General features: G+C 38.6%; 2 protein-coding genes across 4 annotated transcripts in view; one reads left to right on the forward strand and one right to left on the reverse strand.

The window, feature by feature from the left end:
• Positions 1-7,761: 7,761 nt before the first annotated feature.
• LOC145994849 (endoplasmic reticulum metallopeptidase 1-like) lies at positions 7,762-84,520 on the reverse strand. 3 transcript variants are annotated; one of them, XM_083131232.1, is made up of 15 exons: positions 84,384-84,519; positions 75,006-75,038; positions 62,738-63,284; positions 60,415-60,542; positions 59,056-59,187; positions 53,712-53,832; positions 49,362-49,667; positions 35,745-35,974; positions 33,331-33,511; positions 31,719-31,903; positions 25,818-25,973; positions 19,321-19,526; positions 17,435-17,550; positions 14,768-14,943; positions 7,762-9,616 (listed from the first exon to the last, which is right to left on the reverse strand). In XM_083131232.1, the coding sequence occupies exons 1-15, from the start codon at positions 84,393-84,395 to the stop codon at positions 9,446-9,448; spliced, it is 2,700 nt and encodes an 899-aa protein (XP_082987358.1). In that variant the 5' UTR covers positions 84,396-84,519; the 3' UTR covers positions 7,762-9,445. The 3 variants fall into 3 exon arrangements, with proteins under 3 accessions (XP_082987358.1, XP_082987368.1, XP_082987377.1); XM_083131242.1 differs by lacking the exon at positions 75,006-75,038 and having other exon boundaries at positions 84,384-84,520; XM_083131251.1 differs by lacking the exon at positions 7,762-9,616 and having other exon boundaries at positions 14,795-14,943; positions 17,463-17,550.
• A 35,415-nt stretch (positions 84,521-119,935) lies between these two features.
• Positions 119,936-144,179, forward strand: part of BicD (Microtubule-associated protein Bicaudal D) — a 91,858-nt gene continuing 67,614 nt past the window's right edge. Inside the window, exons 1-3 of the mRNA XM_083131272.1 lie at positions 119,936-120,324; positions 134,689-134,829; positions 139,163-139,387. Coding sequence (XP_082987398.1) covers positions 120,106-120,324; positions 134,689-134,829; positions 139,163-139,387 — 585 coding nt within the window. The 5' untranslated portion in view covers positions 119,936-120,105. The remainder of the gene's footprint in view (positions 120,325-134,688; positions 134,830-139,162; positions 139,388-144,179) is intronic.

A 144,179-nucleotide genomic window follows, 5' to 3' on the forward strand; every position in this document is an offset into this window, starting at 1 on the left:
TCCCACTTTACTGAAGTTGTCAATGCAGCAAGACTGGGTGCACAAAAAAGAATGCCTTTAGTTTCACACTCTCTCCTGTTTGTTCACACAAAATGCTCATTGAACATTCATGTTCTATCCAATACAGATATGAGGGGCATACCGAAAGTAATGATTAACAATATTTAAAAAATCAGAATCCATCAATACAAGCAAACACAGTAAATCATCGCAAAATACATTAGCTTTAATCGCGTGAGTGCAGGCAGTTGTTTCAAAATGGCTGACAGTGTGTTTCGACAACATGCTGTGATTGAATTCCTTGTTAAAGAGGAAATTCCTGCTGCTGAAATTCGGAATAGACTTCAGCGTGAATATGGAGATGTATGCAAGGGTGCTAGTAGTGTTAGAAGATGGGTAAAACATTTCAAAGAGGGAAACATGAGCTTCAAGGATCAGCCTCGAAGTGGTCTCCCATGAACTGCCTCCACGGAACACAACGTGGGAAGAGTTGAAGACAGACAGGTCACCGTGGATAAAATTGCAACAATACTCGAGATAGGACACAGTGCAGTGCAGGAAATGATTACAAGGTTAGACTATCGAAAAATTTGTTGATGCTGGGTCCCACGTTTAAAAAAAGTAAAAGGTAAAGTGCTCCCCTGTGCTTAGCACCACGTCATGAAGGCGTATAGGGGGTGTGGGGGTAACACCCCACACTTTCTTGATCTGGTCGTGAGTGGGGATGATGTGATCAGCGTCACGCCCCTGACTGCCTGTACCCCACAGGGTTTTCACCAGGAACCCATGTTATTCGATGCTGGGTGGGTGCCAGGGCTGCTTCCAACGTTAGAAAAGTTCCCAGATTTGAACCGGCCAGGGATCGAACCCGGGACCTTTAGCATGGTAGTCAGATGCGTTACCGACTGAGCCACCGCGATCCCACGTTTACTGATGATAATGCACGCCCACACTCTGCTCAGTTCACCAGGGAGCAAACGGGGGAAAATGGGGTGGGAACTTCTCCCTAACCTCCTGACATTGCACCCTCCGAATATCATCTGTTAGATTTTGTGAAGGAACAATTACAAGGCCAATGCTACCAGATGATGGAGGACATACAGAAAGCAGTGCATCAGTATATGTGAGCAGTTGGAACAGAGTTCTACCATAAGGGTATTTTCAAGCTTCCAGAAAGGTGTGAAAAATGCATGCACAGAAATGAATACTTTGTTCAAAAGAAAAGTCTGTAGATTGTGATGTAGTATGGTTTCCTTTAATAAAACCAAAACTCAGTTCATGAAAAATTGTTTTTCATTACTTTCAGTATGCTCCTCGTATAGGCAAGTACAAATTTAAACCTTCATACCATGAAACATTCTTGGGAAGGTGGAGTGCTTTATTTATACACAACAGTTGATATTTAGGCACTTGCGGTAACAATAAAAACAGGTGACAATATTAGAGAGATATACCTTTTACAAGAAAAATTGTCACGTGGGTTTCTCAATTCATGAAACACAAATCACAGTAACGCAACAGGCTTTAGAAAGTGAAAGGTCAAGTACATCTGTAATACGTTAACAGCATGAAAGACATCAAATGTTACACATACACAAAAGCTGCAACAAAAAATTAGGTAGCACATGCAGTGAGCTTCGTAATTTCACAAAGTGCAAACAGGTGAGAATCACAAGTATTCCTTTGGATTTTACTTTACCTAACTAATGCCTGAATCACACGAGGCTAGATCTCCTGCTGGATTTTCCAGCTGGACTTGGGACTAGTTGTGTGGTACTGGCTCAGCTGCTAGCTTTTGCCTCGCACAATACTTGTTACCGTACTTGTCGGTATACTTTTGTTCCTACAAGACATTGTGCACAGCAGACAAACTAAAAAGATGGAGGAGCGATTTGAAGAACATTGTAGGAGAATAGGTACTTATTAAAGGAAAGAATGAACTAGAAATTGGCTCGAAAGAAAATATGGTAATCAATGCTTGCTGAACAAGCTTTTCAATATTCATTCATACGTGAGATTCGCAGGATTCATTCATAAAAAAAATATATTTTGTTCAACTAAATATGTCAAACTTTTAATACACTTGTAATAATAAGGATTATCGGCTAATCATATTTGTCACACAAATCTCATTGCTTTGCATAAATACCTAAATATTAATGAACATGAACGCACATCTCTATTACTTTTTCTTTTCTCGAAAAGTGGACAAAAACAACAAACACTCAGAAACTACAGACAAAAAACTTTCCTTTGCCAAACTCGCAGATTAACTTCAAATGGGCAAACTGATTAACAGCCAATGCAGCAGGAGAAAGCCAGTTGCAATTAGAACATAGCTTAGTTGTCAAAACCAGTCAAGCAGCCAGCCCGGCGGCCATGATTTCCACCCAGGTAGTCAGTCCAGCACCAATTAGGGCATTCCTACTGGAAATCCAGTTCTGTGTGATTCGGCCTTAATATTATCATACTTTACCAGCTAAGAGAGTTAAAATTAGTGCTGGACCTACAGCAAGTGAACCTAGAATTCATTTTGCCAGCATATAGCACGAAGAAACTATTTTGGAATGATCTACCCAATATATCCTCACTACTTATGTTACATCAAGGTTATCAGTGTGCCCGACCCTGTGGCCAAGTGGTTAGCACATCGCACTGCGACGCCAAGGGTCCCGGGTTCGAATCCTGGTCGGGCTTGGTTGTTTGTGAATGTCCATTCATCAATTTCATCATTTCATCACTCATCCCCATCTTCGCAAATTAGCCAAGAGGCACAAAATGCGAAGTAAAATAAACTAAATCAAATCAAATCAAATCAAATCAAAGGTTATCAGTGAACTAGCATGTCATGGCTGCAACCACCTACTATCGTCTTATGTAACACAGAATTAAGAAATAAATATTTACACCAACAATGACAGCAGCACACCACTGTGGTATGGTCTTGTAGTGTGTTCTGTGTGCCAAGTATTAATATTGTAACCTTATCACCATAAGAACCTTATCAGACATGCTCCTTCACTAAACAGATTTAGAAGCATACTACAGGGTGAGTCTAAAGTCAGGTTACATAGGAAGTTTCCTTTTCCCCTTAATTGTCCTTGAATGGTTGAATGTCCAGTTTCCTGGTGCATGGATCGGTCACTGTGGTCCCGTTCAGTGGCCACCGTGGTCTTCAGACCAATGGATTTTCTCCTTTGGAGTTATTTAAAGGTGCTGTCTACTCAGTTGAGATTCAGAACATCTAGCATCTAAAGAAATGCATTGTACAATGTGCAGATATGATTATGCCGGACGTTCTGCAAATGGTCCTGGAGAACTGGAAACGTCACGTGCACAAATGAAGATATACTATTAATCCCTATGTAACCTGACCTTTGACTCACCCTGTAGTTTCATTAAACACTATTTCACGTTCACAGAACATGAGACCAACTGAAGTTCATCAATAACTTTAATTGAAATCTAAGCCTAATTTCCTTCGCATGACATCAAAAGCACAAATTTCTCACAAGTGCACTTTACCTCACATAATGGGAAAGGCATTATCTAAAGCACTTAATTTTAGAAAAAAAATCCAAATAACAAATTCCTCTTATCTTCCATAAATTTTCTTTAATATATCTATTAGCTCTTTATTGTTCCTTTAAAAGTCTTCTTTAAATCCCTGTTTTTGGTGTTCACTTGTATGGTTCTACTACAAATACGACACAACAACAAGATAAAATTAGCAACAGTAATAACCAACTTAATCTAGCCCCTTTGCAAAGGTGTTTCTTCCATATGTACGCTTTTCTTCTTCCATTCACATACACATAAAAACAGACTAGCAGTGTTTTCCTACATTTAAAATATACCTTGACTAAATATAAGATGATACTCAAAATGTTGAGAGAATATTTCAACTTATAAATTTTGAATGCAAGTGAAATTCTTTAACATAACAAAAAGATGGGGGGGGGGCAACAGAAAACTTCATGTCAAGTGAAGATTGTTTATATAAACAACAGCTTGTTTATAGAAAATTCATATTGAAATTTCCTCACTACGATAAATAATTTTCCACAGAAAGTCATACAGTGATAAATATATTTGCAGGTCCTTACTTACAGTAGTAATTACTGCAGTACAATAGTTAGTAGTATCGTAGTATGGTACTTTTCATGTTAGCAAATATAATCACTATTTTCAACAAATAAAAAGAACATGCTTGTAAATGACCACAAATAGAAACTATGGTTTTAACACAACACAATTTACTAATACTCTCAGCATACTGAGCAATAGTCTTTGTTCATCTTACACTATAGTGTTCACTGTAGTATTTGACAATGCAGAAGTTTAAACAAGAAAATTGTTGTTTGTAAATAAGAATTGCATTAATTAGTAACAGCTACTTTTCTTCATACATCTTACACAAGCACAGTATTATTTACAAATGGTAATAAATCTGTGCAAATAATATTTCCAAAGGCAACATTTCTTTCTTTCCTGGATTACCATAAAAGAAGTAAAAAAGAAAAAATTGCAGTAACAAGAACCGCAGTCACATTTCATCCCTGTCTGTATACTCAACTATTACCACTCAGAAGCATTAAATTATTGTGAACCAACTGTAATTACAATATTTTAGGCCTGCCAAGACCAGAACTTTGCCTAAATAAGAGTGTTCCACGATAAAAACAGAAAATACAACAGAAAATTTAATAAAAATATACAAAAAATGGCAATGGTTGTGCGGATATCCTCTAGTTAATTCCCTTTTTTGCTTTCCGTAAATTTTATTCAACGGAGAAGACACAAGAGACTTAAAACATAAAGTACAGAGTGTCCGAAAAGTCACGCAACCCGGTGTTTACGACCGTATAACGGAATAGCGAAACGGAATGAGAAGAAATGCTTTCTGCCAAGAGAATGCCCTGTATATTGGGAAAATTTAGAGAGACAAACATATGTAAGAACATGTATGTTTTAATAGCAAATAAGCAAAGTGTTGCCAAAGGCGGAAAAAAAATATTTGCAAATCGTGTATATTGATGCACAGAACTCACTGAGGTAAATTATTGCAACATTTCACAATACCAACGAACAGTTTGGATGGCCATCTATTGAATTTGACAGAAAAATAACTTTGACGAAGTTTCAAAAACATTGCAGAAGGGAATAAATGGTCTGTTCCAAAAATCGATGTTTTCACAATATTACGAGGGACACTGGCAACACTGTTGGTGTCACGTGTCACTAACAGACGTGTTTCACCTCAGGCTATCACACTAAGGCACTTTTAACGACAAAGGAGAAAGTTGGTTATTCTCGAACATATGCAATGAATTACATACACCTTGCAACCCTGAAATGTGGTTTCAATTGGATAGGTATGTCAACAGCCAAAATTCCAGGCATTGGTCGACAGAAAACCCACATCAGTTGCATGAACTACCCTTGCACTCTCCGAAAATCAGTGTATGGTGTAGAATATCACGACGTCGTATTGTGGGACCGTTATTCTTTGAGACAACAGTGGATACTGATGTATGGGGATCTCATAATGCAATTCGTTGCTCTCCTGGAAGAAGACGAACGTGATGTTTGGCTACAACAAGATGGAGCAACTTGCCATACATATAATGAATCTCTTCGTATGCTGAGAAAATGTTTTGGTGATCGTCTAATATCCAAGGATTTATGGCCCAGTCACTCGCCCGATTTAACATCTGGAGATTTTATTCTGTGGGGTTACTTAAAGGGGAAAGTATACCAAACGGGACCCAGAACATTGGAGGAGCTGAAACGAAACATTACACAGGAAATTAATAATATCGGTGCTGCAACCCTCAAGAAGGTATCTGAGAACATGATCAAGCGAACCAACTTATGTATCCAAGAAAATGGTGGACACTTCAAACATTTGCTTTAATTTGTAGTGATACCCACATTTCAGAGTTGCAAGGTGTATGTAATTTATTGCATATGTTCGAGAATAACCAACTTTCTCCTTTGTCGTTAAAAGTGCCTTAGTGTGATAGCCTGAGGTGAAACACGTCTGTTAGTGACACGTGACACCAACAGTGTTGCCAGTGTCCCTCGTAATATTGTGAAAACATCGATTTTTGGAACAGACCATTTATTCCCTTCTGCAATGTTTTTGAAACTTCGTCAAAGTTATTTTTCTGTCAAATTCAATAGATGGCCATCCAAACTGTTCGTTGGTATTGTGAAATGTTGCAATAATTTACCTCAGTGAGTTCTGTGCATCAATATACACGATTTGCAAATATTTTTTTTCCGCCTTTGGCAACACTTTGCTTATTTGCTATTAAAACATACATGTTCTTACATATGTTTGTCTCTCTAAATTTTCCCAATATACAGGGCATTCTCTTGGCAGAAAGCGTTTCTTCTCATTCCGTTTCGCTATTCCGTTATACGGTCGTAAACACCGGGTTGCGTGACTTTTCGGACACTCTGTATTACATGCTTTTAATTTGATATATATTAAATGCCACTGGCATGTTTCCAGTGGTTCGAAAATAAAGCTTATATTTTGAATGTGCTCTGCCCCTTAGAAACCCCACAAACCGCCACTGATCAACACACCATTAACAGCTAAGGATGCGAAACTTCTATTGATGTGCTTACTTTACCTGGAAGTCGAAACACTTTACTAAGCACATTAAATTTTGTTCCGTTATTAAAGATGGGCATCTACAAAACACTGAGTAACGCATCTGTGAAACACAAGGGGCAAAATTACTGATTTTATTTGTAATTTTTTTTACAGTGCATTACATGTGTGTACAGAATATTTCGGTGACAATCACACAAACTGTGATTATGAATGGGTGTGCATGGTTTATATTTTTATTTTAACTTATACAAGCTACTTGCTCAATTTTCCAAGTGATTTCATTCTGACACCAATATGATCTTTGCAAAATACTGAAGGACACTCTTCAACTTTGGTGTGCAAAGGTAAGGTGTCCTATTCAGTGAAATGGTAAAAAGTAATAAATGTCTCAACAGTTCCTTTTTGCTTCCAAATGCTGCCATATGTGTAGAGATTGATTTTAGTGTAACCGAACAAATGATGTTTGATTCATTAATGGCTATGAATATTATACTGTGTGAATCTTCGAATTACTCCGTATGTTATCAGAGCCATCTTACATCATCATTGCAGTACCCGATGATATGGATGGTTTGCGAAAAATGCCAGACAATGTGCTGGGATATACGAGCTCTGGCTACCAAAAAAAAAAAAAATAAAATAAAAAAAAAATAGAAGTGTACGTGCAGCAGTGGGGAGTGTATGCATGGGAAGCAATCTTGAAGCTTCAAAAAGCTGATGACAGAACCCCAGTTCACTGTCACTCGTAGTTAGTATGTGAGCAGTGCTTGAAGGTGGAGGTCCACAATCGTGTTGCGTAAAATGGAAAATATGAAACTAGAGCAGCGCATTAACTTCAAATTCCTGGTGAAATTGAAGAAATCACCAAGTGAGTGTCCACAGACTCTTTATCGATGTCTCTATGTCTCATATCATTCGAATGCTGACCCCGCAATCATTCCGAACGTCATTAATTTTTCCCACATTTTCATTTGTTGTTGCTGTGACAGGGTCTTCAATGTTCTCGCATTCCGTGGTGAAGCATTTGTGCAATTCAAACACATGCACATGTGCCATCGCATTATCGTCATATGCCCACCTCGAGTTTCATATTTTATGGTAACATGATTGTGGACCTCCACTTTGATTGATTTGTTGTATTTTACTTCGCGGTTTGTGCCTCTTGGCTAATTTGCGAAGATGGGGATAAATGATGAAATTGATGAATGGACATTTTACAAACAACCATGCCCGAGCGGGATTTGAACCCAGGACCCCTGGCGTCGCAGCGTGATGTGCTAACCACTCAGCCACGGGAACCTCCACTTTGAAGCACTGCTCACAGACTAACTTACGAGTGACAGTGACACAGGATTCTGTTGTCAGATTCTTGAAGGTTCAAGGTTTATTTCCCGCACCTGCTGCATGTATACTCCCGACAAGGTCACCCGTCTATTTTTTTTATCCAGGCCTCGTATTCTTGGCATAGCATTGAAATGTCCAGAAGAAAGAAGACATCACAACATATACAGATAAGAGTAGCAAACAATCTGCTAAGACAAAGTTGAAGGAACAAATAGTTTTAATAATTTTTAAAATAGCTTTTTCCTTCAACTCCGTATGTTTATCACCGAATTTCTAAGTACAGAATACATGAATCACTGCCTGTGTGGAACCAATACCGTTTGTAGACAATACAGAGTGCAATAATGGATGAAAAACACATCAAAAATAATATTCACATTCCAATTTTACTATATTTCAATAAGCCATGGCAGAAAGAGAAAATGTCTTGGAAAATAAGGAAATATAGTGGAAATTTGATTTTACATTTTTTTCAGGGGACCAAGCTGAAAAAACTTAAGTGAAGAAAAATGTAAAATCTAGGAAAATTTTATAACATTTTGCTATGTTGAGACCCTAACAAACAACATCACAATGATAAAAAATTGTGGGGAAAAATCTCATTTCTTTCTATGAAAATAAAATAACATAAACATTTATCAATAGTGTATAAAGACTACTTCAAAACTATTTAGTTGCGAACGTTATCATCAACTTATAAAAATAAAAAGGTACAATATTATGGTATGGTGTGCAAAAATCCATATGAAAACTAAACCTCGCACATCATCATGAGCAAATGCCATAATAAAGAACACAAACTCTTGCATTATCAATATCGCAAATTGTATATGTGTGCTAATGTATCAAATATTTACACCTATTTTCAAGTAAATGAAAAAAAAATTAACTTGTAAAAAAAATATCACCACCATATTTTAACAATACATGCATTTCTCTTTTTAAAAAATTACAAAATTGACTGTATGAACAACTTGCACAGTGCTTAAAAATGTGCATATAAATTCACTTAGCATTAATTATAATTTTCTGCATAATACTACATAAAATCACTACAATGAAGCTCATTGCATTTCACATTGTATTACATTTTATGCTTGGCAAGAATAACATAAAAGGCAGCACTAAATATCACTTGAAATTGCTGGAAGGGAACTATTTTTACAACATTTGTAACAACATATTTAAATATAAACATAAAATATCAACAAAACTGACAATAAGAAAGAAAGGTGGGCAGTTTAGCACCTGAGTCTGTATCAGACAACAATTAATGATTTATGTCAGGCAATAAATTATATTATGCAATAATTCTTCTTAGCAAAACCTAAATATATACTTGTCTTCTTTTTATGTATATAAATATGTGTGTGAATACGCACACAGCTTGCAAAAGATCACTCCAACACTCACTCAGATGCATATGGAAAAAATTCTAACAATTAATACTACAATATATGTAAGAACTCTGCGTCAAAAGATCCACGACTTGTAGGTTGCTGTCCAACCTGTGGTTACAGTCCAAGGTGGGTATTTTTTCAGAAACTCAACAAATTTTTCAGACTTCTGTTGTTTTCCATGCAAAAAATGACTTGTAACTGCTATATGTAACTTCCTCTTTAACTGCATCAGATCACTAGGAATCTGAAAACAAGACACTTCATTACTAATGAACAAAGAGACAAAAGTATGACATATATACACAGTCGAGTCACATTATTATAACCAGCTCTTACATTTGACGTTGGCAGCGAGTAGGCTATAGCTGGTGTGGTGGGTATATAAGGTGTGAAAAAGGCCATCTGCACACATATCACTTGTTGCTATCATGGGTAAAAGGGATGATTTATCAGAGTTGCAAAAAGGGATGAATATCGGCTTTTGAGCCAAGGGTGGTAGTATTTCTGAAACAGCGCAGTTTGTGAACAGTTTGTGTGTTGCTGTTATGAAAGCGTATCGTGAACGGACAAATGGCACCATTGCGAATAACTGACGTGGAAACTGCTGAGCACCACGTGACATTGATGTGAGAGATGAAGGTCTGCTACGAAGGTGCACGAGGTCAAACCAATAGGCTGCAGTGGAGCAGCTCACAGTCAAAATGAACCAGGGGGCTGTCTCTAAAACGACAGTTTAGCATGGGTCTCTAAAGAAAATGGATGGTTACTGCACCTATATAGAACTTGCTAAGAGGTGTCGTCAGTGGAATTTAGAACTAACCCTAAGAAATGCTCTTTCCTTACTTATTCCCTAAAAAAGAACAAAGTGGTGTCTACTTATAATATTGAAAACAATCCAATCCAAAAGGTTTCCACCCAAAAGGACCTAGGTATTATCATGGATGAAAAACTCACTTTTAATTATAATATTATAGCTACCACTAAAAAAGCCATGCGCCTTCTCGGTCTTCTATACAGATTTAGCAAAATTCAAAACCCATCATCTCTTGCTTCATTCTTTAAATCTTTCATCTCGCCCATCCTTGAATACTGTTCCCCAATTTGGGCAATGGCCTAAAAAAACCAATCTCACCAGAATAGATTCTGTTCTCAGTTTCTTTCTTGCAATTGTTCGCCATAGAATACCTTCCTTTCGACATGTATCCAAATCAGACACCATGGCTGCTCTGAATATTCACACTCCATCCTTTCGTCGTGATCTAGCTGACATGAAATTTTTATACAAGATAATAAATGGCAAAATCAGAACAGATCTCCTAAGCAGTGAATTCACACTTAGGGTACCCCAAAAGCAAACGCGCAACCTGCAACTCTTCTTCAACCCAACCACTAGGCTATCCCTTCTACAACGCTCCTTGTTTTACAGGCTCCTAGAAATCTACAACAAACTTCCCCTGAATGTAGATATTTTCCTTCCAGAACGTAATTTTTGTATATTACTGACCAAGAATATGTAAATCTATCCCATCTTGTTATTGTTTTTATCTTTTGTTATTTTTTTGTTTCTACTTTATGTTGTTTCAGTGTAAAATGGCCAAATAAGACTGTATCTGAAACTCTGAGTAAATAAATAAATCTTCATAATGTGAAGAAAAAATAATTTCATTTCATATGAAGTTGCAAAACCTATATGAAATAAATAATTATGATTATTCATAATTTTAACAATTCTCTGTATCATTGTAGCAAACTAATCATGTAAAACATTAAATTCACTACTCGCCTGAAAAACTGACCAAATTCAATTATTTATACTACAGGGTGTCCCACGAACGGCGCAACTGGGAATTAAGAGTGGCTTTACTTTGTAACCGAAACCTGTACATACATAAGTCATACACCAAATGTTAGCCCTGTCCAAGTAGATATTTTTAAACATAGGAACAACAAACGGGGTGCAGTGTTGTTCATGCAGTGTTGCCAAATGTAAGTGAAAGTGTAAATTTATTTTTCCACAAAGCATGGAAAATTGCATGTCAAACATTTGTACGGAAATTTGGACGTCAATTTCCACCTTGGGTAGGTGGACTATTTCGCCATCTATAGTTCAGAGAAGAAAACCGATCGTTTTTACGCGTATAGCCAATCCTGAAATGCCTCGTAAAGGCGTACCGGTCCAAATGGGTGTTTTAAAAAAATTATGAGGTACAGTGGCAACACTGTTGATGTTTGAAGGCAACAAAAGGTGTGTTTAGTGATGGTCTATGACATGGAAATACTGGAAACAGGAAAAAAAGAAAATGAAAATTATGGTGAAAAAAGTGTTACTTACCTACTCCTGGCAACCATGCAATGCGATAAGAGCGCCCACCGAACGAGAACAAAAGAATCAGTTAGTTGTGTACTCAGAACTGTTTCAGCCGTGCATTTCGCATTGTTCGTAGGGGAAGATTAGAATTGTTCTGTGAAATGAAGTACTCTTTGGAAGAGAGGGTGTTCATTGTGGAACATTTTTTTTTGTTCAAAATCGTATGCTAGTGTAAAAACTGTGTTTCGCGAGAAATATCCGAATAACAGTGTTCCAGAAAATTCGACGATATATCGACTTGTTTCCAGATTTCATGAAACAGGATCAGTTAATGACAAACCCTACCACAGACAACCACCAGTTTTGACACAAGGTGTGCTGCAGGATGTGGAGCAGAGAATATCACAATCTCCCAGGAAATCTGTTCGTAAAGTTGCTGCACAGTCAGGTGTATCAAAAACAACAACTCACCGAGCGTTAAAACAATTGCACCTACGTGCATATAAGGTACAGGCTGTGCAAGAACTGAAGGAAGCAGACAAAGGTGCACGTGTAAGATACTGCCAGTGGTTTAGAAATTTTATTAGAGACAATGGTGTGAATATTTTGGATAAGGTTTTTTTCACGGATGAAGCATGGTTCCACTTAAATGGATATGTCAACAGTCAAAATTCTCGACACTGGTCAAGTAACAATCCCCATTTGTTACATGAACAATCACTTCATCCACAAAAGATCGGTGTGTGGTGCATGATTTCGCGGAGAAAAATAATCGGTCCATTCTTTTTCAACACAACAGTTGACAGAATAGTTTATCGTGACCTTATCACACAGTTTATTTCTCTGTTGGAACGTGATGAACGTGATTGTTGGTTTCAACAAGACTCCGCAACATTTCACACGTCTAATGAAACTTTAGACATGTTGGCAGAGTTTTTTGGCGATCACATTATAAGCAAAAACTTATGGCCCAGTCGCTCCCCGGATCTGACATCTCCAGATTTTTTTCTGTGGGGTTATTTGAAACAAACAGTTTACATTAATAACCCAAGAACACTTGATGATCTAAAAATAAACATTTGCACAGCTATTAACAATATAAACCAATCAACCTTGCATAAAGTTGCTTCCAACATGATAAAACGTGTTGATGAATGCCTCAGGGAAAATGGTTGTCATTTTCAACATCTTTTGTAAAGCTACACTGCCTGTTACGCGCATTGCATGGTTGCCAGGAGTAGGTAAGTAACACTTTTTTCACCATAATTTTCATTTTCTTTTTTTCCTGTTTCCAGTATTTCCATGTCATAGACCATCACTAAACACACCTTTTGTTGCCTTCAAACATCAACAATGTTGCTACTGTACCTCATAATTTTTTTAAAACACCCATTTGGACCAGTACGCCTTTACAAGGCATTTCAGGATTGGCTATAAGCGAAAACGATCGGTTTTCTTCTCTGAACTATAGATGGCGAAATAGTCCACCTACCCAAGGTGGAAATTGACGTCCAAATTTCCGTACAAATGTTTGACATGCAATTTTCCATGCTTTGTGGAAAAATAAATTTACACTTTCACTTACATTTGGCAACACTGCATGAACAACACTGCACCCCGTTTGTTGTTCCTATGTTTAAAAATATCTACATGGACAGGGATAACATTTGGTGTATGACTTATGTATGTACAGGTTTCGGTTACAAAGTAACGCCGCTCGTAATTCTCAGTTGCGCCGTTCGTGGGACACCCTGTATTTAATTTAAGCCCTCACTTCTAACTTTGGGCATTTTCAAACTGTATATCAAATTGATTTTAAAATATGTGTTGAAATATAATGAAGTAATAATTATGTAAAATCACTTAAATCAAATTTTGTTACTTTTGAACTGTACACAATACACGGACTGTAAACAGGCATGAGGTGGGTATCAAACAGGGTGGCACAACCAGGTTGGAGGCTACCAGGTTAACAGCCATAGTGTCAAATCATCTTATAAAATATGATAAAAATTACGATGACAAAAGTCATTAGTAATACGAGGGTAAGTCAAAAAGTAAATGCACTTTTTATCTTTTCGTCTCTATGTTGGCTGTCCAGCTTTCTGCGCTCGCAAGCCGATAGATTGCAGCATTGTCTTCACTTGTGGCAGGTTACAGTGTCATCACCTCAGTTCGCTCTGCACTGTTGCGAAGTAAACATGGCTGCACCACTGTCCGTGTGCACCACAGATGAACAGCGTTCTGTAATCCATTTTTTGTGGTCTGAAGGTGTACCAGGAGCTGAAATCCATAGAAGACTTTCAGCACAATACAGTGACAATGTCTTACCGCAGCGAAGTGTTTACCAGTGGATTGTAAAGTTCAAAAGCGATCGAACAAGCGTGAAGGACGAGGAAAGAGCAGGACGTCCAGCCACATCCAGTACTGATGACAACATTGAGCAAGTTCGTGTACTGATTCTGAATAACCGACGAGTGACTATTGATGAAGTGGCAAACCATATGTACATTAGTCATGGTTCTGCATATGAAATTATCCATAACGACAAGGTCAATTGTCGGAAGCCCTTCTTTTGTTGCATGACAACGTGCGTCCCCATACTGTCGTCCACACTGCTCAAACTCTTCAGAATCTGGGCTTCGAGGTGTTGGAGCATCCTGCATACAGTCCTGATCTTGCCCCGTTGGATTACCATCTATTTGGTCCACTTAAAGATGCTTTAAGAGGCAGTCGATTCGACACAGATCAACAGGTGAAGGAAGTGGTGCATACGTGGCTTGCTGCTCAACCAAAAACCTTTCTTTCTCAGGGTATCGGAAAGCTTGTGGAACGTTGGACCAAGTGTATTGAAGTGCAGGGTGACTATGTTAAAAATTATGTCATTGTAAGTTTTCTATTGTTGCTGTGAAAAATAATTTTAAAAAAATGAGTGCATTCACTTTTTGACTTACCCTCGTACTTTAAATACAATATTTATTTGCTTAAAAATGAACATTCACGTAAGAATTTAACTTCTTTGTATAACTTTTACATTTATAATTTATATACTTAATATACGTAACTATTCACTTTTCCCCTCCTTACCTTTAGATCAACCCAGAATGACCAAGAGCCTCCCCCTTGTGCATCTGAGTAGTAAATGAAATATGTTTCCTGGCCATTCCACTTTGGACCAGGCAGAAGATTCTCTCTGCCTAAGCTCCAACCCAATAACTGTGCCTCTTTTGCAGGTGAAAGTATCACTCCCATGTGGTCAGGTCCTGTGCAAAAAGATAATTATTTTTAAAAAATTCTACTGTTAGTGATTTCACCATAGGATATTAATCTTTAATATGAACATCACATTACTAGTACACGGTGTTTCACTGATTTTCGAAAAATCAAACTATTGGCCATAATGTAATGAAATTTGCTACGGACATACCTTGGTGTATGAGAAGCATGATGACATCATTGGAGATGGCCCCAAAGTCTCTCCAGTTCTTGCGTGGGCATGCGCATGCTTCTGGGCGATTCTGTCATTAAATGCCAATCGTACGGATGTGTGCTTTCAGTCTGAGTTCTTGGCCCTGCTGTTGTGATGCACCTGATAGTGGTTAGTCTTTGTTCGGGTTCGGTTGAAAGTTCCTCCTAGCAATCAGTGGTTCATGATGACAGTACAGTAACAAAGTCACTACGAGTCAGTACTAAGTGGAACAGCGTGTGCTTATCATTCGCATGTACTGGAAAACAGTCCATAAAGACATGCCAGCAGCAATTTACTGTACAGTCTGGGGTCCGGAAACTGGCTGTAAAGTCTTCCATTCAATGTTAGCGAAGAAACTGGAAGCAACGGGAACACTGTTGGACCACCGGGGCTCCATTTATCTGATTTAATGTGATAGTGCAAGCTACAGATTTTCTCAGGGCATTCTTTGTACATATGACGTTACTTTATTATGTTGCACTGTCATCATGTGAATAACAAAATGATTGAAATTCTGTAATGTTTTTTTATGTATTATATTCTCTTATTAGAAATACTTACAGCATACAGTATCTCTATTCACCAAGTCAGATTTTTGTCCCCATTTTCAGAATTCTGTCGCACTGTGCAATGGCATAAAAAATTGAATTTGTATGGAAAAATACAAGAATTCATGGAAAATTCATGAATGTGTGAAAATTGCAGGTATAAAAAAATCCCCCCAAAAATTCTGTCAAAGCTTCCTTTTTTCCTCTTTTCTAACTGTCCTTGTCGAACTGGAGGGAGGGTATTTCAATATCTTATGGAACACTGAACCACTCTTACGAGAGTTGAAAGCATAAAAGGTTCTACGTAAAGATTTTCAGGAAAATTAGGACTCGAACCTGGGTCTCTACACTGGGAGGAACCAGGCAACATCGGTCTACTTTGTTTCAAAGGCAACAGATCCCATTGTGGTAGCACTGGCAGAGACGATTCCATGCAGGTAAAATAGCGATAGCGAAAAATCAGGCGAGGGCAGGCCGGCTTGCTAACTCATTGGTTAGAGCAATGGCATGGTATGCCAGAGACCCGGGTTCGAGTCCTGGTCGAGCCTGTATTTTTTGCTGAAAATTTCTACGTAGTACATCTGTGTGTGCCTAATCTACCATAAAAGGTTCTGTTTGTAGGTACTGTGAGGGGGTATCTCCTATTTTTAGACAAGTGCTTGTGTTTGTGCAGAGGTTTGATGAGGGAGAATGGTGCCCATCTGAGTAACATTATTCATGAAATGCTTTTGTATGTACTTTCCAGTCATGTAAGTGTTTTCATTGTTATTCTAAAGTTGAATATAGATTTGGCATATCTAAATGGTCTCAATATTTCTGCCGTACCCTGTATGAATCAACTTGCTTTAAAATATTCAAGAATTACATAAGAATATTAAAATAGCTGGTATGTATACACAAAATCAATCTCTCCCTCAATGATGGTGAAAAATGAATGAAAACTTTAAAGTTTGCATACCTTCCAGGATAATTAGACTCCACGAAAGTGTCGTGTGGAATTTTTTGGACTTTGCAAAAGACAAATATGATGAAAAAGTATCGACAAGTATCAGTAAATAAATTCTAACAGATACTTTCCAATACTGATACCATTATTGATAAAACATTAAAATACTGACCAAGACAAAATTTATAGTATAAAAAATATAAACAATTAAAACTTAACGTTTTCACCCTCTAACAGGGTCTTCATTTGAGGTCTTCAAGTTTCGTCTGAAGAAGACCCTGTTAGAGGGTGGAAACGTTACATTTTTAGTGTTTATATTTTTTATACTATAAATTTTGCCTTGGGCAGTATTTTAATGTTTTATTAACATGAAGACAAGGCTTAACTGTGTCACTATTATTGGCTGACACTGATACATTAATATCGGTATTGGTTCAGTCTTAATAAATATCTTACAACTTAGTGCCAGTTTTTCATAATCTTTAGGGATATAAACATATAATCTCCATTTGGAACTTCTTAAAACAATACCGGTAAATGCCTTCATATGCAGCTTCTTTTGCATTGCCAAAGCTTGGTTCATCTGTAACATGCATTCATTAAGAAGGTGAATGAATCAATTGGAATTTTATATAGGATTGGATGAATTTTTCAGTACTTTATAGGTATTGGTCAACATTTCTTATCGACCCATCCCAATTTAAATATATATATGATTTTACGAAATGTAAATATTAGGCATTTCTAATATGCACGCACATTACAGATGAATAGATTAAATTATAATATACCTGATATTGTGAACATCATTCTAATTACATTGTTTGAAACTGGATTCAGTGAGACTAATTTTAAGTTAGAAGACTCCTTTATTTCTATAGGTGGTCCTGGTATCCAATGAGTTTTCCTGAAATATAAATACATACATTTACTAAAAAATACTTAATTTCAAGGTTGTGAATATATTGAACTTCTGGATTAAATTATTTACAGTGTATATTTGCAGAGGCTGAAATACCACAATAGTACACATTTACAGAATAATTTATTTATGCTTAGGGGCATGCATATTTCGTTTTTGACAAAAAAAAAAAAAACGAAATGTCAAAAAACACACTGTAGTGTTAATTTTTCATGTTTTTGAAAGGTGTGTGATGCATTTTGCTACCATGTTTTGTCACGAAATAATGAGAAATGAACTGCAAAATGCGAAATAAACTCTTGAACACGAAATTTAGGGTTTATTTACCAATGACACACCTTCTGAGGTCTGAATTATCCTGCGAGTTATGCAATTCACAGAAAAATATATTAAATCTGCTGTTAATATTGGGGAAGCAAAAATGGACTCCTTTACACAGAAATAAACTTAATACTCTGATAACTACATAAATGTGCTATTAGAAGTGAAATGTTAATTTTGTGTAATAAGTGTGGTTTTTAAATCAAATGTAGGATTATATTCACAATTTTAAAACCAAAATGTCTTTTCATATATCACTTTTCGTTCAATTTTTCACAGCTATAACACCGAAATTTTATTTTATTTACCGCTTTTGAACCAGAAATTGATTCCATTTTTGTACAGAAATTTTGCTTTCTTATTTACCAAAATTATGTGCCTCTATTCTCCTTCTTTTTGAATGTTCTATTGGTATAATATTTATTATTTGCCTTGTTTTCCATTCATTTTTTTTCTTATGTATGTTCAATATTTACCTGGACAATAGCAATCTTTTGGCTGGTGCTTCCCTAATCCATTTTCTCCTGAATTTGTTAAAGTGTTAGACAAACTTTCTTCCAGCCATGGACACAGGCTGGTTTAAGGGTCACTTGATACATTAATCCCTTGAGAAAATTTGCTATTCTTTGCAGCGGTGGCACCAGACTTTCTGGTGTGGGTCACACCTGCTACAAGATCATCAAGATACAACACTTGAAAGTAACTGGTCATGTGAGCAATAAAAATCCATAAAGTAAGAAACTTACAATGCCACTATCACATGGCAACATTTGTTTCTAAAGTCTATTTAATGTAAAGAAAGAAATCACTTGGGATACAGACAGTCTTTCCTTAAACAGTAAGAGCAAGCAAAAATACACTTCAAAAAGCATGGAGTTCATTGGTTTAGTTTCAAGATTTATCACACAGAAGGTGCGATATTGCTAACCTGGAGCAATTTCAATCAAACTTGGTACACGTATCACTTACAATCTGGAAAGACATACTGTAGGGGTAAGACACCCCTGGCACCCCTATGGGTGGGGGTGGGAAGGGGTGACATGTAAAAATAATCAAAAACTACCAATATTAATGTGGAATACATAGTTTTTGGGGTTGCTAAGATGAATAGTGACACTCCCAATGCCGTTCAACTCCAAGACACCTCTGGTACCCCTAGGGGTTGGAGGTTGGGGGGGAAGGGGGTGACATGTAAAACGACCGATATTAGTGTGGAATCCATAGTTTACGGAGTTGCTAAGATGAATAGTGACACTCCCAATGCCGTTCAACTCCAAGTTCATTTTGCACTATAGTTAGAATTCATTATTTTCCTATCTAATAGAAGATTGGGATAAATGAATACCCGGGCAATGCAAGGTAATCAGCAAGTGAGTAATAAAAGTGAAAATCATAAATACAAATTACAACAAACAAAAATTATTGCTTACTTACCATATCAGCGATGTAACAGGCATTAAATATGGCATGCCGCAATAAAGTTCGTTCGCACAATCCTGACTGACATCCTTTGCTCGAGCAATTTCAGGTACATGTTGAGATGCTGCATGTGGGCTGTTATAGTCCATATCCACCAGCCAGTAACCAGTTTCATGGCGACGGACTCCACCTGATTCATTATAGAATGCCCTGTCCGCATGCTGCAAATCAAAATTTAAACCATACACATCAAAATTGCAGTTTAATGAACAAACTTATGAAAGAAAATGTAAAAATCTCCAGTGAGCAAACTCATTACTCTACTATCTTGCCTTCATTTGTGGCCATTACAAAATCTTATACTGTATTTCTTCAAATCTTAGGAACAGCATTTTTTCAGGTTGGATTCAATGGCATCTTGGATTCGAGTACATATGTACAAATATACCATGGGAGCATTCCATTGTCACGCATGGGACACCCAGACTACGTTTTTAACATTACAGTAATTATTTTACTGATAGTTGAGCAACATTTTATCTTACAGTTTTTGTGCAACTAAACTCTGTTCATGAAACATAACTACTCTTAAAATACTATAAAATATATAAAATAATGCCTACATTCTAACTTAATTATGCATAATACTTTTTTATCCAAAAGACAAGTCTAGATTGTTGACTCACAAGTTAGAATAAAATTTCAGCATTTCATTTCATTTCAAAAATTGAGATTCAGAGGCACTTGTCATGGAATGTCCACATGGTATTAGTGTAATATAGTGCAATGTGCTGTTTATTATTCTAATGGTAAATGTAAATTCTAATGGCAATGGTAGTATTGTGAACGGTAATTATAACAATAATGTAAATTTAATTCTACAGTATTATGTATTATCTGTGAGCCTTAAACTGGAAGCAATTTTTTCCCTCAAAACGCGAAGCAATAATTAAGGTGAATCTTAGATTCAAAGAAATACAGTATTTTACATCAAGGTATTATTGTGCCTCCTGCCTCTCTGTGTCTCAATTCCGTATTCTTACCAATGTAAGTATTACAATTAATAATGTAATAATGCCAGAAATGAACCAACAATAAAGATGTATTATTACATTATTAATTGTAATACTTACAACTGGTAAGAGTATGGAATTGAGACACAGAATAAGGAATGAGGAGATCCGACAGACAGTGGGGGTGGTGAAGCTCCAGGAGAGAATAGATCGGGCATAGATGAGATGGTTTAGACACATGAAGAGGATGGATGCACAAAGACTATTAGTGCGAGCTTACAATGAACAAGGAGTGGGAATAAGGCCAAGGGGGAGACCAAGATGTTGGTGGAAAGAGCAGATACTGGAGAGTGTTGTGAGAACAAAAGATTGAAACACCGTGGAAACAGAGGGATGGTGGAAGACCAGAAGAAAATGGAGGCTTGACTTCTATGCCTACCCAGCCAGAGGCAGGAAACGGCGAAGGATGATGATGACTTTCCAAAAATACCTAGAAAACACAATGCACAACACATAAGGAACATTAACAGGGCATCTACAAGTCAAGGAAGTCAAGAAAAAGCCAAGAAATCAACAGGCAGGTCAAGAAATTAAGCTTGTGGTCAAGAATTTTTGCAATCTTTTGTAGTGAATTTCCATTGTTATATACCTCATTGATAAAATTGAATATTTAGAAATCTAAAATTGCATTCAGTTCTGGTTTAGATTTCTTCACCTTCTTTCGTGAGAATTACATTTTCCTATGCGTGAAGTTCCGTAAAAATATGAAATATAGACCATTCCTCATCCAGGATGAAGTCTGAAGCATTAATTTTTACATGAATTAATAATTAAAGCAAGTCTAAATCTCTTGTGAAAGTACAGCTTCAGTTTTTATCTTGACCAGCCTTATCGTAGGGATTTTTCAATGAATAAAAATATGCTTTCTTAATTTCCAACTATACCTAAGTATAACTAAATGTTAAGAAAAAGAAAGAAAAGAAAGTAAAAAAGTCAAGAATTTTGGATTTGTTATTTGGGTAAAGTGTACATCAGAGTCCACAAAATGACTGTTGTTGTAACATGGGTTAGCTGAAAAGAATTTCAAGTAATGGAATCAGTTTAAGCAGCACTCAATCAGCTCTAGTAAGTACCATCACAAAGCTATGCATATTATCACATCAACTATTTGAGGGATGATCGGAAAAAAAGTTACAAAACATATAACTATTGTTTTATTCACAGTAACGTAACAAAAAATTATGTGTAGATTAACCTTTTGCTGCCCAAGCATCTCGAACGAGATACCCAAATGTAACCCTCACTGTCCCAAGCATCTCGATCGAGATGCTGTGTCAAGGTCGTAGTTTTTATGTTATAACTTTTCTATTTTTGGCTAGAATTTCGATTTTATTTTTTTATATTGTTCCTAACACATGTATTTAACAGAAATGTTTTTTTTGCATTTTTTTTGTCTTCATGAAAATGGAGGGGAAAAGGCGGGAAATGGTACTTCTCTTTTGCGGCTCTTTTCAACGTCAAATTTTTGATGACAAAGGAAGACGGGCTTTGTTGTTCTAAAGCAATGCTTTTCGCTCCCGTCTGTTAACTGCATTTGAAGGAAACTTGTTTATCAGTATCCGATGTCAAAATGAAAGTTTTCCGTGAGGGTGCATGCAGGGGGTGTGGGGTCGGGGAGGGGGAAGACTGGTTGTTGAATCTGCGTTGTGAAAATGGAATTTCGAAGCACGCTGAAGGAAACCTTTTTTTTTGTTAGCACAAGTGTCCACAAGTTGCGACAGGGGTTACCCTGCATTGTCTAAAAATAGAATTTCAAGCAGCTGCAAGAATCGCCACTCATTTTTCACTGCATTCTAGCTTTTCGTCCGTGAATGTTGTGCATAGGTGTAGTTTTGTGCCCAAGTGTGAGGACATTTTTTGGGTGAAGTGACAATTTTTTAAAATAATTTTTGGGGGTTTTCTCCCTTCCCCCTCCATATATATGCCAAATTTGCATAAATTTTGCATTTTGACCTTTTTTCGGGGGGGGGCGGGGGGGAAACACCCTTTTTTTAAGAAAAGTATTTTTGAGGGGATTTCCCCCTTTCCTCCTCCATATGTACGCCGAATGTGCATAAATTATATATCATCTGAATCTGTGATTCATTCTGCATACAACGGTATATCTTTCATATCTCTAGGGCATTTAGTTTCTGAGCTATAGTCATTTCAAAGTACCGCTGCATTTTGAAGCTTGAATCAGTGGCGTGCCCACCATTCCTTTTGGGGGTATAACTCAAGTTACATTGGTCATATGATAATAATGCAAATACTTTTGTGTTCCTTACATGTTAGCGATCATTTCCATGTGCATGTCGACACTGTCATGTACTTTTTGCTTGAGGGGAGGGTGGGGGAACATTTTTTTTTCCCCGAAATTTTGGAATTTTGAGAGTTAGCCCCCTCCCCTCTGCCACATATACGCCGAATTTGCAAAAATTTCATATAGTCTGAATCTCTGGTTCATTCCACGTACAACGGTATATCACTCATCTCTCCAGGGCAATTAGCCTCCGATCTACACTCATTTAATTGAAACTCTGCATTTTGCTCAAAATCGGCTCGGGACAGAGAGGCCTTGGGCGGCAAAAAGTTAATAACATGTTTGTCTTGTTCCAGGTTTGAGGACTTCGGATTCTGACCATGTATACCTGTGAAGCGGACATTTAAAATGGTGACTCGTCTGGAAAATTGGTCAAGAGTAGAAGTGAGGGCAATGTGCGGTTCCTGTGGGCCAAAAACACTACACCTGCTGACATTCATAGGCAGAATGTGGAGGTGTATGGGGAGGGGCAATTTTTAAGCAACATGTAGTGAAGTGGTGTCGTGTCTTCAAAGAAGGACGGACCAGTATTGTTAATGACAACCCTGGACAGAGTGGTAGACCCAGTACCTCAACAACTGACGTGAACTGTGCTCGTGTGCATGAGTGTATTCGTGAGGACAGAAGAACATTACGCTCAATATCAGCTGAGCTGGGACTACCATATGGTGTTGTGCAGAACATTGGGTTAATGTCCTTAAGTATAGGAAAGTGTGCCCGAAATGGGTGCCACGGTCACTATCCGAGAACCATAAGACCAACAGAATGGTGATGTCGCTGAATATCCTGCAGCGTTACGGAGCAGAGGGGAACAATTTTCCTCACCGGGTAGTGACTGGTGATGAAACAATATTGCATCTGTTCACTCAATCAAGGAAACAGGCATCCATGGAATGGAAGCATGTATCTTCTTCACGCAGGAAAAAATTCAAAGTGGTTGCTTCGTCCAGGAAAGTTTTGTGCACTGTATTCTGAGACGTATCAGGTGTGCTACTGATCGAGTATTTGGAACAGGGAGAGACCGTGAATGCTGAAAGGTATTGCAGGACACTTCTAAAGTTGCGGGATGCCATCAGAAGAAAATGTCCTGGTCTCCTCCGCCGTGGTGTGATTCTTCTGGATGATAATGCGAGAACCCATCCAGCACAAAAAAACTGTTTAGTGTATTCAGCGCTTACGCTGGGAACGACTAGAGCAACCTGCCTTCCTACAGCCCTGACCTAGCCCCCAGTGAGTTTCACCTTTTCCTTGCTCTAAAGCAGACATGGCTGGCCACCATTATTTGACATGTGATGATGTCAAAACCGCTGCCTCACGGTGGCTACAAGATTGATTTGATTTGAATTTAAAATTTTTGGATGCGTCAGCACTAAGGCTATTTTGCACCCATCACATTATACGGCGTCCACATAACGACTCTAACGTTGCATAACTAAAATCATAAAATATTAAAATCTTCTGACTTCCGTTAAAAGCTGAGGCTGTAAAGGAGCACTCAGCACAAATAAGGACACCACAAACAAAATTATACTGGCCATGGGGCCAGTCGCCAGAGTCTCGTTAGTCTGCAGTCCAGGGTGTACTACGGGGAAATTGACTATTGGGTGCACTACGTGGAACGATCACCCCTTACACCCCGGTGGCTACAAGAACTTGACGCGGATTTCTGTGCAACTGGTATGGAAAACCTCATCTACCGTTGTGACAAGTGCTTGAACAAAAAAGGTGATTACATCGAGGACTAGTGTTGAGTGCCCTCTATCATCAGGTGTGTTCATCTTCCAGCTATGTCTAACACATATGCCATAATAGGCTTTGTACCTTTTTTCTTTCGATCATCCCTTGTAAATTAACTGATAGAATTCACAGAAGTGGCCATTAGTAAATAATGCATTACTATTACAGTATTGTTATTTCTACACATTCATTACTAAAACTCTAAGTGATATTTTGAACACTATACAAGGTATGTCCGGAAAGTAAAGATGCTGAAAAAAAAATTATACATATGTGGCTACACTGGCTTTGACTTAGATCCTTGTATTTGCTTCGTAGTGCTACAGTAACACATGTTTGAAATGGCAGAACTTATTCAGAATTGGACAAAATACAAGGTGCGTTCTGTCACATAGTTTCTCAAGCCATAAGGTGTGATATCACAGATAAATTGCTGCTATTTATATATTCATGATCTCGGCCCCAGTTGAGATGATGTGATCAGCATGATGCCTGACTGCCTTTACCCCCCAGGGTTGCCCCAGGTACCCATTTATACAAGACTGGGTGGACCTCAGAGCCACACAGAAATAGGTAAATGACTGGAAACATTTCTGGTCCAGATCACCTGCCCTGGGATTCAAACTTGGGTCTTCCGCATGGTAGTCAGATGCTCTACAACAGCTGGTATTGGCTGATATTGACACATTGTCATCAGTATTGGATCAGCGCTAGCAAAATACAATATCCAGACAAATTTTCTGTTTTGAATTTGTACTTTGTTTGAACTATTGAAGTTAATATGACAAATATAGGTGAAACATCATGTGGAAATATTTCTTCTGTGTATTTTCTAGGGTTGAGCCAATACCACTTTGAATCGGAAACCCTTAATGATTCCCACCAATACTGATACTTGAAAATTGCAATAATTAAAATTTGTTCAAAATATTGATCAATATTGGCATGTAGCTCAATATTCTTCTCCAATTATATGCATCAATTTACCAAGAAATTTGCTTTCAATTATACAAGAATTGCATCAGGATAATAAAATAAATATCACGTAATTGCAAATATAGCTTTTCGTGCAAAATAAAAAGAAAGTTTAATCTTTGCATAATTTCCAGAATAATTAAACTCTGCGAAAGTGTCGCACGACATTTTTGTGGACCGTGATAGACCAATATGGCGGGAAAAATTATCGGCCTGTATCGGTAGATAAACTACAATCATAACTTTCCGATACTGATACCATTGGTATCGGCTCAGCCCTAGTATTTTCCAAAATTTTGTTCCAGTACTTTAAATATTTATAGTGGAAGTTTTGTAAAATAAAAATTATGTTGGCATATTGGCTTCTGTATCTTTACTTTCCAGACATGTCTCGTAGAATAAGAACAAGTGTTAATAAAGCATACCAAGACCATGATTCTCTGGGGTGACGGTGCAAACTGATCTCCATCATAAGGAAATCCCAAAGGAGTGACGATTACCAATGACAATCCAGTTAGAATCAATCCACCAAGAACGCCAAGCACTTGCTCTGGTTTTTTAACTAACACAACCAATGGTGTCTGCAATGTTCATATTTACTTCATATTAGTGCAAGTAGAGACAGAGAACAGATTTAATAACTTGTTACAACATGTTAACACACACAATGCCACGAAGTATTAGCTCAATATGATTAATCTGGCATAAGAGGGCGTTTTGGAAAGTTTTGCCTAGTACGAATATAACGTCAATAATATGCAAGATACTTACATGAACTATATGTCTTCTTAAAGCTTGTATTGTCCTCTACCAGGGTGTCACTACTTTTCCACATAGTCACCATCATTGTTTACACACCAATGCCAACGTCGGACAAGTTGTTGCATCCCGTCAGCGAAGAAACCAGGCATCTTCTCCCGGCACGAGCGACGCACATCTGCTTACACCTCCACATCATTGGTGTAACGGTGTCCCTTCAGGTGCTCTTTCAGCCTCGGTAAAAGGACAAATTCACAAGGTGCGAGATCTGGGCTGTATCGCAGGTGGGGTAAAATCTCGTGGAATTTCAGATGCTGCAATGCATCCTGTGTTTAGCGACTCATGTTGGGCGAGCATTGTCATGTTGAAGAATTGCATCCTTGCCAGGCATAAATCGCAGTAATCATGCATGGAGTTTCTCCAAAGTCTTCATGTGCCGATCGAGTTTACAGTGGTTCTGTGCTCCAAAAATTCTGTGTGGACTATGCAGTCGCAGTCCCAACCCTCTGCTGTGAGGAATTCAATAACAGCACATTGCTTCAACCACACGTCCATGTATGTCGCCATTTTACTCACTATTGTGTGCATGGGTGATGTTGCAGGCAAACGCCACTAGATGTCACAACAGTCAGTTAATCAGCGATTACTCTCACACCAATTGCACGTGTCTCTGAGCAGTGTTGCCAGTTATTGCATAGGAGGCATATCTTTTCAAAACACCCACGTAATTACCTGTATTTACGCATGTATAATGTGCACCTCTTTTTTTTTTTTAAAATGGGGAAAACAAGCAACAAACAATTATATCGTGTATATAATGTGCAGTACAATTCAGGTTCAAGATATAGCTTTCTTAGTTGTTAGTTGTAATTGTAAAACTGTTGCTATGGCAATCAAGAGTCCATGACATCATACCTATTCAATGAGTCACCAATCCACACCACCTCCCCTTCCCTGCGTTTAGCATCACAAAGTTTTCACCTTGTTTATTCTGCAGTAGAAGAAAGCAAGATCAGAATTACGTTATGGATTTGCAGCATTGCAGGAAGTTATTTTCTATTTCTCGTCCAACAAATACCGCTGATACACATCCCGTGTCATGGGAGGTGCATGCTCGAATTCTGCCAGAACGACACAGCACCATTTTTCTCGGTGTTGCAAAACATTCTGTTACAAAGTGAAAAATCACGGGAAATGGAAATTTCACCTTCATAGTAGTTTCTTTTTAATTATTATTACTAAAGATATCCAACCTGGTAATTTGTATTTGTGCCTGTTGATATATGCATGTTATATGCAGTGACAGTGAAAACATACATGGTTTGTATGTTGGCTGTCCGAATTATTCCATGCATAACACACAACACTGTTTTTGGGACCAAAAATTTTGGAAATAAGTGTGCATTATCCATGAGTAAATACGGTATTTAAATAATACAACTATTAATTGGAATAAGTTTATGAACCACACTCCATCATTATTGCAAAATCACTTATTACACACTTTAATGAGACATATCTTCACTTGTCTTCTTGCCACCTTGGTGGCCATGCAAGTAAGAGTTGAACTTTCAGACTCGCCACCGAAGTTCCTGTGTTTGATTTCCAACCTGGCTATGCTTGTTATTTTTTAGTTCACTTTCAGTAATCCTTATCGTATGCTAATTAACAAAAATACAAATTCATTAAAATGTATATAAAAAACATCAGAGCAAAGGTTAAGGTAAAAAGAAGGATAAATGTTGACGACATTCAATTATACAGGGTTTTCCAAAAATCCTTCCCACATTTAAATCCACTATAACTTTACAATGAACAGAGATATTTCAGTGAAACAAAGTTTGTACTGCACAGCAGTTTTACTTCGCAGCCCTGCATGTTTAGAGGATCACGTGACTGCGAATGATCAGGTGATTCTAAGATGGTGTCAATTCAGTAGAAAGCAGTGCATTCTGTGGTATGCAGAGCTGAAATCGAGACGGATAGCCCAAAAGTGAATTTGTGGTGTTCTGTGTCGATGGATCACCTAATCGGGCTTTTCTTCTTTGAGTTAATTTACATTGCATTGAGCTACCACGTGGTAGATCTAGCAGGCCACCGACATTTATTTTTATAGTACTAGTAGTTTCCGAGATACTGATAGTTGACACGGGAGTATTATTATTCCAGATTTTTAAATTAGAGCCCTAAAAATTAATAGAAATTAAAGAAAATTTACACCTTTAGCATTACAAGTAGTCAGGAAACCTCTGCTGGTAGACTTCTAGAAGGTCAGATAAAAGTCTGGCACCACCCTTTTATTTTGAAAACAACTTGACGGAGGGCCATCAAATTTCAGATATAGGTAATTTGGGTGGGGGCACACCAGATGGGGCTAGTGTGTATTATGGTGGTCATCTTGAAAGCCGCCATCTTGGAATTACATCCAGATTTTCAAATGGGAAGGGGGTCATGTAGCATATCATTTTCCATGTGCGTTTTCTCAGAAATGAGAATATGCAGTTATTTTTCCCCTAACTTTATTTGGTGAGGATATTTTCAGGGTAGAAGTTCACATTTGGCGTAACGTAATGGGTACAGTTGAGCAAAGCCCCAACCGTAACAGTCACTCCTGAGTGCTCCAATAACATGTAAAACACTTATTTCGTTCTCTAAATGGGCTGGGTATTATGAAATATGGATTAAACAAGTTGGTGCCACTCATCATACAGGATTAGTGCCAATAAGAACCATTTGACACCATTTCCCTGGTAGCCTTATTTCCAGATTCGGTGGTATGAATTGGCCACCCACCCAGGTCACTGGATCTAGCTCTACAGGACTACTTCTTGAATGGTTACCTAAAGAAAAGGGTGTACACCATGAGACCCCAAACAATTGCTGAACTCAAAGGAAATATCCGGAAGGAAATAGAGGGTATTATGGCTAATACGCCTTCATGATGTTGTGCTAAGCACAGGGGAGCACTTTACCTTTTACCTTTATGGCTAATTTGCTATGCCACAGTATGACTTCGAGAGCTCAAGAATGTTCTTTTCAAGGTAGTGCCCATCTACGGAATGCTATGTACAAATGATGAACAGCATTGTAAACTCCCATATCTTGGTTATGCATTACACATAGTGCTTAATAAATGTGCTTTTTCCATTCCTAGAAATCTGCATTTAAAATGTGTCCCATCAATATGGACCAACCTGTACATGCAGCAATATGAAAAAAAAATGGCTGTCATCGTATTGGAGTTTTCTGGAAATGTCTTGTAGTAAAAATATTGTAAAAAAAACCATGGAGAAAAAGAATAGAAAATCTGATTACAATTTTTTATTTTTGTTATTTTGCATCACCTTTCTGTCACTTTTGGCTAATTGCAGCAAGGAGGATAAATGGTGATATGATGAAATTGAAGGGACACTCACAAAGAACACCAATGTCCATGCCAGGATTTGAACTCAGGAACTTCATTGGCGAGATCAAGGGTGAACACCAGGGAACAGACTTACATGGAAATACATATTTATGTATGAAGATGAAATTAGTTATATTTTTATTATACGTGGGTGACACTAAAAGTTTTTAGATGCTGCAACACATTGTCCCTAGGATATGTTGGAGTTAGTAGTCTGTAAAGTGTGATAATGCTGCAGAATTTATAGTTGTTAATTGTTGTGTGCCAGAAATTAGTCAATTATTGTTGTGTGTGTACAGTAAAATGGATTTAACACGGGAGCACTTCAGAGCAATGATTTTTTACGATTTTCGAGCAGATTTAACGCAGCAGCAATGTTATGAAAGGCTCCGAAATGCATTTCAGGAGGAAGCCCCATGCCGTGCGACTGTGTTTAATTGGTTTTTAGAATTTCGAAGTGGACGTCAGAAACTCAGTGATGAATTACGTGATGGTCGTCCTGTGACAGCAACTTCTCAAGAAAACGTCGATAGAGTGCATCGCATGATAGAGGAGGATAACCGGGTGACATATGCAGTTATTAGTGCAACACTGGGTATTGGTATGAGTCAGGTTCAAACGATCCTGCATGAGCGCCTTGGTGTCAGGAAGCTCTGTGCCAGATGGATCCCACACCATCTTACTCAGGAGCAAAAGCAGGCACAGGTCACATGGTGCATGAAAAATGCTGGAAAAATTTAACCAAGGACAATCAAATGCAGTGTATGACATCGTAACAGGTGACGAAACTTGGGTGTACTGTTATGAACCCGAGAGCAAACGACAATCGACGCAGTGGATCTTCCCGGATGAAGACCCACCAACAAAAGTCAGGAAGGGACAAAGTGTTGGCAAACAAATGGTTGCCACTTTCTTCAGTCGGACGGGCCATATTGCAACAGTGCCGCTACAGGGACGTCGGACCGTTAATGCTGAATGGTACACTACGGTTTGTTTACCGGAGATCGTACGGAAAGTTCGTGAAAAATGCCCACGAAGTCGCATTATTGTGCATCAAGACAATGCGCGCAGCCATACAGCAGTACGAACAATTGAATTCTTCAAAGCCTCCAACATCGAAGAAATGACTCATCCTCCTTACAGTCCCGACCTCGCCCCTTGTGATTTCTTCCTGTTCCCTAAAATCAAGGATACATTACGAGGTTCTTCATTTCCTACTCCCGAGGAGGCAGTCACCGCCTTCGTTCAGTGCATTCAAGAGGTGCCTGCAGATGTGTGGTCCCAGTGCTTTCACACTTGGTTTGAGCGGATGAACAAGTGTATCAACTGTCATGGAGAATACTTTGAAAAATTATAGCATTCATACTTTTGGTCTCCAGTGTTTTACTTGCGCGTGTCTAAAAACTTTTGGTGTGACCTATCGTATTTGCATATCATGGTGTGTAGGCTCAAAAAATTCAGTTTTTATTTTCCATATTTATACAAATTATTGCAGAACATTTCTCAACATATACTCCATATTCACGCGATAACTACATATCCTCATGTGACTAACAGAGTTGGGTGCATTTCTTGTGAACAATTGACAAATTTGAAATACACTCCCATTACTTCTTGCGATATTGAACACAGTTTTAGTCAATATAAATCCATCCTAAGAGACAACAAAAGGAAATTCACGTTCAAACACTTACAACAAAATTTTCTTATTGTTTTTGAAAGAGAAAATGAAAAAAAAAAAACCTTTTGTGTTGTTTTACAATTTATGTCAATGTAAGCATACTGTATTTTATGTAGCTCATGTAGTGTCATATTATTAAAAAGGTAATTTTGTGCAATTTTAAGTCCATATTTAAATACATTTTTGGTGAAAATAACTAAATATGTATTTACATATTCAGCACATTTTAACTACATATAAATCCATTCCCTGGTGATCACTTTATCATGCTCAGCCACCAAGACAATTATATTACAGTAGCACCAACTTATTTTAGAACGTCACACATTCATTATCACAATTTCTAAATTACCCTACTATACAAACCTTTCTTTGGTTTTTTGAATTTTGCTAATAAACATGATGCAAAAAAAACTCATTTTTTTACAAAAATAATGTAATACAAAAGATGTAAAATTTCTGTTGTCATAAAATACTTACTATGTAACTACTTATTGCAGAGAACATCACAGATGCCATGGTTGCAACAATTATCTCTGGACTTTTTCCAGCGCCGATGCGGCCCATGATTGGAATGAACAAAGCGAGAGCTGCCATCATCAGATATAATGTCAACAACAAGGGAATCAACAAAGTGAATATGTAGAAAAACAGCCACTTCCAATCTGCAAAATTAAAAACTCATTTACTGGAAACTGTTTTCTATACGTATAAACATTCCAAAGCAAAGTTTACATTAAAAAGTTACAAGTGGAGATATTATTGAGCCAGATCAAATTATAACATATGGGGAATTTCATGTCAAAATTCACAATTCTTTAAATTAAATAAAATCCTGTAACTTTATTCTATCTTGTGAGTCAACAATCTAGACTTGTCATTTGGATAAAAAATTAAGTACTATACATATTGTTAGTTTATTATTACTTTTTGATTTACATTTTCCTATTGTGTTCCACCCGTGACACCAAAAAACAATTAATTTCTCCTTTAACTGTTAAATTTTCCCTTCAACTCCACTAAAATATTCAAAGGTCAATTACCTTCTCTCTTTGTCTTAAATAAGTTTTCATCATTTGACAATTCACAAAAATTAACATCAATTTAAGAAAACAGGCAGTCTGTCCCACCCGTGACAAAATTGTTCACTTACAGCTAGAAATCTGGGAAGTATTTTAAGGATAGTTATGATTAATCAACAGTGTTAATAATTGGGAAAAGAGAGACGCGGTAGTATATAAATACGGATAAACTAGTACTCACTTATCCGCGAAACTGTTTTTTCTTTGTTCTATCAATTTCAGTGGCCACTGCCACCATCCAAGCAAGAGTACAGCAAGTTCGAAACGAGGATGGTGGCAGTGGTCACTGAAATTGATAGAACAAAGAAAAAACAGTCTTGCGGATAAGTGAGAACTAGTTTCTCTGTATTTAATAGTATTAAGTTTCATGTTTAATTGTGCAGGAACAGTAACGAAAATGTTGCTTAACTATCAGTAGAATAGTTACTTTGATATCAAAAATGAATTTTGCATGTCACATCCATGAGAATGGAATGCCCTATAGGTTAATCAGGCCTTGCCCTGCACCTGAAAGTGTGATCACTGTGCAGTCTCTTCGCCAGGGATTGAACCACCTGACCCCTTGGTTACAAGGCGACAGCATTACCACTATGCCATTGGCAGTGTTTGAAGTAAGTAGTTAATCGGCAAGCCATAAGATGCACTGACATTTTCCTGCATCAATGCCATCTTGGAATCACATGATCGCCTGCACACACATCATTCAGAAGTGTGAGCAGAACACAATTTTGAATTTTCCTTTGCGTAAAAAACAATATTTCGTTGTAATAAACCTATTATTTTAAAGTTATAGCTTTTTAGAACTATGCATGACTTTTAAAACACATTGTAATTCCTCCTTGCAGAGGTGTGTGGTATACACATATACAAGTAGTCCATTGATAAGAATGAGGGGAAAACTAAACTAACTTACATAACCAGTAGGTTTGCCTTTGTTTAGAGAACAATTGCAATTTTGTTAAACAGAACTATGGTAATTTTAACTCTTTCCCACACAATTGAGTACGTACCTTTGCAATGCCTGTACACAGCATCTTGGATTGCACTAGTAACACATGGCAAAAGAACCCATAACATAACAATAAAACCTGACCTGATGTAGAATACTGTGCAGACCATCAAAATGAGAGACCAGACTAACTGGGTAGCATCATGATAGATTTGGAACAGCATCCACGGGGAGCTCACTACCTGGGAAGAAGGGAAAAGCTGTTATTCATACATCTACGATATTGCAAAGAATTTACATGTAACTTCCCAACACATGAAGTTTTTGTATACAAGTATATTAGTTTATTATAAGGGTCAGTCAGTGGAAAAATTTCGACATGTAGATGTCGTTGTTCCACGAAGCTTCTGCCGCTGGAAGGGGGTTCCGTTGTCACCCAGTAGATGGCAGTTGCATTGCAGGCTTGTGTGAAGTAGTGTGAGTGTGAGCTTGTGAAGTGCAGACGTGCAGGGAAGCCAGTAAAGAAGAGCAGCATGCAGTCGTGCGTTTCCTGGTGGTGGTAGTATGTTGAGACATTTACCATCGAATGATGGCAGTGTATGGGGAACATCTCTGTCGCAGGTGAAGGAATGGAGTTGGAGGTTTCGTGAAGCAAGAATGTCACTCCAGGACAATACATGACCTGGACCATCTGTCACTGTTCCAAATGATGACCTCATCCAAAGTGAGTATGACATCATTTAGCAGGATCAACGGTGTACAGTGGAGCATGTTGCAGACCAAAGGGGCCTCAACAATGTGCTGGATGGCAAGTCCCTGCATGTCTGCACGTAACACGGCTCACACTCGCACTGCTTCACAAAGCATGCGACATGACTGCCATCTAACGAGCAACAACAGGAGTTTCGTGAAGTCACGGCATCGACACGTCGAGATATCCCAGGTTGCCTGTTTTCCACTGACTGGCTCTTATATAATAATAAAACACTCACATCAGAAAATTTACACTCACTTTCGATCTTTTGGAATAACTTGGTTTAAAATGGTAACTCAATTTTTTTAGTTGGTCCATCAAATACTTTACTGTTTAGAAAATCGTATGATAAAAAAATCATTTTCAAATTCCAAATCAACTCCAAACTTTTTTAATTTTTTTTTTTTGCTCTAGTTTGATGTGTATTCAAAGCATTTATTAATTTGCTTTATTTTACTTCACTTCTTGTGCCACTTTTGGCTAATTTGTGAAGATGGGGTGAGTGATGATATGATGAATAAGCACTCGTACACATCCATGACCAGGCTGGGATTCAAACCCGGCACCCCTGACATCGTAGTACAATGTGCTAACCACTCTGCCACTGGGGCCAGCATGTGAACATAATTATCTATCAGTTTCAAATCAATGAATCAGTTTAATTGGTTAAAAATAATATTTCCAAAGAGATTTTACATGTCATAGTCTTTCTATGGCTGTGAGTGTTTCATAATTTTGTGATACTATCGATTTATTCCATCTTTTAACTTTCACCCTTTCAGAAAAAGGTACTTTGAGGACTAATCATCATTCCCATGATTTCTCAAATGGAAATAATTTCCAAAAAACAGTGATGATTCCGCTCGCACGTAACAGGTGCGCACTCGATCAATGCCAGAATGGTGCCGTTTTGCTCAATGATGCAAAATGTTCTGATGGAAGGCGAAAAATCACAAGAAATAGCCATTTCACACTGATACTTCTCTTTAAATTATTAATGTTAAAGAAATCCAAAGTTGCTGCCTAACATAAAATACATGCAGAAGTCTATAAGAAAGAACGTGGAAACACCTGATAGTAAATGTTTTACACTGCGGAAACAATTTGTAACAAAAGTTTTTACAATGTTTTCCTGTGCACATTGAAAAACTTGTGGGCATAATTTGTATTTACGCCTGTTGATAAACACAAGATATGCAAAGTAATATTGTGTATGGTATCATATTAGCTGCCAGAATTAGTCTGTGCATAGCACACACCTAAGTTTCTTTCAGGTAAAAAATTTAGGAAAAAAGTGCATGTTAGTTTATCCAACTAACTCTCTAGCCTTCTTAAACCCGAATGTTTATGGCAGCAGCAACACAAGCCTTCAATCTGTCAATATCCTGAGCAAGACCAATTCAATCTTTTTCCAAATATTTTCCTAAGAATTATATTTTCAAATACTCTTAATTTATGTTCCTCTCTTAATGTAAGGGACCAAGTTTCACATCCATATAATACTACAGGCAAAATTATTGTTTTGTATATTTTAGCTTTTAGTTTCTTAGATATTATACGAGAAGATAAAGGTTTATGAAGAGAAAAATAAGTCTGAATTAAGTCTGCTTTTTATTTCCTCTTTAATATCATTTTCATTTGTTAGTATTACTCCTAAGTACTTGAATTTGGAAACTGATAAAAGTGCATGTTTTACATGCGTAAATATGAATTTCCCATACCTTTCTTTGCTTTTTTGCAGCCTGAAGAAAGAGTACCATGTGGGTGAAGACAGATGGACATCCATACAAAAAGAAAATCAGATATGGTCTCGAGAACCAACTCATGGTACTCCCAATTAAAGTGAGGAACCCTGATATCACAAGTGCAACTATGGTCGTCACAACCCACGTTAGTAACACCAAACCACATGTGGTCAGCAGTTGTTGGACATATGTCCTTTTTCCTACACCTGCAAATGAGAAAAATTGAATAAATTGATATACAAAACAGAAGTAAAATTGAAATCTTCACTTGCACATTTACAATATACGGGGTGTCCAGAAAATAAGTAACTATTTTTGTGTTTCAGCCAACTTAGGACTTTCATTCTTTTTTTTCTTTTTGCAGGGTGATTACCAGGTACAATGTTGATTATCTTAACATGTTGCCATTGTAACATGGCATCTACAGGGTGTTCCACACGATAAGCTGCGACGACAGTTTCAGCAGAAATTTCGGAAGACCGGACCTATAAATAAATCCAGATGGAACCTGTTGAATAAGTTCCATGTCCATTTACGTGGAATGTCGCTTCATCGCTAAACAGCACTTTGCTTATTAAATCATAAGTCTCCACAATTCAACAAATTGATGCACATTGTCATACAGTTAGCAAAGTCCTCTGCATGCAATTGGTGTAACACCTGCAAATAATGTGCACGCTTCTTCAAGGTGAATTTCAGCATGTTAACACTGTTGATTTCGGAATGTTCAATTGACGTGCAAGTGAACGTACATATTTGACTCCATTCAATTGGCTCGTGTATAGCTTCAACGTCAGCCTCGCTTGTGGATGGCCGATCTGGTCGAGACTCATCTTCAACTGTGCCTGTTTCTTTGAACTTATTTAATAGTCTCCATATGGATTTACTTGTAGATCCAGTCTTCCATAACTTCCGCTGAAACCGTCATCGCAGCCCATCATATGTAGATGCTATGTTACAATGGCAACACATTCAGCAATGGTCAACATTGGGCATAGTAATCACCCTGCAAAAAAAAAAAAGTTCTAAGTTGGCTGAAACACAAAAATAGTTACTTATTTTCTGGAGACCCTGTATAAGAGCAATGCCAAGTACTGTATTTTAATAGCATACTTTGTTAAAACCAATTTTAAAGGAAACACACCTTAATACACTACTTAATAGTCTAGGTTTTCCAAAGGAACAAGGGTTGAGTCCTAGGTCACCACCGTGGTCTCATAAAAATAACTTCTCACTAAACAAGCTCAATTATAGAATACCGGATGGAATAATGGAAGGTGACCTATGCTAATGAAAATAAAAACAAGAAAGATACAATCACATATTCATTCCATGCCAAATCAACGAGGGTTTTTACCTTGTCATCTCAAATATTAATTATTTTTGGTTTATAAAATGTACCCATAGAAACTATGAAAACTGCAATTTTTCAGAATTTCTGGACATGTAATTTTCTTGGAATTTGGTTTCAAAAATTTTTAAAAACTGAAATCTTTCCGCCACCCTGGTTCACATTCATGCAAATATCTCGGTACCCGTTTCAGCTAGTAGGTTCATCTTGGGCTCATTTTGAAGCTCTTTTAAAGGGCTTCCCTATGCTATGCAACATGGCCATATTCAGAGGAAAACAAAATTTTAGCTTTCCTCCAAAAATAAAATATTTTAAATTTGAAAAACCGAAGCATTTTATTCAGTAAATAGAAATTTAACTACTTCTGTTTGAAGAAATCTAATGTCTCAGATAAACTAAAAGGTTACTAAATTTGACCTTACGAAATATTAGAGTAAAAATAAGTAATGATCTGAGCGAGAAACTAAAGTAAGAAGCATTGAAATATGAATTAACAGTAAGTGAAAATAAGACAAAATAAACAAAGTGCACAGGAAGAAAAATTCAAGAAAGAAAGCAGATATAGACACAACGCAAATAGGACAAGTTCTCTCATTTAAATATTTGGAATCATTAGTAACAATTGATTCAAGAAAAGATTAAAAAAAAGAATTGCAGCCAAAAATAGAGAATACTATGTAAAACAAATTATATTCCATTCTAAATTATTTTCCAGGAAAACAAAATTAAAACTGTATCAATCCATAATAAGACCTGCTGTTACATATAGTCGAGAATCCTGGGTTCTCAAAGATATAATTCGGAAACATGATACTTGAAAGAAAGACACTAAGAAATAAATATGGTGCAACAAAACAGTCTAATGGTATATGGTGAATAAAAACAAATGAGAAGCTGGATACATATATTACTAAAATATAGTAATATAAGAAGATATGTCAAAACTCACAGATTGAACTGGCTGGGCCATATTGAAAGAATGCTTGAAGAAAGAATAGTGAAGCAAATGTACAACTGTAAACCTACTGCTACAAGATCACAAGAAAGACCAACACCAGATGATGTAATATCTTAGAAGTGATGTACAATGCATGAAGATTGAAAACTGGAGGAAAAGTGAATGAAAGAGAAAGACATAGGAGAATGTAATTGAGAGGCCAATGTCCATAAAGAACAACAGCACCTCATAAAAAGAAGGAGAACTAATTGTCATAGAGAGCTGAAGTTGGTTTTGCTTTGTGTTGAATGACAGTCCTATTAATGGAAGTGTATTTTATCCACATTGCTTCCTAATCATGAAAGTTACAAAAGAAGGAAGTGAAGGGATTTGAAATTCTACCAAAAAAGAAAACTTATTCAGCAGGTCACTATGACCCCCACATATAACTGAAGAGGATGAAAAATGTAGTATACAGTACTGTAATGTTCCCACAATCATGCAAAATCACATTAAAAATTGTTAAATACTTCTTGGTAAAAAAAATAAAAATGCATATGCTCCTAAAAAAAGAAGCCGTTTCAATCTCAATACAGAAATTTGTTTGTACCATTTGCCCTATAAATGCCAATCACTCCAAATTTGCAGGCTATAACCATGGAAAAATCCACAAAATATATATATGTATTTTTTTTAAATTGAGAAATTTATTCTAATTGTCATGCTTTTCTTTTGTAACTACTGAGAACTTATTCTTCAATTGGGGGTGAAACCTCAGTAAATTGAAGTTACATGTTCGTACCACACGATATACCTTATATTCCAGTCACACCAATAAAATTTAACCTTATTGGTCTATATTTGAGCAATGTAGTTATTATAGTGTAAAACTTAGTACTAGTATTGTCGGTCTTTCCCACAACGTGGTCATGCAGTCTAAGGTGCAAGATTTGGGCTCCAGCTACGGAACTTACCCAGGTTCAAGTCTCCTAGGGGAAGCGTAACAACATTTCCTGAGATATTGGCCTGTGTATGGGACCAGTGGTCACACACCATTGCAGAAATTGGAGAGCGTAACCCAGTCATGGAAGCCTACAACAACTTGGGGTTCGTCATGCTGACCACAGGTCACCCTGTAACCGGTTGAATTGGATGATACTTATCTCTGATGGAAGTGAAGTGGCAGTCGGTAAGTAGGCTCTGGCCCTCACAGGCTGTTACATCATGGGTTATTTTTTTTTCAGTGTCGGTTCAAGCAATTCTCATTAAATCTATGCATCATGAAATTCTTTACAGCATTCTTTTTACTACCAATAACTTCTTATCGAGTGGCAGTGGCTAGACGTCTTTTCGCGAAGCTCCCGTATTCAGTGAAGCGTGAAGAGGGGGCGCAATCGGGGCATGGAAGGCGGTCATCTGGAAGTCGATAATGACAAAAATGGCAGTCAAAGGCAGTCTAAATATTAGTAGCCTGTTTTTCCTAGGACTTGTGACCACCATCGTACTGATTATCTCGGGAATAGAACAAAATCCGGGACCATTTTAACAGAGGATGTTATTCAGAAGTTAATCTCCATGGTCGAAAAACTGGATAGCATGTCTCAAACGACTGTAAGTGTACAGGGCAATATACGGTCGTTATCTGCAGAATAACGAGAACTGAAGGCTGAAAACTCTTTCTTGAATGAAAAATTCCTGTTTTGTGAATCGAAGCTGGGCGATCTTGAAAACTGCTCCAGAAGAAACAAATTGATATTTCACAGCTTCAGGGAAGTGCAAGGGAAAACGTGGGCGATGTCGGAGGAGCTGGTGAGGGATGCTCTATGGGATGTTCTCGAAATAAATACGAGCGACTTCAATGTAGAGAGAGCGAACTGGTTCGGATCAGGATCCACGAGACCCATTCAGCGAAATTTTCGAACTTCAAGGTAAAGGAAATAATCCTTGTGCGAGCTTGCTTCTTCAAGGGAAGAGGCATCAGTGTACAGGAAGATTTCTCAAAAAGTGTGCAGGATACCCAATGAGAGCTGGGAAAATACATGCAACAGCCACAAGAGCAAAACCTATTTGCAAACCTTAAGTATGATAAGCTGGTGATAGAAGGTACAGTCTACACATTAAGTGATTTAATCACAAATGGACTGCCATGTGTAAAGGACGTGTTGCAAGAAAATGTGTCCATTTCTGATACAGCATTTTTTCTGACGTCAGGCGTGACATTCCCCTCGGTGCTATGCAAGAAACGGTGAATTCTAGTCCCCCAACTGGAAGTGCTGAAGGAATCCACTAGCACAGACACACAGTATTCACAAGTCATCACCCACTCCCCCTTCCTACGAGAATCCACAAGGTAATAGAAAGTCTGACAGTGAAGTGATAAGGAAACAGGACCAACGTTCAACGATGCAGAACAGAGACCAGGTATCTCATGCAGGAGTCTGGGACAGAGCAACGTGAAATCCTCCCCCTTCCTCCTTGAGAAGCAATCAACTACCCCGTAGGGCTAATACACGGAGACCCTCATCTTAACAACTCAGGGGTCAGCAACCCCACTGACAAAGGACTGAGGGATTCACCAAGCAAAACATCAGTAAAATAAGTACACACAGTTCCAAATGCACTGCAACAGGTTATGATTTCTCGATATTTCAAATTTGCTACGAGAACGTTCGTGGACTTAGAACTACAAGAAATGAATTTTACAAGAGCTTGTTTTCGAACAATTATAGTGCAATATTGATAACAGAAAACTGGTTAACCGAATTGCATATGGACAATGAACTTTTTGATGATCGTTATGTGGTTTATAGGTCTGATCGAAACGCAATAATAACAGGAAAAGAAAAGGGGGAGGGGTAGCTTTAGCGATTAAATGTAAATTCAAGAGTGTGTTAGTCGAATCTCCACGTCTAGATCCGAACATAAGACTGCATCCTTGTTAAAGTGTTAATTCAAGGCATCGGGATGTTGTATATTTGTGTAGTGTACATAGCATCCGGTAGCAACTGTAATACTTCTCGGAAATCTTTAGGTTCATAGAAATGCACTGTCAACCTGGTAAAGTTAAACTCCTCTTGGCCAGCGACTTTAATTTCCCTGACTACCTAACTGACTCCAATTATAACTTAACTACTACAACTGGACCTTATTTAGAATTGCACAATTTCATAAACTTCTCTGACTTAATAAGCTTAAATGACGTAACAGGGAATTTCAGTAACGAGGAACACAATACCTCTTTATTTCTATTTATCGCAACCTTCAGGAATCCAACTGGGATGTACTAAAAACACATAAAAATGTAAACGAGGCTGTAGATGCGTTTTATGAAAATATTTACATTTTCGATGAATATGTCCCTCTAAAGCAAAATAGCAATAGGAAATACCTGTGCTGCTTTAATTGAAGTATTATCAAAATGATAAATATCAAACATTACCACCATAAGAAATGGAAACAACAGGTAGGAAATAGGGAATAATAAATTTAATGAATTACGTGCACAAATTGGGAAAGAAATAGATGTCACTTATAAGCAATACGTTGTGAACTCCGAGCTAAGTATTAAAAAAGATAGCTCCCTGTTTTGGTCTTATATTAAGTTCATATCTAAGTTCCAGCATGGTTTCGTTCCATGTAGGTCAGTTCAGACAAATCTTTCCGACATAACAGATTTTCTTAGCACAATGTTAGATAAGCGTGGGCAAGTAGATGTGTTTTACACAGATTTTTGCAAAACATTTGATATGGCTAATCTCGAGGTACTAATAAACAAACTAGCATGTTTCAACCTGTCAGAACAATTACGACAACTGCTTGCTTCCTACTTACAAAACCGAAAACAGTATTTATTTATTTATTTATTTTTTTAATAGAAGATTCCAAATAAAGCGTTAGCCATTTTACATTGGAACGATTGTATAGAAAATAAGGACAAAAATAGTAACATAATACAACAAAAATAATAACATAGAAAAATTACATGTGGTTAAGAGACTTACATACTTTTAGTTAACTTTCTTCTAAAACTGTCCAGATCTTCAAAAATGTCTATTTGGCTTCCTAGATTATTATATTCACTGAGCAGTCTATGCAACAGAGAGTGCTGGATCAGGCACAATCTCGGCTTCTGAGAAGCAAACAGTTGAGTGCTTCTTGTTGAGCGGGCAGGCACACGAAAGTGAATTTCCTGAAGAAGGTGGTCACTTCTGATGTTGCCATTCACTATTTTATGTAGAAATATATGGTCAGCCAGTCTATGTCTCTCTTGAGGAGTTTGGATATTTAACATTTGCAGGATGGACTTTTGCAAGTGTTTTGTCGACGGAATTCGGTGTCGAACAATGGCCAGGAAGAAATTTAGAACGGAATTTCAGATCGGAGAACAGTATTCAATTTTAGTTGACACAAAAGATTTGTAAAAGGTGCTGAGGGCAGTCAAGTTGTTTATTTCCGTGAAACGATAGAGAAGACACCATACGCATTGAACCCCTTGTGACTATAGAGATGTGCTCAGAAAAGGAAATTTTCTCGTCAAATATGACGCCCAGGTCCTTTTGTGCCGCAACTCTTTGAACACAATTATTTTTTATGAAATATATAGTATTAAATGTGTTTTTCTTTAAGGAGAAGGTCATCATGGTAAATTTTTGAGGGTTGAGTTTTAAGTTCTATAATTCACACCACTTTATTAGAGAATCTAAATTCTTTTGCAGAAGTGTCATGTCACAAATTGGAGATTTTAATATATATTTTGCAATCGTCAGCGAACAAGAGAAGGTTCTTGCATGAATCGGAAAGATATTCTGGAAGATCACCAAGGTACAGGATGAAGAGAAGAGGTCCAAGAACACTGCCTTGAGGTACACCAGAAGATACAGCTTGATAAGAAGAAGACATTCCGGAAAGAACATCTTTTTGTTGTCTATTTTGGAGGTAGTGCTTGAGCAGAGAGAGAAAGTTTCCATGAATATTGAAACGGTGGGATAATTTATGAAGCAGGAAATTGTGGTTTATAGTGTCAAAAGCTTTCGAAAAATCCAGATATATTACATCCAGTTGAGAGTTTTCAGATATAGAGTTGATAGCGTCAGATAATAAAATGCTTAAGTTGGTTAAGCAGGAGCTGCCTGGTTAAGAAGCCGTGCTGTGCTGTATTTATATATGGAGAGGTAAATTTGTAGAGTCGGTCCTTTATTATCTTTTCACAGGCGATAGAAAGTGGTGAAAGAAGGGAAATAGGCCTATAAGAAGAAACAGCACACTTGTATCCAGATTTATATAATGGCACCACGTTAGCATTTTTCCATGAATCTGGAAATGTACCTTCATTGAAGCATCTGTTTAATAAAATAGAGAAGGGAATAGCACGAGAAGAAGCAGCATTTTTTAGGAAAATAGAAGGGATTTCATCAGGACCATTGGCGCGATTTTGAGGCATTGAAGATAGGATGTATTGCATTTCTTCTGGAGACGTGGAGAGAGACGTTAGAGAGTGACAGCAAACTGGATGGAAGTTGGGAAGAGATGAAGCTGGTGTATTCGAGGTTGTATTTATGGAGAAAAAAAGAGTTAAAAAGATTAGCTTTGTCAGGTCCCTCTGCGCATACTGAGTCATGTTTTACTTTCAAAGGTATTCGGGAATTTTGCCTCCTTGAGTTGATTAGTGACCAAAAAGATTGGGATTTGATTTGATATTGTTTGTGATAGCCCCGATGTATTCCCTGTATTTGGTCTTCTGCAGTTGTTTAGAGTGACATCGTAAGTCGGTGAACGTTTTCCATATGTATTCATTAGGAAAATGTTTCCAGAGATCCCAGGCCTCTTTTCAGTTTCCAAGGGCAAGTCAGAGCTCAGAGTCGAAACCAGGAAGAGTATTTGCTTGATTTCGTTTTTTTGAGTGGCACGTAATCCTTCATCACTGCATGAATCACATCAGTCAGCATGTCACATGCTTCGTCGACACTTCCACTCTCCAGGATTGTCCATGGAACAGTGCCGAACGGATGTCACCCCAGGGTGCTTTGTACCAAACAAGGTATTAGCATCGAGGGGTGGGAGGTCGTTGACTCTTCAGGTGGTCTGGGGGCCAGAATACAGCGTCCAGCGATTCGTGGTCCGAAGGGATGAGATTTCTCGAAGGGGTGATGTGCGCTGAAGGGAGTGATGAGAGAATGTAGTCCAGGTTATTGTCTTTTCGTGTATTGAACATATTGTGCTGTTGAAGTCTGAGGCCATGTATGAAGTGATCCATGAAGTACATGTCGTTCTTGTCTTTTGTAAAGCCATGCGTGGAGTCTGTCCATGTAATTGAGAGATTGAAGTCTCCGAAAAGAATTACGTTGCCCATAGAGGATGCCGACAGCACAGAATTGTAGCAAGCCTCCAGAACTGCTACGGGGCAAGTTTTGGGTGGTCTGTAAAAACAACCAATGAAAAGTTGGTTTTTCATGCCGAGAAGCACCTCAAATCACAGCATTTCACAGTCGCGATCCAGGTCACTGCGCACCACACTTTTCCATTAGTTATTCATGCAAAGCATCACTCCCCCGTCCCTTGAGCCTCGGTCTTTCCTATAGATAGTGAAATGTTGTGAAAAAGGCAGTTCGGAATCCAGTACATGTCATTGAGCCACGTTTCGGTTATTGCAATATAGTCCTGCTCCATAAATTCTCCCAGTTCCGAAGTGAAGTCAGAAAGTTTATTTTTTATGCTCTGGGCATTATGATAGTATGCACATATAAAGGTCAAACATCGTCGGAGATAAGTGTCATGTCAGGAGTACCTCAGGGATCCAACCTAGAGCCACTACTTTTTCCGTTACTTATAAATGACTTACCAGACTGCCTAGAAAACAGTAACAAATTACTCTTTGTCGGCAACCTCAAATTTTACAAGACAATAATTACAACAGACGACACCATCCAACAACAGAATGACATTAAAAAATTAGAAAAGTGGACAAACGACAATGACATAGCACTAAATAGAAATAAATGCCATAACATACAAATGAAAGAAGCACCCTGAAGAATGTATGTGCAAAATACATGACCATGCTCTTACTAGACATGATGCAGTAAAGGATCTGGAGGTAATTTTTTAATCTAATCTTACTTTCAATAAGCACATAAATCATGTAATTAGCAAACGTGCTGAGGAACCTGGGGTTTATTCTTAGACACGGAAGGAAATTTCGAGGCACCGAAGCACTCGAGGCACTGTATTTTTCATATGTAAGACCAACACTCAAGTATGCATCTGTGATATGGAATACAGAAGCAATAAAGCATGTAAAGGGAATTGAAGTTCAGAAGATATTTCTTCAGTACATAAAATTCAAAATAGAGAAAGTATATCCTACATTTGAGCAATATGACAATCTTGTCTCAGAGTTTCACTTCACACAGCTACAAGAACAAAGAAGAACACTTCATGAATATATACTCCTGTGGAAATTAATAAATAACGACACCGACGCAACAAATCTGTTATCAAAAGTCAGACTTCGGGTTCCCTCACCGAGAATGAGACACAAAAATGATATATTTTTAATAAAGCGGGTTAGAACTTACATCCTAAAAAAATCACCAATATATAGAATGTGCAAAAGTTATAACAGTTTAGTAGCTAGGAACAAAAAAATCAATATTTTCTATGAACCTAAAGGAATTCCGATTAAACCTACTCAATACATTTCATGTATTATAATATATATATATATATATATATATATATATATATATATATATATATATATATATATATATATATAACACAGGAATATGGTTAGAAATGGTGCCAGAAGGGCGGATAAATACAAATAATGAAGGAGACAGTAAACACTTACCACACGAATAGAAATAATTCAATATTTCGCGATCTGAGTCGCATTTTCAAGAAGGTAGATAAAAGATCGACGACACTTTGAGTAGAGGCACAGAATACTGACCGTAGCGTCTCTACGGTCAGTGTTGCCAGAAACAGTTGAAAGGAAACACGAAATACTTTAGCCAGTGTTTACTGTAAGGTGGGTGGGTAGTTTCGGGGAGGAGAGGAAAGAGTTACTGGTTGGCTAGGTTGAGTCCGGGGGGTATAGTGGCGTGCATGCCTGCTATATAGGCCCTTTCCCATCGCCTGCGGAAAGATGTGTCAGAGCGGGGGGGTAAAAGGTGGATGATGGCAACACGGAAGCAGTTATTGAAGGTGGTGTTATGGCTGTTGGTGTGGATGGCAACTGTGAAATCGGAGTTTTGGGTGGAGGAACGGTGATTATTTATCCTTAGATTCAAGGGGGTGGATGTTTCGCCTAGGTAGAAATTGCCGCAGATTTGACAGATGAGGGTGTAAATTAGGTTGGATGAGTGGCAGGTGCCCTTAGGGTGAAGGGTGAACTCACCTGCCGCTGTAGGGATCAGGAGGGTGGGGGAGGTGATGAGTATGGGGCAGGTCTTGCATCTGGGTTTGTTGCATCTGTGGGCTGGGGGAAGGGGTGCGGAAGGGGTGGGGGTGTTTCGGACCAAGATGTTTTGGAGGTTGGGGGGGCGACGGAAGACGACCCTAGGTTTTTCCCGAAAGATGTCTCTGGTCTCGGGATCACTGTGCAGGATGGGGAGGAGGGAGTGGAGGGTATGTCTGATTTTCGTAATGTGAGGGTGGTATTGGGTGATCAGAGTTGGAGGGTTGGTTTTGGGTTGTTTGGTGCGGTTGTGGGAGTTAGCTCTAGTGATTTGTTTGTTGATGAGGGTGGAGGGGTAGCCACGGTTGGTTAGGGCTTGGTGCAGGCGTAGGTTGTAGTTTTGGCGGGATGAGGGGGATGAGTTGAGGCGCTGGCCTCTGAGGGCAAGGGAAAATGGGATGGCTTTTTTGGTGTGGTAGGGGTGTGAGCTGGAGTAGTGGAGATACTGGAGGTGGTTGGTTGGTTTGATACGTATGGATGTTTCCAAGTGGTCTCCCGCAATGTGGATGTCCACATCGAGGAAGGTCACTTGGTCTTTGGAGTGGAACCAGGTGAATTTGAGGGTGGTGAACTCATTTAGTCGGTTTAGGAATGTTGTGAGGGAGGGTTCGCCATGTGTCCAGAGGAGAAAAATGTCATCAATGAATCTTAGCCAGAGGAGTGGTTTCAGTTGCTGGGAGTCAAGGAATTCCTGTTCCAGCCTGCCCATGAACAGGTTGGCATAAGAGGGGGGCATGCGGGTACCCATAACTGTGCCACGTATCTGCAGGTAATGTTGGTCACCGAAGCAGAAGTTGTTGCAGGTAAGTACAAGGTTGGCTAGTTGTATCAGGAAGTGAGTGCTGGGATTGTGGGCTTTGGGTCGGCTGTTAAGGAATGATTCCGTGGCACGGAGGCCATGGGCATGGGGAATATTTGTGTAAAGGGATGTGACATCAACTGTTGTGAGGATGGTGTTGGGTGGTAGGGATGGTAAGTTTTGGATGATGTTGAGGAAGTGGTTGGTGTCACGGAGGTAGGAGGGCAGGGCTTGGACGAAGGGTTGGAGGTGAGAGTCTAGAAAGGCTGAAATGCGTTCAGTGGGTGAATTGTAGCTGGACACAATGGGTCTCCCGGGGTTGTTAGGTTTGTGAATTTTCGGGAGGAGGTAGAAAGTGGGGGTGCGGGGGTTGTCAGGTATGAGTGAGGAGATGGTGGAATTGGATAGGCCCTCAGGGGGTCCTCGGGAGAGGACAAAATCCCGAATTTTGTCTAGGTGTGTGGTAGATGAATCAACCGTGGTGGGCTTGTAGGTCGATGAATCAGAGAGTTGACGGGAGGCTTCCGCCACGTAGTCAGAGGAGTTCATGACTACTGTGGTGGACCCTTTATCAGCGGGGAGGATTTTGATGTCTGGGTTGTTGCGGAGGGAACGGAGGGCTTGGTGCTGGGCTGGGGTTAGATTGTGGTGGGAAGAGGGGTTTTGGAGGTATGTACTGTCGGAAACATTGTTGACAACAGAGGTGATGTATCTTTCGAGGGTGTGGTTGTTGGGAAGGGGGGCAGAATTGGAGGAGACTGGGATGTATGTCAGAAGGATTAGCTTTGGAGGGGGGATTCTTGGCCCAAAAGTATGTCCACCTAAGTCTGCGGGCGAAAGTTTGTATGTCAAATAATAGCTGGAAATTGTTAGGGGTGGAGGCTGGGGAGAAGGTAAGACCTTTGGAAAGTACGTCAATTTCGGTGGTTGTGAGGTTGTGGTTGGAAAGGTTCAAGATGGAGGTGCAGTCAGTGTGTGGTTGGGGGTGAGGAATGTCAGTATGCTGGGGGGATCTTTTGTCCGAGGACTGGTGCTCTTCTGTGGTGTGGTGGGAGGGAGGGGCAGGGTTAGAGATGGTAGGTTGGGGTGGAGTGGGTAGCGGCAAGGGTGGGTCTGGAAGTAAGGGACATGTGGTTTTGTGTTGGTGTTCTGGTGGGAGGGGGAGGGGAGGGGGAGGGTGCATCCTGCATTCAGGGCTTGTCTGCAGAGAATGGAAAGTTTTTGCAGGTATTTTTTGTTCAGGTTGTGGGCAATGGACTGGGAAAGGTTCCAGAGTGTGTTTATTTGGTTGTTGTTGTTGCCTGGGGTCAGTAGGAGGATTTTGGTGAGGGACTGGATGGAAATCGAGAGTTCTCGAGTCCGGTGGAGCTGTGATTTGTACATGGTTAGGGTTAGTTCGGCAGCAAAATTTCTCGCTAGGGGGCGAATATTGGGTTGAATATCGGGGGGCATAGCTGAGAAAGGGAGTTTGGGTGTCAGGCTTTTGGGAGTAAGGCCTAATAAGAGGCATGAATGTAAGAAACGTGTGTGACAAACAGATTTGGTGAAGGAAATGATGAGTGACCGGAGTCGGGAGAGTTGGCGTGAGTTGTACACAAAAGGGTTCATATCCAAATAGGGAAAAAAACACAGGAATAGGGTTAGAAATGGTGCCAGAAGGGCGAAATATTGAATTATTTCTATTCGTGTGGTAAGTGTTTACTGTCTCCTTCATTATTTGTATGTATGTATGTATATATATATATATATATATATATATATATATATATATATATATATATATATATATATATTAATCAATTTATATCCATGTACTTGTTTCATTTTTATATTGTCATTATTTTATATTATATTGTGTTGTGTATCTTTATTGAATGTATTGAAATGTATAATTGGATGTTAAGTTTATTATAATTATTATTATGAATGAGTACAATAACAGATTTATAGAACGCTGCAATTGGGCATCTGTCTGTTGTGTTTTCAATAAATAAATAAAACATCATTTTTGAAATATATAATGAAAGTAAAATAGAAAACAGCATTACCCTTTTTGTGTGAGGCATTCATATTTCTGAATACTGAAAGAACTGATAAAACCAACACACATCCATTTAGTATCCATCCAAACAGCTCAGGCAAGGTAAGCATGAAGAGTCCAAGAAAATCAAAGAACACGAGATTCCCATGCTTGTGATTCTCAACATTAGTTAACTGATGGGCTGATGACATCCTCTGAACAAGTGCGAGGATGTTATCCCCTGTGCGCTGCAACGAGGCCACTGGTATCTGATCAATATTGTCATACTTTGTATGATAAACATATCCATTTGTTGCCCACGCAAAGTCTAGCCCTGCAAATATAACAGAGAAAGTTAATACATTGCACAAAACAAACTTTTTAATATTCAATACCTTCTCCTTCTGGTGTAGGGATGTATTACATTGATGTCTGGAGAGATACATGTGTACATCTTGAAAAAGCAAGTTGTTGTTGAAATATCGAGTAAATAAATTTCTAGGAAGAAGAATTACAAGATTTTTGCATTTAAAATATACAGGGTGGCACACATTGTATCTACCAATATCAGTTGGCAACCCTGTTCAAATGCAGGTGGGCAGGTGCAGACGTCTCCATGCTTAGGCAGCTGCAAGTCTCGAAATCAGTCTGCCATGGAATGTTCACCTGTTCAGACACGAATCTTGGCAGTGGAGGGGTTCATCCGAAAGGGTTCTACTCAGGAGATGCAACGGGCCTTGTACTGAGAAGCATCAAGATGCCAGAGAATATGCCTCCTCCGACCTTGGAGACTTCCGTTTCTGCATGCTGCCATTGGCTTTCTATTGTCTGACCTATCATATCATATTGTGATGCTCTGGCACAGGCTGATGGCGACCCTCACTGGGCAGTCGTCACAGTGTCTGCTGTGCCTCCTGAATGGAACCTTTTTGAACGAACGGCCATGTTTCATGTCTGATCCCGTGAACATTCCATGGCAGAGTGATTGCCAGACTTGCAAATGCCTAAGCATGGGAGACTTCTGCACATGCGCAACTGTGTTTCAACAGGGTTGCCAACTGATATTGATATATATAATATGTGCCACCCTGTAAATAAATAAAATAACTAAAATTTCACACTGTTTATTCTCAATATGGCCAACAAAAAATAAACTAGGGATGAACGAATATGAAATTTTGGTCAATATCGATAGCCAATATTCTACTGCTCAGATATGAAATTCCGAATGATTCATTGACCTCCTTAATAATTGTACATTATCAGATGAACCAAGCTTTTGCAATGCAGAAGAAGCTGCATACTTAGACATTTACTTTTTTTAAAAGTACACTATTGGTAATTTTACCAATAAACTGATATACCAATCTGCCTATATCGGCCGATACCAATCGAGTACCATTTGATCTGTCTCATCCCTAAAATAAAACACTTCCAAATCCCATAAATACTTTAGGAAAATGAAATGTGTTCCTTGCTGATTTTTGTATAATTATTTTTATTACGGAATGAGACAGATTAATCGGTACTCTACTGGTATTGGCCGATATACACATATCGGTGTATCAGTTTATCGGCAAAATTACCCATTATTTTAGCAATCCGATATATCAATAAATATCTTATAATTTAGGGCAAAATTCTGTAATTTTGTTATATATATCCATGCCCTACTTTTTAAAAAAGTATATTGACTGACTGATTGATTTAGTTTATTTTACTTTGTGTGTTTTTGCCTCTTGGCTAATTTGTGAAGATGGGGATGAGTGATGCAATGATGAAATTGATGAATGGACATTCACAAACAACCAAGCCCGAGCAGGATTCCAACTCAGGACCCTTGGTGTTGCAGTGCTTTAAAAAGTATATGTCTAAATATGCAACTTCTTTTGTTGAAATTTCATATCTGATATTAGAATATCGGGTACCGGTATTTTTTATATCAGAACTTTATTGGTATTAATCCCATCCCTAAATTTTATTGTTAATTAAACTTTACACAACATTCAAAGTATCATTATTTGTATTCTGCAGGTAGGAAAATCTATGCAAAACATCGCCTTCTCCACTACAGACAAACACAAGAAGGAAGTAGTTGTTAATGGGGATAAGAGATGGTGCTAAGCAGAGAAAGTGGAAAGACACTAAGATTACAGATTTTCAAAATTAGAAACACTGTATCAATGTTCAAATGACTTAAAATGTAAACATTTATGGAAAATTTGAGACTTAGAACAATTAAAAAATAAAGTAGAAGAGAGGAGAGGATATACAGACACATGGTACGAGAAGTTCATAGAATTATTACGAATCCTGAAAAAATAGTTTCAACTTGCAGTTCTAGTCTGACTTTGCTTTTATCATGCCTCATTTTGGTGCTTCCACCACACATATTAAAATCACATAGTTACATATTACATTACGGAGGTGAAAGGTGCATTTACAATTTTACTAGGGATGATAAAAAAAAAAAAAAAAGCCTACAAATTCCAGTAGGTATTAATTAGATGAATACAAACAGACTCACATGAAAGGACAATTCATACACTACTTCTCAACATAGTCTCCTCCCCGGTTCAGGAAATTATCCCAGGGCTACATGAGATTCATGTTGCCTGTGTCATAGAACTCGAGGACCCATTGTTGGAGCCAAACCTTACATCTTGGCCTGGTGGGTTTTGGGTGACATGTGCTACATCATCCAGCATACTTCCCGGAACTTGCTCTGAGCGATTACCATCTCTTTGCTCCATTGAAGAAGCATTTCCGAGCACTCCAGTTTCACTCGGATGATGATGATGTCAAGCACTAGGTAAAGGTTTGGGTCCGACAACAAGACCATGTTCTGAGACAGGCATCTTGAATCTCATGTAGCACTGGAATAAATACCTGAACTGGGGAGGGACTATGTTGAGAAGTAGTGTATGAAGTGTACTTTCATATAAGTCAGTTTAAATCCATCTAAGAAATACCTACTGGAATTTGTAAGGTTTGTATTTTTTTTTCTCCACCATCCCTCGTATGTTGGACTGGTAGAACAGTTAACAGTGCCAGTAAATTTTACACTGTTAGTTTATTGGTATTGGCAGGAATTTCACATCAGTCAATCCATAATGTCTTTAATATTTATTAGAATCACTTGAAATGTCAAGTAATGTGCTAAACGTTAACGAAGTTTAGAGATTTAGCGTGGATACATGAAGAAATGCAAGTGACATCACCATAATATTAGGAGATTTCAATGCTAAGGTACAGATTGAGAAAAAAAAGCACGTTTAACAAAAAAAGCTTCATTTTTTGAAAAAAGGAACTGCAGAAATTTATTGCCCCCACAAAATTGATAATGAAGCATGGATAAGAAAAAAAATATGAGGAGATTGAGTAGTTAATTAAACCCAAATCCGGTTCCGTCTCTTTCGTCTCACACAGATGATGCTACTAAGTTAGCAAAAATTTTGAATTTTTCCACTGTCCGGTGAATATATATATTATATATTTATTTGCTTTATTTTACTTTGCTTTGGTGTCACCTTTCTCTAATTGCGAAGATGGGGATGAGTGATGATATGATGAAATTGATGAATGGACACACACAAACATCCATGCCCAGGCCAGGATTCGACCCCTGGCATTGTAGCGCGATGTGCTAACCACTCTGCAATTGGATGTATTGGGCGGATAGAAAGAATGAAGCAAAACAGAATAAGAAAGAAAATTATCTCATGGACCTGACTATGACACAGTTCATCTCTAGTCTACTACAATATGATTTTCTTCACTCTCTTGCATTTGATTCTGTCTTAAAATTACATAACTTTCACACATCTGCATCATGAAGGTGGAAAGATTAATCTGGTCCAAAATTTGCAAAAATTATTTTTTTAATATTTTTTTCTTTTTGTTTTATTTTAATTTTTGTTTAAGGATAAAGCAAAACTCCCCGTTAGGTGTCAATGGTCCCACATGAAGTTTGGGGCAACATTTTCTGGCTGTGTTTAAACTTGAGCTCAAAGTTACGAGGAAGTTCATGAAAGCCACAGAATACACATTTATTTCTGAAACAGATTTCAAAACAGTGGGGTAAGTCATAGAAGACGTTCGGCAGGGATGCCTACATGCTAGTGTCCATCCTTATTGGAAAAATAAAAATGTGTGGGACACAGCAAGAAAATGTCGCTCACTTCCCAAAATTTGTGTGTGGTGTTTCTAGGTCCATTGGCAGGCACCCAACTGCGGAGGACAGGTAGGTGACTTGCTAAATTCTCACTTTTTGAGAATTTTGGTCCATGCTATGTAAAGGTGAACTTCATACAGTATCAAAGACGTTGCCTACATAATTAGCCGAGATATGCAGGCTATATATAACTTATGTGCATACCTGAAATATTTCCAAAATCTCTGAAAATTCTAAAGTCCGTATCACCAGGAATGATTCCACTTTGAAAGATCTCTTGAGCCAAGGATGAAGCGTATGGATGAGGCACTGATTCAGCATACAACTGCAAAATTATCACGACGTTAAAATAAAAAAGTAAACCTTTGCAAAGCTGAACTCTACATCATTCTAGCACTTAACTCTGAATATGAGCAGAATAACAAAATGTTAATCACTTCCACAATGAAGTGACATACATGAAATAGAACATATCATATTTATTGCATCATGACATCAGTGTATCTTATGATTACTTGACATGAACTATATTTCTGAACCTCAGTATTTCAGGATGAAGAGAAACAACTATGAAATTTGCTCACATTAAAAATGCTTAAAAAATAACCTAAAAATGGTAAACAATGATCTAAAAATAATTTTCACTCTTAAAATCAAATCGTGAATTTTCATAAATTACAAGTGAGTAGTTGAAAAGCAATTAAGTGCTACTGTACTTTTGTTTTATTATTTTTACCTCAATGTTCCTAAAATAAACTGCAAGACTTTTCTATTTAAGTCATACAACTCCTTTCAGAGTGGGCATTCAACGATACAGTACTCACACTTTTTTTATGTTGTGAATAATTTTACTTCAAAACCACAGATTAAGGGGGAGAGGGACAATTTCCCCTAGGTCCTTCTCTATTCAGCAGCTGCCGTTCACTGTTCCCAGCTTCGCTCTTTTGGAGCCGATCTGGCTCTTTCGTGCACTCGTTTGGCTGTGAACTGGGGTGCCCGCCTCCCTTGCCCACTATGGTGCCATCACTGGATCCGGCCCACATAGACTAAGTTTTGGCATAAATATACATTTTGCACGTGATATTGTTATATTGACTGTGTCGCCCCACCCCCTTACTTCTCTGGCTACTTTTTTTTTATATAGTGCCATGGCTGACGTATTATTGTTATCCGGGAATACTTTATTTTCGATGTCATACGACCATCGGTGGATTATTGAGATGGGTGATGCCGCCGGATCTAGACGATGAAAACTAAGAATAAATTGCCATCACTTTATACCTAACAGTAATAACAGCACCCCCTCACCCACACTCATTTGACACCTAAAATTACCCTAGGGGGCACTTTATCCAGTTTCGTAAATCTAGCTCCTTAAAGTTTTTACTCAGTTTACGGGGCTTCCCCAGTGGAAGCGCCGTAGCCTTGTAATCAAGGGGTCCTGGGTTCGATACCCGGTGGAGGCACAAGTGGTTCGGATCCCACTTTAAACTGTAGGTCCAGTCCCGATTAGCCTTACTGTGCATAAAGTGGACTTATGGACTTAAAACAACAAATCAATCAATTAGTCAGTTTACAGTGAAATCCATGTTGAATCATTTGGTTCAAAACATTTAGCAGACGAAGCCTCGTTCTAGTGGACCTTTGAGGAAGGGACCTTTTCAAGCATGTGCTTTTAAACTTGCTGTGGAAAAAAAAATGCAGCTTGCGAACTAATTTTCGTAGAAAGATTAAATCGGTTTGTTTTCTTTCTTAAAGACAGGGATTTTAGCGGAGGTAAAATTTATACATTGTGCCATTGGTGTACACAAAATACATTGGTGTACGTATATACAATAAACCAAGCACAGTAGTTAAAAGTCGAATGGACACTCACAAACATCCATGTCCAGGTTGGGATTCAAAACAGGGACCCCTAGTGTCATAGCATGGTGTGCTAACCACTCTGCCACAGGGGCCAAATTTCAAGTGATAACTTTTCAAATGTGTACTGTTGATAAAAAAGTAGAAATAAAACTATTTACCACAGACAGTTACAGTTGTTCATTTTGGGGGGGGGGGTTAATTTTTAATTGGAGTTCAAACTCGAGTATCTATAAATGTTAATCTAACAAAGGTTAAGCGAGAAATGCAGGCTTGACCAGGACCATATACATAAACATACAATGTCATTGCTCTATCAATAGAGCTACTGAGGAATCCTTGGCTACAGCTGATAGTTTGCTCCCACTGTTTTATCTGTGTGGTAACTCTGTCAACCAATAGGCACCTCCAGGATCACTCAGCAACCCAACATTGTTGAGTAGCAAGAATCCTGGAGGAGCTTCCTACCTGGTTGTTGAGAAGGAGCGAACGCAGCTTCACTCAACATAAAATTCCATCGCTACCTGCGGTCAACATAGTCATCTCCCAGTCTGTGGTCGCCTGCTAGTTGCAACATGGCGGAACTAAGATGCGTGGAGTAAAACTAAAAAGTATATGCTTGTAACTTTTATTACTGTATGTAGCCCAAGCTCACCTTTAGGTCGTGCATAGGATAGACTTAAATAGTAATAACTTTTTCGCCACTATATTCTCGGAGAATGAGTTATCCATAAACGGATAATTACACACTGGCTTCAACTGAGGTATATTTAAAATTACGAACCAAATACCGCAGTTAAAAAAAGTAATGAACACAGGTACTGTTCACAACATTATGTTTCTTGGCAAAACGGGTGAACATGCTCATGCAAACACATCTCTAGCTTCAGGCTGAAGCACTTTTCATCTTGCTACCTAAGTTCCGGGTCTGAGTCCCAGTATGGATGTTATTTGATTGATTTAATTTGTTTTACTTTGCATTTTTGCTACTTTTGGCTAATCGCGAAGATGAGAATGAGTGATGATATGATGAAGGAACACTCACAAGGAACAGCATGCCCAGGCCGGGATTTGAACACGGGACCCCTGGCATCATAACGCACTGTGCTAACCACTCCAGGATGTTATTTGTGAATGTCCCTTCTTCAAGTACGTGTCCAGCTTCTTTTTGCAACAAAAATTGGCATCAAGTATCGAGGCTATTCCTGTGTGAACTACATAGTTTTCAAGGTAGCGTGATATCAAGAAATGCACTGTTTAAGAAGTGTGATATTTGAAAATTCATTGGAAGAGGGTGGTATTACAATAACTTAAATGATGATCATGCAAAGTTCATCATAAAATATTGTGACATATTCCTGTATAAACGCCAGTTCAAACATATTTATTTATATTGGTTTTATTTACAATTTTTGCTAACCACACCACCACAGGGGCCAACCTATTAACAATGGCATGACACTATTGAAGAATAATGATCCCATTCCAAAGCATTTTCTTGAAATTAATCTTCCTTTCACTTCTAGTGTAGCGTATGTTATAAGTGTTTTAATAAGAAAGGTTTACAACCAATAAGGTCACACACACAAAAAAAAACAGTGTTGTGTCGAACTTGCACTCCTATACGAAAACAATTTTTAATTTAAAATTACGAGGTGTGGCTAGAAAAAAACCGGACTGTTGCTACAAAATCTTATATTGGTTATTTTGTACAATACGAACATTATCCCCTTCAAAGTACTCCCCTGAACTATCGATACACCGCTCCATAAGAATCTTCCATTTCTGGAAGCAGTGCTGGAAATTATTTTCTGAAACCATGTTCATGTCTTCCGTCGCTTTTGTTTTTACAGGTTCTACGGTCGTAAATCTGTTGTTTTTTTTTCAGTGCTGATATGACCTTTGGAAATAAAAAACAGTTGTATGGAGTGATACCTGGCGAATAGGGTGGATGTTCTAACACTGGGATCCCATGCTTGGCCAAAAAAAAGCCTTGACTGACAATGCCGTATGGACAGGAGCATTGACCTGATGAAGAATCCACAAATCAGGTCCACGTCTTCTAACTCGCTCACGAAGGGTCGTCAGCACTGTAATAATGTTGGTTGTTTTGCAATAGCTCAAATACTCAAGCGACGATCCTCTCGAATCAATTCACCGACATTTGCAATGTTTGATTCCGTTTTCGACGTGCAAGACTGTCCAGGATGCAAGTCGTCCGCAATCACTTCTTGTCCCTCTTTAAACCTTTCAAACTAGTCAAACACCTGCATGCGTGATAAACACTCATCTCCGTATACTTCCTTCAACAAACCATAAGTTTCTGTGGCGGATTTTCAGTTTCATAAGAAACTTCACATTGATACGCTGTTCCACTTTCACACTTAACACTTTCCCGACGGAGCATAGATGTACCGTTCACTTCGTCGACAAGCTACAGCGGAACTGAGCGCCGCGCACCCTGGGAAATCACACAGTCGATAGGCAGGATATCACGTTATACACTCATGCACTGCTTGACCTTGACGCGCTTGCCGTTTGTCAACAGCAACATCAATCAGGTTTTTCTAACCACAGCTCGTATATATTCTTAAATAAAACTGGCCACAACATTTCTACACTTAATGTCACTCCTCCATGGTTATTACGTATTATTTTGGAGAGAGAAAATTGTAGCCACAGATAATTTGTTGTAACCAAAGCTCTCAAATTAGGAAAATAACATTTCCCCCAATTGCATCTCTACGCATGTTTTACTTCGAGATTTAAAACACACTTATATTTGGAAAATAACATCCATATCTATGTCATCATTGGTTCATAATCCATGAAAAGTGGCATCATATTCAACAGCCCAACACGCTGTCATTTTCGCTGCAGACGCCACAAGGCAAACACTATGGGATTTTCAATTGTTATCAGCTGGAACGTCACTACTGTCGCTACTTCTCAACCCTGCATCCAGGAAAGGCCATAAAACTGTGACGTAGCAGGTCAACATTTGCTACTAAGTTGAGGGATCCTGGAGGCACCTAATGATACCACAATATAATCTGTTGCCTCTGAATTACTGGTGACATTTGTGTTGCCAAGTATCCACCAGAATGGAGCTGAATACTGCCTCACATTCTGGCACACACAGGATATGTGCCTTCATGGGAATAGCTATACTTTTTCTTTTTTAATTTAATTTTATCTCAGTCGGTAACGCGTCTGACTACCATGCTAAAGGTCCCGGGTTCGATCCCCGGCCGGTTCAAATCCGGGAACTTTTCTAACGATGGAAGCGGCCCCGGCGCCCACCCAGCATCGAATAACATGGGTACCTGGGGGAAACCCTGGGGGGTAAAGGCGGTCAGGGGCGTGATGCTGATCACATCACCCCCACTCACGACCGGATCAAGAAAGTGTGGGGCGTTACCCCCACACCCCCTATACGCCTTCATGGCGTGGTGCTAAGCACAGGGGAGCACTTTACCTTTTTACCATTTTACAGGATTTTATTACATTTTCACTACTTGCTACTCTTTCCACTTAACTCCTACATAGTACATGTCTTGTATGTGCATATGAACAGATATCATTAAGTATAAACTAATCTTTGTAATTTGTTGACAAACATTAGACAAAGTTGTGTTTCTCACACAATTTGAAGCAAATTGCAAACACATTAGAAAACTCTTACCTCAACAATCCACGGATGATTTGGGCCAGCTTGGAACAATATTTCTCGACCTCCTGCACCACAGGCTTCTAAATTAATGAAGGTCCTCACTTCTGATGCCCACGGATGTTGTGTTATGAAACCATGCGAAGCCTACAATAAATAATGTACAGAGCCCCTGCTAAGCCAACAAGAAAACTGTAGGAATAAAACTAACATATTTAACAGTGGAATTTTAAATAACAATATACATTACATAAGTACTGCCAATTGTAGGTATAAATTTTGTGGCATGTGAAAAAAAATGCTAATGCTAAATTTCAATCTCTCTCTCATGCACTCACACTCTCACTCAATTACTGAAAAATATGCATGTTTGAAACATCAAAACATTGAGAATATATTAAAGTAAACAACACAGAAGGACCTTTGTGTTTATACAGTGTGTTTTAAAAATCCAGCAGGATTCTAAAAACCTATAACTTTTAAAGTAATAGCCTTATTTCAACAAAATATTGTTCTTTACACAGAGGAAACTTTAATGTTTGATGTGGTTTTGTTCATCACTAGATATCCAGCTGCGTGCCCGAACAGTGTAAGTTCCAACTTCCCTTGTGTGTCTGCCATTCTCAATCACGACATATATGGTTTCATAAACATATTTCATTTCGTTTATTTAATCTGGTGAAGTGTGTACCTCCACGCAGTCCTTTTTGGGGGACATGTGCTAAGTGAGTGGTGTACCTGAGGGGTACGTTACGATAGGAAGTTTCTGACTGTGAGTGAAAGAAGATGCTGACAAAAGACGAAAGGGTGGAGGTGATTTTTCTGAGTGGCCATCGTGGTCTACAGAACTAACACCAATGGATTTTTCCTTTGGGGTCATGGGGACATGTAAAAATAATCGAAAACGGCCAATATTAGTGTGGAATCCATAGTTGTTGGGGTCGCTAAGATGAATAGTGATACTCCCAATGCCATTCAACTCCAAGACACCCCTGGCACCCCTAGGGGTGGGGGTGGGTGACAAATAAAACGATCGATATTAGTGTGGAATCCACAGTTTTCGGGGTGGCTGAGATGAATAGTGACACTCTCAATGCCGTTCAACTCCAAGTTCATTTTACACTATAGTTAGAATTCATTATATTCCTGTCTAATAGAAGATTGGGATAAATAAATACCCAGGCAATGTGAGGCAATCAGCTAGTATACTATAAATCCCTACGCAACCTGACTTTTGACTCACCCTGCATTATATAAAGTACATGCTTCCTCCTATATTTTTGTCTTCATTTATTTGTACAAGAAAACTCAAGCGTTAGTGTCATAATGTACAGGATCTGTGGTCTTGTAAGAAATGTTAAAATAATGACTTACCTGCAATAAATTTTCCTCTGCTCCATTAAAGAGAAAAATTATGTTATGGACTAGAGGTTTATTGGACTGTGTGATCACCCTCAACATTTCCAACATCACAGCACAACTGGCACCATCGTCACTAGCACCTGGAGGAAGGATTTAAAACCGACATTATTGTGTTGATTAACAATCAGTCTGAGTTGAGTTTACCTTTACATTTACACCCACTTCAATTGTCAACAAAGACCAACAAATTTTTACAGCCTATAGAGTATTTTCATAATTTTTCTTGTTAATAAACATATATTCCCATCGAATCCTTTCATCATTGCAGAGAGGGAAATTGGCACTTGTTCAAATAAGGTGGCCCTTATCAAAAAATGTTTCCAATAAAAAAAATCTTGAAAATAAGATAGCTATCAAACAAGATGTCACTGAACCCCTTCTTCATTTAAACTTTTCAAGTTTACCTACACACCATGAACTCCAAAACTATCCAAAGCAAAAGTGTTTCCTACAAAAGTGCTTTGGCCTACCAATCAAGGTGCCAATCCCTTTCAAGTAGGGCCCTTACTTTCCAAGGCAAACTAAAAGACACTGATTTGCTATGTAGCAATCTGCAAAACCAGTTAATAGGTCTATTCAAATATCTCAATAGAAGTGTAAAAATGAAACACCATGATCAAGAAAACTACAGTGTGTTCCAAAAGTGACACAACCAAATTTGAAAATTTATATCATGAAAACCGTAAGATATATTTACACAAGGTTACTTGCTTTATAAAACAGATATTTTTCAATGGTTAACATTACGTTTACTCCACACAGAAAATTAGATATATTAATACCTGGTGGAAGACAGCATTAAAGTTTTTCTAGAAAGACACTTTTTGATGAGAAAAATACATAAGAAATTATCAAAGAGTCATAATTGACGTGTGGACGTGCACTGTCATCCATGAACACAAAGTCAGGGCCCACTGCACCAGGAAAAGATGAACGTATCCTGTCAGGATCTCGTTACAATACTGTTCTCCAGGTGATCGATCCGGCTGCAAAGATGTGCAGTGGTGTTCGTCCATTTTTCATGATGCCTGCCCATACCGTAACACCAGAACCACCATACCTGTCACATTCACGAATGTTCGGTGCATGGTAACGTGTTCCTCGTTCTCGCCACACCAATTGATGTCCAGAATCACTGGATACATAGAACCGTGACTCATCTGAGAACATGACATCGGGCCAGTTCCCTTCGTCCCAGTCATGATGTGTCATACACCACCGTATTCTTACACGTCGGTGGATGGGGGATAAGGGAACACACTTAACGGGCTTCCAAGCATACAACCCGACACTATTGAGTTGTCGTGAAATTGTTCGGGAGGACACACTGAGATGAACCATTTGCGCTATTTTCCAACTGACTAATCAGTTTGCACTACAGTATTGCACTCACAGCATCGGCTATCGTGCTTGACCGTGTCTCTTGGGCATTGACCGTTGACAGTGTCTCTAACTCAGTCTGGCATTTGTCCTCGATCAGCAACCTCGCATAGCCTGGTTGCCTCTCCTCTCGGATGCAATTCTTAACTACTGCCCTCTACTGATATATTTATGCCGCTACACAGCCATGTAGCTGCTTTCTGAAAAATTATTGCTGAAAATGTGTTTGTTCCCTAGCAATTGTCAACCAGTGTATTATTATTTCAGAAATAACTGGTCTGTTGCTGGAAGTGAGATTTTGACATTGCCTTGCACAGAAATATAAAGGAACAATAGAAGAGAATTCACACAAAACTTTATTTCAGCAAGTTACTTTTGATCCCCAATTATCCAAAGTGAATACCAATATACTAAGAAGCATATATCATGTGCCTGCAATCTTGCAAAAACATGTTTGAAATAATTTGGTTGTTCACCATAAATAATAATAACAACAAAAACAAAACAACAACAACAATAATAATAATAATAATAATAATAATAATAAAAGTTCACTTGAATATTTCATTGGGAAGTCATAATGGAGTAACAAAATTAAAAAATCCAAACTGTAGTCACAACCAAAAATACTGGCTTCTTACTGGCAGATTAAAAAAAAATGGCAAATACCAGACTAAGATGAAAAAATTGAGTTTTACTGATTTTACTGACCACTTTCCACCCCTGTGTAATGTAACTGTAGCACAAATATTTCACTCTCATCATTTCAGTGTCCACTGTTTGCGATATTGAGTCTTGTCTCTAAAATCTCAGCAACTTTCCAACTTAACACTTTGGAACAAAGTTTTGACAAACAAATATGAAAATGAAAAGGCTACAAAACAAGAAGACTTACCTGGACTATCAGGAACAGTGTCAAAATGGCAATTCACAAGCACACTATGAGCTGATCCCTGATGAGAACCTACTTTAACAACAATATTTTGAACATTCCTGTAGTGACTTGTCATACCATCAAGGAAACTCAGTGGGAAGGTCCCCGTTGGTTTCTGTATGTCCACTTGTATGTTATGAACACTCTTGGCTTTCTTCTTAATAAAATCAATTTCAATTGTGAAAAACTTCACAGCCAGTACTTCATTTTCGTAACTACCTACAGTTCTAGGACCTAAACTTGTTAGATTTAGAAGATAATTTCTTGCCCGTTCAGCTACAAATCGTCCGGGATTGGTCAACTCATCATCTAATGTCAACGGAACTGGCAACCGATTCACTATTAGCACAATTCCTACAGCCAGTAATGAGAGTGCAAAAAACAGAGCAATAAAATGGGATGGTGGCAGTGGTAATAAATACTTGGGTTCATTTGGATAAGATTCATAATGCTCTGGCAAAAATGAAGCAGCAGCTCTCTGAGATCTGAACCTCACTCCATCAATTTCCTGAAAGAAAAGAAAAACATGCAATCAATATCATGTTTACTTTAGTTCCTTGTACATTTATGTTTATTTTCCTAAGATTACACTTCCTGCAGATTAGCTATTTTTATTAACCATATTAAAATCAGTTCCAACTGTGATTTCAAAATAAAGACTTATGGTGGAAAATGTAACGTTCTCCTTATTTTTCTATTTTGCTTTTTACATCATGAAATAAAATTAATTTCAAATACAAGCGCTGTTCAAAAAGAAACCAAACTTTTACAAAATTGAGAAAATGGTAATATTCACCAGCTATTTGGACCTGTCTTCAACTTTGACACTTTGTCAAACAATAATTACATCTTCCACCTATACCTTAACCCACTTTTCCATACCTATCTGACACATTCCAGGACCTACCCTTCCTGGAGCTTCCAGAATAGCTCCTTCTTATTGAAGTCATTCTAATATACCTCTTCCTCTCAACTATAACCACCCACTATCAATATAATGAAATGTTATCTTATTTTCTACCTAACTTTGATTTAGTCTAAATTCTCTCTATATGCATTTTTACACTATACTTATATCATGCCAGAAAAAAGGTAAAGGTAAAGTGCTCCCCTGTGCATAGCACCATGCCATGAAGGCGTATAGGATGCTTATACATTTTTATGCTTATTGTAATATATATCTGTAAACCGGTGCTGTTCAGGACTGCCGAATAGCGCCGGTACTTGGTACTTGATCCTGCAGAATGTCTGTACACAAGACACCTGTAGAATCAAGATAACTTGTAAAATTTTAACAATAAGGAAAAGAGAAAAGAAAAATGCGAGAACCGGCATTCATGTAAATGACATCCTGTTGTCCTGGTGCCTCGAATGTATGTGGGTGGAGGCTGGGAATTCTTCGGGGGTTCCCTCCCCACCCTCCAATGTGTACACACCGCTCCCAGCATTTTTTCCAGTCCTGGAATGCCTGCTGGAACTCCAGTTTTGGAATGGCCTGAAGATCCTGTACCAAATTCTATTTGATCTCTTATTGTCTGGAATCTGTGACCTTTGAAGGTTAATTTCAACTTGGGGAATCGGAAGAAGTCTCCTGGTGCCAAATCAGGGTAGTAGCTAGTTGCAGGACAACAGGTGTTTGGCACTTTGCCAAAAACTCCCGGAAACGAGTGAGGAATGAGCATGTGCATTATCGTGATGAACTATCCAGGACTTGTTCTGCCACATCTGTGCCCTATTGGGCCGCACCTTTTCTTGAAATCGTTACATGATGTTAAAGTAGAATACTGCATTCACTGTGGAACCATGCAGCACAAACTCAAAGTGGATGATCCCCTGCCAGCTGAAGAACACAATCAACATCACTTTAACATGGGATCTACTCATTTGCATTTCTTGGTTGAAACTAACTAACTCTCTAGCCTTCTTAAACCCGAAGGTTCATGGCTGCAGCAACACAGGCCTTCCATGTTTCCCTATCTTGAGCAAGATCTATATACTCTTTTCCATCCCTACCGATTTCCCTTAGGTCCATCTCAACGTTGTCCCTCCATCTTCGTCTTGGCCTTCCTACAGGTCTCTTACCATCAGGTTTCCCAACAAGAATCCTGTAAACTCCTCTTTCCTCTCCCATTCGTGCCACATGGCCTGCCCACCTAAGTCTTCTTGATTTAATTATTCTAATAATATCTGGACATGAATACAAATTATGTAGTTCTAAATTATGTAACCTTCTCCACTCACCTGTCTCCTCATCCCTTTTAGGTCCAAATATTTTCCTAAGGATCTTATTTTCAAATACTCTCAATTTATGTTCCTCTTTCAATGTAAGGGACCAAGTTTCACATCCATATAATACTACAGGCAAAATTACTGTTTTGTATATTTTAACTTTTAGTTTCTTAGATATTAAACGAGAAGACAAAATTTTATGAAGAGAGAAGTAACATGCATTTCCTGAATTAAGCCTACTTTTTATTTCCTCTTTAATATAATTTTCATTTGTTAATATTACTCCTAAGTATTTGAATTTGGAAACTGGTTCAAACGAGTTGTTATCAATAATTAGATTTTGATTATTACCTAACACTTGCTTTCGGCCTGTAAGCATATATTTAGTTTTCTCTTTGTTAACTTCCAAACCTATCTCTTTAGCAGTTTTGAAAAATATTTTAGCATTATTCTTAATTGTATTCACATCATCCCCCAGTAAGTCTACATCATCTGCATATGCTAACAACTGAGTCACACCATTTAATTTTAGTCCTTCTTTAGTTTCTTTTACCTTCCTAACAGCATATTCTAAGGCAAAATTAAAGAGCAATGGAGATAATGCATCTCCTTGTTTTAACCCATCATGAATTGTAAATTTGTCAGACATATTAATACCCACACGAATTTTACTTTCTGTTTCACTGGTGCATACTTTTATCATACTAACAAGCTTCTTAGGTATTCCAAACTCTACTAATATATTATATAATTTATCTCTTTTGACTGAATCATATGCTTTTTTAAAATCAATGAATAGCTGATGGACATTTTGATTATATTCCCACTTTTTTTCAAGTGTCTGTCTGATGTGAAAAATTTGATCAGTAGTTGATCTGTTACGTTTAAATCCACATTGATAATCACCTATAATTTCATTAGCATATGGGGTTAGTCTTGTTAAAAGAATGTTAGATAATATTTTATATGTTGTTGAGAGTAGAGAAATTCCACGGTAATTATTGCAGTTCATTTTATCACCTTTCTTAAACACAGGAACAATTATGGATTCTTTCCACTGTTGAGGGATTTCTTCTTTATTCCATATTAAACAAATTAATTTATGAATTTGACATATTAATGAATTTCCACCATATTTAATTAACTCAGCTGGTATTAAATCAATGCCAGGTGCTTTGTTATTCTTTAGCCTTTTAATAGCATCTTTAACTTCAGTCAAGTTAGGTTCTGGGACTAAAGGTTCTGCTGTGTGTACTTCATTCACTTCTGATTTATCTCCTACATGGACATTTAAAAGGTCATTAAAGTAGTTCTTCCATCTATTTAGAATATCACTTGGGTCAGCTAGAAAATCACCGTCTTTATCTTTTATCAAGTTTACTTTAGGTTGCCACCCCTTTCTAAACTCATTTACACCTTTATATAAATCTCTGATATTTTTATTTTTGCTGTTTGTTTCAATTTCGTTAATTTTGCTTTTCAAGTAATCTCTTTTTTTACTTCTAAACGTGCGGTTAACTTCTCGCTTTATTCTATTATAATTGTTTAGATTTGTATCATCAGAGTTATTTAACCACCTAAGTCTAGCCTGATTTCTTATTTCTATTAGATTATGACATTCATTATCAAACCATGGCTTACTTTTTCTCGGTTTATGGTATCCTATACTTTCTTTAGCTGCTGATTCTATTGCATTACGTATGTGCTCCCAATTCTTATTTACGTCTGTTTCATTTATATTTTCATCATCATTTAAATCCTGCAAAACATCAAATCTATTTGACAGTTTAATTTGGTAATCTTTCTTAATTCTTTCATCAGTAAACTTTCCTGTATCAAATTTTAGAACTTTTAGATTTTGTTGCTTATGATTTATCACTGAGAGTCTTTCTCTTAATTTAGCAATTACTAAATAATGGTCACTGGCACAGTCAGCACCTCTATGTGTACGAACGTCAATTATACTAGTATGCCTTCTCTTATCAATGAGAATATGATCTATCTGATTATGAGTTTTACCATCTGGAGAAGACCAGGTATATTTATGGATATCTTTATGTTTAAAAGTGGTACTTTTCACAATTAAATTCTTTGAGGTTGCAAAAGTAATCAATCTTATACCATTATCATTACTTAATTCATGAAGACTTTCTTTACCAATTGTGGGTTTAAATGTCTCTTCTTTGCCAATTTGTGCATTACAGTCACCTAACAGAATTTTCATATCATACTGAGAAAATTTATCAAAGACCTGTTCTAACTCTGTATAAAAATCATCTTTAGTATTATCATCTTTATCTTCCGTTGGTGCATGTATGTTTATTAAAATCATTTTACACCACCTACCCTGTAAAACTGCATATGATATCCTATCATTAATAAATTCTACTGTTTTAAGAGCCGAGATAATTCTATTATTTATAAAAAAGCCTGTTCCAAAATTATGATTTTCAGTACCACCATAGAAAAAAGTATAATTTTTAGTTTTACAATTCCCTTCTCCTGGCCACCTAACTTCCTGGACAGCTACTACATCTAATTTATACTTAACTATCTCATTAACTGTACACTGAAATGCCCCAGGCCGGTAAAGGCTGAGAACATTCCAAGTGCCTAATTTAATATATTTATTCCTAATGTAGATCTTATCCTTAGTCCAGAGACCTCCCAAAGTAGTCCCCACCCGGAGATCCGAACGGGGGACTATTTTACCTCCGGAATATTTTACCTTGGGAACATCCATGGCCTTATATTGTTGTTTCTTGACATGTGTTTTTACAGTGCAGAGTTGTCAGCTCTACGCCTAACCCCCAATATGAATGGAGGAACTACTACACAAGACAAACACAAACACATTAGACAGCACCATTACTACACAAGACGAACACAAACACATTAGACAGCACAACTACTACACAAGACACACACAAACACATCACAACTATAACAAAATATAAACACAAACACACCACAACTACTACACAAGACAAACACAAACAAATTAGACAGCACAACTATTACGCAAGACAAAACCAACATACTAGACAGCACAACTACTACACAAACATACTAGACAGCACAACTACAACACAAGACACATACATACACACCACCGATACTACTCAAGACAAACAGAAACACATTAGACTACTAGGCACCACAACTACTACACAAGACAAACCCAAACACACTACACAGCACAACTACTGCACAAGACACACAAACACATACAAATTAGAAAGAAGAAATAAATTTATGAAGCATACAAATGTATGCTTGTCATGTAGCTCCAAATGTAAAAGTCGCAAGGCTTGAAATCGGGGGATCGAGCCGGCCAGGGAATCGGGCCGCCTCGGCCAATCCATTTCTTTGGATAATTTTCATCCAGCCACTGTCGCATGCCCAGGCAGAAGTATGAATGGACGTCATCAACAATCATTTCATCGAGTCATTTTTCCTGCCCCAAATCTTAAAAGGCATCACTTATGAACATTTTTTGAGGAACGGGATGGCAATGTTGTTGGAGGATGTGCCTCTAGCTGCAAGACGTGACATGATTTATCAGCATGATGACTGCCCAGCTCGATCCCCCGATCGATTTGACGAACCACTTTTTGTAAATGCAAATGTGCATTCGCATTTCGTGCATCGGTCACACATTTATATAAAAAAATAGATGATTTAACGCCAAATTCAATAAGCAATGCGAGAAAACACTTCCCCGAACTTTCACAACTATAAAGAAACCACATTCGGTAAGTAATCTCTCCTGTAAATTTGAAGAAATAAGAAATTTACCACCAAACCTAACATTATCGGGAATTGTTTGTAGGACTATCCGTCAGCTACCCATGCATATTGTACAATTTGCACAAGTGACTAACACGATAGTAGGTATTCTTCGGTGAAGGATGTTGGAAACACTGCATGCCCACTATGGCAATCAAGATTTGCCTGCCATATTCTATGTTATGAAAGCGAAAAAAGGAGTCAAAAGAAATTACTTTCTATGTGAAAAATTGGGTTTCTCTTTTTTCGTGAAAAAAGGGTAACATTATAGTATAGGGGTGACGGATTTCTTCAAATTTACAGGAGAAAGTACCTATGGAAATAGTTTTCTGTAGCATTGTGCAAGTTCGTGAATGTAGTTTTGATCCATTTTAATGCAAATACATGTTGTTTTCTGCGAAAATGTCTGTCCGACATGCTATTTCTGCTGCCGCCAATTGCTTTCCGCACGAGAGCACAATGTTCCGTGTGTTAGATGATGTAATCTCGTAGTCAGTGTTTCAAACTCGCATGTTTTCACTAGAACATGACGTGTCGAGATTTTTTTTTTTTTTTTTGGTACTACTTTACTATACCTGAGACACCCGTCAATGATCCATCTCACACTTTTTCACATTGCTAACATACTATTCTGCATTCGGGAACATTTATTTAGGTGAAATAATGAACCTCTAACGAAAATCATGCATACCTCTTACATTTACGAGTACTTACTGTTCTTCCTTATTTCCACACAATATTGCAATAGCTTACCTGAACATCGCACGTTGTGCCAGTGTTTTGTCGATTTTGTGTCGTATCCTTGTTCACCGAAAAATACCTAAATTTAAAAAAAAAAAATACTTCGATATTTTTTCACGAAAAAAGTTCAATTTTTGAAAAGAGTAATTATTAAACCATTGACAAGTAACAGAAGCACTCGTAAATGTAAGAAATAGACATTCTCTTAGTTAGAAATGCATTATTTCACCTTAGGAAAAGTTCCGCATTCCAAAATAGTACGTTAGCAATGCAAAAAAAGTGTGAAATATAGGATTTACAGGTGTCGCCCCATACTATAATAGTTTTTTTTTTCTTGGTTGTGGTGAGGATTTTCTGACCCACTGTGCCAATTTTAACACTGTGTTCGAGTGAAACATTTCTCACCATAAGCTTCATGTAACATGTCTCTTTGAAAGTTTTCTGGAATTTTACACAGAAATCTTCATGGTACGGTAACTGAAAATCGCCGCAGGCACTCCACACACCTACACTCAATGTGATCTACTGCGTTACTGTGGTTAGCAACAGCTTTGAAACAGGGCCAAGTTAATAACTAAGGACACCTCTAGGCACCACCACTGTCATTTCTGTTCAACGAATTTACATACAAACTTTACAAAAAGAGTTTGATTTTTTTTTTAAAAGGGCTTGTAAATAAGCAAATTTTAGACATAAAAAGAGAACTTTCTACAAAGCACACATACATTTAACAAAAAAAACATGAAAAGTGCATTTTTGTTGTAATTACGCATACATTTAAAAAATTACATAACTCTCAGAAGACCTAACTTGGGAATCCAACATTAATACTTCTGGGGCATTCCAGCATTACATGTGTGACATTCACACATAAAATATAAAGTTCTAGACATGCGATTGGATTAAAATATTTATAATGAACTGATTTCATAGAATTACAAAGTGCTTTGTGGTGTCTGCTTACAAATGGAAAAAATGGAGTATAATGACATAGCTGAATGCACGAAAAGCATTATCAAAAATGTGTTACGTGTGTGATGCTTTAAAAATGTAGCAAAATTTGACTTCATTTTTCTGTGAAGCATATACGCTAAAGATATTAATACTTTTTGTTGGTGAAATATGCAAATTATATGCATTCACAAGCATTTAAAATCTTAATGCAATTGAAAACAGTAATAATTTCCAGATTGATTCATTTCGTTATTTGCATGAAGTATGACCATTTTCCGTGGATGTCCCTTCTAATATAAAAATCTAAAGATCTTGGTACATTATCATATTAAAAGTAATGTGAAATTTCTAATGGAGGTGCAATGGGAATACACCATTTACACTGCCTGTGCATAAAACTTGCTCCACTAATCACAGCATGCAAAAAGCAAACTTCTTTTCACTCAAAGCATTCATTGGTGTTGAGATATAACCGCTGAAAAAGTATTAGAATGGTTTAAATGGCTCAAATTCAACATACATGTTGACCTCAAGTTAGGACAAATGTTGATAAAATGGGGTGCTTGCTCTTTCCCCTCCCTATAAAGCTACCATTTGTGACCACTGGATACAATTGGAGGAGTTTCACACTGTAAATGTACTGAAGCATATGACAGGAAAATAAAATTAGCATATTTACCTGTATATAATGCACGTGCATGTATAATGCGTACCTTGGTTTTTGATGGCGAAAAGTGAATATATATCGCACTTTACAATTCAGGTTCAAGAAATGACTTATTTAGTTGTAGGCTGTAAAGCTGTCGATATGCTGATGAAAAGCAATTACATCTTACCTATTCAATGAGTCACCAAGCTATCTACCCCTCTCCTTCCACTGTGTTAAGCATCTCAAAGCTTTCGTTCTGTAACCACCTTCATTATTTGGTAGAAGAAGAAATCGAGATCAAAATTACGTTATGCATTTTAAGGGGCCACAAAGTTATTTTCTATTATTTCTCACCCGACAAATACCGCTGATACATATCCTGTGTGACTGGAGGTGCATACTGGAATTCTGTCCTGTGTTCGATACATGGTGGAGGAACAAGTTGTTCGGATCCCACTTTAAACTATAGGTCCAGTCCCGATCAGCCTTTCCGTGCATAAAGTGGACTTAAAAACAACAAAACAATCAATCAATCTAATTCCGCCAAAATGGCACCGCTTTTCTCGGTGTTGCAGAAAGTTCCGCTACAAAGTGATAATCATGGGGAAACGGCCCAGAAAACTTTTATAAGTGTTTTTAAAAATTATAATTAATTAATTAATTACTGAAGAAACCCAATCTGGTAATTTGTATTTTCACCTGTTGATATATACCTGTCATATACAGGGTGACTGGTAATTAGATGTATTCCCTGAAAGGGGTTAAAGTAGAGACAATTTGCAATAAATTTGACTATATGATACCCCGTCCGAAAATTAGTAGTTTTCGAGATAATCGAATTTCTTTTGTTTTTTTAAAAAATGACAATTTTCCACATAAAAACATGAATTGAGAAAAAACTGCTTATTGTATGGAACATATTTCAGCATTTTCTGATAGCTAACAAATAAGTGGTTCGTTGAAAAAAAGTTTTTCCCAAATAACAATCACATGTAAGTAACAGGTGGGTCTAAACTTACAAGTGATGATAAAAATATGTACTCTTAGTTTTACTTGGCAACGTATTAATAACAAAAATAGTATGACACGAAGCGTACAAATTACTTAAATTACTTCCTTGTGTCATATGCTATTCAACAAGGCACAAATGTTGCTAACATTCACATTTGTGTACAAGAAATAATACTTCATTCATCTTCATGTGAATGGAATCAATGAACAATACAATTAAAGAACATTACACGTCTTGCTCAAAGTGGGCACCTCCGTTACGAATGCAGGCACGCAGGTTTTTACGGACATTTGGTCTCTTAACTCGCGATGTGATGGTGTCCTTGATGTGTTGACCAGCTGTTAAGATCCTCTCCCTGAGCTCTTCTTGCGAGTTTACCGGTGTCTTGTCATGTGGATCCAAATGTAGAAGTCGCAAAGCGTCAAATTGGGGGATCGAGCCGGCCAGGGAAACGGGCCGCATCGGCGAATCCATTTCTTTGGGTAATTTTCATCCTGCCACTGTCGCACGCCCAGGCAGAGGTATCAACAATCATTTGATCGAGCCATTTTTCCTGCCCCAAATCTTAAATGGCATCACTTATGAACATTTTTTGAGGAATGGGATGGCAATGTTGTTGGAGGATGTACCTCTAGCTACAAGACGTTACATGATTTATGAGCATGATGACTGCAAAGCTCGATCCCCCGATCGATTTAACGCCTTGCGACTTTTACATTTGGAGCCACATGACAAGACACCGGTAAACTCGCAAGAAGAGCTCAGGGAGAGGATCTTAACAGCTGGTCAACACATCATTGACACCATCACATCACGAGTTAAGAGACCAAATGTCCGTAAAAACCTGCGTGCCTGCATTCGTAACGGAGGTGCCCACTTTGAGCAAGACGTGTAATGTTCTTTAATTGTATTGTTCATTGATTCCATTCACATGAAGATGAATGAAGTATTATTTCTTGTACACAAATGTGAATGTTAGCAACATTTGTACCTTGTTGGATAGCAGATGACACAAGGAAGTAATTTACCAGGTGTAGAAGTATGAAACCGGAATTGGCCGATAGATGGTGCTAGCCGGCAGTGGAGGGCACGGAAGATCGCGTAAGCAGCGCCAGCTGCTGCCCGCCACTCCCGAGGACGTTATATCGGAACACAGTAACCCGAGTGTCAGACAGAGGAAGGTGTTGCACACCCGGAACATGTTGAGTTTTGTGCCTACGAACTACGATTTGCGGACAGCATTGGTGTTCTGTTATCATTTGAAGAAAACCGCCGCAGAATCGCATCGAATGCTCGTCGAAGCTTACGGCGAACATGCTCTCGGGAAAACACAGTGTTTCGAGTGGTTCAAGAAATTCAAAAGTGGCGATTTTGACTTGCGAAACGAGGAACGTGGGAAACCTCCGAAAAAGTTCGAAGACAACGAATTGCAAGCTAAAACCTGGTGAAACCGTTAACGCAGATCGCTACCAACAGCAAATGATCAATTTACATCGAGCATTATGTGACAAACGGCCGGAATACGAAGCAAGGCAACACAAGGGCATCCTGCTCCATGACAACGCCTCACCACACACAGCAAAACGGGTCCGGGAAACGATCGAGGCGTTCAAATGGGAGATACTAGGGCATGCGGTGTATTCTCCCGACTTGGCTCCTTCAGATTATCATCTATTTGCCTCACTGGGACACGCTCTTGCAGAACAGCGCTTCAATTCGTATGAAGATGTAGGAACATGGTTCGCGGACTGGTTCGCTTCAAAAGAAGAACGTTTCTTTTGGCGTGGCATTCATAACCTGCCGGAAAGGTGGGAGAAATTTGTAACTAGCAATGGAGCTTACTTTGAATAAAATATTGTTTCTCAGTTGCAAACACCAGCCGTTTACTTCTTGCAAACAAATTCCGGTTTCATACTTCTACACCTGGTAAGTAATTTGTACGCTTCGTGTCATACTATTTTTGTTATTAATACGTTGCCAAGTAAAACTAAGAGTACATTTTTTTATCATCACTTGTAAGTTTAGACCCACCCGTTACTTACATGTGATTGTTATTTGGGAAAAACTCTTTTTCAACGAACCACTTATTTGTTGGCTATCAGAAAATGCTGAAATAAGTTCCATATAATGAGCAGTTTCTTCTCAATTCATGTTTTTATGTGGAAAATTGACATTTTTTAAAGAAACAAAAGAAATTCGATTATCTCGAAAACTACTAATTTTCGGACGGGGTATCATATGGTCAAATTTATTGCAAATTGTCTCTACTTTAACCCCTTTCAGGGAATACATCTAATTACCAGTCACCCTGTATATGCAGTGACATAGTGAAAACATGTGCTGTTTCATGTGGGCTGTATGAATTGTTCAGTGCATAATACACACCAGTTTTGGGTGCAAAAATTTTGGAAAAAAGTGCACATTATACATGAGTAACTACGGTAATATTTGAATTTGAATTTAAAATTTTGGGTGCGTCAGCACTAAGCCTGCACCCGTCACATTATACGGGGTCCAGCCCCTTACCATTACACATAACAACTCTAACGTTGTATAACTAAAATCATAAAATATTCTAACTTTCGTTAAAAGCTGAGGCTGTAAATGGGCACTCAGCACACATAAGGACAAAGGAACAGGACAACACAAACAAAATTATACTGGCCATGGGGCCAGTCACCAGAGTCTCGTTAGTCTGCAGTCCAGGGTGTACTGACGTGGAAGTGAGGTTGACATTTGGGTGTGCTATGTGGAAGGTCACCCCTTACACCCCAACTACGGTAATAATATATTTGTACAATTGGTGGTATGAGTGAGAGTTGAAAGAACGGACACGTTCAAAACATCACACCTACCCTGTAATCTTGCAGCTTTCTCCTCATAGCAGACTGGAAAAAGGGAACTAGCATTAAGTGATATTTATAATTATTCAACAGTATCTTAAGTTAGATAAAGGTAACTTGCTAGATGCATAATTATTTATATCACACAATATAACTCTTATGAGGAGGGGGGGGGGTGACTAAAAAGTTGTGAGGCTTACCATGAAGAAGGGGTATAAGGGGGATGAAGCTTGGTATATATCATAATTAATTCTTCATGGGAATATGCAATAAAGACCACTGTCCATCAGTTAAGATTTCCTTGTTCTGAATAGTTTGTTTCTTCTTGTATAGTCAAGGTTCACAGCTTCTACGACATCATTATCAGTGGCAAATTGGGTTCCAATTAGGTGTTTTCTTAGTTTAGGAAAGAGATAATAGTCGACAGTGGCGCAACCATGAATTTTTATCTGGGGGGGGAAGTACCAGGATAAACGTACAATAATAATAATAATACTATTAATAATATTGTTATTATTATTATTGTTGTTGATTTGCTTTATTTTACTTTATTTTTGGCTAATTTGCGAAGATGGGGATGAGTGATGATATGATGAAATTGATGAATGGACACTTACAAACATCCATGCCCAAGCCAGGATTTGAAACCGGGACCAACATCATCATCATTTTTATTATTATTCATAGTAGTAGTGGTGGTGGTAGTAGTAGTAGTACAGTAGTGTCTCACTTATCCGACATAAACGGACTGGCAGAACGTCGGATAAGCAAAAATGTCGGATAATAGGGAGCCTAGCAGCTTCTTCCATGATTTGGCAATTGTTGGAGCCCTTACGTCAACCCAGGCCCTTGCAACACAATAAGCAATATCCTTCACATTAATGCGTTTCAATGTTTGAATCATGTTTTGTCCTCCTTCAATGTCTTGTACTACTGTGGACAGTAGCTTCTTGCGATAGTTTCTTTTTATAGTTTCCAAGACACCCTTATGCATAGGTTGGCATATGGTGGTTACATTGGGGTGGGGTGGGGGGGCAGAAACATTGCCTTAATGTCACCGATTAGCATACAATGATAAACTGCACTGAGTAGCGAATGACAGACACATGAGTCATAGTGTAGGCGGTCGTCATGCAATAAAGTCGGGATAAACTAAAAATAGACTATGCTCACGCTCGCAACTTACAGTTCTTGTTGCCAATTGATGATTTTTTTTCTTGTGGTATGTCGGATAATACAGAATGTCGGATAAGCGAAGGTCGGATAAACTAGTTTCTACTGTAGTTAGTAGTAGTAGGATTATCATCAACAAAGACGTTATTACTCTTGTAAATTATGCAGGAAGGGGGTAGAAGTTGGTGCTAAAGCATTTGTGTTGGAACAAACGGTTTGAATTATTTTTTCAATATGTTCAATTTCACATTAATAAAGGAAAACAAGCACACAAACTATTTTTGAAAGACAGAAAATGCTTGATAAAAGCATTCCAAATATAATTCTTTTTTACATGAACATGTATAACTTTCATGCACGATACATGTTTCACATATAAGCAACATGGAGTGACGTGGTCACTAAATTGTGTGCGTATTCAAAGTTTCTTTGATGCATAAAAAAAAGGTAAAGTGTTCCCATGTGCATAGCACCACGCCATGAAGGCGTATAGGGGGTGTGGGGGTAACGCCCCACACTTTCTTGATCCGGTCGTGAGTGGGGGTGATGTGATCAGCATCACGCCCCTGACCGCCTTTACCCCCCAGGTACCCATGTTATTCGACGCTGGGTGGGCGCCGGGGCCGCTTCCACCGTTAGAAAAGTACCCGGATTTGAACCGGCCGGGGATCGAACCAGGGACCTTGAGCATGGTAGTCAGACGCGTTACCGACTGAGCCACCGCAGCCATATATATACATAACATATATTATTTAAATACATTACACAATAAATTATTCCATCTCACAATAAAACAACAGCAAATTACATAAATTATCTCTCAATCGTGCATGCTCCTTTTCTTCAAAACAATTGTTCTTGAATTCACAACAAAATCAATTAAGACAAGTCCTATTTCTCTGTCTGGTAATTTACAATGCAATACAGAGAACAATGACACATTACGAGCAAAGCGAGCAAGAAATTTTTTTTGGATCCAATTATTTTGCAGGCGGAAATCAATATTGATTTAATAGGGTGCAAATAATTTCACAGGATGCCAATGCATTCTCTCTTTTACAACTACTGTGCATCCCCAATGGTGTAGTGGTAACATTGTCCCCTTGTGATCAAGGGATCCCAGGTTCAATACCCGGTGGAGGCACATGTCACAGTGGTTCAGATCCCACTTTAAACTGTAGGTCCAGTCCCGATTAGCCTCTCTATGCGTAAAGTGGACTTAAACTCACAAATCAATCAATCAAATGTACAACTTATTTTCATTTAGATCGTTCATAACTCACAAATCAATCAATCAAATGTACAACTTATTTTCATTTAGATTGTTCGTCGCCTAAGACCAACTCCTGCCACCCCCTAGCTACGGGTCTGAACTTGTTAAGAATAAGAAAATTTTACGAAATGTCAAGGCTCTAAAAATTCCGGTCACCAGGTCGACTAAAAATTTCAGCCTGGCGACTGTGATCTTTTGCTGTAATATGTACGAAATTTTGATGATTCTAAGTTCAAATTGCAGTACAGCGTAAGTTAGCAAATGATTCTTTTTTACCAACGTTGTGAACATTCCATAGAGTCAGTAACAATTTCTTACCCTTTGTCCCCCATTTCCTGCTTTCTCAAATAATTTAGCGATGTTTTGAATCCCGTGATGTTCAGCATCTTATACAAAGTGTTTCAAAAGTCGCACAATCCAAACTTTGGAAATGTATATCATGAAAACCATACGAGATATTTACACCGGGTTTTCTGCATTATAAAGTCTCATCCATTCAGATATTTTTCAATGCTTAAAATCATCGGTTCACTCCGTACAGAAAATTATATAAATTAATAACTGACGGAAAGCAGCATTCAAATTTTTCTAGAAATGAACTTCTGAGTAAGAAAAATATGTAAGAAATTATCAAAGGGTCATAATTAGACATTTGATGACTGATGCCATGTCAGTCTGTCATTTGCGACCAATATTGGTCATGTGCAACATTTGATGAATTTTTGACTGGCGATTTTATGGGTTGAGTGAAAAGTGCCATTTTTGGGACATATATCAGTATATGTCAACACTAGCAGGTTGAAATTATGCCAACAGTTGCATGCAACATGTGTAGTAAGTATTGGCTATACATTTACGTGAAAAATCGTAAATCAAGATTTTGTGCCGAAATTGGACTCTTGAGAGAATCCTAGGCTGCCCCTGGCTTACTTTCGCCGCCACTGTGCCTCTTTTTAAAATTGATTCAGCATGGCGTATTCATTGGAGCAGGGCGTGTGCATTGCTGAAGAGTATTTTACTACTAATTCTTACACTCATGTGCAAGAGGTTTTCCAATAAAAATGCCCCGTTTCTGCTGTACTTCACAAAGCAACTGTTTTATAACCAGTCAAACACCAACAAATGATCCCACAAATTGTTTGAGTTGGTATTTATTGTTGAAAATCAGTTCTCAGATGTTTTCAGGAAATTAACAATGATTTTTAAAACAATGTAATTGATTTTATTTAGATAAATGCTAAATAAATTTAATAACCCAGTGCAACCTTGGGATTATAGTTTTTTTGCTATTTCCACTCTTTCCGAACATTGAACAAAAAATAGATCGATTCGACTAATGTTTATACCAGCTTGATTAAGTCACCCTGGAGTAGCATCTATTTTAATTCCTATGGATGGTATGGCAAATCCAGTGTAAATATCTGTTACGATTTTCATGATATATATTTGCAAAGTTTGGATTGTGCAACTTTTGAAACATACTGTACGTAGTATGCACAATTGCTAGTAGGTGGTTTCCTGGCACCTGATTTTCAGAGCTGGCGCCTAGCTTTGAAGAAAATTTTTCGAGCACTGCAAAGTGTTTATATTGACATAAAATTTGAAGTTTTGGCTGGTAATTGCCCCCTGCAGGTACACTTGGCCATCAATGTTTGTAACCCTTGCCCTCCCCCCCGGGAACTCATTTCCCTTCAAAGGTTGGAGGGAGATAATGCCACCCCCACCCCTCCCATGTGGTTGTGCCACTGATAGTCGAGGGAATCCATATCAGACGAGTAAGCTAGGTCCAGAACAAGCTCAAAGCCCAACTTAAACTTATGCACTTTTTCCATGGCAATAGCAAATGTTCAAAAAAAGACCGAACTTTTCTAATAGCGTGCCAACAGTTGCACATGGCGTGATCGGACTACCGTGCGCACCTAACGGCATACTTTGATAAGAGATCGCCTTTTACTGGGTTCCGATCTATGCGTTAGTCATCGAATAGCAGCCAATTGAGTGAGGTCGCTAACAAGCGGCTCTTCGGATTAGTGACAAAGCAACAAAGGAGATCGAACCCAGGACCTTGAGCATGGTAGTCAGACGCGTTACCGAGTGAGCCACCGTGACCACAGATCTTGTATATATTACGTTCTCATTGTACTTAGACCAATGAGCCTCCCCAATGAAATGGTGGTAACCTCGTCACCTGTGTAATCAAGGGCTCCCAGGTTCCATATCAGGTGGAGGCACATGGTGGTTCAGATCGCACTTCAAACTGTAGGTCCAGTTCCGATTACCCATCCTGTGAACTAAGTGGGCTTAAAACAAACTTCAAAAATATCTACTTGGGTTGAAAGTGGAGTACTCAAGTCTCATCTATAGTTGCCAATCATGATACAAAGCCACCTGGATCTGCCTCGAATATCTAAATATTTGTTTGGACAGTGTCCCTCATCATTTTCAATCAACTGATAACAATCTGCAGATCTGGATTAGGCCTTATGAATGCCAAGAACCCTACTGAGGATATGCTGAACATTTTCCTGTGGTAATTTCAAAGCCTCAGCAATTGATCTAGTAGTGTGCAGAGGACTTGATCCACCATCTCAATGGATCAGGGGTGTAAGGGGTGCTCCTTCCACGTAGTGCTGCCAATAGTCAACCGCACTTCCACATAGTACACCCTGGACTGCAGACTAACGAGGCTCTGGCAACTGGCCCCATGGCCAGTATAATTCTGTGTCATCCTGTGTTTTCTCCTTAATTGTGCTCAGCGCCTTATTGAGCCTCAGTTTTTAACCAAGGTAAGGATTTTTTTTGTTTTCAGACACTCTCTTATTTTTTTTATGACAAGGGGCTGGACCCCGTATAGTGTGATGGGTGCAAAATAGCCTAAGTGCTGACGCACCCAAAATTTTAAAAATCTAATTCAAATTCAAACTGGGTCATTCCATGTGAAATCACCCAATTGAAAGACAAAAAGTTGCTTCATAGTCACAGATCTGCTTCCTTTTTTTTTTTTTTTACTGATCGATATTTGGTCCAATATGACAAATATGTTGAAAGTTACAAATTTTTGAAAATTTGAAGAATTTCAGAAATTGGGTGGAGGAACAAACGCACTATATGACACAAAATATGCCCTATCTCAGAAACTATTTGGAATATTGTGATGATTTAGGCATTGTTGCAGATGAGGACAGTCCTAACAGAAAATAACTGTGTTAACATTCTTACTTGCTCATAAAGTAATATGCATATGTACCATGAGTAGTTCGGAATTAAACAATTGGAACTTGGGCCTTTTAAAGCTCTTATCATTTAAATGAATGCATCATAAAAACAGATTTCATGTTCAAATACCTGTTACAGAGTGACTAAGCATTTACTATATAACCATGATTAAGTATATCTTTTTTCAGTCCATCTCTGAGACTATCTTTAAATTACTAAAAAAATGAGTAGTTTCCATGTACAAAATGTATGGCAATATTTGGGGCATACTACAAAAAGTGGCCCTACTCCAGGTAAATAGCAAAAGAATCAATCTGAAAAATATTTTTGCTTTTAATTGTATTACGGTTTAAATGTTTGTGAGTGCATATAATCTGTATGATTAACCAACAAAAATTACTAGCATCAAACTGCCATATATTTAAAGCAACACTTAAGTTTTTTCGTTTGTTATCAGACACCACAAAGTACTTTGTATGAAATTAGTTCATTATGAATATTTTAGTCCAATATCATTACTAAAACCTTACATTTTACATGTAAAATGTCAAACACATAACACTGGAATGTCCTGTTTAATTTCTTTATTGGATATTAAAGTAGTTGATTTCTCCATGTTTCCATTTTTTTTTTTTACTTCCCTCTTTTACTTCGTTATTGTATGAACTACTTTACTTTAACTGTTCTCCAGCATGAGAATATATGTTTAATCCTAGAACGGATGGGCTGGGTCTGTGAAACCCAGGTGGAAATATTTCTTTGAATCCCCAATAAAGTTTTCAACATACTGTACTGTCGCTCTCAATATCTTCCATCTACATTCTGTCAGTGTCACTAATTGTAGCATGGAGACAGCTATTGCATTAGCCATTCTGCTGTTCAAACTAGGTCCAGGTCTAGGAGAGCCAGCCCACTCAATCGCATAAGTTTTGTTTGAGTTGTGCGAAATCGACCTTGTTCGCAGCCCATTTGTTTCGTACATTTTGTGAGTGGTACTTTGTAAACATTGTATGCTGTAATCAGTGTTTATGAGACCCAGTTTTCACCACAATGGTGCATAACTTGACAGAAGAAGAACTTGAACTTTTGGAGAGTGACTTCGATGATTCTGATGGCGATCCCGATTTTGTGCTTGCAAGTGACCATGGCACTGAAAGTGAAATGAGCGGGGACGACATTGAACTTCATGAAACAAGTCAGACAAGTGAAACAGCTTCTACTAGCAAACAACATGATGTTCCAGTTATAGGAAATCATAGCAGTTGTGTGTCCACACGTGAGAGGTGTTCACATTTCATTTCTAAAGATAAAATAATAAAATGGCGGATATTTAACATTAATGTTTCAACTGTAGGGTAACAGTTCAGATTGTTTATGATTTCTCCTAGCACAAAGACTGGCCCAAGTTCCTTTTGTTTCATTGCGATTTCAACATGCTACGAATGCAATTTTTACATGGCTCGATTTCGATTTATGTCTGTTAACACATACTGCGAAGTTTTAGCGATCACTTAATATTTTGTTCAATATATGCTATCGTGGTTAGGTTAGGCAGGTTAGGTTTGGTTCTCTTAGCATAGAAATAAAGTCCCTAAATGCATTCTACTAAGGTTCCAATTTACTTTTACATTCATTCCCATGATTCTACGATATTTACTGTCGGTTGTCTACGGAGAAAATCTTGTCCATGAGAAGTGCGGAAAGTAATTTTCAAGTTGTTTTTTTCAACATAAATAACTTTTTTCGAGTCCAAACAGCGCTCATTACTTTAAGGAAGGTTCAAATTTCATGTGACAATGATTTCCAAAATTCTACGATAATTAGTCTTTGGGTAACAGTTCCAATTGTTTTATGATTTCTCCTTGCATGAAATTTGAACCTTCCTTAAAGTAATGAGGGTAATTATGGGATATCGTCCGAACACCTCTCACTCGTTCATTTCATTAATTTTAGCATTGATACTTACCTATTCTGCAGTGCGGAAAATTCTTTAAGGTGAAGTTATGTCTTTTTCCATAAAATTGTCACCTCTTCATATCACAAGTCATTATTTGTCTTCCTTGTTCTACTTGGGCAACAGACAATATGGCATTGGCATGAGTTTACAATACCGGACCACTCTCCAATTTCTATGAAATTTCGCCTACTTCAATATAGCATGCAATCGTCATGGATCATTGCACGTTCTGCTTGTGTTTTGTCGATTTGGAGTGGGTATGCAGTGTTTCAACCTTCTTAACCGAAAAATACCTACTTTCGTGTTCATTATGTCATCACAAACCATTGACGGATAGCCCCAAATATTAAGTGCAGATTCGTGATTAGGAGACCCAAATTAGTAAGTATCCAAAATGTCAAACAAATTGGAGAAATTCCCTGTATTGTTAAATTATACCCTATGTTTGCCTAACCTAAACGAAACTAACCTAACCATGTGCTAATGGTTTGTGGGGCTAGCACCAATGGTTCATGAGGCTAGCAAAAATGGTTCGTGAGGCTAGCATCAATGGTTCGCAATTTCTAGACATTTCTGACGAAGTTTAACTTCAGATTCGTGATTAGGAGGCCAAAATTAGTTAGTATACCGAAAATTAACAAAATTGGAGACTTTCTCTATATTGTCAATTCTTATTATTTATGTTGCATGTAGTTATTTATGTTGAAAAAAAAACAACTTGAAAATTACCTTACACACTTCTCATGGACAAGATATTCTCCATCGACAAGCGACAGTAAATATCGTAGAAGCGTGGGAAGGTAAGAGCCTAGTTTACGTCCTTTTCCTAAGGAATACGTGTCATATATTGTTGGAAAGGTTATTTTATAAGGAATTCAACAAAGTAAATCCCAAGGCGAGGAAAAGTTTCCTGGAGGAGAAAATCGAGAAAAACCGATGTTCTCCTGATTGAACGTACTGAGGACATTTTTCGATGATGAAGCACATATTTAGGGGTGAAATGAGTGCTAATGGAACCTAACCTAACCTCGTAGGCATACCTCGTTCCCGTGAATGGCTAGTGACAGAAAGTGTAAAAAGAAAAACTTACTTACTCTACGGATGCCGGAGCGCCGGCTGTCTGCTAGCACGGTTTTGTCAGCGGGCAAGAAGGAGTGCGCAAGAAAGACGTAAACGGGTAAGAAGGAGTGAGCAAGAAGGACGTAAACTAGACTCTAGCCCGTGGGAATGAATGTAGAAGTAAATCGGAATCTTAGTAGAATGCATTTAGGGATTTTATTTTAATGCTAAGGGAACCAAACCTAACCACGAAAGCATATATTGAACAAAACCTTAAGTAATCGCTAAAACTCCACAGTATGTGTTAACAGACGTACATCGAAATCGAACCATGTAAAAAATGCATTCGTAGCATGATGAAATCGCAATAAAACAAAAGGAACTATAACGATTTGGGATATGCTTTCATTCCTTGGGAAATACCACTGGAAAATGGGTCTTATAAATTATGCAAAAGCACTGAATAAGATTGTGTTGAATATGAAATGGAAAACAAATTCATATTTTTTCTAGTTCACAAAAGGCGTATCACAGCAGTCTTAAAATTACGGAGTTCTGTGTTTATGTAATAGTTCAAATTTTACTGTTGTAAACTCATGCCCTGTAAATATATGCATACAAGCAGAAACTATATACTGCTATTAAGTACTGCAGTGCCGGTTCATAAAACATATTAAATAAATATTATAAACGGTACTATAAAAACACATACCTGTCTATACATGATTACAGAAATTTACACTATACACTGCGCCCGTGTTTGTACCATTGAAAAGTTCTAAATATCACTTAGTTCACAATAATTTAGTCTTGAGCGGGCAGCTGGTAACTAACATCCTCCATCAAAAGCAGAAACAAACAAAAATCGAGTGTCGATGTCGATTCTTATGGAATACAAATATCGATAGTACTTCGATATCTTACACAATTAATCAAAGTTGTCTGTAGTTTTACGAGTTTCGCATTGGGCATCCAAAGAATATTATTACCTATGATTGTTACATCACCATGCTAAATATAGGATACGTGTGGCTTCTTTTTACTGTCGAAAGCGTGTTCCTGACTCATGTAAAAAATAATAAATAAATAAAATGCGCTTGCGTGCACACAAAAAACCTTCCATCTTGACCCTTCAATACATACACAGAACCAAAGAGAATAGGACGAGGATCTTCCCCAGATAAGCTACAATGCGGTCCTTATCTGGATAGATCTCTCTATTCTTCGATGCGAGGGGAGGAACAGGAAGGAACCTGAGGCATATACATGATAGGACAAAGGTTTTTTTTCAACGATCATTTCACGGGCTCTTTGTAAACCTTTCCGGTGGGGCAGGCCCCTAAGCTTTACATGGGAGCGCGATGCAGTCGGCTGTAAACGTACTTTCACCGAATAGCCTTAAATCATAACAAGTGTCCCTGATGTTACTAATGATACAGGCTCGTAACTAGTGGGCGGCAAATGAGGCAACAGCTCCCCCCCCCCCCCTCCCCGGGAAAAATTTCGAATACTTTCCTAGTCGGAATTCTCGCTGATCTTTACAATTTTATTCTAGATTGCTCTAGCAACGTAACAAAGTCACTTATTGATTTGGTTATTTATATGGATGTGTGGGATTCCATAATACCATACCAGGCAGGGGTACCCACGGACGGGTTCGCGGTAGTGATGGGCACCATCGACTAATTAGTCGTTAGTCGAAACAAAATATCGACTAATTAGTCGAAAAAATTAGTCGACTACTTTTTCGACTAATATTAGTCGAATTAGTCGTTCGACTAATATTAGTCGAATTAGTCGTTCGACTAATATTAGTCGAAAAAGTAGTCGACTAATTTTTTCGACTAATTAGTCGTTCGACTAATATTAGTCGAATTAGTCGTTCGACTAATATTAGTCGAATTAGTCGTTTGACTAATATTAGTCGAATTAGTCGTTCGACTAATATTAGTCGAAAAAGTAGTCGACTAATTTTTTCGACTAATTAGTCGTTCGACTAATATTAGTCGAATTAGTCGTTTGACTAATATTAGTCGTTCGACTAATATTAGTCGAATTAGTCTTTCGTCTAATATTAGTCGAATTAGTCTTTCGACTAATATTAGTCGAATCAGTCGTTAACGACAAATATTAGTCAAAGTGGAACTATATATTTTTCTTATTATTCTCAAATTCCTCCACTCTTGTGCTGAGCTGAGCCAAGCTAAATTGGACTGTTTATAAACGAATGTTTATACACACACACACACACACACACACACACACACACACACACACACACACACACACACCCTGCGCGCTCTGCCACCGATGTTGCTGGCAAATTTGTACCCCATAAGGGGCAGAAAGGTAAATTAACATCTAGCGACTGCAGCAAGTTTGAGATCGTTCTGGACAGCGTATATTTTAGTATTTGCCCCACGAACATAATTAATGTTTATTTTTAATTAAATTAATTTTACCTTACCTTGCATCAGAGCTGGTGGATTGTAAACTCTCTTCTTATATTCGACCGGTTTTTTAAGTTTAAGAATATTTCCATTCCAGTAAAATCAGGGTTGGCATGTTTAAAACAAAAGTGTTTAAAACACTTTGTTTTAAACGTTTAAAACACACGGCTTTGTTTTTTTACAAATGTTTTAAACGTTTAAAACAATGTGTTTTAAACATGTTTTTTTTTGCAAGTGTTTAAAACACATTTTGGTTGTATATATTTCGTAGTCTGTGATAATTTTTTTGTTAGGAAACCCTGTTTTTAATTGAATCTGTGTCAATTAATCCGGGCTTTACAGGTCTCACTTATCGCACAACACTTGAGCAACCTTATGTTCTGACGTCACGGGAGAAAGCTTTTTAATTTTAGGCTAAATGCCTATGTTGTTAGGTTAGGCAGGCTAGTTATGTATGCACAAGGTAGCAAAATTGTTGTGCGACAAGAAACACCCGTGCTTTACTGTAGAAATCGGAACCTCTCAGTTTCTTGTTTCGTATCGTCCTGTAAGTTTGAGACTGGTGGAAGCTGGAAATGGAAACTAATATCTGAATACACAATGCCTGATTTTGATCATGACGTGATTTTTTTTTCTTTTGCGATACGATTCATTGGTCTGTATAACTGAATGAAGCGCAGATGCTTACTTTTGGTAACATAATTTTGTACTTTGAAAGATAAATTGATCTGGAGAATCTATTATGACACTGCAGGTTGTTTTCTGCTATATAAACTGTTCAGACAGCATGAAATATTTCACCGTGATTTTTTACAGGACGAGGATAGTAATTCTATAATATTTAGTTTCTTGAAATTTAGATGAATATAAATCATAACCTACTTCAGTAGTGGCGGAAAAAGTGCGGCTATTACCCACAACTTTTGTCCCTGCAGTAGAGGTGTGCGGGATCCCGAAAAGTCGGGACCGGCATCGGGAAAGAAAATTTCCGTCCCGATCCCGACTTCCGGAAATGACTTCAAGACTTTTTGGGATCCCAAGCAGTCTGGAAATTCCGAATGGTCATTTTAAAACGTTGTCAATTGTAGACGTTCTCTTCATTGTAAATGTCTGGAACGTATCGGAAATTGTTAGTATTTGTACCAGAAGTGCAAAGACAAGCTCTTAAGATGGAAATTACGAATATAATTCGAGATTTCAAGAGCTTTGGGAAATTTCGAACACATCCCGTCCAGAAAAGTTTCCGACTTTTTCGGGAAATTGAGAATTTTTCCCGTACCGAATGTCGGGATTTAAAGAATTTCCCGTCCCGACCCAAAACCTTCTGTCCCGCACACCCCTACCCTGCAGTATGGTAAACCTTATCTCCAAAGGTAAATAAACTGTCCTTGTCGCCACTGTACTCATAAAAATTAGTATTTTTTTCTCTTTAACGACTTTAACTATAATTTACTGGGAAAAGGCTGAATTTGTTTTGTTTAAAACATGTTTAAAACATGTTTTTTTTAACTCATGTCCAAAACTATGTTTAAAACAAAAAAACATGTTTTAAACAAAAAAAACAGTTTGTTTTGTTCTTTTTTAAAAAAACACAAATTTTGCCAACCCTGAGTAAAATGCATTTATCATAAACCCTCTAATCCATCTGAAGGTCAGAAATGGATAGTTTTGCTTTTAAAATGTTGCGGTGTCTTTCTTGCACCAACAATATGCACTGGCCTGTGAATACCAAGAAACTCTCGGAATTATGAATGTGTATCCCTTCAGAGAAAACAAAAATAGCGACATGAATGACGGTAGGCATCGCCCCCTGGAGGTAGGGGGGGATAGAGCTACAGCAGGGTCAGCTTTCCCTTTGCATACCAGCTCTGTCGCGGCATCAAGGGATAAAAGATTCCAGTCACTGACCTTTCCAAGAAATACCTACCTGCTTTGCTTCCAGAGGCGTGGCGTGCATGTAGCCGCTGTTACCGCAGGTAACACTAAAATATAAAGAATTGAAGAACCTGTCTTAAAATATTATTACGTACATAAACTGGTAATATTGTCGTAAAGTAAACATTGCAGACTGACATTTTTTCTGACACCGGCAAAAGCGAAGAGGAGGACTGATCCGGTACGTTCCACAGGCAACATGAGGGAAGGGCCCTGAGCCCACCAAAGGAAGACTTGGCGTAGCGGTAAAGACTGTTATGGCGGGAGGAGGAGGCGGGCTGTTTAGCCGGCGCAGTTGCCGGTGATCCTTACAGGAAACATACCAGTGTTGCCATATTCAATTGACAGAAAAGAGCTAAGTCGCCTAATCGGGTCTATCTTACTCTGAAGGTGTCCAGTCACACTGGAGAACGATGGCGCAGTGTTAGTAGCGTCGCCGCCTTATAGTCAAGGGATTGCGGGTTCGATACCCGGTGGAGGCACAAGTGGTTCGGATCCAACTTTAAACTGTCCCGATTAGCATTACTGTTCATGAAAAATTTAAAAAAATCAAATCACACTGGGGCAAAAGCAAACTAACAAGTGATATTTTGTATTTACACTAAATATCAGCGATTATGAAAGACCTCTTTGTCCTTCTTCGACATCATGGGCGAGAAGGAGAGGAGAAGGATGGGTATGGTCAAGGGGTCCGCTGTCCTAAAAATGTCAACCTAAAATTCAATATTTCACACATATAATATTATTTCGGTTACAGGAATTTGTGATAATTGTTGATAATACAGATTGACATTGGCATACGTTGTCGCAGGAATGTAATAATTTCGGATTGAAGCAATGTTTTTGAGGTGGTAGAACTGTTTTTGGGTGAAAACAATACTTACAAGCATAATTTCCAGATTGTTATCTTAGCACGCTCTGAAGTGTCAGGTGTCGCAGGTTCGAATCCTCAGCAAGAAATGGTTATTTCAATGTTCGTTGTTATTATTTTACTTAAATAATTATAAAAATTAATAATTACATACACAAAGAAATAATTTTATTTCAATAATTCACCACGCATCGTCATCGTCACGATTATCCTATAAAGCGAAAGCCTTATAGGTAGCAAAGGATGTAAAATATACGAAATAGTAGTGGTGTCAGAAATGAGATTTCAGTGGATTTAGCGAAACGTGGGAGTGGGAGTAGTTAGGAAACAGATGAAGACTACATCTACTCTACATACGTCTTATTTGAAACGAAAATGTTTCGCGATTTGGGCAAATCTGGTTTCAAAAGAACTAAGATGGCAACATTAGTAGAACTGGACTTCTTGCAGGTTCCGAAGGAAATATTGGGGAAGGGCCGATGCTGAGAGGGGAGGGGGCAAGGAGGGTGCTTCACGTGTTACAAAAGTAAACAACGGTTTGTGGGAGGGACTGTGCAGTGGGAGTTTTGTGACTGGTGTCTTTCGTCTTTATGTTGTTTTCGGGCATTGTCAATTAATTTATGAAGCTTGCTCCGAGTTCCGAGGTGGCGGGTTCATCCTATCTGGACAGTGTGTGTAATCGTGCGATAGAAGATATTTTGAAGCAATCTTTCGGTTCGTTATTTTGCAGAAAACATCGAAATTGTGGCGAAAGGGAGGCCAAAGCCTATTTTGAACGATTTAAAAACCAAGTCGTCTGCTGGATATGACCGACATTTCAATGTTTCGTGGTATAACGACTATCCGTGGTTATGTGGATGTGTGCAGTTTTCTAAACTCTTTTGTTGGCCATGTACTCTACTTTCGGGTGAAAAAAAAAGTGTCGAGTTCAGATGTGGATAACATGGACCATGAGCATGACGCGCATCCAAAAATTCAAATTCAAATTCAAATGAAAAACTTCTCTTTATGACAGCATCATAGAAGTTTTTTTATTTGATTTGATTGATTTTGCTTCGCTTGTGCCACTTTTGGCTAATTTGCGAAGATGGGGATGAGTGATGATATGATTAAATTGATGAATAGACATCACAAGCCCAAGCTAGGTTTCGAACCCGGGATCCCAGCATCATATAACTATTTTCAAAGTCGGATTGATCTGCTCTATAAGTAGCCTTCGATGTTTCTGTAAGTATCAAATTACGTATTATTGTATCAACAACCAATGTTTTCGATTTCACTTTAGTCCTTATGTCAACATTTTTTTTCTGATTAATAACTTTACCAAAATCTAGTATTGAATTGCATACGTACCAGATTAATATTATATGAACTACTTGGAAGACATGGGGGGGAGGGCATGAGGTGGGGAGGCGCCCAAGTCTCCTTAAATGTCCTACTGATAACCGGTAACACTTTTAAAAATCCACGCCACGCCACTGTTTGCTTCCCTTCTTGACAATAAGCCCTCTGCTCAAGTAGTCGATTGTTCGTCTGGAAATGAGACATGTTCGGTCATTTCGACTAATATTAGTCGGAATGTTCCCGACTGAAATCAGTCGAAATGTTTCCGACTAATATTAGTCGAAATGTTTCCGACTAATATTAGTCGGAATGTTTCCGACTAATATTAGTCGAACGACTAATCCGACTAATCCGACTAATTCGACTAATATTAGTCGAACGACTAATTCGACTAATATTAGTCGACTAATTTTCATTAGTCGATAATTTTTTCGATGGTTTTAATAATCGACTAATATTAGTCGACTAATGCCCATCACTAGTTCGCGGACGCAGGTTGCGTGCACCTAACTTTTGGGGGGAGGTTCCTCTATCTCTTTTTTGTGATGGTAATTTGACTGAATAAAAATTTCAGCATTGTACAGAATTTGAAAGTAGTTAACATGTAATAATCACATCATACGTACATTGCCAAGGGACGGGTAATAAGTATTGGGGGGGAGTTCTTATGTATTAAGTGTTAAATTGCCAGGTAAACTTTCGTGGGAAGATTAAGCATTAACTTTGGGGGGGGCAGTGGCTGAATTGGAAATATCAGTGGTGTGTCGTCCCTTGGGGCTTCCGGGGCTTAGCCCCTAAAGAAAAACGGACGTATTCACGTAATTATCAATCACCATAACGCATAACTATCACACAGTCTTTTAAAAGGTTTCTTCTTCTTCATGCCCCTCAACGCTTGTATGGTAGCAGTCTTGGGCAACGGTCTGAAAACATTGAGGGCTGGAAATTCGCGCACTAGTATGAACAGCACAATATTTTGTTACACTTCACTTCACTGTCACTATAACACTGCAATGATGAGGGATGATATCAAAAGCGAAGTTCACACTGTCGAGCAAATCCATAGAGAATCCACATAGTAGAGGGGGAAGGTGATGAAAGTAAAGAGGGCAAGGAGAGAGGAAAAGGAACCTTTTTTCGAAGGAGCCTGTGAAAGAGTGCCTGACGTTGTGTATTCCATAGCGGCCATTGAAAAAATAAATGGGTGGGGGTTTGTTTATGTTCTCCACAGGTATGTACAATTGGGAGAGGGAGTTTGGTGAATTCTTGCCAGATGATCGTTTGTGGTCACGTGTCCCGTTCTAAGGCGTAGGATACAAGTGATCACTTCACGAGGCATTTTTAGGTGATGAAACCAGGGTCGAATAGGGAGTTTATCGATGAACCATTTATAAGTAGTGGTTTGTGCCACTGCGGCATGAACCCAATTTTCCCACTGGGAATGATTTTTTTTTGACCCGAGGTAAAAGATCAGTATAGGCAAGTCGGATAGGAGAGGGGGAAGGAACGTCCGCAGCTGTTTTGGCATAAAGATCCACTAGGTCTTGATAAGGATTAAGATTGCTATGCGCTTTGACATAAGTGAACTGTAAGCGTTGGTCATTGTGGTGGAGGTGAAAGTACTCCTGTAAAATTAAGGTGGGAAAGAGTTGCAAACGATAAGCTGCCTTACCACAACGAGCGATCGTAAATAATACACTGAGGGCATCTGTGAGAATTAAAGTTTGCGGGTAGTGTGCTTCACGAGCGTGGAGCAAAGCCTGATAAATGGCATAGCACTCTGCCGAGTAAATAGACGCTTCTGACGATAAGGAAAATTGACGTACAACATTGTATCGAGGGACATAAAAGGCACATCCAACGCGGTCGGCATCTTTGGAACCGTCTGTGTAAATAAAAGTGTAGTCGGGCCATAATTCTTTGTAGTATTCGTGTCGACCGAAATCGGTATAATTAATATTAGGGAGAGGGGCGGTGAGTATCGGTAAAGTGTAAATCAAAGGAGATGTAAATGTGAAGCTGAGATCAGTGACGTGCGGTGATGTCGACACTTGGGGTAGCAATCAGTGGCGTGTCCAAGGGAGGTTGGTGTGGGTCATAATCCCCTCCCCCCTTTAGGGCCCAGTATTCCTAAAAATAGATCGTCAAAGAAAGGAAAGGATTGCAAAATGAGGAAGGACTACTGAAAAGAAGCAGGTGTTAATCCCACCGACTTTCGAAAATCCAAAACAATTTGATTTGATTATTAAGCCAGAGATCCCGGGTTCGAACCCCGACCTGGGCATGGGTGTTATTTGTGTTTGTCCCTTCATCAATTTTATCGTACATCTTGACGATTAGCCAAAAGTGTAGGGAAAGCAAAGTAAAACAAACCAAATGAAACAATCAATCAATGATTTGATTTATGCTACTTAGTGTCGCTGTCACATTTGGTTAATCGCGAAGATCATACAATACAATTAATGAAGAGACAAATACAAAAAAAACACCCATGCCGAGGTCGAGTTTCGAACCTGGAACTCCTGGTGTCATAGTGTGCAGTGATAACCACTACCCCACGGTTTAAGTCCACTAAATGTACATAAAAGCTAATAGGGACTGGACCCACAGTTTAAAGTTGAATCCAAACCACTATGTGAGTCCACCTGGTACCGATCCGGGGCCACTTGCACTCCCCCACGGAGGTCGGCCGACAATAAATATTAGTGGAAAGCTATTCGAATACTTGGGTATCGGTAAAGCAAATTGGGTATTTACTCAGTGGTACGTAAATTTCAATTGGATTCTTGAAACACTATATTTGCATATGATTAACGTTTTTTCCAAAAAATTTGCAATGATTGATTTCCCTAATTTCTTCATCTCACGATCTCGTTACTGAAGGATCCGGGCTCGAGCCCTGGCCTGTGCATGAGTGTTCCTTTCTAACCACTTTTCATCCGTTTAATTTAATCAACGTTCATCGTCATGGCAGAAGTTAGGTAAAGTAATGGAAAAGCAACGCTAAAGAAAGGAAAAATAAAATACAAATAATTTCCTCCCAGTGCATCTGCAGGGCACTGTGGAATCAGGAGTCTAGAGTTCTCTGCTTATGATTAGTGTTGCCCACTGGACGAGACGGGACAGGCTTTTAAAAATTCGAGACGAGACGAGATTGATCATGTGTCCCGAGACAAACGAACATTTTCGAGACGAGACAGCATTTCCACGAGACTTCCACGAGACGAGACAGGCCAAAGTCTCGTCTCGTGGGCAACACTACTTATGATTGTCCCTCGTGACTTCCATAAGCTCATTCGCTACTTATCGCGATTAAATCTATACAGCTAGAAAAAGTGATGGATGGTGGCAAAAATTAAATATATTAGAGGGGATGAACAGGTAACAAATCACACTTTTTTGTAGTTTCTTCAACAATATTCATTTGGCTTTTTTAGTTCTGGGATACATTTTACATTACAAATTATTTCATTATTCACTGCAGAGTACAGCACATAGGAATAAGAATGCGCGCTCGTCACGGGTTCGAATCCCGGCCTGAATTGTTCTTTGTGAGGTCCCTTCATCAATTTCATTATATCATCATTCATCCTCATTTTTGCGATGACCAAATGTGGCAGAAAGGTGAAGTAAAATAAACCAAACCAACAACAGGAATTAGAACGCGCGTTCTCTTGCTCAAATAAGTACATCCGTATTTATGACTGTTTAGCTTACCCATTTTTTTTATTGGAGGCCAAATTATTAGTATATTTAAAAAAAAGCAATACTAAAACGAGAGCGAGAGAGAGCGTGAGCAAATATTTGTTATTTAATCATTATACAAGGGGAGATCAACTGAAACCCGTTCGTTCCATGTATTATTGGTATAGTGTGTAGGAGGATATTGTTTGTCCAATAGTGTGTAATGGCTAATGTCCCTGTGTGTTGGGTGTAGGAATGTTGTTTATACGTGTTTCCATTTTGCAGGTATAACGAGTGAAAGATGGCGTTTAACATCCCCAATCCGTCCATATAGGACCAGCGTGCTGTCATCCAGTTTCTGAGTGCCGAAGGTTGTCAACCAGCTGAAGTGTACCGGCGTATGAAAGACGTGTATGATGATGCATGCGTGTCCAAAATAACAGTGGTGGACTGGGCAAGAATGTTTCGGAAGGGGCGTGAACAAACCACTGATTATCCCCGTCCTGGTCAAGCCCATGTTGTTGCCACAGAAGACATGTGTGAAAAGGTGAATGCGGCAATATCTGCAGATAGACGCATGAGTATTTGATCCATAGCGGACGAGTTAAACATGGGTTATGGTACTGCTCACAAAATCGTGAAAGCTCTGGGTTATCATAAAGTGTGCGTGCAGTGGATACCCAGGGTATTGACGGAGGACCAAAAGTTGGAGCGTATGGGATGCTCCATTGAACATTTGTCACGTTACCATTTGGAAGGTAACGACTTCTTGCTGCGCATTGTTGCTGAGGATGAAACTTGGTGCCATCATTTTGAACCGAGTTCAAAGTCTTCCACTATGCAGTGGAAACACCCCTCATCTCCACGTCCCAAAAAGTTCAAGACGCAACCGTCTGCGGGGAAAGTTATGGCGTCTGTGTTCTTTGATTGCCATGGACCATTATTGCTCAAATTCAAGGAACCAGGACAGTCCATCAACGCCGTACGCTACTGTGAGACCTTGACACAGTTACGGAGAGCCATGAAAAACAAAAGGCCTGGTTTATTGATCGCTGGAGTCATTGTGTTGCATGACAACGCGCGTCCACACGTTGCAAACCAAGTGCAGGATTTGTTTCAACGATTAAAGTGGGAAATGTTGCGACACCCGCCCTACAGCCCTGACCTTTCACCTTGTGACTTTCACATCTTTGGGCCTCTAAAGAAGGCTTTGAAAGGTCAGAGATTTCAGTCTGACGCTGAAGTTCAGGACGCTGTGCGTGATTGGTTTGAGATTCAGCCTTCGCAATTTTACATGGACGGCATTTGTAAGTTAGTGACACAGTGGGACAAGTGTCTCAACGCTCATGGTGACTTCTTCTGAACAATATTTTTACTGAGCACTAACCATAGACGCCTCTAGACAGTGTACCAGTTTCAGCTCGAAATAAAATTTATTTCACGAATTATGACTACTGAACGGGTTTCAGTTGATCACCCCTTATATATTCCATATTTGAAAAAAGAAACGAAACCATAATATTTTTGTCTGCACATAATACAAGTACGTTCCCATTCATATACAAATAAAACTACATCCCATATTATACATACATATTGTTCAACGTTTAAAAGGTTGTGTAAATACAGAGAACATAAGTACTGCAGAAAATTTTCCCCTGAGTTCTTTAGAGGATTTACAAAGGAATCGAAGGGAAACCAATCAATCCCCTATCCTATAGGAGATAGACTGGAGGACCTGAAACCACGGGCTTTCAACCATGGGAGCGGGGGGGCGAGGGGTCAAGGGAGGTACAGGCAGAAATCTTCCCTTTGCCTTCGGGCAGTTGTCTATACCTGGATCTGGTAAGGCGGAAAAAGAGCCAGCTAGGGTATTCAGCCTTGCCAGCTGATCACATCGAGGGACGAGAAGCGCGTGGAAGAAATGTTGCATATGAACTGAGGCTTCAAGATAATAAAAATTGCGATTTGAAAATAATTAGAGATGCGAGATTGATTGATCTATCTCTGCTAGACTAGCTACTCCTCAGTGCACGTCACTGGCTGAGATGGTAGGCGTCTCGATCAATATTATAACAAGACAAAAAGAAAAGCCGAGTGTGAAAGCGATCGAGGGTTAAAGTTTCGTTCAGTTGTCGTTGAATAGCGAATACGGTATTGAAGGGGTGAGGGTGTCGTTCCCATGTTTTCAACATGTATTTCATGGTAGAGTATTGGTATCTGAAGGAGAGAGGCGGTTCAGTACTCTCTCCATAAACGCTAACATTGGGACTAGATGCCATTAAGCCGAGGCAAAGGCGGATTGCCTGACGTTGTAAAATATCCATTTTTTGTAGCCAGCGATCAGACATCCCGCCCAATACGGGAGCCGAATAATCAAAAAGTGAACGAAAACAATTATTATAAAACAATAACATAATGGAGGGGTGGCCCCCCCCCATTTGGTAGTGGCAAGCCCTTTCAAAATGTTTAACAATTTTTTCCCTCTTGTGAGCAAATATGTAAGATGTGGTTGCCAAGTTAATTTACGGTCAAAATGAATCCCTAACCACCGGAATTTGATGTAAATGAGTTAAATTGTTAGGATAACGAGTAAGCATATACTGACTGAAAATAATGATCTGAGATTTCTCCGGGGAAAATGATAAAGGCGATTTTTACCCACGTAAATTCATCGTCTGTTGCAATGGATACGACAGCGCTCCTAGCGGCATTGATGTCAATTATCGTTTTCCGAGGGACGTCGCATAGGAAGGCGTGGCCTACACTCACCTAAAATGCTTCCGCCCAAAGAATGGACTTGGAATTTCTGTTTTTGTATTTTCTGTCGAAAGTTAGGGAGGGTCACGTGAACCGCTGAACCAATCGGCTTTGACCAGTTGCCGTGGTGAGGGGGAATTCTCGTGGTATTCTGCGTTGCCAAGTGTATGCCTGACAGCGTTATTGTGCGGTTTGTTTGTGTAGTGTGAGATTACGGGGATTACGCAACAGACCAACCAGACAACAGCAGTGGCGCCGAGAGACACGACGCGACCGGAAAAAGTACTATGTGAAACTCCTTCTATTGGCCGCTACGTTTCTTATCATGCTGGATTGGTCGCTTCCGCGCTCCCCACTTCCCCTGCCAGCTTCTTGAGCGCCCACCGTAAGAACTGAAAAGAGCTATAGCGCAAGTGGAGACGAAAAGTCTGGGGTTCCTCAAGTCCAAGCTCTACGGGAGGTTATTTCAGTCGTTCACCGCCAGCGTGTCGGCCGTTCGTCGGAGTCTTCATGCAACAGGTCCCGGCAAATTGCGTTCAGGAAGTCCGTAACAGAAACCGCTTGTTTTCTAATGTTTCCACTTTTCACAATTACAGTTACAATTACAATTGAAATAAGCACATACCTTGTCGCAAGGATGCTGGAAAAGGTGTCCTCGCAAATACAAATATTTCTGGCACCTTATTCCTGACATCTAATCTTAGATTAGACATCGCTACTTTATCCTCAGTTGACATTAAGGGAAGACAGCATCCCGGCGCATAAAGCAAACCGAAAGCGTAAAATGATATTTAAAAGTAATAATAATGATGATCACTAACCTCCTGTGTTATAAGAGATGTTGAAAATAACCTCCTTGAACCTTCTTAGGTTCAAGAGATCCTGTCTCTCGTAATTCCCTGACCACTTTTCTGCAAGAATTCGTTTTCAACTAATTATCGTACATAAAAACTCTCTGTTCAAGAGTATATTTGTTTAACGGCATAAGTAATGAATGAATAACAATTAACACACAATAAACACTGGCCATGAGTAGCACATTACAATAACACAGTATAAACAACACGCGTACTGATAAACGCAAACAGAAGTGAACATGAACGTACAGTGACTACGTCTGGTAGCTGACAGTGTTGCTAACCATTTTTCGGCAATGTTCCTACAGACGTAGTCAAAATGTCCCTACAACTGACCAAATGTTCCTGCTCCACGTAAAGCGACTAAAAAAAAAAAAACACCTCATGAGCATGCAAGACAGAAGATAAAATATACACATTTACTTACCAAATCTTTCTGCTCGGTGCTTCCACAATTAAAGAAGGAGCGAATTTACAGTACAGGACCCCTCCCCGATTTTTGTAATATTTGGCATACTCACTAATTGAGGCCTCCTAATCACGAATTTGAAGTTAAAATTTGTGGGTCACGTGTAGAAATTGCAAAATAAGTTAAATTGAGTGGTCCGCGATCGGCACGATTGCTCATTATTTACCGGAAGATTTTGTGTTTCCAATACTTAAAAAACGAAATATACATTCATGATATTACTACGACCCCAAATTTTAACTATGTTTGCTTATCCTAACCTAACCGTACCTGAATGGTTCGTGGGGCTATCCGTCAATGGTTTGTTGGGCTACCCGTGCATGTTTTTTTCGAGCCCAAATTTTAACTATGGTTGCCTTGCCTAACCTAACTTAACCTAACCTTACCGAGAATGGTCAGTGGGGCTATCCGTGAATGGTTTTGCGCTAATGGTGATTACGAACCGATAAAAAATCTTATTTTCGTAGCACTTTAACGGCAAACGTTCATCATCGAAGACGCCATTTTCGTATCCTGCAATTTTATGATTGATGTACTGTTGCCAAATTTACCTGTAATCAAATTAGTTCTTCTACATCGTGATTGTCGCTGTCACATGTAAGGACGTTCTTTGGGCAATATACTGAAATCCATAAGTTTATTAATTAGCCCACAGCCATCCTCCTGCACACTCAACCTAACAATCTGTACAACATTAACAACTTTTTACTGTTCTCTTCCGCCATTATTACACAATTCATGCTCTCCAAGTATGAAATCAACAGTGTGGCAACGCTGTAGAAAGCGTAACTAATTGCAAACGTCAATTGTTCATATCAACAAATATGGCTACCATACTTGTATACGGAGAATCATTGCGAGAATTGAAAAGCTTATTTTACAATTTCTACACGTTAATGAACAATTTTTTCACCTCACCCCAACATGTTAACTTGAGATAAATCATCACGACTAATTATTTCGTGAGTATAAGACGTAGCATAGAAATTACAGAAGGGTCCGGTATTGTAAATTCTTGCCTTAATGAATAATAGGGGTGTGCGGGACAGAATTTTTTGGGTCGGGACAGGATCGGGACGGTAATTTTTTTAAATCCCGACATTCGGGACTGAAAAATTTGCAATTTCCAGACCAAGTCGGAAAATTTTCGGGAGGGGAAATGTTCGAAATTTTCCGAAGCACTGGAAATTTAAGTCATTTTCACTTTAAGTGATTGTTTTTGCATTTCTAGAATAAAAATTTACAATTTTCGATAAGTTCCAAAAACTTACAATGCAGAAAACGTCGAGAATTAACGACTTTTTAAAGTGACCATTCGGTATTTCCCGACTGCTCGGGATCCCGAAAAGTCGGGAAGTCATTTCCCGAAGTCGGGATTGGGACGGTAATTTTTTTTCCCGATCCCGGTCCTGACTTTTCGGGATCCCGCACACCCCTAATGAATAACGTTGAGTCGTTTACTATTGATTATGTTATTTGAAGTCATACATGGTGTTGCTGTGAAGAGATAGATGTTGGTTGGTGATATATGCTGTATTTCCTGCAGTCTTTAACAATTTTGGTCCCATTTTATTTCCCTTTGTTGTTTTTGTATCACTTAACATTGAAAATATTCTTTCCGTTTCCACGTTAGAATGGGGCAATGTTAGCACTATTTTCGCGAGAGTGGAAATGTTTTCAAAAAAGAACGTGGCTTGAAAGTTTTTGGTAACCGATAACATGTTCCAAAATTCTGATGGAGACTTGTCAGTTAGTTCTTTTTTTTCCTCCTCGCTAAAGTATCCAGATAAACTAATACATAAAATGTAATTTTCCAAGATTGAAAAAAGTACCTACGATTTCCCTCATTTGGCAAAATCTGTCCCTACGTCCCTACGCGGGCGAAATTTAGTGAAAAGTCCCCATGCGTAGGGACATGTCCCTACGGTTGGCATCACTGCCGATACGTGCAGTTTGAAGCGCCCTCTCGCGGCTGACAACTCCCCCAACCTCCGATAAGTTGCCGGCGCTGTCGCGACAACTGAGGATAAAGTAGCGATGTCTAATCTAAGATTAGATGTCAGAAATAAGGTGCCAGAAATATTTGTATTTGGGAGGGCACCTTTTCCAGCATCCTTGCGACAAGGTACGTGCTTATTTCAATTGTAATTGTAACTGTAATTGTGAAAAGTGGAAACATTAGAAAACAAGCGGTTTCTGTTACGGACTTCCTGTAATGCAATTTGCCGGGACCTGTTGCATGAAGACTCCGACGAACGGCCGACACGCTGGCGGTGAACGACTGAAATAACCTCCCTGGAGCGACTTTAGGCTACAGTGAAGGTCACGTGCTAGCAGAGAGAGGAGGGAAGAGTGCAATGGATTTGAGTGCCGATTCGGGGCTAGCTCCGTTGCGTCGCGTTCGATCTCGCGTGTTGTTCTGTAGTGTTTTGGTGGCTTTCATTTGCTATGTTTGAGTGAGTTTGGCAGGGTTGATGTTCGAACACAAATTGATGAAGGGCATAGGCTGTCAATTACAAGACACAATGAATTTGTCCGGAAAAATAGGCATATATTAAATAGAATTATCGATTGCTTAAAATTCTGTGGTCGACATGAACTTGCTCTACGAGGACATAATGAAAGAGAACAATCTTTAAACAGAGGCATCTTCCCAGATTATTAACCCTTCATAGAAGAGGGAAAACTAAAGGGAACTTCGTGTTCTTTATTGTAGTGAAGAGTTGAAAAACATAAACTCAATCAGTAGATTCCATTCATTTTTTATTTAAAATTATTTAGAGGGTACCTTTTCAGAAACAGTAAAAATTACAAACATAGTTTGAATAACTCCAGTGGAATCAGCTGAATCTGAACGATGTTTCAGCACATTGAAGCGTATTAAAACCTGCTTAAGAAATGCAATGGGACAAGACAGACCAAATGCCTTGGCACTTGCTTACAATAGAGATAGAATACATTTCAATCATAGAGGGCTTCAACGAAAAAGTAATTACAAAATTTGCTGAGTAGAAGAACAGGAATCAACGTTCGTAGAAAGGTATGTTTCACAACAATACCTGTTTCTTTTGTAATCATTTGAATTGTCATTATATTTTAAATTCTTTAAAAAAAATAAGTCCAGTTTTGTAGTTTAGAGGATAAATACCCGTTTTTTTTTGTAATTCATGTGAATTGTCATTACATTTTAAATTCTTTCAAAAAAGTAAGTCCAGTTTTGTAGTCTAGAAGAAAAAATACCTATTTTTTGTAATTCATGTGAATTGTCATTATATTTTAAATTCTTTAAAAAAATAAGTCCAGTTTTGTAGTTTAGAAGATAAATACCCGTTTTTTTGTAATTCATGTGAATTGTCATTACATTTTAAATTCTTTCAAAAAAGTAAGTCCAGTTTTGTAGTCTAGAAGAAAAAATACCTATTTTTTGTAATTCATGTGAATTGTCATTATATTTTAAATTCCTTAAAAAATAAGCCCCGGCCAAATTTGAGGCCACGAGACGCCACTGGGAAATATATAAAATTACTGCCGGTATGCTCGAATGCACAAACCTGTCTTTTGATACAATTCTTTTTGTGATTTTTAGGTGAGCCAAAGGTGGCCCACTGCACGAAAATCATATTAGTATTTAACAAAATTAACAAATGGGACTACATTAATGTACACAGTCCCCCTCTGGTGCATTATGCAGAAAACGAACTGTCTCGGGCTGCTAGCAGCCATTTTATGTAAGTTATTGTGTCAGGGATCGAGCAGATTAGTGAGAAAAGTGTGTGTACGTCCTTGAAATTAACGAATGTTAATATTTTATACATATTTTGAAAGCTCGTTTAATTATCTTTTTGATCACATAGTTACATTGTAAAAATAATGTTTGTCTCAAAGAAACGATACTTTTTTTTTTGTTGAGACGAGTTCCTAAGGTGGCCCGACAGGTTACACTCGCCTCTGGAATTTACACATTTTTCACATTAAAATACGTTTTATTGTTAAAGGTTACCTAATAATGTTAAATTCACAGAATTTCATGAATCACTAAATGTTATCAATGTAAAAAAAAGGTAAAAAGTAAAGTGATCCCTGTGCTTAGCACCACGCCATGAAGGCGTATAGGGGGTGCGGGGGTGACGCCCCACACTTTCTTGATCCGGTCGTGAGTAGGGGTGATGTGATTTAGCGAATTTTAAAACTCGTCAAAAATTTGACATTAGGGGTTGACGCAAAGGTGGAAAGGGCGAGTGCTTGTGTTTCCGGGAAGGGGAATGTCTGGTCCAGCTCGAATTACGTCATCAGTGTTGAGAGATACAGTTTTGGCAACTGTCAAATTATTTACACGCTAATTGAAGTGATATGTTTAACAAATTTTAGAAGTAAATTCAATTAATTGATGTTTTTTGAATAGACATTGGGGTGGAAAGAAGTACCTGAAAAAGATACTATCTTCTGATATTTGTAAACATCACAATCTAAATCGTATACATTGTACACATTGAGAACAAAGACAAAGAAACATTTTGTATTATTACGGCAATTTATTACATAAACATTGTATACATACTCTTTCTGTTGTAATGATTCTGATTCCACAGCGTAATTTCTATCTCCAAACTGATATATCTTCTCTTCCGTGAATGATAAAAGTAAAAATATAGGTTCGTATCACTTTCTGTTGTTTCAGGGCATTTCAAAGTGATCTTGTTTGGATGCTTTGTAGTTGGGGAAAGAATTTGTGAGTGTTTGTTGCCATGGGCGTCCGGAAGGGGGGCAAAGGGGGGGGGGCGTGGCCCCCCGCTGGAAAATGAATGTGTACCTAAAAATTATATATTTCACACATAATTTCATTTCAATCACAGTAATTTATGTTAATTATTATAAATTCGTTGAAGAAACGTGATAATTTCAGACTGAAATAGTGTTTTTTGAGAGTGTATCACTATTTTGGAGGAAAATATGTGTCCTTCGCCCCTCCCTGGAAAAAATTACCTTGCTGAATTAATCGAAACGAACATGAATTTGGGAACGGTTGATACGCCGAAGTGCGGGTGTTTTACTGTTTGTTTGAGTTGGGTTATTAAGTTCACTTTTTGCACAGATAGGTTAATCAGGACTGGGCCTATAGTTTAATGTGGGATCCGAACTACCGTTGAATGTGCCTCAAGCGGGTATTGAACCCGGAACCCCTTGACTGCAAGGCGACATTGCCACTACGCCATCGGGGAACCCAAACAGGTGAATGTATATTTAGCAATTTATATCTGTTTCGTTTAGCTCGAGGGAGAAAAGTGTAGAAATGAAAATCGTGGAAGCGAGGCGACCAACATCCGATTTACCTGCCTTTTAAACAATTATCTCGTGGAGGCTTTGTGCGACACTTATAGCAGTTGGGAATTTATTGTGGTGAGTACATCGTTCATGCATGTCTCTCTTGGATGGAGATTTTAATGTTTACGTCCACTGTGTCAGAAGCGTCACCTTAATATGAATTGGGGGGTGGTGGAGAATTTGAATCAACAATTATATATACAGTAAAAACTGCATATCCCGGAACCTCTATAAGAAGGACACCTGTAAATACGGAAAAAAAAGTCCCCAGAACGAACCGATTTCATACCTAAAAATGACCTGCTTAAGGCGGAAACCTCCTTAACGCAGAAACGGAACACCATTTAAAGACCAACGAGATGTTTTTATTCTCAGTAAGACGGAAATTTCTTCCTATATTTTTTTTCGCTCGCAAGAAAACAATGTAATACTGAAAGTGGAACACGCCTCTGTTGCCACTCGTATATACAGTAAAACCTGTCTATCCCGGAACATGATGGTTCCGAGCAAAATTTTCCGTCTTAACAGTTTTCCTTCTTGTACAGGGTTGACTTTAAAGACAGCATAGAGCGCTGCAGAAAATCATGGAAAGACAGATTTACATTTCGCATTACTTATCATGTAGAGTACTAATGCATGTACGTACATGAATAAAAATGCAATACAGTCGCAATAAGCATAGCAGAGATTACAATTATGTAACTACACAACATCTTGGTACACTTTTTACAGTATTGTAAGAACGTACAGTACGTACTTATGTATCTTTTCGAACCCGGGACCCCTGTCGTCGTAGCGCGATGTGCATAGAGGGAAAGAGAAAGATTGAAAGACGGAATAAGAAAGATTGAGATAAAAGTGAAGAATATAGGAAAGAAACAAAGAGAGATAACAAGAAAAATAGAAAGATGACGAAATAACACAGGAGAAATAGACAAAGAAAGGTGGAGAAAGAGGGTAAGAGATGAAAGAAAGAAACTGAATCGTAACTGCTATGAGTATTGTAGCGCATTCTTTCATATCGACAAAGTTACCGATAAGCGAGTGGCAACGGAGGCGTGTTCCACTTACATACAGTATTTTCTTGCGAGCGAAAAAAATAAAGGAAGAAATTTCCGTCTTACTGAGAATAAAAACATCTCGTTGGTCTTTAAATGATGTTCCGTTTCCGCCTTAAGCAGGACATTTTCAGGTATAAAATCGGTCCGTTCTGGGGACTTTTTTTTTTTCCGTATTTACAGGTTTCCTTCTTATAGAGGTTCCGGGATATGCAGTATTTACTGTACATATCTGTCTATAATCGCTTGCCTCCTTCGTCAGTCCACACTTCGCTACTGAAACAACGGACACGAGAAAAACTAGTGAAGTAAAATATAGCACCGACTACTAAACAAGAACTGCACGGGTAACTACTATCGGATTAAAAATTATAGATACTCGAGTTTGAACTCCAATTAAAAATTAACCAGTAGACCTACATAAAAGCGAGTTACATCAACATTTAGCATATTCAATTCTGGGTTAATCTATGCTAGCCAATTTTTTCTTCGAGTATGCCTTCTATTTTTTATCGGCGCGAGAACAAAAAAGGTCCGTTTTTTTAGCTTTGCAAACGATCGCTATCTTTAAAATTCTGTAAATCACAAATGGATTGTCCGATCGTTATGAAATTTTAGTAGTGTGCAGACAGAAAGGTTTTAAAGACAATTATTATTTTTCCGATTTTAAAAATTTCTCAAGAAACAGTTTTTTTCAAATTTGCCGAACAACATTTTCTTGGTAATGGGTAGTCCTACAAATACAATATTGGTCTTGTTTTGAAGCTCTTTGCATGTGTTCTTCAAGTACATTATCGTTGTCAATTCACATTGCGAAACCGATTTTATACAGATTTTTATTCAGCGGAGTAAAGCTGTTCGCGGAACGTGGCAACACGGCACACAGCGAGTCCGTTGAAGCACGGAATTGCCAGCGGGAGCTGCGAGTCAATCCTTGCGGTGTTGCCATGTTGAATAACAATCTGTATAGAATCGCTTTCGCAATGTGAATTGACAATTTGAAAAAACGGATGCAAAGAGCTTCAAAACAAGACGAAAATTGGATTTGTAGGACTCCCCAACACTAAAAAAACGTTTTCTCGCAAAATTGATAAGCGTTTTTTTTCTTTTTACAAATTTAAAAAATCTGAAACATAATAATTGTGTTTAAAAACTTTGTCTGCACCGTACTAAAATTTCATTACGATCGGACCACCATTTCTTATTTATAGAATTTCAGAGCTATCGATTGCAAAAGTAAGAAAACTCCACTTGTTGTTTTCTTTTTTGTTCTCACGACGATTAAAAATGGAAGGCATACTCGAAAAAAAATGGTTATCATGGATTAATGCAGAAGGCCAGCTGAATTTTGAAGTAGCTAACTCTTTTCTATGTAGGACAAATAACTGGTTAACTTTTAATTTGAGTCCAAACTCGAGTATCTATAAGTTTTAATCGGACAGTTGATAATTAACTTTTCTCTTTCTTTCATCAACGTGTATGAACATGAAACACGAAGCTACATTACCGCTTGCCGTGAATTTGCGTTTTGACTGCACACCACTGCACATCTCTTGTTTCACTACCAACATACAGCCCCATCGCTGACCCAAGGAAAGCATATAAAGATAGAAAAGTAATTTCTTTTATGTAACAAAATCATCAGTTATCGAAACAAATATGCTTTTACGACTCTGTTCATAACTTCACGTAATTTATTAATGTATTTAAAAATGTGTTTTATTGTTTCTTTTGACACTTTCTCTTGCATTTCTTAAATGTTGGCACCACTTTAGGCAATCTCATCTCAAGATCGAGATCTTGGCGAAGAGAAGGTTTCTTTCCTTGGGAAGAGAGGATCTTAGCCAAGAGTTTCTCAAGATACGACTATGAAACGACACTGTCGTCAAGACGCGATTACCTTCCCAAGATGATCTTGGCTAAGAATCTCTTACACAGTGTCTTGAGATATAACTATGAATAGACCTACTGGCATATTAACGAATCGTTTTATCTGCGGAACGTTCTAGAATATAATGAGGATATAAATACGCGGCTTCAATTTCCTGGTTGATCTGTATAACAGAATCGGTTAATGAGACTTCAAAGGTAAGTGTGACAGTTCATACAGTCGATTAGTGATCAGTCAGTGTCCATTGGTAGCTTTATAAGATCTAGTGATTCGAAAATGAAAAGGACTAAATACGTCAAGTAACGAAGTCTACTACTAGTTCCAGTTTGGATCCAAAGCTGAAGACATTGACGATAGCGGAACTTCCGGAGCCGCAGTGTAATGCTAGTTCGGGTCGAGGGCCGAAGAGATCGAAGGTCTCTCTCTAAAGTGAATATTTCAGCAGTACCGGGTATTTGAGCAGTTTATTGAAAAAGAAATAAGCTGCACAGATCAACTGACGATCAAAGTCTTGAGTGATGATTTAGTTGTTCCTAGACTAAATTTCGTGTATGCAGTCCAAGAATTTCATGGCATAAAAAAATACTTTTGTTTAAACCTACTGGGTTCGGCTCACACTTAAACACTTAACTACCATAAAGAGACAGTCGAAAATTTTATGAATGTCGAGAAGTGAAAGCAAGACAAGCAATGTAGACATTTTAGCGGAAATTACAGGCTCTACTTTGACCTGAATCACAGCTCTGGCATACCGTGCCATTGCTCTACCAACTGAACCACCGAGCCATGCTTGACTCGACTGATTTTTCGCTAAAATGTATACATAGTATGTCCTGTGTATGTCAAATCGTAAGATGTTGCCTGTTTAATTAACAAGCACAGAAAGTAAAGGAGAAAGAATAAAAATTATGGGGCATTCCCACCCATTGAGGAGACATTTTTCTTCTGTGGTCAACACGAGCTGCCGCTTCGAGGTGACGATGACAGTGGCCTACTAAAGGAGATTTCACACTGTGTCGCCTGAGGATTTCACAAGTCGAAAGCAAGTTTGTGCACCCTTTTGTGTCGCTGCAGTGTGAAACGTTCCTGTTGATTGGCTCATTCCAAACGACATGTATCGCGTGTCCCTTCGGTCTGAAATCTTCCTAAGTATTGAAGATCCAAGTCACAATGATGGAAAATTATAGCTTTGTTAAGGTTAGGTGGGAAGGCAGGTGACAACACCCTAAAGGATCATATCCAAACCTGCACGAAGAACACATCTTACTTCAGTCTCCAATACGGAATGATAAAAACTTCTGGTGAGTTGATTTTTAAAAATGTGTCCGAGATAAAGAGTGGCGTTCCAAGGATTTTCGGAAGGGAGAAGGGTTATTCATACTATTTTTAATACTGGATAAAATGGGGTTATGACCCCCACCAACCCTCCTTTGGGCACGTCACTAGAGATAAATGAGTAAGCATTTGATCATTTTGGGAGACAAAACACTAGATGTGTTGGGAACGGAAGGGTTTTCACTGTGCATTAATTATTTCGCGATCCAGCTGTATTCGAGAAGGCTTCCGTTGTTTCGTGTCGATATATGACAAGACTGCGGAAGCTGTGACAGACAATTTTGAACACTTGCGATTGCTTAGGCCTGAATATGAACAATTTGGTGAGTTTCGGAAGAGCTGCAAATATGGGAGGACAAGACACATCAATGGTGTTCAGGCTCGAATCAGAGAGAAATATGCGAGAGCTGTCTGCGTCCACTTCGCAGTCCACAGTTTGAATCTCGCGTTGTCGAGTTGATTGTCCATCCCGTGCATGTGTAACAGCTTTGTAAAAACACTCAATGCCTGATGAGAAGAAATGGACAAACACACATACTGAGATGGTTCCGGCACATAATGTTAATGCATGGAAAGAGAGGAGTCGAGTGGTAAAAAATATTCAGATTTCACATTCTGATTAAAATGGCAGCCTTAAACGGTGCCAACGACTTACGGGATAGCTGCTCACTATTATTTTGCCTCCACACTATGGCCTCTTAAAGTTAAGCCTTGTCTACCAAGCGAAAGTAAACTTTCCTTGCACCCTCCCCCACCCCCTCTCCTGGTTTTGCAACCCAATTGCCACCACTGGCGTTAAACATACAATTGTGACGTTCTATCTACATCCCATAAAAATATGGTGTTCAGCCCCCCGAAAGGAATTCCTGGATACGTGCTTGGGTTGTGCATGTGTTTGGTTAACATTGTCACTTATGGCGAAAAAGTGGTCAGGAATAGCTGCTCGGTTAAGAGAGAAAATGCCTGTCTCCCGAAAACCATTAACATCAGCGTCGACGGAGGCTGCCTTTTTCCACGCTATACCAATCAATTCTGAAGCTTGGATTTTGCCAATTTTTCTTCCTGGGTGATGAACAATCCATTTTTTTCGCTTCTTCCTTAAAATAATGCCTTAAAAAGTGATCAGTCAATAGGCTGAAGAGCTTGGGTTGTATGGCTGGGCAGGCATAAAAGGATGATGTCATTCTCGTCAGCGTATTCAAGTAAATCGTAACAATTTACATGAGATGTAGGATGTTTTTTTCGTTTATGAACACCATAGAACCAGGTGGTAGACCATCACTAAATTATTTTTTCTCCTGAATCCCTTTAAAAATTACCGATTGAGGAAGATATTGTCCTTCGGCATTGCAACAGGCAATAACAGTGATATTTTCTCCTTTCTCTGTAGATGTCAATACATGAACATCTTTTGTCCCATTGGTAGCCACGACCTTTCCTGGAACGTTATTTAACTGACAACCGGTTTCGTCCATATTAAACACATTTCCTGGCCTGTTTATTCAAGAACGTTCCCTCTCGCGCTATCAAGAGTTAAAAATTACAATGAATCGCCGTACGTGTGGAACTACGTTTGCAGCTTCCAAATGCTGACAAGTCTTTACATAGTGCTGCGACAACACCGATAGCGCAAGAAAAGTTTTCTGCAATATTATCAACAACAGGGTTATAGAACATTCTCCGTCTTTCCTTGATAAGTATTTCTCTCCATAAATTATCGTACATTATTCAAGAAAACAAAAACCTAATTTTATCTAGTGTAAACTGAAAAATATCATGGGGGGCTCCAGTCCCCTGATCGGTGATCACCATCTTGGATACGTGCTATTAACAATAACAGGGTTATATAACATTCTCCGTCTTGCCTCGGTAATTATTTATCTCCTTAAATTATAGTCACATTATTCAAGAAGCCAAAAACCTAATTTTATCTAGTGTAAACTGAAAAATTTCCTGAAGGGGGGTGCTCGAGCCCCCTGATTCCCACGTTGGATACGTGCTATTAACAATAACAAGGTTATAGAACATGCTGCATCCTGTCTCGATAATTATTTTCTCAAATTATCATCACATTATTCATAGGGTTACCAGACGTCCGGTTTTTTTCCGGACATGTCCTACATTATAGCCTTATGTCCGGCGTCCGGGAGGAATTTGAAAAATATCATAAATGTCCTACATTTTGAGCATCACATAATATTAATTACGAAAATACGTAACAGAGAAAAATCATGCAAGTTACAAGTCTATGGACTGCGCTTCCAAACTCAATGGTGAAATTTATTTTGATTCAGTCATTGCACAAAAAGAAAAAAAGTTTGTCCTGCTATTAAATAAACGGGAAAATGGAAGCAATTAATGAACAAAGTTTTGGGACCACTTTCTGATGACGTCACTGTTCAATGCCTGAGCAGAATATCATGCCTTAGAATTTATACTGATGGAACAAGGCGTTGTCCATTCTTATTCCATATTGAATATAATTTGATTGTAAAGCAGGGGTATACAGAACAAATTTATTCAGGGTGTCTGCCAGTCAAGAAAGTCATGGAAGTCAAGAAAAAGTAAAGAAATTAACAAGTAGGTCAAGAAGTCAATAAAAATAAAATAAATTATTCTTGAGGTCAAGAATTTTTGCTATCATAATGACTGATTGGTTGATTTAGTTTATTTTACTTCACTTTTTCCTGTCCCTTTGGCTAATCGCAGGGATGAGGATGAATGGTGGTAAGATAAGATGGATGAAGAGACAGTCACAAACATATAGGGACAACCGACACAAGCCCCACATAAGGTTATATTGGCTGAGTGTCCAGACGCCAAAGCCTCGCTCGTCTGCTAAACATAGTTCAGGATGCATTAATACGAGAAAGCAGATCTAATTCTCTTCTTAAATTCAGCTTCTGTTTTATCTTAATTGGCCCTTTGATAGGGATTTTCATTAAATAAATGTTTATTTTCTTAATTACTAATTTCCAACTTTACCCAAGTAGGGGTCGAATAAATAAACGTTAAGAAAAACGGAAAAAAGGTCTAGAAAAGTCCTGAACCATTTTAAATTATGGTAATTGCTGAATATTTGTTTGCCATTACAGGTCATAATTCAAATGTTGAGAGATTACTTTCATTACCATCAGCACAACAGACTCACGAGAGAATTTATATTTCCATAAAGTCTGTAAAATGTTTGGTACTGGTCCCTATAATTTCAAAGAGTTTGACTGTCCACTAACATAAATCGGAAAGTAACGCACAATATTTTTTTTCTCAAAAAGTTTAATATGTAACAAAAAACAAACAAATCACAAATGAACTGACATCTTTGACCTACTTTTCTACATAGTCACCAAGTTTCTCAACACATTTCTCCCATCGTGGTACCAGTTTCAATATGCCCTGTTCGTAGAAGTCCGTTTGGTTGGAGTTTAGCCATCTGCGGACTGCTGATTTCACTTCCGCATCTGTCGCAAAGTGTTGGCCGGCCAGGAATTCCATCTTGGGATCAAACAGAGGAAAGTCCGATGGTGCCAGGTCCGGACTGAATGGTGGATGCTGGAGCACCTCCCACCCAAATTCGGCGAGTTTCTCACGAACAGGAGCAGCAACATGGGGACGGGCATTTTCACGAAGAAGTTTGACACCATCAGCATGAATGTTGCGGCGTTTGTCACGAAGGGCACGACGCAACTTAACCAAAGTTTTAATGTAGACTGCAGTATTCACAGTGGTCCCATGTTCAGCAAAGTCCACCAATAACACACAAAACATGTCCCAGAACACTGTCACAAGCACTTTCCTAGCAGATTGAGTCACTTTGATTTTTTTTCGTACTGGGGAACCAGCATGTTTCCACTCCATAGAGGCCTGCTTGGTTTCGGGCGTGTAGTGGTACGCCCACGACTCATCACCAGTGACGATTCCTTTCAGAAAGTCATGCCCTTCTGCGGCGTAACGCGTTAAGTGATCCATGCTTGTCATCATTCGCTGGCCCTTGTGGTGGTCTGTCAGGATCTTAGGCACCCAGCGAGCACTAACTTTACGGAATTTCAACGTGTCATGAACAATGTGGTACACCGCACCATAGGAAATGTTGAACGTATGCGATAAGGTTCGCAGGTGCACACGCCGGTCGTTCACAATTGCTGCCTCAATGGCGCGGATATTCTGCGGAGTTGAAGCTGTAACCGGCCGCCCGGAGCGTGGCGAATCACTAAGGTTCACACGGCCCTCTTGAAAGAATGGACACCACCTGGAGACATTGCTACGGTCCAGACAGTCGTCCCCACGCATGTCCCTGTGAATTTCACTCGGTGTATGGTCTTTGGCTCACAAAAATCGAACCACACTTTGCTGCTCTTCACACGTGGACGACAGTAACATGCGCGCCATGTTTGTTTCGTAGTTCAGACTTCTCTCGCTAGAGCTGCAGAGGGGAAAAAATACCCTCTGTGGTGCAAACTTCAAACTCTCTCGTCGTACAATTTCAGCATTCCAGCTGCAATATCTGGGGAGAAAAAAAATATTGTGCGTTACTTTCCGATCAGCCTAGTAGTTTGACTAAACCTGAAATTTTGATAAAAATTGTCTTCTCTGAGAAGTTCCACTTAAATCATGTAGTAACAGGTGCATTGATTAGTATGACTGCAAGTTTTGAAATTTTGCATTTAAAAATTCATTAAGAATTCATTCTTTTAAAACTGAAATGTGTCATTTTTCAACTACTTTCTAACGTGTTCTGTAGAAATATGTATTATTTATTGAGAATGTCTTGTGTCCTACATTTTGACTTAATGTCCTACATTTTGGGACAGCATGTCCTACATTTCCCTTACAGCGATCTGGTAACCCTAATTATTCAAGAATAATTTTGTCAAGTGTTAACTGAAACATTTCCTGCAAAGGGGGGAGGGGCATTGAGTCACCTGATCCCCACCTTGGATACGTGTTATTAACAATAACAGGGTTATAGAACATTCTCCGTCTTGGTTCGGTAATTATTTATCTCCTTAATTTATCATCACATTATTCTAGAAGCCATAAACCTAATTTTATCAAGTGTAAACTGAAAAATGTCCTGCAAAGGGCGGGGGGGGGGGGGCGCTTGAGTCACATGATCTCCACCTTGGATACGCGCTATTAACAATAACAGGGTTATAGAACATTCTCCATCTTGCCTCGATAATTATTTATCTTCTTAAATTATTGTCACATTATTCTAGAAGCCAAAACCTAATTTTATCTAGTGTAAAGTGAAAAAATTCCTGGGGGTCAAGCCCCCTGTACACCTCGTTGGATACGTGCTATTATCAATAACAGGGTTACAGAACATTCTTCTTCTTTCGTCGATAATTATTTCTCTCCTTAAATTATCGTCACATCATTTTATTCCACACCACAAGAAACTAAGAAAACTCATTTTATCTATTGTAGGCCCTAAACCGAAAACTTTCGGGGGGCTCAAGCCCCTAAGCTCCCCGTTGGATACGTGCCTGGCACAACCCCAAAGTTGCTCTGTATCATCTGCGACGTGCGCTCATCAGTCGATGCCAGTAACTTCGAAGGAAACCCAACCCCATTCAAATTTCTGCACCAGATTTGGCCTACGCCCAGACTGGAAGAAAAATTCAAGAAAAGAAAGAACGAAACTGTCGGCTGCGATTCTTACATCTGAAGAACACATTCAGGAGAAAAAGCTAAATTCCCAAGTCAGAAGTAGCAAGGTTTCAAAGAAGTTGATGATGGACACGCTACTGGAAAATGAAGATAGCTAAACGAGTTATCCTGAAGACAACTGCCTCGAATGTGATGAGAACTATCAGTAGCGGTGAGGGGGCCAGTTGCCCACCACTTTTCGCCACTTTTGCGCCCGCACTATGCTAAACCTTATATACAAAGGGAAATATACTGTCTTTGCCCCCTAGTTTTGGTACCTCCCCCCCCCCGTTTTGGTACTCAATCGCCGCCACTGAAAACTATTATTCTACAAAAGAAAAAGTAGACTGGATAAAATTTGTGAAGTGTTCTAAATGGTTACATGAATCATGTACAATGTACGGGGACCTCTGTAATATTTGCGGGAAAGCAAAAATTAGACTGCAATTATACAATGTGACGCTCTCAATTTTTTCTTTAAACTTCTCATAATTATATAAATTGTTGCAGATATTTTAAGTTTGTACCTTTTATTGTTCACAATTAAGTGATTTTCATAGGTAGGGCATCTCTCCCATTGAGATAGGGCATCTCACCTGGAACATCGGGAGAAATGACGAAATGCAGTAATGCCATAATATTGCATTTTTCATGAGAAAATAGAGTTTGTAGTACAAGACTACTAGCTAGCATTAACAAACAATAAATGTAATATTTTTGTACAAAATTTTACTTTTCTTGCAACTACCCATCTTTTCTTATAGCGTCCTTTCCTTAAGGGGCCATCTATCCCGCAATCACCTTACATAACACTTGGGCTGAAAAGTTCGTAGGCTGACTCATAGATGGCGTTACTAGAATTAAATCCATGTGATTTTTACTTAGCACTAACCTTCAAAAGATACGTGTATAAATTTCACAGCTGCCGGATAATTAGTTCGTGAGATATAGCATTGTGAGTGAAGCAGCTTTTGTTATTGTGAAAAAATGGATAAAAAAGAATTTCGTCTGTTAATAAAGCATTGCTTTTTGGCGAAAAAAAATACTGTTGAAGCCAAGGCTTGGCTTGATAAACATTATTCGGACTCTGCACCAGGAAAATCAACCGTTGAGAAGTGGTTTGCTAAATTTAAACGAGGCGAAATGAGCATCGAAGACGATGCACGCAGTGGACGCCCCAAAGAGGCTGTTACCGACGAAAACATAAAAAAAGTCCACAAAATAATTTTAAATGATCGTAAAGTGAAGTTGATCGAGATAGCTGAGACTTTAAAAATATCAAAGGAACGTGTTGGACATATTGTGCATGAATATTTGAACATGCGAAAGCTGTGTGTAAAATGGGTGCCGCGCGTGCTCACAATCGATCAAAAGCAACAACGTTTTGATCATTCGGAGCAATGTTTAGCGATATTCAACCGTAATAAACATGAATTTTTCCGTCGATATATTACAATGGATGAAACATGGCTCCATAACTACACTCCAGAGTCCAATCGACAGTCAGCCGAGTGGACTGCACGTGATTACCGAATCCAAAGCGTGGAAAGACGCAACAGTCGGCTGGCAAGGTTATGGCATCAGTATTCTGGGATGCGCATGGTATTATATTCATCGATTACCTCAAAAAGGGCCAGACCATCAACAGCGATTATTACATAGCGTTGTTGGAGCGTTTAAAGGATGAAATCACGAAAAAACGGTCCCATTTGAAGAAGAGAAAAGTGCTGTTTCATCAAGACAATGCACCGTGTCACAAATCAATGAAAACGATGGCAAAATTATATGAATTAGACTACGAATTTCTTCCCCATCCACCATATTCTCCAGATCTGGCCCCCAGTGACTTTTTCCTGTTTGCAGACCTTAAAAGAATGCTCGCTGGAAAGAAATTTAGCACTGATGAAGAGGTAATCGCCGAAACTGAGGCCTATTTTGAGGCTAAAGAGAAATCGTACTATAAAAATGGCATCGAAAAATTGTATGACCGCTATAATCGTTGTATCGCCCTCGAAGGCAACTATATTGAATAATAAAATCGAATTTTGTCAAAAAAATATTTTTTACTATGTTAGCCTACGAACTTTTCAGCCCAACTGTTACGTATTGCACAACTCGTAGAACACAACAGTAGCTAAAGCTTAAACGAACCTAGCAGGCAAGAACTAAAAATAATAAAAGGTCAACCGCTCTTCCCTTTCCACATCACAAGTGCTTGATATGTTGTTTTATGTAAAAAAACAACAACTGAATGACAAGATTTATTCATATCCGAATTTTCTATTTCTCATTACTATATGTTGAAATATAAACAACAAAATATACACTTCAAAGTTTGCAGCACTAAAAAACGATTGACTGATTGATTAAATTGGTGTTTTAAGTCCACTTTATGCACAGTAAGGCTAATCGGGACTGGACCTACAGTTTAAAGTGGGATCCGAACCACTGTGCCTCCACCGGGAATCGAACACTAAAAACCGAGAGCGCGAAGAAGGAATGATAGGATTGAGACGGTGCTTCTATATCAGGGGACTGACTTCAGTACAGTGATCTTCCCACATGACTTTTCCTGTACTTTCGGGCATTCGAAATGCAGCGCTCTGGACAATAAGTGTACCACCTGACCAAAATGGAAGGGAGGCAGGGACTGGAATTTCCAATGAATAGTTATATGTATACTATGTCTGACGCGGGTACTCTTTCTTGCACGGCCAATGACCTTCTTGACTACCAAAATAGCAGTCAGGATATTTGCAAATGAATCTTGATCCTAAACCGCTCTGTTCCTGAACGACTCGTTGGCTACTGTGTTGCATAGTGAATGCGGCTTCCTGACCTACGTCGTCTCTTGCTTCAGTTTGGAATGTTGGTTTATGTCAAGAAACTGAAGACCATTAAAAAAAAAAAAAAAAGTTGGGATGTTCACTTTCTCATTGCTGTTTGTTTCAAAATAGACTAACCCCTTCCCTCTGAAGCTTGTTGAGGCGTCTTCCGCCGAGAGCCTAATTTTATCTTTCTCAAATTTTGAAAAATGATTTGCACGGTTGGAATGAAATGCCAACTTCCCGGAGCCGCAGTGCTCTAGTTCGATTCCTAGGCATGGCCGTATTTAGAGGGGGGGTTTCTAGGGTTCAAACCCCCCCCGAAACTTCTGACATGTTGGATTAATGGAAGTTCAGAAACCAAAATCTGTAACAAATTTTCAAAATTTTTTTTCGAAGCATCACAAAAATACATTGAGACAATGTTGAAACGATCGAGCTAGAATTTTCATACATTTGGAATTCTGAAACTTGAGTGAAACAGGATTTATTCTCAGAATCGTAGCCAACCCGCGACCCCTCCATTATCACTTCTGCTGTCATCTTTCCAGCGTTGCTCCTGAGTCACAAGGAATATAGACTGAAGATTCCCTTATGATTGTCCCAAAATTCCCTTTCCAGCTTTTAAATTCCCTGTCCGATAAAGTCAAAAATCCCCCTTGATAGAAGTTAAAACTAGGATCTCCAGTTTTGTAGCGCATTACGTTCGCGATTGAGGTTACAATCCATGCACCACGCTAAGTTTTTAAAAATAATAACTGGTTCCACACTTTTCAAAATTCCAAAAAAATAATTTTAAAGTCAAACAACAAAAGCTTTATGACTTAAATTTTCATCTAACTTTTAAAGCTCTTCTCTTGAAGGTATCTAAAGATTAATGACGAAGTATAATAATTGTGCATTTCAGTACACACTGTATGAAACGTAAAAAAAAAAAAAAACTTGTGCTGGATATTCACTCATCTGCTGGATTGAGTAAGCTCCCTCAAGGATATAAAAATAATATAATAATAATTATTATTAGTATTATTATTATGGAATAAAATTGTTTTATTATGAAATTTTAATTATTATTGTACAATTATTGTTATTATTTCTATTATTCAAATTTCTGGCGACGCCCATGGGAACAATTATGAATGAACCCCCCCCGAAATTTTTTCCTGCCTACGGCCATGTTCCTAGGGTGGGAATTTTGCCGGCATTGTTTCCGCATAAAGCGTCTCCGGGGCTCGCTCAACCTCAAATCAGCGGATACCTAGGTCTAGACAACCCTGCGGTGGGACCGGAACCGGAACGTGGTGCTCATCACATCACCTCCAAAATGGCAGATCCCTTAAATGTGTGTACATGGCACGTGCTATATGCACGGGGTGGAATGCAACGTTATAATCTTTTAAGACATATACAAGGATGCATTAAAAATATCCTCACTGCATCGATCGCAATTTCCAGAAATTTTTCGGAAAAACGTTGGTCTGGGAAACCCTGGCTTGACTACGACTGTGGCCCCGGGCGCTGAAAGATAAGTAATTTCGAGAGAAGTTATTACCAAAATTGCTGCAAGAGCAGATTGAGGTAGGCTGTGGGGCGTCAACTTTCACCTGAGGATCTTGTGTATGTGTATGTTTGTGTGGATCTCATTGACAGGAGGCGGCTAATTTAAATTTCTCTCATATTTACAAATAATTTGCACAGCTAGATTGAATAAAAAATAGCAAATACTGTGACATTTTACGACACGCATGGTAGGTCTGTCGCTAAGGGGCATTGGCATGGGCGTCCGGAAGGGGGGGGCGGCAAGGGGGGGCCACGGCGCCCCCCTGGAAAATGAATGTGTACCTAAAAATTATATATTTCACACATAATTTCATTTCAATCACAGTAATTTATGTTAATTATTATAAATTCGTTGAAGAAACATGATAATTTCAGACTGAAATAGTGTTTTTTGAGGGGGCATCACTATTTTGGAGGAAAATATGTGTCCCTTGACCCCCTGGAAAAAAATACCTTGCTTGCCCCTCCCTGGAGAAAATCCTGCGGAGCGGACGCCCATGGGCATTGGTGCTTAATTTTGTGAGGAGGGGTTTTGGGGGGGGGCGAAAGATCGAACACTGAGATAATTGAGGACAGGAGAAATATATTTTTTCTGTTGTGTTGGTAAGAGTTTTGGTTTGAGTTGGTGTTTTAAGTCCACTTTATGCACAGTAAGGCTAATCGGGACTGGACCTACAGTTTAAAGTTGGATCCGAACCACTTGTGCCTCCAGCGGGTATCGAACCCGGGACCCCTTGATTACAAGGCAATGACGCTACCACTGCGCCATGGGGGAGGCCCTGTTGTGTTGGTAAGAGAAGTTGTTATTCCGGCACTGAGGGTACAGCACTGATATGATCGAGACGATACTTGTCATTCTCTCGTCTTGTCTGGAAGGAGAGGTTTACCTCATTCTCGGTCTTGTCTCCAGTCGTAAATGTTTATCTTGTACGTAGTGGATCTCGTCTTGAAGTTTAAATACCCGTTTTCACGGGTATTCTTCTTCTAAATTTTAGAGAGTTCTGTCTCATTCTTGGTCTCGTTTCGACAAGTCTTGGAGGCTCTAGTATCGTCTTATCGTAGATGGAAAAGAAGAGATTTGAAATTAGGCTGGCCCCTCATCTCCCACTCCTTTCCCACCAGGGTAAATTGGTTAATTGTTTCACACCGACCTCGCCTGTACGTATACAAAACCTGGTACATTCAATGAAAACCTGGAAACGGAAGCTGCGAATTCCTAAGGGGTAATGCCACGTTACACTTGATTTGTGGAGACGTGGCTGCAACTCTAATCTGCACGTCAATCCTTGTGTCACGTACTTCTTGCTGGTAGCGAAAACGTGAGGCTACGTTGGTCCAACTAGCGCAAAAATATTTTTTTCCATTTTTCTTTTCAAAACCAGAGATAAGTTGGAGAAAGTATAGTCTCATTTTTAGCATGCGATCGGGGAACAAAAATACTATATTGCCCCCCCCCCCTCGATGATGAGTGGGGGACAAGTCGCCCCCTGCCCCTCAGTTCCGACGTCCCTGCAGTTACCATAACACGTTTAACGCGCTACACTCGTGCGACTGTCGGAACGGGCCCTCTGTTGGTCTTGCTTATTTTTTTTATTCAATGTTTGCCCCTCCTTGCCCCACACAATTGATTTCTGTCCGAAGTGGGTGCAATGCCCCCCCTGCTCCCACTGGATGAGACTAAGAAAAGCAGAGATTGCGAGCGAAACGAGCAACAAAATTTTACGAAATGTATTTTTATTTCCATAAAACATTAAATCAAGTGAGCAATTTCCCCTTGGTGCCTCCCATGCAGGTGCTCTTGGCAATCAATGTCACCCCTGCCCCTCTGTGGTTGCGCCACTGTGGGAAGGGCGATCATCCCTGTCACCTTTCCCGTGAATCCGCGCCTAGCCCCTGACCTTAAAGTCAAAATGACTTTTTCATAATCCAGAAGGGAGGAAAATAATAAGAATTTGTACAATTTATAAAGATGCACGTACTGAAGATTATCATATATCATATGGGATACGGAGATGCGGTAGTGCACCCTTACTTGTTTTAGCACTACTGAAGAGAAGAAACAGTACATAATATATTAACTTAATGAACGCTTAGAAAAACTTCTACAAAATTAAGTCTAAAAATTATATCGGAAATGTTTATTATGAAGATTAACAAAAATGTATTTATATCAACAGAAAATGAAACTAGTAACTCTTTTCGAAACATGAATTTGTAATGCGTTGTACACGTTAATTTCCGATTTGTGACGGAAAGAAAGGGTATCGTCCGAATCGTTATGTGTGACTTACATTTTATTTTAACGCGTTATTTTCAACGTGTTCGATATTAGGAGCATTTGTAATTCAGTGGACATGTTACAATCTTATGTTTTTATATTGTAGTAAGACCTTTGCTTACCTGAAATAAATCACTGTAAAAATGTCGTCGACAGGTGCTGAAGGCTCTGCCACCATTGAAGATCTTCAACAAGAAATAGAACGCTTGACTCGTGAATTAGATCAAGCTAGTAGTGAGAAAATACAATCGGCACAATATGGATTGGTTCTTCTAGAAGAAAAGGAAGCCCTGCAACAAAAGTGTGAGGAATTTGAGGTTCTTTTCGAAAATGCAAGGCACGAACTGGATATCACTCAAGAGGTCAGTAGTGGGGAAAAAAAAAATCGGTTGTTTCTGGTAGGTAAAAAAGGTTGTGTATTCATGTAAGTATTTGTCATATATTCATGTAAATATTTATCGAATACTTTATTTCCTTCCAAAAGAGAAAATCCAATGGTTTCTATTGCGAAATGTTAGATTGGTTCCAATCTATCTGACGGACAGAAATATTATTGGAAAATTTTCGAATGATATGTTTGTGTTTATCTTCGCAACAGAAAAAAAAAATTATTTGAGCAAAATCTGATTGATTTTACATGTATAACATCAACTTGATTTCTGGTTTCGGTATTTAACTTAGTGATATTTGTTGAGCAAGTGGTGTAATATGCAACTGTCTTTAGAGCAAGAAATTGGTTGCAATATCAATTTTAAAACCAGGAAACCCGCAAACTAATAAGCTTAAATTACCCATTACATTACCTTGGAAAGTAAAAGGGGTTTTGCTCGAAAAGTGGTCCTATTCCATGGATATAACAAAATGAATTTATCTGAAAATTATTAGTGTTTTTAACTTAATGTTGAAATGTTTGTGAATGCATATAATTTGCACAGTTTACCAACAAAAAATATTGTAACGAGTTTACAATACCGGACCACTCTCCGATTGCTATGAAATTTCACCTACTCACTAATAGAGACCTCCTAATCACGAATCTGCATGTAATAATTGGCTGTCAAGTATGGAAATGTAGAGAGAAACGAAATAAAGTATATTTTCCTAAAGTAACGTAACCCTACCATAAGAACAGCAGGTCAACGGAAAACGCATTAAATGTTCAGTATCCCCGAAATGCCTGAAATTCCTTTATTTTCTTTTTTTTCACATTGGTACTTACGTATTCTGCATTCCTAAGAATTCTTGATGGTGCCATTTTGTTTTTTTTACGGAAATGATCTATATTTTCGACGTATGAGTTTTGTTAGTTTCTTTTTCCCTTTCCCTTCAGTAACATGCTAAATGGCGGTCACAGTTTCACTACCGTAGTCGGCATGCAGTGTTTCCACCCCACTCCACCAAAAAATACCTACGTAGCCCCACAAACCATTGACGCATAGCCCCACGAACAATTTCCGGTAAGGTTAGGTTAGGTAGGGTCACGTATAGGTTACAATAGTTAACAATTGGTTTTGAAAAAAATATGCGTAGCCCCACACACCATTCTCGCATAGCCCCATGAACCATTGACACATAGCCCCACAAACCATTTGCGGAAATGTACCTTCTTCAGTTACAAAAACACGTGTTTGAAAACACTGACCGGGATTGACTGGGATTACATCATCACACACAGGCTACATCCACCTGGAAGTATATGGATGCATGAGCTTTCGTGCATCAGTCATGCATTTATATCACAAAATAGATGATTTACCGGCAAAATTGAATGAACGATGCGAGAAAACACCTCCCCGTACATGCGAGAAAACACCTCCCCGAACTTCCACAATTCTAAAGAAACTGCATTCGGTAAGTAATTACTCCTGTAAATTTGAAGAAATGCATTTCGGGGATACTTAAATTTTACTGAAAATGCCATTTTCCCAACATGCAAAAATCTGCATGCATTACATCTTTGCCAAACGTACCTAATCAAATGAGTCGACATTCCTAAATAATAATTTTTCATTGTATTTATGCTAATGGAACCTAACCTAACAGGCCTAACCTAACCTCGTAGGCATTCCTTGAACACAAGGTAGGAAAACTGTTGTGCGTGTCTCCCGCCATTCTTCCATGCTGAATACAGCGTAACGAATTGGGTCTCACTTATCGCACAACACTTGACCTACCTTGTGTACTGACATCAAGGCAGAAAGCTTTTCAATTTTAGTGTGTTTAGTTCTCTTAGCGTACATAATAATTTTTCGTTGTATTTATGCTAATGGAACCTAATGTAACAGGCCTAACCTAACCTTGTAGGCATTCCTCGTCTGAAGTCAGACCACAAGGTAGGAAAACTGTTGTGTGACAAGAAATGCGAAAGATACATGGTTGTCAATTGCTTTGTATGGAGAATCATTGTGGCATTTAACAAGGTTATTCTACAACTTCTAGACGTTCTTTTACAAGTTCCATGCTTGACCGCCAATTATTAGATGCAGATTCGTGATTAGGATGTCTCAATTAGTGAGTATGCGAAATTTCAATGAAATTTGAGAGTGGTCCGGTATTGTAAACTCATGCCAAAATTTTAGCATCTGTAGCCTATATTCATCACAGACGAACGAAGTCAAACTAATCTATCTAAAACTATGTTTTTCGGAGTGAATCTACTAAAATCAAAATCCTTCGAATGGAAACATCTTGTATGTGTCAAATTATTAGTAGTGTGTACAATTTGGGTATAAGTATTTACGGGGTACCGTATCCTTTCCAAAAAATTTGGGGGCTACAGCACTGAACACTAGTCTTTTTTTTAGTGTATTCACAAGAGAAGAAAATTTATCTGTGGAAGAAAAATATGAATGAGTTTGGAATCTGGAAGAGAGGCTTGATCTGCATGTGTAGATGTTAAAAAAAAAATTGACCTTGTCTGTCTTCACAAGAATTATTTGAAATAAAGTAGTATTAAAGATACAAGAGTTCCAATTTCTATTTTCCACTACATGGTCACATCAAATGACATTTTTTTTTAACTGGAGAGGAAAGGGCTATTGCAACAGACCTTTAACTCTTTCACTGCAGAATTCTCTGGCACACAACATCCCTTGGCTGCGTAATTAAATTGTGGCTCAGTCGGTAACGCGTCTGACTACCATGCTAAAGGTCCCGGGTTCGATCCCCGGCCGGTTCAAATCTGGGAACTTTTCTAACTGTGGAAGTGGCCCCGGTGCCCACCCAGTGTCGAATAACATGGGTAACTGGGGGAAACCCTAGGGGGTAAAGGCGGTCAGGGGCATGATGCTGTACACATCACCCCCACTCACGACCGGATCAAGAAAGTGTGGGGCGTTACCCCCACACCCCCTATACGCCTTCATGGCGTGGTGCTATGCACAGGGGAACACTTTACCTTTTATTTTTTTATAAACAAATAGTGTTCACAATTACATTGCGTTATATATGAGAGAGAACGTACAAAAGTCATTCCTTGCACTGGAAAACCATTCTGTAGTCCCTGGTGGTATGATATTTTGAAAAAAAAACAACATTTTTTTTAGAAACAATAATTTTACAAATATTTTTTTAGAAACAATAATTTTACACAATTACATTGCAAAATATGTTATAGAGAACTTACAAAGGTCATTCCTTGCACTGGAAAACCATTCTGTAGTCTCTGGTGGTATATTTTGAAATTTTGAAAAAAAAACAACACATTTTTTTAGAAAGAATAATTTTAAAAAATTAAATTGCAAAATATGTTATAGGGAAATTACAAAAGTCATTCCTTGCACTGGCAAACCATTCTGTAGTCCCTGATGGTATGGTATTTCTCAAAACACGGGATGACGCAGAGTGCTGGAGCGGCGTGGAGATTCGTAAGTAGTATCAAGATACTGGGTGGCGAAAACTTCAGTTTGTTCTGTTGTGTGTTCAAATACTGAGCGGGGGAAATATTTGCTAAAACAAGAAAATGGTGAGCTAAATACTGTACTGTCACGAAGTAACTTAGCACTTGCCTGTGTCGAACTTCCCGCACCTAGATCAATACTGTTTTGCACTCTGCTCCATGATGTTATGGATGGATGGCGGTACAAATTCTTCATCAGACACTACACAATCACTGTCACCACTTGAAGTCTCATAAAAAATGTCGCTATTATCATCACAACTTAATTCACCTTCTGATTCTGATTCGGCAAATAACAGTTGAGTAACATCATTATCAGACAAGTGTTAACGACTTGACAAAGCCATGTTGTTTACATTCAAACATGCATTTGAAACTGACATGTCAGAGAACTTAACACTCGTATGTCAAAGAATTCTAAACGGAGGCGTAATTAGCGACATCATACGGATAAAAACAAAACTACAAGTTCAAATAGTTCCAAATACTATCAACAGATGTCAGAAGGCTACTAAAAGCGATGTACTGCGGAAATGCGACACCCGCAGCGAGTGGAAGTATGAACTCGCAATAATGTGACTTCCGCGGAGCAAGGCACCTGGTGTGCTGTGCATAAATGTGAGGACCGCAGCGAAAGAGTTAATTGAATAATTGAAAGGCATTCAAAATATATTTTTTTCATTTTGTATTGTACATAACATTATCTCTAAACATGAAAACAATTTCCCTGTACATTCTTTTACAATATTGGTGTTTCTGTTACTGGGACATTCCACCATTACGTGTGTGACATTTCACACATAAAATGTAAGGTACTAGATATGAGATTGGATTAAATTATTCATAATGAATTTATTTAATAGAATTATGAAGTACCTCATGGTGTCTGCTTACAAATGAAAAAAACTGGAGTATGTTCACATAGCCTGAATGCATGGAAAGCAGTATCGAAAATGTGTTACGGGAGAGACGCTATAGAAAACATGGCCGCGACTATTTTCACCAGGTGATGAGAACAGTTTATGGGGCAATTTTCACCAGCAAAAGTAATTGCCTAACAATAGGATTGTATTTGGCGCAAGTTCCTTTTCTTTTATTGCAATTTCATCATGCTACGAATACAATTTTTACATGGCTTGATTTCGATTTACTTTTGTTGACATATACTGTGGAGTTTTAGCGATGACTTAAGATTTTGTTCAATATATGCTTTCGTAGGTAGGTTAGGCTGGCAGGTTTGGTTCTCTTAGCATTAAAATAAAGTCCCTAAATGCATTCTAAGCTTCCAATTGCTTCTACATTAATTCCCACTAGTCTACGATACTTACAGTCGCTTGTCAACAGATAATACGGTACTAATCTGATATTCCCCAGACATATTTCTTCATTTTTACAGAAGAAACTACTTCCTGTAGCATTGTCTAACATCTGGAAGGTGTTTTGTGTGATGTAATGGATTTCTTCAAATTTAAAAGTTTGGGGCCAGGTAACTCCGGCCAATTTCTTACATGCCTTTAACAGGGACAGGTAAAGCCGGGGAGCGAAGCAGTGGCAGGGCCGTGTTAGCGGTTGGAGGCGGTAGGTCAATTACCCCAGGGGCAGAGCCCGTAATCGGTGGGATATTTGGACTCAAAAATTTCAAACAAAAATAATTTTTTACTTTAAATTTCCCACCGATTCCAGGACGTAAAATGTGAATACACCTTAAGGAATGTTCCGCGAAGCAGATAGTTAAGTACAAATGTCAAAAATTGACAAAACGAAGAAGTTATAGGTGTCCAGGGAATATCAGATTTTTACCGATAATACATTGTCCATGGGAAGTATTCACAGAAATGATTTTAATGCTAACAGCCCTAAATCTGACCTGCCTAACCTAACAACGAAAGAATTAAGGAATGCAATACTTCTTTATACTTAGGCCATATAATATATTACCAGCACCAATTCATATTGGAACACCTTGCGATATTTTTCCAACTTCATAGTGTGCAGAAAAATTACTTGTTGTTGTGGCCCATACGAAAATAAATGCATAATGACATAAGTTTGATACACATCAACAACTAAGGAATCCACACATACATGTAGTAGGCCAGGTTGTAGATTATGCACATGCTCGGTTTAAAATCTGCTGAAAATAGCTCTGTACTAATTTACTATAGTTCAAACACATTTCTTCATTTTTACACAAGAAACTACTTACCAGAATAAGTTCCTGTAGCATTGTCTAACATCGGGAAGGTGTTTTGTGTGATGTGGGAATGTATCATAGCGGAAATTCATGTTCTTCGTTGAAAATTCATGCTCCGACGGAGAATAGCCTTTGGGGGGTACACCTTCGTACATCATCACACGTCGTGATTATGTTTTGGTCATGTTCGTTGGGTATCCAGTGTTTCGAACTATCCGTGTTTGCAACAAAAGTTAGAAAAATGACGTGTCGTGGATGCGTGGTGAAATTCGTACCGGGTGTGGAAGATCCAGTGGATTTTTAATTTAATTGAACACGGGATCGTGAAGAAAGGAAAGGAATGTCGAAAATATGGCAGTGAATGTAAGCTACTCGTTAGAAGGAATGGGCTGGGGGTATATGCCTATTGCCTAATATGACGTGTCGTGGTTGCATGGTGAAATTCAGGTAAGTTTTCCGTCTTCCTGGAAACGGATTTCTTGAAATTTAAAAGTTTGGGGCTTATTTGGGGCAGGTGACTTCGGCCAATTTCTAACATGCTTTTAACAAGGACTATAGAGAAAGCTGGGTACCCGGAGCGGAGGTGGGGCCACGGTACCGTATGGGGGTGGTAGGTCAATTACCTCGGGGGCGGAGCCCAGAATCTGTGGGAAATTTGGACTCAAAAATTTCAAACGAAAATAGCCCCAAAAACATTCACGTATAGCGCCACGAAACATTACAATTTCCTTCGTAAAAAAAATGCAAAAAAGTTTTTTTAAAAAAAATTACATCAGATGAGCTTTGTTCACGGGCATTTCTTGGGTTCCGAAAGTTGAAACACTGCATAACGAATGAAAATCGACAAAAGATAAGCACGACGTGCGATTATGTAAGAAAGGTGTATGCGCCATATTGTGTCTGAGGCAAGCAAAAAGATTCCGAGAAAGAAGTACTCGTAATGTGAAAAATTGGAATTACCTTGATCAAAAAAATGTCAATACATCTTAAGGAATGTTCCGCGAAGCAGATAAGTACGAATGTCAAAAATTGAAGAAACAAAGAAATTCTAGGTGTTTGAACTATAGTAAATTTTTACCAATAGCTCTTCCAAAATAATTATTACCACTATGAACCTATTATATAGAGCGACCACAAGGAAGAGGACCTTCGACGAAAAGTCTCCGTGCATCTTTCCCTTCCGTTCAGCTCGGGCCATAAGAAAGCATGCTACACTCTCCCCCTCCCCTCCTCACGGGTGACGGTGCTCAGGAGTCGAGGGTCTGCACAGTTTAGCACTTTGTGCTACGATGCCAGCAGTCCCAAGTTTGAATCCCGGCCCGGCCATGGATGTTTGTGAGTGTCCATTCATCAATTTCATCCTATCATCACTCATCCCCATCTATGCAAATTAGCCAAAAGTGTCACAAAAAGCAAAACAATAAACATTGACTCATACGTATGAATGCATGCATGCATGTATGTGTGTGTGTATAGATAATATGGTAATATGTATGTTCAACTTTGTACTCCTACCCCAAAATCAAAAACTTTCCTGTGACATTCGTAATAAAAACCGCTCCTGAAATAATATCTTAAATATGCCACTGAGGACATTGTACCATGTAGCTTAGAAAATTTTCTGTTTCTGCATTGTGTCAACAGACTGCCATTCTCTTCGAACTCATCACACATCCATTTTTGCCCACGATTTTGCATCTTAAAAAAGGGAAGCATGAGGGAAAAACAAGCCACTCAAGCTTGAAAAGATTGTGGGGGGGGGGGGTGAGGAGGGGGGAGCTTTACAGATGCTGGGCATATCTAGCACAATGGCAAGAGACACAAACCCCCTGCAAAAATGAGTAGTGAAAATTTCATTTGGTTCATTGTTTTTTATGTTCGAAAGTAAAATAAGTTTTACTCAATTTTCAGATAGTTAAGAAAAGAGTATTGCCATAATTTTGATGTACCTAGTATATTTTTTGCCCTCCCTGGAAAATGTTTTGTTGCCCCCACTGGAAAAGGTCTGGGTACACCCATGGGCAAGATATATTTAATATACCTTTAAATTTGATGCATATTGAAGGTACAAATCCACTGAATTTTGATTTTTCTTGCTCACTCAGTGGTACTTGCGCCTCCCTCCCTCTGACACCGCTGACTGCAAACTCTGGTCCACATGCACAGCTTAACCTTATTCTTCTGTAGACAGATAGGAATAAACACTGTATGAGCTATCACTGCATCCTCATGTATCATGTCGAGATGTCGAGAGGTGCTTTTTTTCCCCCCTGAAACACTTGTTAACAACTTAAGCTTCACAAACATGTGCAAATGAAGCACAAATGCATCCAGTGCCAAGGTCAGCGTACAGCTGTGGGTCTAAATGCCTGCAGATGTGTGCTCACTGCCCAGTGTGCTAGCCGCCGCTCCACGGCCAACTCGACCATGAAAAACACTGTATTTCTCCCACTTTCTGTTCTGCTAGCAGTACATAGAATAAATACGGTAGAACTTATGGGATGTTCTGTTCATCTGCAAGTACGAGGGGATTTCAAAAAGTAATTGAGTAATTTTCTTACAGCCAAATCGAAATGTAATCACAAAAACTGAAATATACATTTGGAAGTACATGTATTTTGCCACCTTTCCATGAGTGTGCACCTCGTGCATGCCGAGAGGCAGTTGTTTCAAAATTGCAGCTATGCTTGAGATGTTAGACACAGTTGAGCTGCGGAGTGTGATTTGGTTTCTTTTATTTATTTATTGAAATTTCCAGTACAGCAGAAGCCATTTTAAACCGGAAAGAAACATCAGTAAAACAGTCCACTAGTGTTAAAAAACACGCAAAATAAGATAAAATTAAATAAACAAAATATAAATATAAACAATCCAAGACAGTACCAAGCTAAACGGATTTTTTTTTTAAGTTGGTGATAAAGACTAATATGAATTGAATATATCTATTTGGTTTGAGATGATGATGAATTGTTTCGGTAGCCTATGGAATAATGAACGTTGTATGAGAGAGTATCTGGGAGCTGGGGTGTGGAAAGTTTCCTTGCTCAATGTTTTATGTCTGGGCATTCTGAGGGAGAGTTCGTGGAGTGGGATGCTGCATCTTAGGTTTCCATTAATGATCTTATGTAGTAATTTCATATCTGCAACGTATCTACGTGATTCTGGAGTATTTATGTTTAAGTTTACAAGCAGTAATATAATTAAGTCTTGTTTCCATATTAAAAACACTAAGTTGCTGACCAAGGCAGATTTATTAAGAAATAAAAACACTTAACAAGTAACGTTTCAATCCTGTATCAATTAATTTTTAGTTAAGTTCTTCGTCTGAGGAAGACCCTCATACAGGGTTGAAACGTTACTTGTTAAGTGTTTTTATTTCTTAATAAATCTGCCTTGGTCAGCAACTTAGTGTTTTTACAAACAGGTGTCTCAGGGCCGGCACTCTTCTCTCTATCAAAGGATGGAAAATAAAAAAGCTGAGAACACTGTCGATCTTGGAGGTATGACAAGGGACAGTCATGTTCCAGATGGGTGAACAGTATTCAAGAATGTAAATGTAAAAAGGTAAAGTACTTCCCTGTGCTTAGCTTCACGCCATGAAGGCGTATAGGGGGTGTGGGGGTAACGCCCCACACTTTCTTGATCCGGTCGTGAGGGGGGGTGATGTGATTAGCATCACACCCCTGACTGCATTACCCCCCAGGATTTCCCCCAGGTACCCATATCATTCGACACCTTTTTTGTGATGGTTGATATGTGATTTTTGAAAGTTAGTTTAGAATCTATGAGGGTACCTAGATCTCGTTGTTGTGCTTCTTTTGCTTTTGTAGTTCGACATCCTCGGTCACGGTTCCTTTGGAATGCAGGTTCCAGTTGAAAAGGTCAATGGCTTGACGGATGGTATCCCATGGTGGTCAAAGGGACAGAAACCACCCGAAACCTATCGTGAGTTGTGTGCAGTGTATGGTGACACGTGCGTGACATTCACAAATGTCTGTAACTGATGTGCAAAGTACATTGCAGGGCATGTAAAGGTCTTCGATGAACCCCGTTCTGGACGGTCTCGCACATCCCACACACAAAGCAATGTTGACGCTGTGGAGGCATTGATTCAGGAAGACCGGCAGTCAACAATCCAAACAACTACGGATGCAGTGGGCATTTCATATGGCAGTGCATACACCATCATCCATGAAGAACTTGAGTATTTCAAAGTATTAAGCGAGACGAGTCCCCAGAGAGCTCACACACAGCATATGGAGGACCAAATGGGATATGGTCGTGAACATTTGCTCCTGTGCCATAGGGCTGCAAATGCATTCCTCGGCCACATTGTTACAGGGGACGAATCATAGGTTTTTCATTACACCCCTGAACGAAAGCAACAGAGTATGGTATGGAAACACACAAATGTGCCCCCACCCAAAAAATTCAGGACCACCCCACCCCGTCTGCAGGAAAGATTTCACTTACCATTTTCTGGGACAGGCAGGGTGTCATTCTTGCTGATTTTGGGGTAAAAGAAGCAACTAAATGCTGCTGCATATTGTGCCACACTGGATCGTCTACAACCTGCTCAGCACCCTAAACCCCCATCAAAATCTCTGAAGGAGGTCATCATTCTCCATGACAATGCTCATCCCCGTGTGGCTGCATCATTGATGCAAGAAGTCAATTCCTGGCATTGAGGAATTCTCAAGCATACATTCCAGACCTGGCCCCGTCAGACTTTCACCTGTTCGGCCCACTGTAGTAACACCTTTCTGGCAAACACTTCAGCTGCAATACGGAAGTTGTGACAGTCGTGCATTATTGGTTATGCGTGCAACCGAACGATTCCTACCCCATGGGCATCAAAAAATTGGTCACGGTGGATGTTTGTGGAAAAGTAGAGTAATGTTCAACCTTCAAAATGTAAAATTCAGTTTTTGTGAATACATTTCATTTTGGCTGTAAAAAATTACTCATTTAGTTTTTGATATCCCCTTGTATATGTTTTGTCCTTAGGGCGAGGAGATACAGTTACGCACCATGTATGTATTTATTTGAATATCATCGGAATGGGCAAAGCATTTTTCAAAGTTGATTATTAAGCTAGATACGACCTGTAAAAAATATGACTAATAAGAATTTTCGAAATCCCATGTATTCCTTATGGGGAATGAACTTCAACATCAGGTTACGGCTAATCAAATGGGAGTTTCTTTGACTTTCCTGCTGGGAAATCACTTCTTCAAACTGCCCTATTCCCGTTGGTATCATTTTCTATTCCATCGGAAGTTTGATATTCCCAAGATAACAAATCAATAAATACTCCTCTATGCCCAATGCATTTCTCCTTGCCTCCTGGCAGTTTGCCAAACCTGGTGCACATAAAAGAGCTAAATTTCACCTTAAATGGAGTTAAAACTGACTTTCAAGGAGTTAGATACGAAGTGCTTCCTAGAGTAATGTTAGTTGTCAAAGGGGTGGGGCACTGCTATTACCGTTAACTCTAAATTGATGACAATTTATTCTTAGTTTTCACGATCTAGATACGGCGGCATCACTCATTTCATGGTCATATGAAATCGAAAATAAAAGATTCCCTGATAACAATATTATGCAAATTTCATGTCAACACTGCGCTATAAAAAAAAGTAGCTGGGGATATAAGAGGGGATGGGGCGACGCAGCGAATATAACAATATCACGTCACTTGCAACATGTATAATCATGGCAAAAGTTGGTCTATGTGGGCCGAAAGTAGTGATGGTATCATAGAGAGGCACGGGGGCAGGTGCCCCAGTTCACAGGCAAACTAGTGCATGAAAGATCGAGATCTGGCTCCAAGAGAGCTAAGTTGGCAACACTGACTCGGAGTGAAAAGCCACGCGTAGACTTCGCATGCACTTAACGAGTAAGTTGAAGCATGAACCACAACTCTACCAATGTTAGCTTACAGTACATACGTTTTTAGTGACACTTTACTACATGAGAGCCATTTTTTTCTTCTTTTTTTTTAAATTAAAAAATTACATTTTTCTCAGAAAGTAAATGACAATTTAGCAGTGAATTCTTTTTGTATAGTGAATCATCCTGGACTGTATTTCTGCAGACTACAAGAAATTCTGCCATCTGGATTCACAGCCAGTATAATCCTCTTTGTGGCTTGCACCCATCAGGGTGGCCACAGACCTGGACAACCTGGAAAAGTCAGGGAATTTGAGAGGTCAGAAAAAGTCTGGGAAATGTCAGGGAATTTTGTCTTTATCGACAAATGCTACTTTGAATTGTAGATGCGATGCAGTGAATCTGCCAGGCGTTGTTGGACATTCTGAAGTAACATTGAAACAAAAATTAAGGTTTTTATGCAACCTGATTTTGTTCCCTTCTTTTGGATGTTAAAGTACAAACATACAAACATTATTAGGCTTCATTGATGTATGAGACAAAATTGCGACAAAATGCCTCACTGCAACATCCAACAAAAAATGAATGCGTGGCACCCTTGTGGATCTGTTTTTTTTTATGATTTGCTACGACATTTCATCGGACAAACGTTCAGCCTCCTTTTATGTGTGCGAGTTTTGTCGGATGTATCAGTTGGCATTATAAAAATTTGACATCTTCAGTTTTCTGCTACTCACATTGCAAGTTTTCACCATCCTGTCAACATAAGAGAGGTGAATAATCTACCACTGAGGGAAGTTAATGTCCAAGGTTATGAAATAGAGTAATAATAAATAGGTAAATATTTTAATATACTAATACCTTGCTTTAATCATTAAATTCTAAAAGAACATTACTTTCCTCAGTAAACGATGTTCCTCAGGCTGCTGTACTGAATTTTCACTTTTTGTATATCTTTATTGAATCATTAGGCTGGAACTTTATATGAGGGGTGTCCAGAAATTAAGTTCGGATTAGCCATAAATTAAAACAAGAATATCGGAAGTAATTAACATTTATTGTATTAGTTACAGTGACTGCTAACCTACTTTTCCACTGAATCACCACCATTATTCAGGTATTAGTTGTAGAGTGGCACTAAATTTTGTATGTCCTTTTCTTGTGCCTGCCTCCAAAGAGTGGAACCATCTGTACAACAGCGTCACTGTCAAAACACATGTCTTTCCAGAAATCAGTTCATCTGAAGGAAGAGATAGAAGCTTTTACATGTGAGGTCGGACCTCCCACTTGTAATGAAGCTAAAGAGCATGCGTGTGCTCAGTTGTACTTATGACTTCAAGTTCTTACACCTCACACAGTTGGGTGGAAAGTTCTTACACCTCACACAATTGGGTGGATTTCTCCCAGTGTCTGCTTCTATGCATATTGTTTTACAAATGTTTTAAACATTTTAAAAATTGAATAGTGTATGGATGAAACAGTTTTGTTCCGCACTTAACGTACTGCACATAGTTCTCATATCCATATTTTGTTACATTAATGTATTTAAAAAAACAGAGTAATTATCACATTGACTGAGTGGACTTAGAAACTGTGATCATTCTCGAACAGCCTACTTGCGAGATTTAAGACTAACATAAATTGATATTTTAAGAAGATAGTCAAATTTTACTAATAATTAGAAACACCGTCCTTCCTTGGATGATTAACAGATTCCTTACTCTTGGCATTGTTTTAAACATATTATTTGTTTAAAACAAGAAAGGTTTTATTTGTTTAATTTAAAAATACACGAATTTTGCTAAACGTGGTTTTAAAGCAGGCACGTATTCATGCATTCCTTTGGGGGCGATTTGGTTCCAATACTAGGAAGAAAGGGGGGGGGGGGTTGCAAGGAAAGTTTACTTTCTCTTGGTAGACAAGGCTTAGCGTTAAGAGGCATAGAGCGGAGGCAAAAAAATGGGGAGCAACTATACCCTAAATCATTGCCACTGTTGAAGGCTGTCATTTTAATCAGAACTTTTTTACCACTCGACTCCTCTGTTTCCTTGCATTAACATTGTGTGCCAGAACCATCTGAGTATGTGTTTGTATGTCCATTTCTTCTCATCAGGTATCAAAACATTTATGACAACTTTGAGTATTTTTATGAAGCTGTTACACATGCAAGGGATGGGCAATCCACTTGACAACGCGAAATTCAAACTGTGGGCTCCGAACTGGATGCAGACAGTTCTCAAATATTTCTCTCCGATTTGAGCCTGAACACCTCTAATGTATCTTGTCCTCCCATGCTTTCAGCTCTTATAAAAGTCGAAACCAACCAAATTGTTCATATTCAGGCCTAAGCAGTTGCAAGTGTTCAAAATTATGTCACAGCAGTCTTGTCAGTATGACCTTTGTTCTGCAGCTTCCAAATGCTGACAAGTCTACATAGTGCTCAAGTTTGCTGCAACAGACAATATGTAAGTATTGCATGATAAAATGTAAAATATCCAAGGTTTATAAACATAATAATTGCATCTCATAGAATGAGATATGCACAAATCTGAAAGCTGCAGCAATTTTTGATTTGCAGCAGCTAATTTACAACACTACTGTGTGCAGTCATGAACATTTCTGGGGTTGCAGCAATGCATGTGATCCTTTGAAGCCAGAAATGTCCGTGATTATACATGTTAATTTTGTGTGTGTTTGTATCATATGCTTATATGTTTATAAATAATTGCAATTTTATTTCAGGCATTGGCCAAATTCCAGACCAGTCATAAAGTAACAACCAAGACAGGAATTGAACAAGAAGAATCCTTACTTTCCGAATCAGCAGCTCGAGAAACTTCATTGAACTCGCAAATCTTGAATCTTGAAAATGAGGTTAAACAGGTAAGTGATGAAATATGTGGAATATGTCCTTACTACAAGGTAACCAAAAAAGTTCTTACAGTTTTTGACGGCCCATTAATCATGCGCTCAGAGAGAGGAAACGAAATGACACACGTGCCTGCCAAGCGATCGGGAGTTAGTGTGACCATCGACTGTCAGTAATACAGACACGTTGCGCACACACAGCAGTCATAGCTCGTCCAGTGTCGAAGAGAAATGGAGGTATCGAAGCAGCTTGTTCGCGTGTGTTTGTTGTATGACTTTAAAGTGGGCCTGTCAGCTGGCGCATCAAGTTGCCGCATTTGCCAGGCATTTGGGAGAAAGCCGTGAACGAATGCACTGCCAGGCAGGCATTGGTTCCAGAAATTCCGTTCGGGAGATGTGACCCTTTCGGATGAACCTCACAGTGGACGACCATATGTGTTGGATGACGAGACCCTGAAAGCAGCCATCGAGGAGGACAGTGGTGTAACGTGTGATGAACTTGCAGAAAGGTTCCATGTTTCCGCTGAAACAGTCAGTGCAAGTGCAGACCTGCATGGGATCGGGAAGTCATACAAGTTAAGCAAGTGGGTACCCCACAGATTGTCGGCAGCCAACAACGAACAACGGGTGACATCCTGTTTGTTCTTGCTCACTCGGCACCTGAACATACCCATATTTGATCGCTTGCTCACTGGTGACGAAAAGTGGGTCCTCTATGACACTTCCAAGCGTACCAGACATTGGTTGTCGCCACGTGACCCTGTTCCTCACACCTCAAGACCACCTCCGCACCCACGAAAGGCAAGTGGTGCATTACGAGCTCCTTCCACCTGGTCATGCTGACCTCTACTCTCAGCAGTTGCATAGGGTGCACCGTGGATTGCGGCAGAAGGAGCCGTCATTGGTGAATCGCAAGGGTGTTCTGTTCCTGAACGACAATGCCAAGCCACATGTGGCAAAGACGACCCGGGAGACCATTCAGCAACTTGGCTGGGAGACACTGTGCCATCCACGATATTCACCAGACCATGCATCAACAGATTACCACCTGTTTCATTCCCTCGACAACCACCTCCGTTAGAGATCCTTCGCAAGTGAGGGAGACCTGCAGAATGCACTCACGGACTTCTTTGCATCCAAACTTGTCAAGTTTTATCACCAGGGTATTGTGCAGCTGCAGGAACATTGGCAAAAGGTGTTGGATGCTGATGGAGATTACTTCGAAACGTAAGGGTCCACTGTATTGCTCTTTGTTTATCACTGATCTAGATTGGCAAGAACTTTTTCGGTTACCTTGTAAATATTCACTTCCTTGAAAGTAGACTTTCAAGTTATTATGATTATTTTGTAAAAAGCACTATATTTTCATTGTGAAAATATTTTATAAATTAAATTAACCCCTTAAGTGCGGAGGGCTTATATATATGCCCTCCGCATTGTGCTGCTGTTTATATATATACGCCTTATGCTTGTTTCAACTATATTCGATTTACTGTGGTGTATATATAATCACACAGTAGTTTGGTGAGATAGTTCTAGTTGTAGTAGAAACAAAAAATAGTAGCAAGAGAGGAAAAATACAAAACTAATTTTTCTTTCTTTTTGTCTTTTTTTCCTCTCTTGCTACTATTTTTTGTTTCTACTACAACTAGAACTATCTCACCAAACTACTGTGTGACTATATATATACCACAGTAAATCAAATATAGTTGAAACAAACACAAATCGTATATATACACACCTTCTGCACTACAGCAGCACAATGCGGAGGGTGTATACTGAATTTGACGAAAAACCTACATTTTCCAGCAGCGACTTGTTAAACAAATTCTACACTTATCCCTTAGACGACCGAGCGTGTTTTCCTGGTAAACGCACAAACGACCAAGGCATTTTCAGCGGGAATTTTAAATTTCCGCATGCTTTTATATAAAATTTTATATCTCTGCAACTAAGAATGCTGGAATTAGAAATTATATCTCGTTTTGTTCAGTACAGATGTGGCTATAAGCTTATGACATAAAAACCAGATTTTCCATTATCGGGTAGGAGGAGAAGAAGGAAAACTTTTTTTTTTATGAAATTTGAAAATTGGCATTCCCCCATGCAGCGATGTCACCACATAAATGTGCGGAAAGATTAATTTAGTGCGTTCATTCTTTTGGTAAAAGTAACATTACAAATCCCAGAACTGAGAAAATAACGATAATAAAATGAAAAGAAAAAATGGAATGAGATTTTAGGAGGCTGTCCCTCCCCAAATATAACCCAAATAAAATTAAACCTGTACTGATTGTTTATCACATACCTCAAGACTCATGCAGAATGAAAAACATGTATATCCGAACACAAACAGAGTCAGAGTATGTCCCAAAAGTCGGATACTACACGCAAACAAAACGACAAACGGTCGTTAGTGTAAATACCTGTTGTTCCCTATAGGGGACAAACGGTTGTATAAGGGTTAAGGGGTTAAATAAGGAATTAATGAAATTCAGAATTATTGAGAGTTAATTGAGAAGAACATAATAGTTATTTTTAACTTTTAGCAGACATTTGGTACATATTTGGACTACTAACTGTAACCTTGTTCACATGGCTAGCCCATATATACAGTGGGGACCTCGATTTTATTGATTTTTACCACCAGTAAACCAACTTTTTGCATATATGTATACAGTGTGTCCCAAGATGATTATCGGTGTTTCATAGTCGTTTAATTTCCCTTATATGTGTAGTACAAGGGCAAAGCTTATATGTGTAGTACAAGGGCAAAGCTTATATGTGTGGTACAAGGACAAAGCTTATATGGGACATGGCACACATCCATCTAGCAGTCTAATTCTTCCTAAACACTGGTCAGCATGTCTGGAGTGATAGATTGAACAGCTGCAACAATCCTGTTTTTCAAGTCTGGCAAGGCAGCAGGTAGCGGTGGTACACTTTATCTTTCACATAGCCCAACAAGAAGAACAAAGAACCACACCTTGCAAATTCAATGACACAAAAGGACTTCTACACGGGATTTGCCATCTTGTAATACACCTACGCCACTGTGGCTGATGGGAAAGAAGTGATAAGCACCTAGGGTAGCAAACTTCTACAGCCATTCTTATTGTACATGTACGATATAAACGTTCACCTTCGTCTGTTGCAATATACCAACTCCTTGAAACCCCGATATTCATTTTTGGGACATGCTATGCTATGTGTGTGTGTGTATGTAGAAATTGTCAAACTTCTGTTTTTGTTTTACTGGCATGCCTGCATTGAAGTTTCATTCTAATTTCCTATTATATCTAATTAATATACAATATATATGTATACACAATAAATAAGAATTGTTGCTGTAAAGGAGGTCAAACTTTGAAAATATACCACTGACTATGGTGATCCAAGTTTGTTATACTGAGATTATCTGCATTTTATATTTAATGGGGAAAAAGGATTGCATTTGTGCAAAACTCCTCGCCTATCCTTGGCCCCTTATTTCTTCAGCTTCATTTTCTTCCTTAAAACTGGCTACACCGACTGTAGCAGACTGTAGCAATTACAGTTATCTTAGAATGCCCCCTCCACCCCCCAGAAGTAACGTACCTGAAAAAATATTGCAATTTTTGGAAGATTATTTCTCATTCAAATTGTGTTTTATAATCGTAAGGCTTAAAATACCGGGTGTTTCATAAATAATTGAGTGGTTGCAAAAATTTATTGCAAGTAAAGTATTGAACTTAATGAAATTGGTCCAGAATGAACGGGGAACTCAGTTTTTTGTACACCTACAAATGTTCAATGTGTGCACCACGGGTGACGTGACACACATGGACATGATAGTCTAGTTCTTGCCACACTTGCATCGACATGGCCTGTTTCGATACCACGTGGCATCTTTGATGAAACCCCACAAAAATAATTCACATGGTGTAAGGTCCGGTGATCTTTGGGACCAAACACTGAATGATGTTGGTGATTTGAGTGTCACCTAGTGGCAGGGATATGAACTCCCAGCTTAACAAAACATACACACACAAACTGTTTTCATTCCATGATCATTCTGGAGTGGTTTCATTAACATAAGTTTAGTAGTTTAGTTGCAATAAATTTTTGTAACCCGTCTATTATTTATGAAACACCCAGTATATCCGAATGAGGGAAAGAAAAAGGGAGAGATAGAGAAAGAGAGAGACAGGGGGAAGGGGTGAAAGATTGCTGTTTTTAGAAATGTATGCACTTTATCATAGTAATTTTGAAGGTTTTCTACATTTGTGCCTTTTATTGTTTTTATTACATATTTATATTTTCATGTCAGTTCTTGAAATTTTCTCATGAAGTTGATTTGTCTTTTCAGCTCCGCCAAGAACTGGAACGTGTTGTTAATGAAAGGGATAGGATGAACCAGGAGAATTCAGACATGGGCAAGGATAAAGAAGAGGCTGAATTGGAGAGAAAAAACATGAGATCTGAATTGCGGGAAGTGAAGTTTAGAGAGACACGACTGCTCTCAGATTACTCTGAGTTGGAAGAGGAAAATATTAGCCTTCAGAAGCAAGTGTCTGTTCTCCGATCTTCACAGGTAATTATTTTTTGCATGCTATATGATAACTTACAGCTTGAATATAACAGCACATTCCTTGTTTTTACAAAAAGTGGCATTTCACAAACTTCTTGTTCACGTAATGTTTCATCTAGCGCTGAATCGATAGCGATGCTGATGTATCGGAATCTGCCAATACCAGTGGTATTGGTATATGAAAGTATCGGTTGGAATTCATCTGCCGATATCAGCCGATACTTTTCCGGCATTTTGGTTTTCACTGAATCTGCAAAAATGTTGCGTGACTCTTTCGCAGAGTCTAATTATCCTGGAAATTAGCAAATTCAAACTTTCTTTTTATTTTGTACCAATTTTGCATGAAAAACTATATTTTGCAATTACATAACATCTATTTTCATATTCTGATGCAATTCTTGAATATTCTAAAGCAAATTTCTTGGTAGTTTGATGCATATAATTGCAGAAGAATATTTACACACCAATATTGATCAGTATTTTGAACAAATTTTTAATTATTGCAAAACGGGGAAGAATCTGATACCCCTAGAACAGTGTTTTGACTCCTCATAAGAAATGCATTTAAAAATTCCTAATTATTTTGTAATGGAAACTTTAGATTTTTTTTGTGTTTTTGTATTATAATCAAACAGTTTATGTGGTTTGTAATACATTTTCATTACAATTTATAATAATCAACAACCTAATATTCCATGACTGCTTCTTGACTGGACATGTTCGGAGATGTCCTTCCCAGTCCAAGAACACTGCCTAAATGATGACGTACATGTAAACTGTGACAAGTGGGAACATCCTCAAGACAGGAACCGCAACCTGATGCTGATATTGCAGCAAGTATAAATGAAACTTTACAGGAGTCAAATTGACTCCTCCCACTGTCCTAGGGGTGTAACATGAAATTTCACAGAAAAAATTACATTTTGTAGATTTCAATAGACCATTTTAAAACAGACCAAGAATTATGAAAAGTCACAAAGTTTCGAGTAAAAAATAAGAAAAACTGGATAGTTGGTAAAGAAACAGTGAAGGTAGGGGTTATTTTGACCTCCTCATGCTGTTGTAGTGTTAGACACATGTCTTGTGAAAAGAAGGAATGTTATACATAGAAATTTCAGTGAAAAATGCAGACTCGACTAGGACTCAAACCTGGATCTCTGTCATACCATGCCATTGCTCTACCAACTGAACTACCGAGGCAGTCCTAGTTTTGCTTAATATTTCAGGTGAAACCTGTCATGTGGGAAAATGGTGTGAATGAAATAAAAAAAAGAGGAAATGGTGGTGACTTATTTAAAAGTGATTCAAACCATAGTAAAATTTGTAAATGCATAACTGTAACAACGGATTTTTGTGTAGTGAGATTCGTCTGCTATGTATTCACTACTGTTCATAAATGAAGATGAGAAAAAGCCCAGTCAAGAGACCAAGAAATAGATAGGCTTCTGTAAACATGAGACAAGATCGTGGCTTTGGTATAACATGAAATATTTGTTAACCATTTTTACTTTACTATGCTGTTTCTTCAGCTAAAGCAAATGGATATCTACCCGAGTATTTATATATGTTATATATTTTGCTTATACAAACTACACGGGTGACCTTCGTTGAAGAACCCAAATGTCAACTTCACTTCCACGTTGTACACCCCGGAAACTGCAATATTGCAGGCCAAAGAGCCTTTGGCACCTGGACCTATTCGTGTTTAAATTTATCCGATATGCCATCTGGTGGGATTTTCTGGAACTACTCTATGTAGGATACTATGTTGTGTAGAAGTTGTTCCAAGCATGGGATATGTTAGAAAGAGTAGCGTCTACTGTTCAGTTTTTTGCTCTAAATCATTTTGTGGGTTAGGACAAGTAAAAAGTTTACATGTGTTTCCACCCCAAGGAATCAACAAAATGAAATTTGTAAATAAATCAAGGAAAACAGAATTGATTGACAGAAGATTGGCATGGGGGATATCATTGAAATGCTGAAAGGAAATTACAAAGAATGCAATAGTCTGTTCACTTTATTTCCCGAAAGATGATTCTATTACCATGAAAGCAAAGTTTTAAATTGTTCTTTATCAATAAAACTTCTTTTTTTGTCGAAAACTATAAATAATGTATGAAATTTGGAGCAGGTGCAATTCGATTAAGTGCGAAGATGAAAATAATTTAAGAATTAATCTTGTAATCATAAAGGTAACCAGAGAAAGAAAATCGACATGCTAATGTTGCTGTTTCATTTAGTAAGTCCTTTTTCAGTGAAGATAATTCGATGAAATTGTGAATTCTATTATTATTATCTTGTGTTGTTATTAAACCAGCCTGCCTCTATGAGGGAAGAACTGCAAGGGTATGTTTACATTTTCTCCTGCACAAGCTTTGCAAATACAGGTGAATTGCTTTGTATTCAAATCTTTTCCAAGAGGCCCAGGTACAACTGAGGGGCAGATGAAACAACACTGCTTTGCAGAACAAGTGCGTATACATTAGTTTCATCTCCGTGTTATTTTTGCCTATCATAAATAAATGCTTCGTTCTCAGCATAGCTTCACCTTCGTTATAGTTCCTGGAATTCACATCGCATTCTCAATAAAAATATTGCGTAATTTAAACGTTTCTTCCATACCAGCCACGACAACACGCTGCTATTACGTACTACTACTGAATGTAAACAAAGATATATCCTACGTAGAACGGCCATATTGGAAGCGACACTAGCGCTCAGGTGGTAATTTTAATCGTGAATAGCCACTGCAATCCTCTGTAGAGCCTGTGTTGTGTTGTCCATATGCTTGCATGTCCCTTCATCCATATCACCATTCATCATCTTCGCGGTTAGCCAAAATGGCAGAAAAGTGAAGAAAAACAAATCGGTATACAAATTACAAAGTGAATTCATAGTGACCATTTTAAGCTTATCTGCTTGCATGCACAGTATATTCAGAATAGAGTTTTTGTTTTTTGAGTGCTCATAGTTAGTGGGGTAGCCAGAAATAGGAGTGTGGAGGCAGAAGGAAGGAAGTATTTTCTCTAGTGAAACGTTATTTATAAAGTTCTTGTTGCCTGCCAGAAACTGACGAGTTGACTGAGGGTTTTTTGTTCTTTGCCCTTTTCGGATACTGTCACCGCTTGTATTGTTGAAATAGTATGTCAAACAGAAAAATGCTATTAGGAAAAAGTTTGTGCAGTGATGTGTGTATGTTGTTTGTACTAGGTTATCTGAGACTAGGCAGATACTTGCCTTTGAGACTGAAACATTCATTTACAACTTGAGATGAGATTGAGGGACTGCCAAGTCTCTTAAATGTCAAGGTCCTTTCAACATCCACCAATTATGAAAATAACGATGAAGTTGAAATTATAAACGTAGCGATAAAGATTCGAAACACAACCCTGGGAATAATCGGGATATACAAAGCACCCAATATATCCTACACAAAATTATCACGTTTAGAAACCGCAATCTCTGAAGTTTTCCCGCGTGTTGACAAATTGCTTATTTTAGGAGATACAAACGTAGACTTTCTTTCGCCACACAAACCGGAGACAAAATACTTTCGATCAATTCTTAATTCTGTCGGCCTTACGCAAATCATCAATAAACCGACTAGAATAACGGAAAATAGCGAATCACTCCTGGATGTCGTAATAACAGATGACCCTGCCATTGTACGTTCATCAAATGTAACCGTACCTATCGGAAACTCAGATCACTGCATGGTAAGTGTCACCCTTGCCATTGAAAAACCGAAAAGAGAAAAACATTATGTCACATACCGTAATTTCTCAAATTTCAATAAGGAGAAATTTGATGATGATGCTGCAAAAATTGATTGGGCACAAATTAACAGCTACGACAACATCGAAGATAAGGTACAGTATACATCTACCAATATTATCCACCTTTTTGACAAACATGCACCTCTCCACACTAAACCGGTTAAGCATAAAAGTGTTCCGTGGATATCCGAAAACACGAAATTACTCATGAAACTCCGCGACAGAGCTTTATTAAAATATAAACGCGAAAAGACAAACAACAACTGGGAACATTACAAGGAACTAAGAAACTTTACAACTACGGTGCAACGACAAGAGAAAAAAGCATTCTTTAACCATCACCTACGATCTAATGAAAACAACAAAGACCTGTGGAGCAAACTCAAGGCGTGGGGAGTGTATAGTAAAACTACTAATAATGAAATACCCTCTGATATACGAGACGTAGATAAAATAAACGAACATTTTTCAAACATTTGTCGTGAGGCCGACTGCTCGAAATCAGCCTTAAATAAAACCAGTAATTTTTTTAACTCCAAACAATTTAATGAAAGTGCAAAACAATTTCATCTTAAAGAAATCAGTGAATATGACACAATTAAAGCAGTAAATAATATACGATCCAATGCCTCTGGCAATGATGGAATAACAATAAAAATGCTCAAACTATCACTTCCGTTTATCTTAAGTCACCTGACACATATAATAAATTTCTCCTTTCGGACTGGACAATATCAAATCAGCTGGAAAACAGCGCACGTGATCCCTCTACCTAAGAAAAAAGTAACATCGTCCTTAAATGATCTTCGTCCTATAAGTCTACTACCCACCCTTTCCAAGATCACCGAAAAAATTGTTTACAATCAAGTCAGAAATCATGTGAACAGCCTCAATCTCCTTCCGAAATGCCAATCGGGCTTCCGCCCTGCTCACAGCACGGCGACGGCGTTGCTAAAAGTCACGGATGATATATTTCGCTCAATGGACAAGGGTATGACAGTTGCTCTGGTTTCACTGGA

Source organism: Lepisma saccharinum, chromosome 1 (assembly GCF_977018435.1).
Source record: "Lepisma saccharinum chromosome 1, izLepSacc3.1, whole genome shotgun sequence".
Lineage (NCBI taxonomy): Eukaryota > Metazoa > Arthropoda > Insecta > Zygentoma > Lepismatidae > Lepisma > Lepisma saccharinum.

Coding starts and splice junctions, on each gene's coding strand:
- LOC145994849 (XM_083131232.1), bottom strand. Junction 60,543..62,737: donor CACTGTTCCTGATAGTCCAG/GTAAGTCTTCTT, acceptor TCCTTCCTCCAG/GTGCTAGTGACGATGGTGCC. Junction 25,974..31,718: donor CTGCAATAAGTAGTTACATA/GTAAGTATTTTA, acceptor TGAACATTGCAG/ACACCATTGGTTGTGTTAGT.